This window comes from Ylistrum balloti, unplaced genomic scaffold, assembly GCF_031769215.1.
Source record: "Ylistrum balloti isolate Yb309-2 unplaced genomic scaffold, AGI_CSIRO_Ybal_v1 Utg369690, whole genome shotgun sequence".
Classification (NCBI taxonomy): domain Eukaryota; kingdom Metazoa; phylum Mollusca; class Bivalvia; order Pectinida; family Pectinidae; genus Ylistrum; species Ylistrum balloti.
Window position 1 is genome coordinate 1,204,932 of NW_026781926.1, and position 114,875 is coordinate 1,319,806.

Consider the following 114,875-nt stretch of genomic DNA (forward strand, 5'->3'; position numbering starts at 1 on the left):
TCCGTCGTCTGTCTGTCAGTTATCTCCCGTCTCTGTCAGGTGTTTTTGTTCTCAGTGTTTTTGCGGAGTTATCTCCCGTCTCTGTCAGGTGTTTTTGTTCTCAGTGTTTTTGCGGAGTTATCTCCCGTCTCTGTCAGATGGACTAAGACCACAATTAAATACTTCCGGGTTCAGTACCCACGAATGAAGTCCCTAAAAAATGTATGTATATTTGGGGAAAAAATAATATGCCTCTTTGAATTGGATGTTTGCCTATAAATTTGCTGTAGATGTGTTATAGAGATGATAATCTAGCTGTCAGTGTGTAAATCATTCATATTGAACATGTATTTTGTGCTGCAGCATCCGGTGTAAAAAGTCCTGTTTTCACCTTTACCCCTGACCCGGATGTATATAATTGACGTTGGTGACACACATGGAGGTACATCTCCAGAAAATGCCCAACATGATGGATTGAAACTTTTACATTTTGCTTCTCAGATGTTGATCTTGGCCAGGTGAAATGGAAATTTGCAGATGAAACTTTGGGACTTAGTTATGAATTTTAATGTTACAATGAAACATATAGTGAAATTAATTGTGGTCTTAGTCCAGATGTGTTTGTTATCTCCCGTCTCTGTCAGATGTTTTGTTCTCGGCGTTTTTGCGGAGTTATCTCCTGTCTCTGTCAGTATGTGTTTGTTCGATCTCTTGTTTATCGATGATTTTTTTATGCATGCACATGAAAGTTACTCTCGGTATTATGTATGTGTCGTAGCATAAATAAATCAAGGCTTGTTTGCTGCTATTTAGTTTATTTACCTGTCAGTCATGTACGACACAAAACATAGAAGAAAAACCCCTGCAATATAAAAGTGTGGCCTTAGTCAAACGAACTATATATATTTATACTATGTTACTCTCGAAACACTGATATAGTTAATTTCATTACAGAAAATTACTATTTATTGCTATAATATTCAGTGTAGTTACCTTCAACGACGTGGTCGTGTCGAGTATACAATATATAAACGTCTACCGTAGTGACTCCGGAGGATGCGTCCCGTGGTCGTTCCGCGGTCGTATGCGCCGAATGACTGCGAACTGATAGTTTTATTGAAAAACTCATTTACTCTCGCACGATATTCTCACCTCTCACACAACATGCCTGGACACGTAAACAGGTAACTTCCAAATATGGACAGACACGGACACTACCGAACAGGTAACACAACCATATAAGGACATACACATCGACGTACGGACAGCCTAGTGACGAACTCAAGATATTATACAAGACGATCAATCTTTATTAAGTTTTAATGAGCCTATCTCAGGGGATGAAGTTCAGCAATCTATTCAAAATTTAAAAAATAATAAATCGAGTGGTATTGACGGTATTTTGAATGAGTATATTAAAAATACTAGCCATATTCTTTTACCTGTATATGTGAAATTGTTTAACGAATTACCGGAATAGTCCCGGAATCCTGGACAGTTGGTGTAATTAAACCAATTTATAAAAAACAAAGATGATGACACCAATCCAGATAATTACCGAGCTATTACGCTTGTTTCCTGTCTTGGAAAATTATTTACTGCAATAATTAATGAAAGATTAAATAAATATGCTGATGAAACCAACCTTATATCGAATACACAGGCAGGATTTAGAAAAGGTTACTCAACGACACAGAATATATTTGTTCTACATGCATTAATTTCCCTATACTTCTCACAAAGAAAAAAACTTTTTTGCACATTCATTGATTTTAAAAAAGCATTTGATACCATTTGGCGAGTAGGATTATGGAAGAAACTAATTGCGTCTAATGTATGTAGGAAAGTTTTAAAAGTCACTAACAATCTATACTTAAATACTAAATCCTGTGTCAAAAACGGAAGTGAGCCATCAGATTTTTTATTTGCAATATCGGATTGAAACAAGGTGAGAATTTATCGCCATTTTTGTTTTCATTATACTTAAATGATCTAGAACGATTTTTTTATCGAAAATAATGTTAATCCTCTACAAGAAATAGAAACAACATGCCTGAGACATATTGGTTTGTATCTGTAATTGTTCATTATATATTGTATGCTGATGACACTGTGATGATGGCTGAGACAAAAACTAGTCTTCAAAATGCTTTAAATTGCTTTCAAAAATACTGTGAAACATGGAAACTGACTGTCAATACTCAAAAGACTAAAGTCGTCATATTTGAGAAAAGAAAAAGCAGAGGTACTTATTCATTTACTTATAATAATGAGCTCCTAATGGTTGTAAACTCTTATTCATATCTTGGTGTACTGTTTAACTATAATGGTACGTTTGTAAAGGCTAGGACCCAATTGATAGAACAGGCTAGAAAGGCATTATATGGTCTATATAAGAAAATAAGAAATATTCCATTACCTGTTGATATCCAACTTAAACTGTTTGATTCACTTGTGTCACCTATTCTATGATATGCATGTGAAATATGGAGAAATACATCTACAATTTTGTAAAAGAATTCTTAAATTGAGAAGTAATACCCCAAATTATATGATATATGGGGAACTTGGTCGTTATCCACTAGAAATTGATATTAAGACTCGAATGATGACTTTTTGGCATAGAATTATTACAGATGAGAATAAATTATCATGTATACTCTATAATTTAATGAACAAACTTCAGTCACAAGATCAAATCGATTTCAAATGGTTGAAGTCCATAAAGTCAATACTAGATAACACTGGATATAGCAGTGTATGGGATAACCAACATATATGTACTGTTGATAGAATCTTTTTGAAGTCTAAAGTTAAACAAAGATTAATTGATCAGTTTATTCAGAAGTGGTACCATGACACTGATATTTCTTCACGTGGAGAAACTTACTCAATCTTTAAAAGCAAATGGAAATTTATTTAATTCAACTAAACCCAGAAGATAGAAAAACATTGTGTAGATTTAGAACATCTAATTGTAAGTTACCAATCGAAACTGGTAGATGGACAGGTGTACCTCGCCAGGAAAGAATTTGTTTATTATGTAATTTAAATATTGGCGATGAGTATCATTACCTTTATCAATGTGAAAACGACTATATTAAAGAAATACGTCAAAAATACTTACCTAAATACTATTACCAACAACCAAGTGTTTTGAAAATGAAAGGAATGTTCACTATTTGTAATGCCCCTTTACTTCGGAAAGTAACAAAATTTATACAAAAACTAGAAAAAATACTTAGTAATTTCTGAATTAATTATATGTATCTAAAATTATATGTAAATTATATGTATGTATGTATGTATGTATGTATGTATGTATGTATGTATGTATGTATGTATGTATGTATGTATTTACGTACGTATGTATGTATGCACGAACGTATGTACGTATGTATATATGTAGGTATATGTGTATGTATGTGCGTGTGTATGTATGTATGCACGCAGCATTACATGTATGCTGGTATGTATGCACATTTCACTATGTATAATGTATCTGATTATTTGCAGACAATATGTAACAATGTATCCGATTGTATCTGATAACTGACCTCCTGTTACACACTTATGGTGTGTCTGGAGTGATTAATAAAACTTGAAACTTTGTGTACAGGACACATAGTGTATACACATTATATAATTAGTTAACTATACAATTACCTAGTTGTATTACAACTGTACCCAGTCACATATGGTTGCTATGGGCGATCTCTCTCCAAATATGTTTGTTCATTGTTCATGTAAGTAGGTATGTATTTTATTTATGCTTACCTACGGACCGTAAGGCACGTGACATAAAATTATTAAAATAAATTGAAAAACGGTCAATTAATAGCTTTGGTCTTACTATAGTCTTGCGTCATTGCTAATTTTTCATAGGAAACTCCATTCAGTGCCAACGTTTTTTCACCGGGACACTTGAAATAAACATGATACGAAATGACGTCATATACCTGTCTAATTCTATCTCTACTTTGACAAACAAAACGAGGTAGTCACATGTAGGTCTCCCTGTTTATGAAAATGTGAAACTGAAAGTAACCACTCCCAGACACGTGTACAAGAAAGCATTGTAGATGCTTGAAAGAGCGTCAAAATGAAAGTTATATGTAAAAATACTTAACATTAATTATGATTCTATTGTGTTTCATTTGTCACAACCAAAATGGCAGTATTGAAGGGAGTTCTTCTGTTCGTTGTGGTTGTCAGTGAGGACAACAAGGTTCCACTTTCACAGAAAACCAAATACTGGTATTAGTTTGAAATATATTTATTATGTTTAAAATAATGATAAGACATATCAGAGCATTTTTAATGTATTGACGTAAAATATTGTGGGACCAATGATATGTTAGCTTTTTTTCAGTCCTGAGCATTCATATGTTACTAAAAATATACCTTATCATGAAGTTAAGCTTTCCAAATTATAACTAGATGTCTCGGATGTACACGGATGACTTCAACTAAGTAAGGTCATTTGCGTCGTTTTTTGCTCTAGATATACTCATCGATAGACAGCGAACCAGTAAACTTCCTCTTTACTCCAGTGCACGTGATCATGGTCCCTAGATCAACCTCACGTACGACAATCGGATGCATTTTTTGAGCTGCGAATCCTTTCACACGTTGGGTATGATCAGTAGCGTTTCTTCTCAAACTGGTAGGGAAATGATATCTTCCTTGAATTATCCAGGTGGGAACTTCCAGAAAGCTGGCTTTATCTTGACATGAATATTTCAATCCATCACCAGAACCAGCCGATTTGTTGTTACGGTAATGACGTATGGTAAGGAGCGCCTACACAGAAAGAAGTTGCGGACTGCTGGACAGCTGTACAGACCCCGAGGACGAGAGCCGACAGAAAGAAGTTGCGGACTGCTGTACAGACCCCGAGGACGAGCGCCGACACAGAAAGAAGTTGCGGAATGCTGGACTGCTGAATGGACCTCGGGGATGATACTAATTTTAACATCAGATTGCCTTTGACTTTATGTCTTACCGTACAGCTGTGTCATCCATTGGGGAGGGTCCCTTTTTACGATCTTGTGTCCTTTGATCCTGGAAAACACAAAGCAACCTTTTTCAACATTCATCAATCAAACAGATCAAGATATGGATGACGTTTGTTTTTAGCATAACTTAATTTGGCATGTGTTGTTGTACATTTGGAAATATTTTCCGAAGCAATGTGTAACGGAAGTTGTGCATGTTACATAATTCTTTTTATTAAAGTACCTTCGTAACTTCATTTAAATTCATTTTTTGCAAAAACCTGCACACAACAAGAAGTAATTCTGTATAAGATATACAACTTTGGAAGACTTCCTTTTGATTTCGGTCTTGTATTTCAGAACACAATGTCAACCTGTAAGTTCTTGGTTACTTTTTTATCTTATATAATTAACAGTGTAATGACTCCAGTATTTAGCTGTAATTATATAAATATTTATCATCAAATATATGACATGGTACACCAACATTTTCTAAGACTTCAAATTAAGGCCATCAACAATGATTTCTACCTTGAAGATTTCGTATTGTCTGTTCCCTTCATTTCCTTGGCCATATTATCCACCATTCTCGGAACTTCCGTGCTTGACATGGTTTTCGACGACTGGAGAATATTTCTGTCTTTCTCCTTTGCCTCATGTGCATCTTTAGATATTCGCTCGTTTAATTTGGGCCTGTAACCATTATCGCCTGCCTTTTCCTCATCCTTCACGTTACTTTTGGTAAGTAGTATTATGTAGCTAAATACATCCGTCTCTGTTATAGAGGTCTCGTCGACATCTATTTCTTTGATGATAAGTCCGTCAATGTAATCTCTCTCCGCAGATCTTACCCTGTAATGTTCAATAAAGATCTATTCAGTTAGGATCATGTTAAAACGTATTGAATGCTTCTTGATAAGATTTGCTCGGGTATTTACCAATTCTTACTCCAAGCAGGGACGTATAATACTGTATTATACTGTATTTTACGTCCCTGCTCCAAGTGAATCTTAATAGCTTTCCACTGATCGGGTGGCGCAGTGGTAACGCACTCGCCTTTCACCTAGCCGACCGGGGGTTCGATTCCCGGAACGGACGTGAAAAGGTAAGGGGGGTCACCTGCCCGACCACGTGGGCTTTTCCCGGGTACTCCGGTTTCCTTCCACAATAAGACCCCTCGCGCGCTTACATCCGGGCCAACAAGAGTGATTAGTATAAGTTGAGATAACTTGTTTCGCAATGGTTGTAAAATAAAGTTTATATTTATACTGATCGTTTCGTAGTCATTAGTTTAAACGTGTGAAAATAGCAACAAATACAATATGTTTATGCAGACTGTCACTGCCCAATATTTAACCATCTGAAATAGACTACTTACAAATGTTTCGCTTGTGAAAAGCTCACGGCCGTTAGGGTGCCGACTGCTAACACCAGCATGATACGTCCTGCCTCCATGTCTGTCTCATCTGTTTGTGTTCCCTTAAAACGTCTGTCGTGCGTGCACATGATGCTCTCCGTTGGTTTTCGAATTACTTAAATAGCTATGGTGTCATGTAATTTTTATTCATGCAGATATCAGTGGGGATTTCCAAATCGTTTATAGCATACGTAATCAGCACCGTCAACGTATCTGGGCTCCATTGGTAGGTTTCGGTGAAATGAGAAACAGAAACTTGGTTTTTCTCAGAACTGAACTAGTCGTATTTTGTTAAGCCTGTATTTTTTATAAATCGTAAAACAAGATAGACTAGATCGCCTTCATTTTTCGTTGTACTTGTACTGTACTGAAGTTCATTTACCAGGCCCATCGCTTATATCCACCATGCATTATTTGAAATCAAGGACACGACCTACTCTTTCACTCTACCTACAGGAAAAAATGTCGAAAGTTGACAAAATTACAGCACATATGCCTATTCATAGAAAATCTAATACCTAAATGGTAAATGCCGCTACCTTTTTAATGATAATCGACTTGGAACCGGTTGAAGACTGGGAAATCATTTGATTGCCATCATGATCTCATTTAGAACTTTTCTATTTTCATTCTGTGATATACAGTAACGTGTGTTCGATGCTCATTAGTATGCCCGGTGGTTCCGTTGTCAACCTGGTTTTCATTTGATAACGTTACATTACGTGAAATAACCATAATTGCATGGCTAGTGTCACCCATGATTCTGATGATATTTAATATTCTACAACACACGACGGTCCCGCCTTTACTTTTTATTTAATATTTCTTTGGTTCATATGTTGCCATCTTTTCATCGATTGTCAGCTTGAATTAAAATATTGAAAACACAGTTTCCACTTTTGGTCACAGATCATTACGGTTAATCCGGAAATATTCGATTTCCGGATTACGATTTTTTCTCGACTGCCAAGTTTAGTCAATTAGTCAATCTAACCGGAGTTATCTCCTTTGTGTACATATGAGATGTAGTCGGTTGTTTTCTGAATGTGTATATAGCGTTTACTGCAGTGACAAGTACTTATATAAATGTCTTTCATTGTTCTAATTAAGTTCCAATTTTATAGATAAGGGTAACTGAGTTAAAATTTCTCAAATTTTGTTATTTACTAGAATCGCGGACGGTTCCTTGAACGCCAGCTCGATATAAACAGTGATGTTTTACTCGTACAATTGTAATAAGACATGCTTTCTGAATATGAAATGCACTACATGTTGTATATTCACGTTTATTCAGCATATAAGTGTTTGTACTTCTTTATATATTTAGGTTGTGGGCCTCTAATAAAGGATTGTATTCTAATAAATATGTACAGGTGTGTGTAGCTCTGTATATAAGTATGTGTTCTATATACAAGTGTATGTAACTCTACACAGTTATTTGCGCCTACACAGACAGTTGTGTGTACCTACATAGACAGGTGTGTGTACCTACACAGACAGGTGTGTATTGTGTGTACCTACATAGACAGGTGTGTGTACCTACACAGACAGGTGTGTATTGTGTGTACCTACCTGTCAGATGTGTTCGACGTTTTTGCGAAGTTATCTCCCGTCTCTGTCAGATGTTTTTGTTCTCAGCGTTTTTGCGGATTTATCTCCCGTCTCTGTCAGTATGTGTTTGTTCTCAGGTTTTTGTGGAGTTATCTCCCGTCTCTGTCAGATGTTTTTGTTCTCAGCGTTTTTGCGGATTTATCTCCCGTCTCTGTCAGTATGTGTTTGTTCTCAGGTTTTTGTGGAGTTATCTCCCGTCTCTGTCAGGTGTTTTTGTTCTCAGTGTTTTTGCGGAGTTATCTCCCGTCTCTGTCAGGTGTTTTTGTTCTCAGTGTTTTTGCGGAGTTATCTCCCGTCTCTGTCAGATGGACTAAGACCACAATTAAATACTTCCGGGTTCAGTACCCACGAATGAAGTCCCTAAAAAATGTATGTATATTTGGGGAAAAAATAATATGCCTCTTTGAATTGGATGTTTGCCTATAAATTTGCTGTAGATGTGTTATAGAGATGATAATCTAGCTGTCAGTGTGTAAATCATTCATATTGAACATGTATTTTGTGCTGCAGCATCCGGTGTAAAAAGTCCTGTTTTCACCTTTACCCCTGACCCGGATGTATATAATTGACGTTGGTGACACACATGGAGGTACATCTCCAGAAAATGCCCAACATGATGGATTGAAACTTTTACATTTTGCTTCTCAGATGTTGATCTTGGCCAGGTGAAATGGAAATTTGCAGATGAAACTTTGGGACTTAGTTATGAATTTTAATGTTACAATGAAACATATAGTGAAATTAATTGTGGTCTTAGTCCAGATGTGTTTGTTATCTCCCGTCTCTGTCAGATGTTTTGTTCTCGGCGTTTTTGCGGAGTTATCTCCTGTCTCTGTCAGTATGTGTTTGTTCGATCTCTTGTTTATCGATGATTTTTTTATGCATGCACATGAAAGTTACTCTCGGTATTATGTATGTGTCGTAGCATAAATAAATCAAGGCTTGTTTGCTGCTATTTAGTTTATTTACCTGTCAGTCATGTACGACACAAAACATAGAAGAAAAACCCCTGCAATATAAAAGTGTGGCCTTAGTCAAACGAACTATATATATTTATACTATGTTACTCTCGAAACACTGATATAGTTAATTTCATTACAGAAAATTACTATTTATTGCTATAATATTCAGTGTAGTTACCTTCAACGACGTGGTCGTGTCGAGTATACAATATATAAACGTCTACCGTAGTGACTCCGGAGGATGCGTCCCGTGGTCGTTCCGTGGTCGTATGCGCCGAATGACTGCGAACTGATAGTTTTATTGAAAAACTCATTTACTCTCGCACGATATTCTCACCTCTCACACAACATGCCTGGACACGTAAACAGGTAACTTCCAAATATGGACAGACACGGACACTACCGAACAGGTAACACAACCATATAAGGACATACACATCGACGTACGGACAGCCTAGTGACGAACTCAAGATATTATACAAGACGATCAATCTTTATTAAGTTTTAATGAGCCTATCTCAGGGGATGAAGTTCAGCAATCTATTCAAAATTTAAAAAATAATAAATCGAGTGGTATTGACGGTATTTTGAATGAGTATATTAAAAATACTAGCCATATTCTTTTACCTGTATATGTGAAATTGTTTAACGAATTACCGGAATAGTCCCGGAATCCTGGACAGTTGGTGTAATTAAACCAATTTATAAAAAACAAAGATGATGACACCAATCCAGATAATTACCGAGCTATTACGCTTGTTTCCTGTCTTGGAAAATTATTTACTGCAATAATTAATGAAAGATTAAATAAATATGCTGATGAAACCAACCTTATATCGAATACACAGGCAGGATTTAGAAAAGGTTACTCAACGACACAGAATATATTTGTTCTACATGCATTAATTTCCCTATACTTCTCACAAAGAAAAAAACTTTTTTGCACATTCATTGATTTTAAAAAAGCATTTGATACCATTTGGCGAGTAGGATTATGGAAGAAACTAATTGCGTCTAATGTATGTAGGAAAGTTTTAAAAGTCACTAACAATCTATACTTAAATACTAAATCCTGTGTCAAAAACGGAAGTGAGCCATCAGATTTTTTTATTTGCAATATCGGATTGAAACAAGGTGAGAATTTATCGCCATTTTTGTTTTCATTATACTTAAATGATCTAGAACGATTTTTTTTATCGAAAATAATGTTAATCCTCTACAAGAAATAGAAACAACATGCCTGAGACATATTGGTTTGTATCTGTAATTGTTCATTATATATTGTATGCTGATGACACTGTGATGATGGCTGAGACAAAAACTAGTCTTCAAAATGCTTTAAATTGCTTTCAAAAATACTGTGAAACATGGAAACTGACTGTCAATACTCAAAAGACTAAAGTCGTCATATTTGAGAAAAGAAAAAGCAGAGGTACTTATTCATTTACTTATAATAATGAGCTCCTAATGGTTGTAAACTCTTATTCATATCTTGGTGTACTGTTTAACTATAATGGTACGTTTGTAAAGGCTAGGACCCAATTGATAGAACAGGCTAGAAAGGCATTATATGGTCTATATAAGAAAATAAGAAATATTCCATTACCTGTTGATATCCAACTTAAACTGTTTGATTCACTTGTGTCACCTATTCTATGATATGCATGTGAAATATGGAGAAATACATCTACAATTTTGTAAAAGAATTCTTAAATTGAGAAGTAATACCCCAAATTATATGATATATGGGGAACTTGGTCGTTATCCACTAGAAATTGATATTAAGACTCGAATGATGACTTTTTGGCATAGAATTATTACAGATGAGAATAAATTATCATGTATACTCTATAATTTAATGAACAAACTTCAGTCACAAGATCAAATCGATTTCAAATGGTTGAAGTCCATAAAGTCAATACTAGATAACACTGGATATAGCAGTGTATGGGATAACCAACATATATGTACTGTTGATAGAATCTTTTTGAAGTCTAAAGTTAAACAAAGATTAATTGATCAGTTTATTCAGAAGTGGTACCATGACACTGATATTTCTTCACGTGGAGAAACTTACTCAATCTTTAAAAGCAAATGGAAATTTATTTAATTCAACTAAACCCAGAAGATAGAAAAACATTGTGTAGATTTAGAACATCTAATTGTAAGTTACCAATCGAAACTGGTAGATGGACAGGTGTACCTCGCCAGGAAAGAATTTGTTTATTATGTAATTTAAATATTGGCGATGAGTATCATTACCTTTATCAATGTGAAAACGACTATATTAAAGAAATACGTCAAAAATACTTACCTAAATACTATTACCAACAACCAAGTGTTTTGAAAATGAAAGGAATGTTCACTATTTGTAATGCCCCTTTACTTCGGAAAGTAACAAAATTTATACAAAAACTAGAAAAAATACTTAGTAATTTCTGAATTAATTATATGTATCTAAAATTATATGTAAGTATGTATGGGCATGTATGTATGTATGTATGTATGTATGTATGTATGTATGTATTTACGTACGTATGTATGTATGCACGAACGTATGTACGTATGTATATATGTAGGTATATGTGTATGTATGTGCGTGTGTATGTATGTATGCACGCAGCATTACATGTATGCTGGTATGTATGCACATTTCACTATGTATAATGTATCTGATTATTTGCAGACAATATGTAACAATGTATCCGATTGTATCTGATAACTGACCTCCTGTTACACACTTATGGTGTGTCTGGAGTGATTAATAAAACTTGAAACTTTGTGTACAGGACACATAGTGTATACACATTATATAATTAGTTAACTATACAATTACCTAGTTGTATTACAACTGTACCCAGTCACATATGGTTGCTATGGGCGATCTCTCTCCAAATATGTTTGTTCATTGTTCATGTAAGTAGGTATGTATTTTATTTATGCTTACCTACGGACCGTAAGGCACGTGACATAAAATTATTAAAATAAATTGAAAAACGGTCAATTAATAGCTTTGGTCTTACTATAGTCTTGCGTCATTGCTAATTTTTCATAGGAAACTCCATTCAGTGCCAACGTTTTTTCACCGGGACACTTGAAATAAACATGATACGAAATGACGTCATATACCTGTCTAATTCTATCTCTACTTTGACAAACAAAACGAGGTAGTCACATGTAGGTCTCCCTGTTTATGAAAATGTGAAACTGAAAGTAACCACTCCCAGACACGTGTACAAGAAAGCATTGTAGATGCTTGAAAGAGCGTCAAAATGAAAGTTATATGTAAAAATACTTAACATTAATTATGATTCTATTGTGTTTCATTTGTCACAACCAAAATGGCAGTATTGAAGGGAGTTCTTCTGTTCGTTGTGGTTGTCAGTGAGGACAACAAGGTTCCACTTTCACAGAAAACCAAATACTGGTATTAGTTTGAAATATATTTATTATGTTTAAAATAATGATAAGACATATCAGAGCATTTTTAATGTATTGACGTAAAATATTGTGGGACCAATGATATGTTAGCTTTTTTTCAGTCCTGAGCATTCATATGTTACTAAAAATATACCTTATCATGAAGTTAAGCTTTCCAAATTATAACTAGATGTCTCGGATGTACACGGATGACTTCAACTAAGTAAGGTCATTTGCGTCGTTTTTTGCTCTAGATATACTCATCGATAGACACCGAACCAGTAAACTTCCTCTTTACTCCAGTGCACGTGATCATGGTCCCTAGATCAACCTCACGTACGACAATCGGATGCATTTTTTGAGCTGCGAATCCTTTCACACGTTGGGTATGATCAGTAGCGTTTCTTCTCAAACTGGTAGGGAAATGATATCTTCCTTGAATTATCCAGGTGGGAACTTCCAGAAAGCTGGCTTTATCTTGACATGAATATTTCAATCCATCACCAGAACCAGCCGATTTGTTGTTACGGTAATGACGTATGGTAAGGAGCGCCTACACAGAAAGAAGTTGCGGACTGCTGGACAGCTGTACAGACCCCGAGGACGAGAGCCGACAGAAAGAAGTTGCGGACTGCTGTACAGACCCCGAGGACGAGCGCCGACACAGAAAGAAGTTGCGGAATGCTGGACTGCTGAATGGACCTCGGGGATGATACTAATTTTAACATCAGATTGCCTTTGACTTTATGTCTTACCGTACAGCTGTGTCATCCATTGGGGAGGGTCCCTTTTTACGATCTTGTGTCCTTTGATCCTGGAAAACACAAAGCAACCTTTTTCAACATTCATCAATCAAACAGATCAAGATATGGATGACGTTTGTTTTTAGCATAACTTAATTTGGCATGTGTTGTTGTACATTTGGAAATATTTTCCGAAGCAATGTGTAACGGAAGTTGTGCATGTTACATAATTCTTTTTATTAAAGTACCTTCGTAACTTCATTTAAATTCATTTTTTGCAAAAACCTGCACACAACAAGAAGTAATTCTGTATAAGATATACAACTTTGGAAGACTTCCTTTTGATTTCGGTCTTGTATTTCAGAACACAATGTCAACCTGTAAGTTCTTGGTTACTTTTTTATCTTATATAATTAACAGTGTAATGACTCCAGTATTTAGCTGTAATTATATAAATATTTATCATCAAATATATGACATGGTACACCAACATTTTCTAAGACTTCAAATTAAGGCCATCAACAATGATTTCTACCTTGAAGATTTCGTATTGTCTGTTCCCTTCATTTCCTTGGCCATATTATCCACCATTCTCGGAACTTCCGTGCTTGACATGGTTTTCGACGACTGGAGAATATTTCTGTCTTTCTCCTTTGCCTCATGTGCATCTTTAGATATTCGCTCGTTTAATTTGGGCCTGTAACCATTATCGCCTGCCTTTTCCTCATCCTTCACGTTACTTTTGGTAAGTAGTATTATGTAGCTAAATACATCCGTCTCTGTTATAGAGGTCTCGTCGACATCTATTTCTTTGATGATAAGTCCGTCAATGTAATCTCTCTCCGCAGATCTTACCCTGTAATGTTCAATAAAGATCTATTCAGTTAGGATCATGTTAAAACGTATTGAATGCTTCTTGATAAGATTTGCTCGGGTATTTACCAATTCTTACTCCAAGCAGGGACGTATAATACTGTATTATACTGTATTTTACGTCCCTGCTCCAAGTGAATCTTAATAGCTTTCCACTGATCGGGTGGCGCAGTGGTAACGCACTCGCCTTTCACCTAGCCGACCGGGGGTTCGATTCCCGGAACGGACGTGAAAAGGTAAGGGGGGTCACCTGCCCGACCACGTGGGCTTTTCCCGGGTACTCCGGTTTCCTTCCACAATAAGACCCCTCGCGCGCTTACATCCGGGCCAACAAGAGTGATTAGTATAAGTTGAGATAACTTGTTTCGCAATGGTTGTAAAATAAATAAAGTTTATATTTATACTGATCGTTTCGTAGTCATTAGTTTAAACGTGTGAAAATAGCAACAAATACAATATGTTTATGCAGACTGTCACTGCCCAATATTTAACCATCTGAAATAGACTACTTACAAATGTTTCGCTTGTGAAAAGCTCACGGCCGTTAGGGTGCCGACTGCTAACACCAGCATGATACGTCCTGCCTCCATGTCTGTCTCATCTGTTTGTGTTCCCTTAAAACGTCTGTCGTGCGTGCACATGATGCTCTCCGTTGGTTTTCGAATTACTTAAATAGCTATGGTGTCATGTAATTTTTATTCATGCAGATATCAGTGGGGATTTCCAAATCGTTTATAGCATACGTAATCAGCACCGTCAACGTATCTGGGCTCCATTGGTAGGTTTCGGTGAAATGAGAAACAGAAACTTGGTTTTTCTCAGAACTGAACTAGTCGTATTTTGTTAAGCCTGTATTTTTTATAAATCGTAAAACAAGATAGACTAGATCGCCTTCATTTTTCGTTGTACTTGTACTGTACTGAAGTTCATTTACCAGGCCCATCGCTTATATCCACCATGCATTATTTGAAATCAAGGACACGACCTACTCTTTCACTCTACCTACAGGAAAAAATGTCGAAAGTTGACAAAATTACAGCACATATGCCTATTCATAGAAAATCTAATACCTAAATGGTAAATGCCGCTACCTTTTTAATGATAATCGACTTGGAACCGGTTGAAGACTGGGAAATCATTTGATTGCCATCATGATCTCATTTAGAACTTTTCTATTTTCATTCTGTGATATACAGTAACGTGTGTTCGATGCTCATTAGTATGCCCGGTGGTTCCGTTGTCAACCTGGTTTTCATTTGATAACGTTACATTACGTGAAATAACCATAATTGCATGGCTAGTGTCACCCATGATTCTGATGATATTTAATATTCTACAACACACGACGGTCCCGCCTTTACTTTTTATTTAATATTTCTTTGGTTCATATGTTGCCATCTTTTCATCGATTGTCAGCTTGAATTAAAATATTGAAAACACAGTTTCCACTTTTGGTCACAGATCATTACGGTTAATCCGGAAATATTCGATTTCCGGATTACAATTTTTTCTCGACTGCCAAGTTTAGTCAATTAGTCAATCTAACCGGAGTTATCTCATATGATACATATGAGATGTAGTCGGTTGTTTTCTGAATGTGTATATAGCGTTTACTGCAGTGACAAGTACTTATAAATGTCTTTCATTGTTCTAATTCAGTTCCAATTTTATAGATAAGGGTAACTGAGTTAAAATTTCTCAAATGAAATTTTGTTATTTACTAGAATCGCGGACGGTTCCTTGAACGCCAGCTCGATATAAACAGTGATGTTTTACTCGTACAATTGTAATAAGACATGCTTTCTGAATATGAAATGCACTACATGTTGTATATTCACGTTTATTCAGCATATAAGTGTTTGTACTTCTTTATATATTTAGGTTGTGGGCCTCTAATAAAGGATTGTATTCTAATAAATATGTACAGGTGTGTGTAGCTCTGTATATAAGTATGTGTTCTATATACAAGTGTATGTAACTCTACACAGTTATTTGCGCCTACACAGACAGTTGTGTGTACCTACATATACAGGTGTGTGTACCTACACAGACAGGTGTGTATTGTGTGTACCTACACAGACAGGTGTATGTACCTACATATACAGGTGTGTGTACCTACACAGACAGGTGTGTATTGTGTGTACCTACACAGACAGGTGTATGTACCTACATAGACAGGTGTGTGTACCTTCACATACAGGTGTGTGTACCTACACAGACAGGTGTGTATTGTGTGTACCTACACATACAGGTGTGTATTGTGTATACCTACACAGACAGGTGTGTATACCTACACAGACAGGTGTATACCTACACAGACAGGTGTGTGTACCTATACAGACAGGTGTGTATACCTACACAGACAGGCATGTGTAAGTCTACACGGTGTTATTTGTGCCTACACATACAAGTGTGTATTGTGTGTACCTACATATACAGGTGTGTGTACCTACACATACAGGTGTGTATACCTACACAGACAAGCATGTGTAAGTCTACACTGAGTTATTTGCGCTTACACATACAGGTGTGTATTGTGTGTACCTACACATACAGGTGTGTGTACCTACACAGACGGGCATGTGTAAGTCTACACTGAGTTATTTGCACCTTCACATACAGGTGTGTATTGTGTATACCTACATATACAGGTGTGTGTACCTACACAGACAGGTGTGTATTTTGAGTACCTACACATACAGGTGTGTATTGTGTATGTAAATCTTCCATAGCATACTAATGAAATATAAATAAAACAAAAAACATCACAACCTTTAATATCAGAAACATGTCACAATTCTTCAATGATAAAAAACTAATTTAAAGCACAACCAATATAAAGGATGACCTATGATCTTCAATGTGTTGTAGGAGTGTCCTTTACCGCTCATATTTTACAACTCACCAGTAGTTATGGTGAAGACTCACTCTGTATAAATAATTATAACACTGAAATACTGATGCTACTTTGTCTATTCTGAAATCATGGCCAAAATTTCCAAATATTTTCAAATGCTTATCAATAGAACTTCTTAATAAAATCTTCTGACTGTTTGTTTGTTTCTTGGTTTTGTTTGGAAAACAATATATACAAGCTGATGAGGTTCACCATGTTCCATACAAGATACAGAGTATCACATCTGGATTAAAATGAATCTGTATAACTTGTTCTTGTTGAGTAGGATGAAAAGTTTGAGAATGAATAATTTGGTGATTTCTACCAAAGGGAGCTAACAAAAAAAAAAAATAATAAAAAATAAAAAAAATAATAACAGTGAAAAATGTACATAAAATATATACTCAAATGTTCAAAAGAGTTGTATAAGCTTTTCTAAAAAGCTACATAAAAATTTGTATAAAACACAAAATACAAAATTACAACTGGGTGGGATTAAAAGATACCAGCTTTGATTCTACATTAAAGGGATAGAGAAATATATATAACAACACAGTTGGTGAATTAAAACAAGATTGTAAAACTCTGATTCTCATTAACGACTGAAATAAAAAATGGCAAACAATTTCTATATTATTTTGTAATTAAAACGGAAAACAATTTTGCAATCTAATTGAAATCTGATTTCTCATTTCATTTTCATTTCTGTACATATGGGGAAGTACAGAAATGAATTGGAATGAGAGATTTCAATAAGATTGAGGATTTTTCAGTATAAACTGTTTCCATCACATTCCTATCATACAGAAATATTTTATGTTACACACTGTGTCCGTCACATTCCTATCATACAGAAATATTTTACGTTACACACTGTGTCCGTCACATTCCTATCATACAGAAATATTTTACGTTACACACTGTGTCCGTCACATTCCTATCATACAGAAATATTTTACGTTACACACTGTGTCCGTCACATTCCTATCATACAGAAATATTTTACGTTACACACTGTGACCGTCACATTCCTATCATACAGAAATATTTTACGTTACACACTGTGACCGTCACATACAGAAATATTTTACGTTACACACTGTGTCCATCACATTCCTATCATACAGAAATATTTTATGTTACACACTGTGTCCGTCACATTCCTATCATACAGAAATATTTTACGTTACACACTGTGTCCGTCACATTCCTACCATACAGAAATATTTTACGTTACACACTGTGACCGTCACATACAGAAATATTATACGTCACACTGTGACCATCACATACAAAAATATTTTACGTTACACACTGTGACCGTCACATACAGAAATATTTTACGTTACACACTGTGTCCGTCACATTCCTATCATACAGAAATATTTTACGTTACACACTGTGACAGTCGCATTCCTATCATACAGAAATATTTTACGTTACACACTGTGTCCATCACATTCCTATCATACAGAAATATTTTACGTTACACACACACTGTGTTACACACTGTGTCACATTCCTATCATACAGAAATATTTTATGTTACACACTGTGTCCGTCACATTCCTATCATACAGAAATATTTTACGTTACACACTGTGTCCGTCACATTCCTACCATACAGAAATATTTTACGTTACATACTGTGACAGTCGCATTCCTACCATACAGAAATATTTTATGTTACACACTGTGTCCGTCACATACAGAAATATTTTACGTTACATACTGTGACAGTCGCATTCCTACCATACAGAAATATTTTATGTTACACACTGTGTCCGTCACATACAGAAATATTTTACGTTACATACTGTGACAGTCGCATTCCTACCATACAGAAATATTTTATGTTACACACTGTGTCCGTCACATACAGAAATATTTTACGTTACATACTGTGTCCGTCACATTCCTACCATACAGAAATATTTTATGTTACACACTGTGTCCGTCACATACAGAAATATTTTACGTTACATACTGTGACAGTCACATTCCTACCATACAGAAATATTTTATGTTACATACTGTGACAGTCGCATTCCTACCATACAGAAATATTTTATGTTACACACTGTGTCCGTCACATACAGAAATATTTTACGTTACATACTGTGACAGTCGCATTCCTACCATACAGAAATATTTTACGTTACATACTGTGACAGTCGCATTCCTACCATACAGAAATATTTTATGTTACACACTGTGTCCGTCACATACAGAAATATTTTACGTTACATACTGTGTCCATCACATTCCTACCATACAGAAATATTTTACGTTACATACTGTGACAGTCGCATTCCTACCATACAGAAATATTTTATGTTACACACTGTGTCCGTCACATACAGAAATATTTTACGTTACATACTGTGTCCGTCACATTCCTACCATACAGAAATATTTTATGTTACACACTGTGTCCGTCACATACAGAAATATTTTATGTTACATACTGTGACAGTCACATTCCTACCATACAGAAATATTTTATGTTACACACTGTTGCAACTGTGGCCATTACAATTCACAAAGGCTGGTTCGTAATAACATATTATCATTTATCCTTAGGAGTTTTTGCATCTACATTGTATATCATATTGTGAATTTGCCATATCGAAAGGATTGAAAACACATTTTTAAATTGATGTACATTGTGGTTTTTTTATTAACAAAACATTTAGTATGTGAAAAAAATAAAAAATTTCTGAATATTCCAAACAGCTGAAAAATTTTTAATTTATAGTAAATAAACTTATCTTAGAATGATTAAATGAAAAATTTAATATCAACACCTACAGTCCGACAAATTCTCTTAGCTGTCACTCTATTTTTACAGTCCAACAAATTCTCTTAGTTGTCAATCTATTTTACAGTCCAACAAATTCTCTTAGCTGTCACTCTATTTTTACAGTCCAACAAATTCTCTTAGCTGTCACTCTATTTTTACAGTCCAACAAATTCTCTTAGCTGTCACTCTATTTTTACAGTCCAACAAATTCTCTTAGTTGTCAATCTATTTTACAGTCCAACAAATTCTCTTAGCTGTCACTCTATTTTTACAGTCCAACAAATTCTCTTAGCTGTCACTCTATTTTTACAGTCCAACAAATTCTCTTAGTTGTCACACTATTTTTACAGTCCAACAAATTCTCCTAGCTGTCACTCTATTTTTACAGTCCAACAAATTCTCTTAGCTGTCATCCTATTTTTACAGTCCAACAAATTCTCTTAGTTGTCACACTATTTTTACAGTCCAACAAATTCTCTTAGCTGTCACTCTATTTTTACAGTCTAACAAATTCTCTTAGCTGTCACTCTATTTTTACAGTCTAACAAATTCTCTTAGCTGTCACTCTATTTTTACAGTCCAACAAATTCTCTTAGCTGTCACTCTATTTTTACAGTCAAACAATTCTCTTAGTTGTCACACTATTTTTACAGTCCAACAAATTCTCTTAGTTGTCACACTATTTTTACAGTCCAACAAATTCTCCTAGCTGTCACTCTATTTTTACAGTCCTACAAATTCTCTTAGTTGTCACACTGTTTTTACAGTCCAACAAATTCTCTTAGCTGTCACTCTATTTTTACAGTCCAACAAATTCTCTTAGCTGTCACTCTATTTTTACAGTCCAACAAATTCTCTTAGTTGTCACACTATTTTTACAGTCCAACAAATTCTCCTAGCTGTCACTCTATTTTTACAGTCCTACAAATTCTCTTAGTTGTCACACTGTTTTTACAGTCCAACAAATTCTCTTAGCTGTCACTCTATTTTAACAGTCCTACAAATTCTCTTAGCTGTCACTCTATTTTTACAGTCAAACAATTCTCTTAGTTGTCACATTTTTTTTTACAGTCAAACAAACTCTCTTTATTGTCACAATATTTTTACAGTCATATAAACTCCCTTAGTTTTCACACTATTTTAAGTTATTCAAACTCTCTCAGTTGTCACACCATTTTCACTGTCATACAAACTTAGTTGTCAAACCATTTTAGCCGTCATAAAGACTCTCTTATTTGACAAACCACATTGTCATGCAAACTGATACATACAAAGTGTCTGTTGACCGTAATGACTAGAACAAAGATACACAATAAGATGTAGGTTTTGTTTTGATGAATTGTCCTTTGCCACTTATTCTTTAAATCACACTCAGATATTTTCCTCTGTTTTTTCTTTTTAAATCACTTTTTCATGTTCTAGATATGCACTTCAATCCTATTAAAGTATCAGAGTAACATACATAGCCACCAACCTGCTTAACTTCAATAACTTTGAAGTAAATTTTTTTCCCCTATCTTTCTTTAGTGACAGATCCATCTTTCGGCAACAATTATTTTGTAGGCATTTCACACAGCATTAACACATAATTCTGTACACCACAGTATCATTTACTCATTTCAAACAACTACATATTGAAGTACCACTACCAACATCCAAATGCTGAAGTACCACTACCAACATCCCAATACTTAAGTACCACTACCAACACCTCCAGGTCGAAGTACCACTACCAACATCTCTATGTCAAAGTACCACTACCAACATCCCAATGCTGAAGTACCACTACCAACATCTCCATGTCGAAGTATCACTACTAACATCTCCATGTCGAAGTACCACTACCAACATCTCCATGTCGAAGTATCACTACTAACATCTCCATGTCGAAGTACCACTACCAACATCCATTCCAATGCTGAAGTACCACTTCCAACATCCCAATACTTAAGTACCACTACCAACATCTCCATGTCGAAGTATCACTACCAACATCCCAATACTTAAGTACCACTACCAACATCTCCATGTCGAAGTATCACTACCAACATCTCCATGTCGAAGTATCACTACCAACATCCCAATGCTGAAGTACCACTACCAACACGTCCAAGCTGTAGTATCATTTAGCCCATCTAATAACACAGTGGAGTTATCAGATGTACAAATATCTATTCATAATCAATAAAAGATAAACTTTGAGTATTTGTAAGAGTTCAAATTGAAATAAGATTTTATACAGATAGTCTATCTTTCTAAACTGTTCTTGAGAAAAAAAATGTGAAACCAAAGAATATTAGACACTTAAATTTAATACCCGGTTATTAGTGGTGCTAAAATGTGTTAAAAATAAGGCCAGTTTAAAAACTTTGATAATTCTGAAAGACTTCAGATCAAACACAAACCTATAAACACTAAAAGGACACACCTGACTTATCTCGGACATAAGTCATGGTCTAATAAAAGCAACAAGCTAGAATTTAGCAAATGCAGCAAAGCTAATTGCAAAAATGTGTATAACAAGCAGAATAAATTTCAATCTAGTTCCCCAATCATCCTCTCTGAGAAAAATCTACCATTTTTTCTTTAATCTTTGTTTTACCAGATATTACCTTTCAACATTTTCTCTTCCATCAGAAAGTTAAGCCTTTGTTTTCTGAGATGCAGTGTCCAGCATTAACCTGTTCCCTCCCCAACAAAAGATAAAAGACTGCAGGAAGTGTCCAGCATTAACCTGTCCCCTCCCCAACAAAAGATAAAAGACTGCAGGAAGTGTCCAGCATTAACCTGTCCCCTCCCCAACAAAAGATAAAAGACTGCAGGAAGTGTCCAGCATTAACCTGTCCCCTCCCCAACAAAAGATAAAATCAAAGACTGCAGGAAATCAAAGTATTTCTGATCATGTACAACTAATTTGAAAAAAAAAAAAGAAGTTGTGACAAGAATCTGTAACCAAATAGAAAAGAAACGGGGAACTGGTCACAGATACTGATATCAGCTCACACCTGAATCTGTCTCTCACATACATGAACACCTGTACACAAATACCAGGTACACATAAGTGTATCTATATGACTAACATATCAACAACAGGCCAAGAGGGTGTCGAGTGTTGTCCTGCCATCATCCTGGGCCCCCTCCCCTATCACTATCAATGCAATGACAGAGTGAAAAAAGGGAAGTAACTCTTGTAGATTACAATGTCCAGTCATTCTTACTTCTAACTCTCATTACAATCAAATCAGTTTTAGGAGCATTTAAAAAAAAAACAACAAATAAAACATGAAACATTTGATTATAAACTGATATTGGTAATTAGTACCCATCTGAAGTCAGCCAGTTTAGAAAATTAAAATATTCAAAGTGTTTCTCGTGACAAATATCTAAACTAAATTATCTGACTATACAATTTAAATGTCATTTACAAACATGTAAGTACTGTAGACTCTTGGCAAGATAGGCTACTACAAAGAAACATCCCTTATTGTTAATGTTTATTTCTTAGGGTGAGAGAGGGGTTGGGGATGAGGACACTTGTATCATACCATATACACACAATATCACTATATTTCTGTAATTGAGCAGTGACATTCAGTCTAACACCAGAGTAAAGTGGGAGCAATACAGGACATCTAATACTTTTTAATGGATTAAAACAAAGTTCTAAATACCAGTAACTGTCTCAATACTTTCAGAAAGCAAATTGTCTCAATTCTTGAAATTAGATGGCAGATTGACTCTGCACTCAAAAGAGCAAAAGGAAGCCTAAATACTTAGATATATACCTAAATATATTTAAAATATGTTGTTGCCTCAGTACTTGATTATAACAAAAGAAGGACTTGGTATTCATTTGTGAACAGACCGATTCATTACTTTAAGATAACATGTTAACTCAGAACTCATTTGTGATAACATGTTAACTCAGAACTCATTTGTGATAACATGTTAACTCAGAACTCATTTGTGATTACAGACAAATTCAGTATTTGTTTATGATAACAAATGGACTCATTACTCATTTAAGATAACATGTTACCTCAATACTCATTTGTGATAACAGTTGGAATCAGTACTTGCTTGTTATAACAACTCCGTACCTATCTGAGATATCATATTACCTCAGTACTCATATCAGAAATTTGACTGATTTCTCTGACAATACTTCTCTCCTCTGGTGATAACATGAACAATCAGTGTAACAGATGATGATGAATTACAAACATCTACCCATTGAGAAGGGAGGCTACAGAAATGGATATCATTTTAACTAATAAAAGAAATATGATGAAATATTTGGTCGCATATGATGTGATTTTATATGAACAATATCACAATGTTAAAGGTGTAGGTAAAATATCTGTGAGATATTTGGATAGCTTTTGTGTCTTAAGACAGGTACTGCCATGATGTCTCTCACAGGACCTTCAAACACATCAACTACACAAAACAGGGGAGGTAACTGTGTAACAACCAGTAACAACTGCAAAGTTCACTCAGTAACAAACTACTCTGCCAACTAGGAGCAAATAGTTATCTCCCTTACATCTTGCTTACAGCAATATCAATACTATGTAGTTCAGTGGTAGATCTCTTGGATATCTCTAGCTCATAGTACAGGTTTACAAAAGGGAGATAACTTTGCTACAAATTGAGACAGGCTTTTAACACAAATATTATCTGACAATGATTCATAACTTGGCTCAACACAAAGGAAGGAAGAGCCGGCATCTATCAGTTGACAAGGGAGATGACCTACTTCTGTAACACTTTTGTTGATAAGTCAGATAACCTGCATTAGACACACATTTGTCAACATGGGAGATAACTTGTATCTGTGACAAATATGTTGACAAAGGACATGACCTGGATCTGTAACATTTCTTCACTTAGAAGATAGCCTGTATCAATTACACATATGTTGACAAGGGAGATAACCTGCATCTGTCACATCTCCTTCTGGTTGTTTTAGTATTTTTTTTTGCTGATTGAAACTATTCCTGGTAACAAGGTTAGGACAATTTGTTGATATTGCTTGGGTCAGTCTGTTCAATTCTACAGATATACTGTTCTACCAATGTTAACCAGCAACAATGAAAAATCCTGCATGAGATTCAGCCCTGTTCCTCCATCACAAGAAGAAATAATTTCTGTTTGGTGGCTTCACTTCCTGTAATTTAGAGTAAGCTTTTCTATGTAGTTGCTTCACTCCCTATGATACAGTGTAAGCTGTTCTGTTTATATTGCTCCATTCCCTGTGCTTGGTCACTTGGATGACTTCAGCGATTGACCCAGCGTTTCATAGACTCTTCCCAGTCAGTGTTGCCTCCATCCTCATCATCAGTGCGGATGTAAGAATCTGCATCAGACTGGAGATAACTCTCCTCATCTGTTGTGTAAGTACTAGAAGTCATTCGACCAGGTAACTCCTATAACAAAAGTAAAAATATTTTTAGTTCTCAAATCATTTATAAAATGATTACTATTTGAAAGCTTGGTACTCATCAAATTTTTTGTTGCACTCATCAAGCTCAATGAGAAAATTATAAGGGGATATGTGTAGTTATTTATACTAATGTAAAATTCCTGCTACTGATATCAGCTTTTAGTTTGTACCTTTGGATGGTTGTCATAGAGCTCAGCATCCTCGTCATCTGTTCGGATGCAACTTTCATCGTCAGTGCGGATGTATGACTCTGCGTCATCAGTACCTAAGGCACTTCCATCATCTGTCCTGTTTAGGAACGAATTCTCTGGAATGTAACTGTACAAACATAAACACTTAGTGTGGGTATACACATTCCTGGTAAAACCATTCTTTCTACAATTTTCTAAATAAAATTCAAGTCAGAATTAAACAAACGTGAGCTAGAGTTACATTGAAAGATCCATAGCAAGTGATTAAGCAGGGTTTGTGTATGTTACATCTGAAGAGATGACATCTACACCATAAGGAAAATAAAGCTGAATGCAATGGTTTTTTATCCACTACAAAAACAATAGGGTGACATCTTTTATCTGTGATGTCACACTGACAATCAGGTTTTGTATGATATATATGACATAGGGGTATCATGTCAGGAAAGACTAGTCATATATTATTGTTGAAAGACTTCAGATATATATATCAGGTTGTGTTCTCTGTAAAGACACTTTCATTGTGTATTTCATAGTAAATTGTCTGCCATTTTCTGTGTTAACAGGCTTTCGCATCATTTGATGGGCAATGATTTAAACTTACTTGTCATTTTCTGTGTCACTTTGGTTGCGACTGCTGTTGGCACTCTTGGCCCTGCGAGCGCGAAGCTGTGAAATGAAGTCCTGCTCCTGGTCCAGCCTTCGCAGCACTTCTTGTTGCCAGTTATCAAGCTCCTCTTGGGTTCGCATCACATAGCTATCAGCCACCACCAAGTTGGCTGTCAACAATGAAAGACAACTCTGTCTCAAATAATGTACTGTAAACCTTCAATGCTATACACTTCTTCATAGACAAGAAAATGACTGTAAGATATCAATATTTCCATTCTAATGCATATAGGATTCAATGTTCAGTATTTGTCTATAAATAATAATGGAGATCTCGAACTTGGAGCCGTTAGACACAAATTCAAATGAGGTAATCTTATAAGTGACCTTTGCAAATTCTTTTCCAAAATGAAATAGATAATTTGCTAACATTGATTCTCGATGAGATGTAATGAATATGCATTGTATTGACATTAATATGCCTTCCAATCAAATTCAGGGGTTGTGATATAGGCTGTACACATGGTACATTAACTGTATGTCGATATGTCAATGATCAAGAGGCGTTTTCTACGTTTCTTGAATAACTGTGAAACACTTTCCATTATCTGAAAATATTCAGATCTTTAAAATGTCTGGTATTAACCTATCAAGTATAAATGAAGTTACTGTGGACAAAATATAAGCTAGGTCATTTGGTACATCATTAGACTCTGTGCCATCTCATCTTCATCTCACCTTCTGCTTCACTGATCTGTCCATCGTCTTCATCATCACTTATACTTGTATCTGTAATAGATTAGAATGTGTAAAACATATATGAATGATATCCCATCTATTGTAAACATGATCAGTACAATCCTCACCTGTCATGTCATCTTTCTATGGTATGTTTGACAAATATACAGTAATTTACTTTAAACAAAGTAAAATCACAATCCGTACTGAACACTCCTGATATAAGCATAACTTACAAAAAGAAAACAATTTAAGTTTTAATTTGAATTAGCAGTTTATTTATCTTAATAGTAAATTAATAACTTCTCAATTAATCTACCTAAACAATTTGAAACTTGAAATTTGCTCAAAATTAAATTAATTTTTTCCACAACCATCCAGTAAACTGATTAAATAATAATATATAAATTGCCATGGAAACAGTTTGGAACAACAACATAAAGGGAGACAATTCCATAGAAGACAGGGAGACAACCTTGCAGAATCCAAGACATTTTGTGTTAGTATAAACATGAAAATTAGATAGTTTATCAGTAACATGAACACATAGGTTCCCCAATTACTTGACATACAGAACTAAGATCTGTTCATCCATAACAAGCGCTCTGAGGACCATGATTTTTCCTCTTGAGACAAAAGCATATAGACAAAAAATTTGATTCTCCTGTGACAACAATTAGATATGAAGATTTTTCCTCTGCAAGCAAAAGTATATAACAAAAATTGATTCTCCTGTGATAATAATGTTTGAGACCATGATTTTACTTGGGCGACAAGTATATGGGACAGTGATATGGTAATTTCCCCAGCTCTTCTTGGGACATTGAGATCACTCTCTCTACTTTACCATCAATATAACGATGGCCATCATTAGATGAGATCATCAATCATTCTAAGGCTGAGTGCATCAACAGCTAAACCACACACAACACAATTCTAATTCTGCTGGGCAAAGCACCCTAAACACTCTCAACTTCAACTTTGTGATGTTTTCTAGGTACAGGAGACCTATATTAATTTCATACTATATATCATCACTTTATAACTATAGGTCTAAGTAGTTAACGGTTAAGAAGATACTGACATACGAAGGATATATTTAATGGTTTCTCATTTTTGATATCATATATATACTGCAAAGTATGACAGAACATCTCGATTTTTCACTTGTGCATTTTTCTTGAATGCACTCCTGCTTTACACAAATGACAAATATAGCTGTCATAAAATATATTTATTTATATATGTTTATGATATTTAATTGGAAACTGTTATCTTTTCTTTTCACAACATTTTTAAAGGAAACAACATAGAAGGAACCTATTGAAATGTAAAATAAACTGGTATTGGATGAAGTTAAAAGAAATATCATTATGCTCTTTGATGTTGGATAGTTTGATGTTATGCTTGACAAAACAATGCTATTTTGAACTGGCTGCTAAAAGGGTTTGGCATGATATTCTACCATTTTCTGCTATTATCTGCTATGAATCGCTTTCAAAACAGTTTTGAATACAATGTATCAAAGTGGAAGTCTGAAATGTACACAGAAAAGCTTTGAAGGGAAACAAATATATTCAACCTTCACTTCATTTGCATTTGAACAAGAAAACTGTTGAATTTCAATGCATTGACTAAAAAGCACTCTTCTGATTGCTTAAAACTATGAAAGTTGTATCACTGGAAAAGTTGTATTATCACTTTACATGTTATAAGACTTTTATATCATTACATGATATCAGTTTTTATCAAAGTGATCAATTCCTATTTCACTAACAAACTGTCAATATGCTGGTCACAGATTGAAAACTGTATAGAAAAGGTTTTATTGTACATTATAAAGAAATCCCCTTCTGTTTACATCTAAAGCACATATACTGATCTTCCTTTCTACGGTATATCAACATCAAGTATTAGTTTCCCTTTGGAGATAAAAATGTATAATACACAGCCCACAGTTTTACTTTCCCTTTAGAGATATAATACACAGTCCACAGTTTTACTTTCCCTTTAGAGGTATAATACACAGCCCACAGTTTTACTTTCCCTTTAGATACACAAAAGTTAATTATCACTTCCTCTATAAAGGTAAAAAGATACCGATAAATATTACTTTCTTATCAGGAATATGATAAACAGTCATCAGTATAACTTTCTCTTTAGAGGTATAATACACAGCCCACAGTTTTACTTTCCCTTTAGAGGTATAATACACAGCTCTCAAGAGTAAGAGGTTGGTAATTTTCTTGGAGTTGCAGCCTTACAAGCAGTTTGTATCAAAGATAGGGAAGGAATACAACATGTATTATGACAACTAACCAAAGCTCAGACAGACATCTGTCAACAACATTAGTAATTCCATCTACTTCAGGATGAAAAATGCAGGACAATAGTCAGCTGTCTTTGCTTGCAGCAGTAGAAAATTCTTATGTTGACTTTCACACTACAGTGGTATAACTTGTTACCAAATACATTTGCACTAAACATTTCATGAAACAGGCAAATTTTATAATTAGAATAACTTTTATCATAGTACATGGATCAGCAAGAAAACTTCGCTATTTATTTCCTAATTTAGTGTCTAATCATTTGGTGTTAAGTAAGTGTGATTTGATTTTGAGCTCTAATATTTTCAACCTTTATCATCAATACTCGGCTGATATGCAGGGTATTCATCAACAAACAGGTAATACCGAACATGTACACAGCAAACCTTTCTATGCACCTAGACTACCAATTGGGAAGCTCTATTTTCTTCATGCAATTGTAATTTTAATGTGAACCCATCCTCTCATCTTGTCTGTGAATCTCCAGTATAAAATCACACTATACATTCCCCCAATTATCTGTTTCTATTCCGAGTGACTGCCCAGACAGACCCATGATTAACGGTATAGGCTTATAACAATTGTGTCTACCTCTATGCCCAACATGTACGAGTTGACTCAATAGACACCACTGATTGCTTTGTTTTATTGCTGACAAGTCGTAAACTTTGCCAATCACACCATGCGTTGGAGGAACAAACGATTCTCTTGTTTATGTTACCTGACGACCAATTCTCCTCCAGGGAAGTGTTAGCTGACTCTGAAATTAATGGCAACTTTTTACATTATCTGTCTGATCAGATTTTATTTGCCCTAGACAGACATGGATGGTAAACCTTTTGTGTAAATCAGGAGAAAATATTGTAACAAACATATCTTATCCATACAAACTGATACATTTCCATGATCATATGATCAAAATTCCATCAACGTACAGAAATTCTGTGCAAATTTTCATCATCATACCGGAGGTTGACTGGCAAACTTTCTCATCATACAGGACGTCTGTGTCAACTTTCATCACCAAACAGGAAGTTGGTGTCCATTTTCATCATGAAAAGAGTTTTTTTTTTTTCACACAGTTTTCCAGGAAGTGTTTGACAACTTTTACTACCATTCAATGAGTGGACTTTTATGACTGCATGAGGAATTTTGAACCAATTTTCATTAAAATACATGGAGTTCTATATAATAATTTTTTAATTCCAAGACCAAAACAAACACAGAATGTTAGAGTGAATTCAGTATGAGTCGTTTCTCATCTCTGGACAGGGAGTTTGAGTCAATGCTTCAGACTACACAAGATATTTGAGTCAATATCATAACATTGCAGGAAATTTAATCCATTACTTTACAGGAATTTGAGTCAGTTCACATATCTATACAGGAAATTTAAGTCAGTTCACATATCCATACAAGAAATTTAAGTCAGTTCACATATCCATACAGGAAATTTAAGTCAATTCACATATCCATACAGGAAATTTAAGTCATTTCACATATCCATACAGGAAATTTAAATCAATTCACATATCCATACAGGAAACTTAAGTCAATTCACATATCCATACAGGAAATTTAAGTCAATTCACATATCCATACAAGAAATTTAAGTCAGTTCACATATCCATACAGGAAACTTAAGTCAATTCACATATCCATACAGGAAATTTAAGTCAATTCACATATCCATACAAGAAATTTAAGTTCACATATCCATACAGGAAATTTAAGTCAATTCACATATCCATACAGGAAATTTAAGTCATTTCACATATCCATACAGGAAATTTAAGTCAATTCACATATCCATACAGGAAACTTAAGTCAATTCACATATCCATACAGGAAATTTAAGTCAATTCACATATCTATACAGAAAATTTGAGTCAATTCACATATCTATACAGGAAATTTGAGTCAATTCACATATCCATACAGGAAATTTAAGTCAATTCACATATCCATACAGGAAACTTAAGTCAATTCACATATCCATACAGGAAATTTAAGTCAATTCACATATCTATACAGGAAATTTGAGTCAGTTCACATATCCATACAGGAAATTTAAGTCAATTCACATATCTATACAGGAAATTTGAGTCAATTCACATATCTATACAGTAAATTTGAGTCCATTCACATATCTATACAGGAAATTTAAGTCAATTCACATATCCATACAGGAAATTTAAGTCAATTCACATACCCATACAGGAAATTTAAGTCAGTTCACACACACAGGAAATTTAAGTCCATTTACATATCTATACAGGAAATTTAAGTCAGTTCACATATCTATACAGGAAATTTAAGTCAATTCACATATCTATACAGGAAATTTAAGTCAATTCACATATCCATATCTATACAGGAAATGTGGGTCAATTCACATATCTATACAGGAAATTTAAGTCAGTTCACATATCTATACAGGAAATTTAAGTCAATTCACATATCTATACAGGAAATTTAAGTCAGTTCACATATCTATACAGGAAATTTAAGTCAGTTCACACACACAGGAAATTTAAGTCAATTCACATATCCATACAGGAAATTTTAAGTCAGTTCACATATTCATACAAGAAATTTAAGTCAATTCACATATCCATACAGGAAATTTAAGTCAATTCACATATCTATACAGGAAATTGAAGTCAATTCACATATCTATTTAGGAAATTTAAGTCAATTCACACATACAGGAAATTTAAGTCAATTCACATATCCATACAGGAAATTTAAGTCAATTCTGATAAGGATAGGTGGAGGCTTCCTAAATTCTGCTAACTACAAATCTCTGTCAATCCTCTTCCTCCTTCATTATCTATAACTATAAATGAGATGTTTTATAGTCCAATCCTATACCATCCTTCTTTGGACACTAAGATTCATGCAGGAGTAAATAGGTTCCATCAAGTCTTCTTACACTTTTCATGTTTACCGAAACATGTAACCTCAAATTTAATTTGTTGTTTTTAAACTAGATATTTAACCTCTAAACCAAAGATCTAAAATACAGCAAAAAGATGTCCTACAGTCATAACATGAACTTATTTGATTATTAAGGTGACCTACCTGAGTTGAGCTCCTTGACGAGGGAGGACATGGCGCTAGTGACGGAGTCTGCAGCTACAAGAAGGTCATTCCTGAGATGTCGTACACTTGTGACAGTTGTGGGCTGACTGAAGGCCTGCCTTACATCCCCACCTACCCCAGACAGCATGGACGACTCCATGGCAGGGGTGGTGGGGGCACTCACCCGACCGGAGTAGGAGGCAGGTGGGAGACTGCCTGTCTGTGATCGAGGGCTCTCATTGGGTGTGGATCTGGGTGAGGTAGGGTGGTTCTAAAACAAAAGCCAATGATAATTGTATTTAGCTTGAATGAAATATCATGTGTTTCAGTTCATCTGTTTTTTGCCATTGTATTGTAATAAATGTTTTGTGCTTAATAACTTTTTCTTAGTTGTAATTTCTATTTTTAAATAATTTTAGAATTCTTTCTGTACATAAAGTACATGATAAATATATTCCTTCATATGACATGTACAGTTGTACCTACCTTGAGTAACTTCATGAGACCTTCTAGTTGAAGCATCAGCTCCTTTCGACTTTCCTGGAGGGCCTGCATGCGATTTTCTAGTTCATCTTTGCGTTGGCGTAGTAAACGAAGCTCAGCCAGTAGGGTAGGATTATATTGAGCATCAGCGGTACTTTTGGCATGGGCTTCTTGTTCTAGTCTCAGTCTCTGGATTTCTCGCATAATTTCCCTGAAGCAGGTAAAGAAAACACATAACGTAACACGACTCATTTCACCAGATTGTCCTACAAGGAATTATATCATTTCACCAGTCAGCACTGAGAGACAATATCTGCCATCCGATAATCAGAGATATATGCTTGTTCACCAGTTCTTAACAGTATATACCAAAGTTACCAGTAGTCAACCAGTTGTTAACCTGTAAACCAAAGTTACCAATAGTCAACCAGTTGTTAACCTGTAAACCAATGTGACCTCCTCTAAATCAGTTGTTAACCTGTAAACCAAAGTGACCTCCTCTAAACCAGTTGTTAACCTGTAAACCAAAGTGACCTCCTCTAACCTGGTAGTTAACCTGTAATCCAAAGTGACCTCCTCTAAACCAGTTGTTAACCTGTAAACCGAAGTGACCTCCTCTAACCCAGTAGTTAACCTGTAATCCAAAGTGACCTCCTCTAAACCAGTTGTTAACCTGTAAACCGAAGTGACCTCCTCTAACCTAGTCGTTAACCTGTAATCCAAAGTGACCTCCTCTAACCCAGTAGTTAACCTGTAATCCAAAGTGACCTCCTCTAAACCAGTTGTTAACCTGTAAACCAAAATGACCTCCTCTAACCTAGTCGTTAACCTGTAATCCAAAGTGACCTCCTCTAAACCAGTTGTTAACCTGTAAACCAAAGTGACCTCCTCTAAACTAGTAGTTAACCTGTAAACCAAAGTGACCTCCTCTAAACTAGTAGTTAACCTGTAATCCAAAGTGACCTCCTCTAACCCAGTAGTTAACCTGTAATCCAAAGTGACCTCCTCTAAAAGCAGTTGTTAACCTGTAAACCAAAGTGACCTTCTCTAAATCAGTAGTTAACCTGTAAACCAAAGTGACCTCCTCTAAACCAGTTGTTAATCTGTAAACCAAAGTGACCTCCTCTAAATCAGTTGTTAACCTGTAAACCAAAGTGACCTCCTCTAAACCAGTTGTTAACCTGTAAACCAAAGTGACCTCCTCTAACCTGGTAGTTAACCTGTAATCCAAAGTGACCTCCTCTAAACCAGTTGTTAACCTGTAAACCAAAGTGTCCTCCTCTAAACCAGTAGTTAACCTGTAATCCAAAGTGACCTCCTCTAAACCAGTTGTTAACCTGTAAACCAAAATGACCTCCTCTAACCTAGTCGTTAACCTGTAATCCAAAGTGACCTCCTCTAAACCAGTTGTTAACCTGTAAACCAAAGTGACCTCCTCTAAACTAGTAGTTAACCTGTAATCCAAAGTGACCTCCTCTAAAAGCAGTTGTTAACCTGTAAACCAAAGTGACCTTCTCTAAATCAGTAGTTAACCTGTAAACCAAAGTGACCTCCTCTAAACCAGTTGTTAATCTGTAAACCAAAGTGACCTCCTCTAAACTAGTAGTTAACCTGTAAACCAAAGTGACCTCCTCTAAACCAGTAATTAACCTGTACATTAAAGTGGGGTCCTCTAAACCAGTAGTTAACCTGTAAACCAAAGTGACCTCCTCTTAACCAATATCTAACCTGTACATTAAAGTGGCATCCTCTAAACCAGCAGCTATCCTGTAAACCAAAGTGACTTCCTCTAAATTAGTATATATCCTACACACCAAAGTGACCTCCCCAGTTTGTAATCTAAAGTTCACCTGTGATGAAAGTGACTCCCTTGTCTCCAGGTTGACAACACAAATGTTCTTGTTCTTCTGCCTCTGATTGAAAACACCACAGTTGTTTACAACCTGAGTATTACAAGCCTTGTTTAAGTCCAAGAAAGATCAATACTGTAAATAATTGGCCAGAATAAAATAGAAGGTTAAAGTTCAATGAGAAACTGAGTAAACTGAGTAATTACTGTGTCATTACCATTTTCTTCTTATTTTCTGAAGGAATTTTTAGGACACATGAAGTCGCAGAGAACATTAACCAAGATTAAGAAAATAAATCACCTTAATGGGTGTACTGATAAAGATTCCGTAACTGCTGAAGATGAGTATTACTGAAGACAGGTAACAAACATGAACAATGTTAAATTTTAGGATAAGGGTTTTGTTTTTGTCTTTCCTGACCAAAATCTTCAGATTATAAGAGATGATACTCATCATTATGTAAATTAAGACTACCAGAGTAATCCTGTCTTTGTAATTATACTTCTCGTCTGATTTAACCCTCTTTTCCCAATTGATCCTAATTATCTGCCTCCTGTCTTGTGTTTGACCAGTGTTTTCCCTACAGATCCTAACTATCTGCCTCCTGTCTTGTGTTTGACCAGTGTTTTGTCTACAGATCCTAATTATCTGCCTCCTGTTTTGTGTTTGACCAGTGTTTTCTCTACAGATCCTAATTATCTGCCTCCTGTCTTGTGTTTGACCAGTGTTTTCCCTACAGATCCTAATTATCTGCCTCCTGTCTTGTGTTTGACCAGTGTTTTCCCTACAGATCCTAATTATCTGCCTCCTGTTTTGTGTTTGACCAGTGTTTTCCCTACAGATCCTAATTATCTGCCTCCTGACCTGTGTTTGACCAGTGTTTTCCATACAGATTCTAATTATCTGCCTCCAGTCATGTGTTTGACCAGTGTTTTGTCTACAGATCCTAATTATCTGCCTCCTGACCTGTGTTTGACCAGTGTTTTCCATACAGATCCTAATTATCTGCCTCCAGTCATGTGTTTGACCAGTGTTTTCCCTACAGATCCTAATTATCTGCCTCCAGTCATGTGTTTGACCAGTGTTTTCCCTACAGATCCTAATTATCTGCCTCCAGTCATGTGTTTGACCAGTGTTTTCTCTACAGATCCTAATTATCTGCCTCCAGTCATGTGTTTGACCAGTGTTTTCCCTACAGATCCTAATTATCTGCCTCCTGTCTTGTGTTTGACCAGTGTTTTCCCTACAGATCCTAATTAACTGCCTCCTGTCTTGTGTTTGACCAGTGTTTTCTCTACAGATCCTAATTATCTGCCTCCTGTCTTGTGTTTGACCAGTGTTTTCCCTACAGATCCTAATTAACTGCCTCCTGTCTTGTGTTTGACCAGTGTTTTCTCTACAGATCCTAATTATCTGCCTCCTGTCTTGTGTTTGACCAGTGTTTTCCCTACAGATCCTAATTATCTGCCTCCTGTCTTGTGTTTGACCAGTGTTTTCTCTACAGATCCTAATTATCTGCCTCCTGTCTTGTGTTTGACCAGTGTTTTCCCTACAGATCCTAATTAACTGCCTCCTGTCTTGTGTTTGACCAGTGTTTTCTCTACAGATCCTAATTATCTGCCTCCTGTCTTGTGTTTGACCAGTGTTTTCCCTACAGATCCTAATTATCTGCCTCCTGTCTTGTGTTTGACCAGTGTTTTCCCTACAGATCCTAATTATCTGCCTCCTGTCTTGTGTTTGACCAGTGTTTTCTCTACAGATCCTAATTATCTGCCTCCTGTCTTGTGTTTGACCAGTGTTTTCCCTACAGATCCTAATTAACTGCCTCCTGACCTGTGTTTGACCAGTGTTTTCCCTACAGATCCTAATTATCTGCCTCCTGTCTTGTGTTTGACCAGTGTTTTCCCTACAGATCCTAATTATCTGCCTCCTGACCTGTGTTTGACCAGTGTTTTGTCTACAGATCCTAATTATCTGTCCCCTGGCCTGTGTTTGACCAGTGTTTTCCCTACAGATCCTAATTATCTGCCTCCTGTCTTGTGTTTGACCAGTGTTTTCCCTACAGATCCTAATTATCTGCCTCCTGTCTTGTGTTTGACCAGTGTTTTCCCTACAGATCCTAATTAACTGCCTCCTGACCTGTGTTTGACCAGTGTTTTTCTCTACTGATCCTAAATGCCTTCTTCCCCTCTACCCTACTTCTATTTCACGACCTCTTTCCTTTAAGCTATTTTAACCTCCTTCAAATATTGCCTGTAAACAACCTCTAAAGTTTATCTTCTCTGAACATTGTGTTTCGGCTTTGCTCCTGAAGTAGGTATTCTGTCCTTATCCTGCTGTTCTGTCCATTTTCATGTACAGCCCCTTTTCTTTATCACTACCTCTCCCATCACATCCACTGCCCATACTGTCACTGATTTAAATGTTTGATCATACCTCTCTCCCTCTCATCCACTTGACACTTTCATTTCTGCCCCTCCTTTCCAGCAATATTCATCCAAGCCCTACCTGTTTTTGGCCTCAAGTTGAGAGATGAGCTCCCTCTGGGCCTTGCTGCCATCCAAACTGAAGCTGAGTTCTGTTGGACTTCTTGCCTACAAAGTATAAAATATTAGGGTGTTGTTAATCATAAAAACAATATTCAGATGACCAGCTCCTGAAAATATGATTTTGAAAAACATGAAGGTGAACAACTAGTATACAAACACAGAAATTCAAATATGATTATGAGGTTTTTTCTACCCTGAGGATAAAAGAAATGGAAATGTGTTTTATTGAGCAAGACAGAACATCCATCACCAGAGGTGGAACATATCTCTTCTATCATCAGAAGCAGACAGGGATCAGATCACACTTTCAGCTTTAAAAATAGATGACATGTTCCACACAAAAGCTGTCCAGTCATCATAGTTGTGATGTACTGGAGCTATTCAGTATCTATAAGAAGAAACAATATGTCTTCATTAAAGATACTACTGTGTATTCTAATGAAAGTCCAGTGTCTGGTTCAGTTAACTCTAACCTAGGTGGTCACATGATGTCTAATATATTGTGATACTAGCGCTTTCTATTTCTATAAACTCCCTCATGGTCACTAACCTAATACATTGAGGTAACTAAATCCAACTTAAAGCATCAAGTCAACTAAATTCACATTCATGCATTCAATCAACTGAATCCTTCTACACATATCAAGAAAACTAATTCTATTTCCATTCAAAGAGTGAGTGCAATTCATCATCACACACTGAGTCATCTAAATGTATCTTTATGTCAACTCAATTCTGACAACACACATTGATACTGTATTCTACACAATGAGTAAACTCAATTCTGACAACACACATTGATACTGTATTCTACACAATGAGTAAACTCAATTCTGACAACACACATTGATAATGATACAGTATTCTACACAATGAGTAAACTCAATTGTGATAACACACATTGATACTGTATTCTACACAATGAGTAAACTCAATTCTGACAACAAACATTGATAATGATACAGTATTCTACACAATGAGTAAACTCAATTCTGACAACACACATTGATACTGTATTCTACACAATGAGTAAACTCAATTCTGACAACACACATTGATACTGTATTCTACACAATGAGTAAACTCAATTCTGACAACACACATTGATAATGATACTGTATTCTACACAATGAGTAAACTCAATTATGATAACACACATTGATACTGCATTCTACACAATGCGTAAACTCAATTCTGACAACACACATTGATACTGTATTCTACACAATGAGTTAACTCAATTCTGACAACACACATTGATACTGTATTCTACACAATGAGTAAACTCAATTCTGACAACACACATTGATACTGTATTCTACACAATGAGTAAACTCAATTCTGACAACACACATTGATAATGATACAGTATTCTACACAATGAGTAAACTCAATTGTGATAACACACATTGATACTGTATTCTACACAATGAGTAAACTCAATTCTGACAACAAACATTGATAATGATACTGTATTCTACACAATGAGTAAACTCAATTCTGACAACACACATTGATACTGTATTCTACACAATGAGTAAACTCAATTCTGACAACACACATTGATACTGTATTCTACACAATGAGTAAACTCAATTCTGACAACACACATTGATAATGATACTGTATTCTACACAATGAGTAAACTCAATTCTGACAACACACATTGATACTGTATTCTACACAATGAGTAAACTCAATTCCATCTACATACATTGATAATGATATTGTATATGACAAATTGAGTTAGCTCAATTCCAACTACAAACACTAAATAATGATACTGTATTTGACAAATTGAGTTAACTAAATTCCGACTACACGCACTAAATAATGATATTGTATTTGACAAATTGAGTTAGCTCAATTCCGACTACATGCACTAAATAATGATATTGTATTTGACAAATTGAGTTAGCTCAATTCCATTAGAACACACAGAAACATGATATGATATTCTACACACTGAGTGATAAAAATTTTGCTATTTTATTGCAGTAGAGTTTTGGATAATGAAGTGTAAGATAATGTGTTATGTTTAGAGCTTGAGAAACCAACATTTATTAACTACGACAATGCTTGTTGATCATTACAAACCTATTAAAAGTGATTAAAAAGGGAACTACTTTTATACAGAAAACAATAACAAGAGGATTTCATCAGATGTGGAGTAAAATATGACTGAAGTTTAGTAGTTTTGTAAATCACATGTCAAATTTCTTGCGAGGCATCCAGTGATGGTTTAATACTTCCTCCTCTATATATACGCATTAATATCTAGCTAAGCTTCAGAGTTATCACAAACCATTTCTGTCTGTTGTTTCTATTTTCAAACTCGGAATACATCTTATCTTCATTTTTGTGAAAAAGATATAAGTGAGAAGGTAATGCGATGTCAACTTGTAAAATAAGGCGTGATTTACGGAGACATTACCGATATTTATGACAAATGTTTCCAATTATCGTGGGTCTAACGACTATTTAGTATGGAGAGATGATATTGATTAGTGGCTTATAACCATGATTAAAATATCATCAGATCCTCACAATATTTCTTTGAGCAGCAAAAATGACCAAGTAGAGAGAAGATTGACTTTATACCCCTGATTAAACAAAAGCATTGGCTTGTAAGTCTATCAAAGGAAACTGGTCTTCCATTTCTTCTGGGTACAACTTTGCAAACTCAGGTGTTAAGAGGTTATAGTTACAAGGGTTTTGGAACATCAAGCTCTCTTTATGCAGGTCTATCCAGATGCAAAAATATGAGTCAAAATGCTAGGAAGAAATTACATGAAAGACTGGCATCCTTTCATAAGGAAAGCCAATGATTTTCAATTAGTCAACACATTCACCTATATGTATTCAAGAATTATCACACACATGACAGTTAAAACATGCAAGTGTTGATATTTATGCAGGTTTAAAATTTCCAGTGATGGTTTCTATCTACAAATACCTGTTAAGTATGCGTATCTTTGTTTGTTTTTTAGGTTTATTGCTCTGAGAACAACCAGGGTCATTTTGAAGTTGGAGTGTCCTTGTAGTAGCTAGTGGCTTCTCAATGAACAACATATGGGAGACCCATTGCATGTCATGCAAAGTAATTAGGGTAAATTGACACAACAGTAGGTATCAGTCCATTTCTAAACCTCCAGAAAAATACAAATCACAATGGGTAGGGACCTTTGAACCACACACCTGAGATCATCACATAAGTTAACACTAACCAACACTCTACCAGCTGAGATACTGATGTAAACACACAGTTAGTACAACCATCAGTAAGTTACGCCATGTGTAAATTTCCCTATAAACAAACAGACATATTAAATCTTACTGCTATGATATTTCAACCTATATGTGGGACTTTTATATCACAAACAGCTCTACGATGGATGACAGACCAAACTTATCGGAGAAACTCAATATAAACAGCCTGACACAATCCATGAGCCATTCAATAAAACCGTATTCAGAAACATGATATATTTTCATCAGCTAAATGAAATGTAAAATGCCAACATTGTATAATGATTGGTGTTTTGCATAGCTTTAACAGAGTCTATCAGCTTATAGAGAATTTGCATGAGCCTGTTTTGACCATCAATATTTAATGAGGCTAGCCAGCGATGACAGGAAGAGATGGAGCAGATCAGTTAGGCCAGCAGGGTCAGACATCTACTTGTATATCTTCATGATCAGAAAAAAGCTTGTATATCATGATAAGCATACTCAGACAACAGCTTAAACAAATGAACATCCAAACTAGCATTGTTAGACAGAAGCTTGTAATCCAGACAATAGTGATATGTAAGTCATTATGTAAAACATTGGACCCAATAACAAAAATACAATCATCCCCGATAATAGAACCAAGTTTAAATGGCATTACATGTCTGTAGTTATAGACTTTACCAATATTTATGTAAGAGTCTTGTGACCAAAGAACTTAATATCTTGACACAAATAACATGGGCTATGTATTTGACACACATAGGGCCTTATGACAAATTTGTGTGATTAGGACAAGCATCACACACATATAATGAGAAAAACATTCAATATCAGAATCCAACACATAGTAACAAATTCTTCCAATTGACACACAAAACAAAATCTTCTGACACATAGGAGTCTTCTGAAAGACAAATAGGACAAAATCTTGTGACACATCAGGAAAGGTCTTTTGAATGACACATAAGACAAAGCCTTTTGACCCCACACAAGACAAAGCCTTGTGCCCACACATAAGATAGTCTTTTGAATGACAAATAGGACAAAATCTTGAGACATATCAGGCAAAGTCTCTAGAATGACAAATAGGACAAAATCTTGTGACACATGGGGCAAAGTCTTTTAAATGACACACAAGACAAAGCTTTGTGTCCAACACGTAGGAAAAAGCTTGTTGAATGACATATATAACAAAGTCTTGTGCCCAACACAAGGGAATGAAAGCAGAAATCCTTTTAACCAAGACATAGGAGAAAGTGTTTTGAATGATACACAGGACATAGATGTTACTTAAACACTACAAACATTCTGTAAGACAGGAATGTGTATAAGTATCATTGGATGTTGTATTTACAGAACTTGACGTCATTATACTGTGGGAATAAATATAAACAAAACATGTTGTAATGTTCTCAACATATTGCTTTGTACAGGAACTGGATGGATGGACAGGGATAACAGCCCTATTCCCACCATGCACCTATAAAATAGTAGGGCATTAAAATCCTGAATACCTTATACATAAAGCTTGCTCTACTACCAATTGGACATTGTACTCGTAACTGTATGTTCCTGTGGATGTCACCTAATTCCATAGCTAAATGGAGAGGTCATATCTGACCAATCTCTGCTATTTTACGATACATTATTCCGAACATAGACCAAAGTCGGTTAATTGCGGACATAATACTCTATAATAGACCTCCAACATGGTCAATGTCTGGTGGGTAATTCTACATTAATAGTACATCTCTTTATACAACAGAAAATTCCTCCCACAGTAACCACTGAAATATTCCCTAATAGGAACTTTACTGATTAAGATTAATTTGAGAAGGTCATGGTGACCTGATTTTGTTGCGGTTATGTAGCTGTAAGCTGTCTCACCTAATCTGTATACCACTATTGGATAAGTAATCAAATTGACAACAACCATTTTTTTTCTCTATAGTCATGAATACCAATAACATAGTATGAAAACTAGTACAATTTCCCTCACAAAATCGTTTTGTAAATTCCATCAGGCAGGAAAGAAATGATGTGGAGTTATGTAAGAGTAATAGAACATGAAGTTAGAATGACAATGAACGGAACACGCTACAAAATTAGCTACCACGTACACGGTGTAATTAACTTATCTCTGTCATCGCGAACATGTAAAGGCAAAATCACCTGCTCAATATCATTTTCTCACAACATCCTGAAACCACTCTACTTCAAAAATACATCAGAAGGGATATTAGATCTTCAGAACGATGAGTTCCTGGGGAGAACATTAGCTATATATACATCCACTGTAAACATGTTTTACAGAAACACTGGTGTTTACCTAAATTTGATACATTAAACCTGTAGTCTAACAAAGCTACATCTACAGTATCAGAGAGATCACAACTGTAACATCACAGCGTCTTCTGGCAGGTGCTACGTTTATCAAATAAAACAAAAAGGAAGAGAATTTATCATTCATAAAACCCACATCAAAGCATTGAATGGTTCACCAATGTACTATAACCATTTCTTCTCCAACATGTCCCATATTCAGACCAAAAGTGAAACCAAAAACTACCAGAGAAGAAAGATGTCTAAAAAGGGGAATAACTCATCCAAGCACTGAGCATGAAAGAAACAAGAATGGAGTAACTGTTGTTATACGTGACTGATGTTGTAATATGTGACTTCAGTTGTAAGATGTGACTGATGTTGTGACATGTGACTTCAGTTGTAAAATGTGACTTCAGTTGTAATATGTGGCTGATGTTGTGACATGTGACTTTAGTTGTAATATGTGGCTGATGTTGTGACATGTGGCTGATGTTGTGACATGTGGCTGATGTTGTAATATGTGACTAATGTTGTAATATGTGACTAATGTTGTAAATTTGTGACAGTTGTAAATTTGCGACTGATTTCTTACTTGTGAATGCTGTTATTGTAATATAAGACTAGTATAATAGTATATTGCTATATGTGACTAGCTGCTGTTGTTAATCTAACCAATGACAACCAAAATCTGATCTGGTGTAGACTGATGACCACTAAAATCTGATCTGGTGTAGACTGATGACCACTAAAATCTGATCTGGTGTAGACTGATGACACCAAACTCTGATCTGGTGTAGACTGATGACCACTTGACACCAAAATCTGATCTGGTGTAGACTGATGACACCACAATCTGATCTGGTGTAGACTGATGACACCAAAATCTGATCTGGTGTAGACTGATGAACACCAAAATCTGATCTGGTGTAGACTGATGACCACTTAAATCTGATCTGGTGTAGACTGATGACCACTTAAATCTGATCTGGTGTAGACTGATGACACCACAATCTGATCTGGTGTAGACTGATGACACCACAATCTGATCTGGTGTAGACTGATGACACCAAAATCTGATCTGGTGTAGACTGATGACCACTTAAATCTGATCTGGTGTAGACTGATGACACCAAAATCTGATCTGGTGTAGACTGATGACACCAAAATCTGATCTGGTGTAGACTGAAGACCACTTAAATCTGATCTGGTGTAGACTGATGACACCAAAATCTGATCTGGTGTAGACTGATGACCACTTAAATCTGATCTGGTGTAGACTGATGACCACTTAAATCTGATCTGGTGTAGACTGATGACACCAAAATCTGATCTGGTGTAGACTGATGACCACTTAAATCTGATCTGGTGTAGACTGATGACACCAAATCTGATCTGGTGTAGACTGATGAACACTAAAATCTGATCTGGTGTAGACTGATGACCACTTAAATCTGATCTGGTGTAGACTGATGACACCAAAATCTGATCTGGTGTAGACTGATGAACACTAAAATCTGATCTGGTGTAGACTGATGAACACTAAAATCTGATCTGGTGTAGACTGATGACCACTAAAATCTGATCTGGTGTAGACTGATGACACCAAAATCTGATCTGGTGTAGACTGATGACCACTTAAATCTGATCTGGTGTAGACTGATGAACACCAAAATCTGATCTGGTGTAGACTGATGACACCAAAATCTGATCTGGTGTAGACTGATGACACCAAAATCTGATCTGGTGTAGACTGATGACCACTTAAATCTGATCTGGTGTAGACTGATGAACACCAAAATCTGATCTGGTGTAGACTGATGACCACTTAAATCTGATCTGGTGTAGACTGATGACACCACAATCTGATCTGGTGTAGACTGATGACCACTTAAATCTGATCTGGTGTATGTAGACTGTTGAACACTAAAATCTGATCTGGTGTAGACTGATGAACACCAAAATCTGATCTGGTGTAGACTGATGAATACCAAAATCTGATCTGGTGTAGACTGATGACACCAAAATCTGATCTGGTGTAGACTGATGACCACTTAAATCTGATCTGGTGTAGACTGATGACACCAAAATCTGATCTGGTGTAGACTGATGACACCAAACTCTGATCTGGTGTAGACTGATGACACCACAATCTGATCTGGTGTAGACTGATGACACCACAATCTGATCTGGTGTAGACTGATGACCACTTAAATCTGATCTGGTGTAGACTGATGACCACTTAAATTTGATCTGGTGTAGACTGTTGAACACTAAAATCTGATCTGGTGTAGACTGATGAACACTAAAATCTGATCTGGTGTAGACTGATGAACACCAAAATCTGATCTGGTGTAGACTGATAACACCACAATCTGATCTGGTGTAGACTGATGACACCAAAACCTGATGTGTTGTAGACTGATGACACCAAAATCTGATCTGGTGTAGACTGATGACACCACAATCTGATCTGGTGTAGACTGATGAACACCAAAATCTGATCTGGTGTAGACTGATGACACCACAATCTGATCTGGTGTAGACTGATGACACCACAATCTGATCTGGTGTAGACTGATGACACCACAATCTGATCTGGTGTAGACTGATGACACCAAAACCTGATGTGTTGTAGACTGATGACACCAAAATCTGATCTGGTGTAGACTGATGACACCACAATCTGATCTGGTGTAGACTGATGAACACCAAAATCTGATCTGGTGTAGACTGATGACACCACAATCTGATCTGGTGTAGACTGATGACACCACAATCTGATCTGGTGTAGACTGATGACTGGTGTAGACTGACGACCACTAAAATCTGACCTTTGACTTTTAAACTTAACATGTAGTTGGGGGATGCTATGTTGTGAGTAAGAATTAAATGTACTCAGCGGTTCATGTGGTACCTTGTTCACCAGGTTGTCACAGAAGCATGCATCCACTAATACACACAGACAGACAGATGCACAAAGTGATTACTATATGGCCCTCCTACCTAAGTATGTGCATTGGGAGAGGGGTGGGGGTGGGGGGTTATAAATATTGGCTGCCATCGAAAAAGACAACATAAAAGATGATTTGTATGATAAAGTGTACAGGATTTGCCAACAAAGAAATCCCCCCTCCCTCCTCTGCCCCATATGCTATGAATACTGGTACTGATATTCTTAACAAAATTATGAGATTATCATTACTAATCTAAAAGATAATTAGTTGGGTGTGTGTTTGTTAGGGGAAGTCATCTTGTCACATTCAGATCCATACACTGAGGAAACCTGCAGCGGTCGTCCTAAAGCATTCCTAGACATCTCTGACATATGCCTTCAATAACATATGCCAATTATTGAGTGAAAGCATCAAGCACTTAATACAGAGAAATTCATTTCTAAATCTTCAGTTGAGCAGAAGACAGAGCATGCCTGATTAGCCGTTCGGTGACAGCAAGGTGCTCTAGCATATGCAAAACACTGCAAATCCTAGACACAACACCAGGGCTGGAATCAATGATACATTTCACAGACTACATCTCAAAGATATTAAAAGCTGTGAGGAAATAAACTGTGTAGAGATATATGTGTGTTAGACACAGCCTTCTCATCTCTCTATGGTTTAATAACACTGTAAAATTTACCCACTTTATCTTGTGTTTGTTAAATTGTCGTTTTCCAATATCAGCCTCCCCAAACCTGCAATTTCAGTAAAATAATGATTCTCCAATATTTCCCTTCCTAGTAATTTCAGTTACATAGTAGTTTTCCTATCTTCCTCTTCCAAAATCCAGTTTGTAATTTTTCAGAAGAATTGTGTTTTCCAATATTACTATTCCTAAATTGATATTTCTGTGAATTTTGTTTTTCCAACATTAACCTTCCTAAATCTAGTTTAAATACATTTCTGTAAATAGTAATGTTCCAGTTTCTACCAGGAATTCCCTATCGGCACAGAGACAGAGTGATACCACTACAATTTACTTAGATAGAATAAAAACAATCCTAACACCTGGTAACCAGTCCACTCATATATACTGCTGTTATTCACTACATTCATATACAAATTCTATTTCAATCTGTGTTAACAAAGCTTGTCTCCTATCTTTAAGAAATGTGTTGGGCCCCTGTTACCCTGTAATAAGCCCATCCCAGACTTTTGAAAATAGGTAATTTCTTGATCACATGGGGTCATGTAATAAGCCCATCCCCTTCCTTTTAGACAGAGGTAATTTCTTGGTCACATGGGGTCCTGTAATAAGCCTATCACCTGACTTTTAGAAGAGAGGTAACATGTTTGTCCCTGAAGGTCCTGTAATAAGCCTATCACCTGACTTTTAGAAGAGAGGTAACATGTTTGTCCCTGAAGGTCCTGTAATAAGCCTATCACCTGACTTTTAGAAGAGAGGTAACATGTTTGTCCCTGAAGGTCCTGTAATAAGCCTATCACCTGACTTTTAGAAGAGAGGTAACATGTTTGTCCCTGAAGGTCCTGTAATAAGACTATTGCCTGACTTTTAGAAGAGAGGTAACATGTTTGTCCCTGAAGGTCCTGTAATAAGCCTATCACCTGACTTTTAGAAGAGAGGTAACATGTTTGTCCCTGAAGGTCCTGTAATAAGCCTATCACCTGACTTTTAGAAGAGAGGTAACATGTTTGTCCCTGAAGGTCCTGTAATAAGCCTATCACCTGACTTTTAGAAGAGAGGTAACATGTTTGTCCCTGAAGGTCCTGTAATAAGACTATTGCCTGACTTTTAGAAGAGAGGTAACATGTTTGTCCCTGAAGGTCCTGTAATAAGCCTATCACCTGACTTTTAGAAGAGAGGTAACATGTTTGTCCCTGAAGGTCCTGTAATAAGCCTATCACCTGACTTTTAGAAGAGAGGTAACATGTTTGTCCCTGAAGGTCCTGTAATAAGCCTATCACCTGACTTTTAGAAGAGAGGTAACATGTTTGTCCCTGAAGGTCCTGTAATAAGCCTATCACCTGACTTTTAGAAGAGAGGTAACATGTTTGTCCCTGAAGGTCCTGTAATAAGCCTATCACCTGACTTTTAGAAGAGAGGTAACATGTTTGTCCCTGAAGGTCTTGTAATAAGACTATCACCTGACTTTTAGAAGAGAGGTAACATGTTTGTCCCTGAAGGTCCTGTAATAAGCCTATCACCTGACTTTTAGAAGAGAGGTAACATGTTTGTCCCTGAAGGTCCTGTAATAAGACTATTGCCTGACTTTTAGAAGAGAGGTAACATGTTTGTCCCTGAAGGTCCTGTAATAAGCCTATCACCTGACTTTTAGAAGAGAGGTAACATGTTTGTCCCTGAAGGTCCTGTAATAAGACTATTGCCTGATTTTTAGAAGAGAGGTAACATGTTTGTCCCTGAAGGTCCTGTAATAAGCCTATCACCTGACTTTTAGAGAGATGCAATGTGTTTGCCTCCTTTGGTCCTGTGATATGCCCATCCATTGACTTTTAGAAAGAGGTATTAAGTTGGCTGCCTTGTCATATTACAGGTTAAACATGGGTAAGTATATGCTGATGCAAGAGATCTCAGAGGGATCTTGGCACTAACCAGTTTCTCTTCACTTTTCTATTTTTGCTTGTAATGATCAGAAATTTTCAGATTCTTTTCTCTTCAGATCTCTGTTTTTGCTCGTAATGATCAGAAATTTCAACATTCCTTCAGTGATAATTATGTGTAATTGCCAAATCAAAGATGGATTCCTGTCGACCTTTTTCTTTTTCTGATCAGTCCCAAAACCAAACAGTTACAGCTAGGAACTAAGGGAACTTACATGTGAGATTTAAGGGAGATCCATCCAGTACTTTGTTTAACGACAGACGGATCATAGATGTAGGGCGATATGAATGATTTGAGAAAAAACTGGAAAAATAACATAAAATCATATTGTGACATTATTCAAATTGTGTAGAAGCTTTTAGAAAGGTAAGCTGTCTTTATTAGGTGTTAGATTTTGTGTTACAGCACGCTTTTGATGGCCAACTATCATCATAACCACCAACAGTTAAACAAGTAATTTTACACCCCAGTAATAAACAGCACAGACATTTCTACACCCGCTGATAGCACGGAAAACCTAGGATAAAGCAGGTCATATTAACAGTCTGTCACTTGATCACAGCAGTGTGCGACAGTTGTCCTTCGGCTGGTCTCACAGTCTGCGAAATAAACAGTACACAAGTCAATCCAGTGAACACAAACATCATGTCAGTACACATGTATATGTCAACACACACATCACATCAGTACACATATATATGTCAACACACACATCACATCAGTACACATATATATGTCAACCTAACAAACACAAACATCACATCAGTACACATATATATGTCAACCTAACAAACACAAACATCACATCAGTACACATATATATGTCAACACAAACATCACATCAGTACACATGTATATGTCAACACAAACATCACATCAGTACACATGTATATGTCAACACAGACATCACATCAGTACACATGTATATGTCAACACAGACATCACATCAGTACACATGTATACATGTCAACATAATGAACAAACATCACATCAGTACACATGTATATGTCAACACAAACATCACGTCAGTACACATGTATATATGTCAACATAATGAACACAAACATCACATCAGTACACATGTATATATGTCAACATAATGAACACACACATCACATCAGTACACATGTATATGTCAACACAAACATCACGTCAGTACACATGTATATATGTCAACATAATGAACACACACATCACATCAGTACCCATGTATATGTCAACACAAACACCACATCAGTACACATGTATATGTCAACACAAACATCACATCAGTACACATGTATATGTCAACACAAACATTACGTCAGTACACATGTATATGTCTTCACAAACACCACATCAGTATCTCTTCTATTCTGATCTCTACAAAACATCACAAAAACAGTCTGTGTTATAGTACACCTCCGATCTCTACAAAACATCATAGTAACTGTCTCCCAGTCTTACAGAGCACCTCCAATCTCTACAAAACATCATAGTAACTGTCTCCCAGTCTTACAGAGCACCTCCAATCTCTACAAAACATCATAGTAACTGTCTCCCAGTCTTACAGAGCACCTCCAATCTCTACAAAACATCACATCAGTACACATGTCTCCCAGTCTTACAGAGCACCTCCAATCTCTACAAAACATCATAGTAACTGTCTCCCAGTCTTACAGAGCACCTCCAATCTCTACAAAACATCACATCAGTACACATGTCATGTCTCCCAGTCTTACAGAGCACCTCCAATCTCTACAAAACATCATAGTAACTGTCTCCCAGTCTTACAGAGCACCTCCAATCTCTACAAAACATCACATCAGTACACATGTCTCCCAGTCTTACAGAGCACCTCCAATCTCTACAAAACATCATAGTAACAATCCATCTGTCTTACAAAACACCTCTCAGACAAAAAGGACAGGTAGTTATAGCTGAAATGTTTGGTAATAACTTTACTTTGCTCACTCCGTACAGGAAAATGAATGTTCATGTACCAAACCTTTATACCAGGTATCTTCAAATCTGGTACCATGGGTGATTTTTTTAGGAAAAATCGATACCAAGTTGGAACTAAATTATCCTATTTGGAACATAATCAATTTAACCTTTCTCTGATTTGATAATCAGTCAAACACAATGTGTATTAGCAGTCAAGTACTGCAACTTAGGTTTCAAGTGATCATTCTCAGGATTATCAGAAAGCTCTATACAACCTTCAGTGTTTCTTCTTGTCCTGATGTTCAAATGTTGATATACATCAATTTTATTGACACTCAGAATATAAAATGCTTTGTTTTAATCTAACAATATCTTTACTCTTTTTTTTATTTCAAAATGAACAAGAAAAATAAGATAATAAACCCCCCCCCCCCCCCCCAAGATATAAAGCCAAAGATCAACTAGGTACAAACAGTGAATAAGATCAAACTTTAAATTCTCCTTTTAATACATATATACTATTTCTGTTTAAGATTGTTTTACTGTTGGATTACGTAAAACCAGTTCTATACAAGGTCTGTTTTTGTGACCTCTTTCCATCAGCATGGAACTTACAATCATTATTTTCGTACCCCAACCTTAATACATCCAGATAATATGATGAGGACTCGGGGATTTCATAAACTATTATCACTCTTGCCTTAAAACATACAAGTAATATGATTGGGACTCGGGGATTTCATAAACTGTTATCACTCTTGCCTTAAAACATACAAGTAATATGATTGGGACTCGGGGATTTCATAAACTATTATCACTCTTGCCTTAAAACATACAAGTAATATGATTGGGACTCGGGGATTTCATAAACTGTTATCACTCTTGCCTTAAAACATACAAGTAATATGATTGGGACTTGGGGATTTCATAAACTATTATCACTCTTGCCTTAAAACATACAAGTAATATGATTGGGACTCGGGGATTTCATAAACTATTATCACTCTTGCCTTAAAACATACAAGTAATATGATTGGGACTCGGGGATTTCATAAACTATTATCACTCTTGCCTTAAAACATACAAGTAATAATATGATTTCATAAACTGTTATCACTCTTGCCTTAAAACATACAAGTAATATGGACTCGGGGATTTCATAAACTATTATCACTCTTGCCTTAAAACATACAAGTAATATGATTGGGACTCGGGGATTTCATAAACTATTATCACTCTTGCCTTAAAACATACAAGTAATATGATTGGGACTCAAGGATTTCATAAACTATTATCACTCTTGCCTTAAAACATACAAGTAATATGATTGGGACTCGGGGATTTCATAAACTATTATCACTCTTGCCTTAAAACATACAAGTAATATGATTGGGACTCAAGGATTTCATAAACTATTATCACTCTTGCCTTAAAACATACAAGTAATATGATTGGGACTCAAGGATTTCATAAACTGTTTTGATTTTGGTAAAGAAATTGGCACCACTTGATTATCACTTCAGAATGGTCCTGTTAATATCCGAATGTTCACAGATGACACATAACCTTGGGATTATGTAACTATACAGGATGCACAGGCTCCATAACAGTGCTAGGTGATTTATTCAAATATGCTAAAATTCTGTAGAATTATGGAATGTCTTGCTGTCCACATCATGACTCAAATCTCCAAAACACATAAAAGAGCAAAAAACTGATTTCATGAGCCTACAACAAAGTTAAAGATGTTCAAGTAGATCCTTTATCATAGTTATATTCAGTACTTATTTGAAAAATTATTGCAAATCCTAAATATTTATAAAACATTTCATTTTTCTTTCACTACAAATTAAATCTTTGTATTCAAAATTTCAAAGTATACCGTAATTCATGTTATACATTCTGTGATTTGTTTTAGCACTTCCAACACAACTTCTTGAAAAATGGTAAGTCCTTAACAAAATCTTCATAACCAATTTGTATATTAAAAATTTTCTTGTTGAACTTGTGCTGAAAATTTCAAGTCAATCACATAATTTTGAAAGAGCTAAATTTTGCCAATGATTAAAATTTCCCAACAATCTAATTACATGCCAAAGACAGTTGCTTTAATATCAACACTTTCTGAGAAATGAAACACAACTTTTTCATGTTGATGCTGACGTCAGAAAAACAACCCCTTATTTCCCTATCATTTTTCTTGGTTGCAAGAGACACCTTGATTGCCTTCCACACCAGCATACCAAAAGTCATCTAAATTTTATTACTGTTTTGAACATGCTGCCTATAGCTTATTCATCTCATTTTGAAATTATGACCTTGAGAATAGTTCAAGGTCAAGTATATTAGATGTAGGGCAAGGTCAAATATACTTAATATACTTTAGTGTTATTTCCATCGGAAATGTAATAATTATTATCATTATTATTATTATAACTATTATAACATTCTTAATGGGCTGCCAACACATCAAAGGTCATTAGGGCCACCAACTGGTGAATACAAACAGAATTTGAAATATGAAAGTGGTATTCAAAGAATATTGAGAATTTTAAACCATTTTACAACTTAATATCTGTATTCAAAGTAAGTCTAGTAAATATTATCATTTATTTAAATAGATGTTCAAGCACGTTAACCATATATGTTTACAAGTCTTGAATCATTTTTTACATAATTGTATAGATTTTCACAAACCCTGTAACAGTTCAATGGCTGTTGCTAACACTATATCATGATGATACACATTATATTGTGTATATGTATATGCATCTTCTGTGCAAAAGTGTGGGATAAAACCGAGGCACTGATTGGCTACAGCTGATTACTCTTATCAGGAGCAGCATAATATTGAGGTCTGAAGCCTGTGATATCAGCACCACTATTACAGAAATATTTGTAGCTGACCATTACCCAATATCTCCAGCAGTCAGACTGTAACTGCAAAATCAGAGCTACAATAAATCACTGCCCTGAACTAGTCCTGTCTTAATGTTAGAACAAACCAACCAGAACAGCCTGCACTATAGACCCATTAATTAGGAACTACACCAGTAACTATCTGTTTGGTTTATAGCTTCTGTCACGTACATACATATAGAATTATAAGATTTCTCAGATAATAGCACAAAACATTAACCAGCATGGTCTGGAACCATAGATATAACACAAGAAATGATTTATCTGCAAATTGAGAAATCAAAAGCTTTTTTTCATTATGACTGGTATGATATGCTTACCAAGGTCTGGTAGAGATAGTTGACATAACATCCATCCATGGTTTAGTATTGTCAGTAAACCTGTTACACTTCACAGTTCAAGTTGTATTCCAAACCACATATCAACAACAGCATTAAAAATTCCCACAAATAAGACTAGATAATAAAGTCTCCTCCTCCAGCAGAGCCTGTGAATATAGCTTCAAATGTCATAATATCACTGTTCGACTTCCGTTTTAATGCTGTGATGTCCAATAATGGAAATTTCGTCACTGATATGAAGTTTTTTATGCCTTACAGAAGATTGGCTATCATTTTGTCCTGTAGATCCTGTTGAAATTTGTACTTTTGAGGTCTACTGAGAGTTTGTCTCAAAAAGAAATGCTAAAGCTATGTCACTATACAAAGTGCTAGGCCAGTGTTTCAATGGGCCCTGCTAATCCTCTTTTTCTGTTGGAACAGCTCAATGTTAATCGCTGAACTTATATCACTGTGGGAACTGATAAACCTTTATTTCTATAGAAACTGATAAACCTTTATTTCTATAGAAACTGATAAACCTTAATCAACAGAGAAACTGCTAAACCTTCATCAACAGAGAAACTGCTAAACCTTAATCAACAGAGAAACTGCTAAACCTTCATCAACAGAGAAACTGCTAAACCTTCATCAACAGAGAAACTGCTAAACCTTAATCAACAGAGAAACTGCTAAACCTTCATCAACAGAGAAACTGCTAAACCTTCATCAACAGAGAAACTGATAAACCTTCATCAACAGAGAAACTGCTAAACCTTAATCAACAGAGAAACTGCTAAACCTTCATCAACAGAGAAACTGCTAAACCTTAATCAACAGAGAAACTGCTAAACCTTAATCAACAGAGAAACTGCTAAACCTTAATCAACAGAGAAACTGCTAAACCTTCATCAACAGAGAAACTGCTAAACCTTCATCAACAGAGAAACTGCTAAACCTTAATCAACAGAGAAACTGCTAAACCTTAATCAACAGAGAAACTGATAAACCTTCATCAACAGAGAAACTGCTAAACCTTCATCAACGGAGAAACTGCTAAACCTTCATCAACAGAGAAACTGCTAAACCTTAATCATTACAGAAATTACTAAACCTTTATCCCTGTTTGGAACTAAAAAGCTAGTCCCTATGGGTTTGCTTTAACTACCCAAGCTTTGTTTAATATCCTTTGCTAACACTGTAGATCACTATAAGTCCTACCCAAGCTTTGTTTAATATCCTTTGCTAACACTGTAGATCACTATAAGTCCTACCCAAGCTTTGTTTAATATCCTTTGCTAACACTGTATATCACTATAAGTCCTACCCAAGCTTTGTTTAATATCCTTTGCTAACACTGTATATCACTATAAGTCCTACCCAAGCTTTGTTTAATATCCTTTGCTAACACTGTAGATCACTTTAAGTCCTACCCAAGCTTTGTTTAATATCCTTTGCTAACACTGTAGATCACTTTAAGTCCTACCCAAGCTTTGTTTAATATCCTTTGCTAACACTGTAGATCACTATAAGTCCTACCCAAGCTTTGTTTAATATCCTTTGCTAACACTGTAGATCACTATAAGTCCTACCCAAGCTTTGTTTAATATCCTTTGCTAACACTGTAGATCACTATAAGTCCTACCCAAGCTTTGTTTAATATCCTTTGCTAACACTGTAGATCACTATAAGTCCTACCCAAGCTTTGTTTAATATCCTTTGCGAACACTGTAGATCACTTTAAGTCCTACCCAAGCTTTGTTTAATATCCTTTGCTAACACTGTAGATCACTATAAGTCCTACCCAAGCTTTGTTTAATATCCTTTGCTAACACTGTAGATCACTATATGTCCTACCCAAGCTTTGTTTAATATCCTTTGCTAACACTGTAGATCACTATAAGTCCTACCCAAGCTTTTCTCTCCTCAAACTTTCTGTTCTTGCTCTGTATTTCTTAAGCCTTGTCTTTACAAGCTCGTTTCTGGGTGTTACTTTAATATCATCCAACATATATTTCCAAAAATACACAGGTAAATCTTTCCTAACGGAGGCTTTCTTCTCATTTATATTCCCTATATGCCATTTTTTATATTTATTAACGTCGTCTTACTACAGCAGTTCCTCTATATATCTTATTACACCATTCCTTGTGGTTCCTTCCACAGCAATGACCTTGACTGTTCCTTTGATTATCTAAAGTTCAGTTTCAAAGGATCCACTAAGCATCCTCATCCATTATAAAAGATCATTGAGCTTCAAATAAGAAAAATGCATGTTTTATAATTCATAATACAGCTGATTAAAATTGTATGATCACTGTATTTAAACAGCTTTTACAGAGGGAACCAATCTTTATATTATGTTACAGGATACTGTAGGGCTACCAATGTAAAAACAATATATTCTTTATAGTTGCATCACCAGCATGAAATCAGTATGTCCTGTTACAGCAGCATAACCAGCATAAAATCAGTATGTCCTGTTACAGCAGTGTCATCAGCATAAAATCAGTATGTACTGATAAAGCAGTGTAACCAGCAGAAAATCAGCATGTCCTCTTACAGCAGAGTAATCAGCATAAAATCAGTATGTCCTGTTACAGCAGCATAATCAGCATAAAATCAGTATGTCCTGTTACAGCAGTGTCATCAGCATAAAATCAGTATGTACTGATAAAGCAGTGTAACCAGCAGAAAATCAGCATGTCCTCTTACAGCAGAGTAATCAGCATAAAATCAGTATGTCCTGTCACTGCAATGCCACCAGCATAAAATCAGTATGTCCTGTTACAGCAGTATAATCAGCATAAAATCATTATGTCCTGTTACAGCAGTGTAATCAGCATAAAATCAGTATGTCCTGTTACAGCAGTATAATCAGCATAAAATCAGTATGTATGTTCTGTTACAGCAGTGTAATCAGCATAAAATCATTATGTCCTGTTACAGCAGTATAATCAGCATAAAATCAGTATGTATGTTCTGTTACAGCAGTGTAATCAGCATAAAATCAGTATGTCCTGTTACAGCAGTATTTACAGCAGTCATCAGCATGATTTTTTTTTTCCATTACAGCAGCACCACTGGTATGCAATCACAATGTCCCGTACCAACAGAGCACTCTCCTTTCATGTCACATTGTATGTGACCAGCAGGTTGTTTTACACAGTACACGAGATGTGCTCTCTGTGGTACTTTCCACCAATAACAAATCACACAGCACTCCTGCTTCTTCTGTGTTGACAAACTCTATTGATCACCTGAGTCATACAGCATGGCTGACATCGGGTGGAAGCTTGGTAGGTAGAGGGCAGTACCACCAATCAGAGACTAGGTAAAGGCTAGCTAACACCATCAATCACACATTGACAAGGACTTCTACTCCTCCCCATCCAAGTGTCACCCCTGGGGCCAGGGGAAAGTTCAGATAGATTTTTTTATAACCTGTTAAGATCCTAGTATAGATTGAGGAATCAAACAGGATAAATCTGGGAAATCTGTTTTATCCTAATGAGTTTTCTAACACTGCTGCTTTCTAAAATACCCATAGGCACCGACAGATCTGATATGTCTACAAGTGATCTAACTAAAACACTATACGCATCCTCCTCTAATCTACAATGCTGAGAGCACCTTCTACAGCTCCATATCAATGCCAGACTCGTGCATTTAAGTTATATTAACATGTATTGTTCTTGTCAGCTCTTTTCAACGTGATCTATCAATCTAATGACATAAATACTCAACCATGAGTATCATATTGCCGCAAATTAATCCAATATCAGGCAAATGAATGAAATTGTGTAAGCCTGCGGGAAAAGCACTTCATTCATCTCCAACTCTGTCTTTTGTCCTCTTCCAGTATTTATATAAGTCGATTGCATGTTATTTTTAAATGCGCTTGGTAAATAATCTATCAATTAAGCTGAGAGAAAAAAAAGGCCCATAAGTCCTGTATATTGATAATGACCATTTGTATAGGTGGGAGCCTGTTATAGCTTTGGCAGTATCACTTTTGCTTATGCAGAAGCTAGGCCTGCCAGCTGTTAATGGGGTAAGAAGTTACCCAAATGTGGAGAAAAGAAGAGGCCCATAAGGACTGCATGTATGACAATTTGAGTGTGTAAATATCTGACTAACAACAAGATGATGATAAAGAGAGTATAAAAAGGACATTTAGGCCTGTATAATTTTAGAATCTATAAATGATAAAAAAAAAAAAAAAAGAAATCGTCCAGCAGGGCTGTTAGTTGATTATGTCCATTTGTATATAAATACAGATTTGGATAAAAACAGGGTATATTAATTATTTACAAATCTAATGTCATATACAAGGCTTTGGTGACAGGGAGAATCCGAGATTAGAGATTAAAGTTGTACACCAGGCTGTGGTGACAGGGAGATTAGAGATTAAAGTTGTACACCAGGCTGTGGTGACAGGGAGATTAGAGATTAAAGTCATACACCAGGCTGTGGTGACAGGGAATTTAGAGATTAAAGTCATACACCAGGCTTTGGCGACAGGGAGAATCCGAGATTAGAGATAAAAGTCCTACACCAGGCTTTGGTGACAGGGAGATAAGAGATTAAAAGTTGTACACCAGGCTGTGGTGACAGGGAGATTAGAGATTGAAGTCCTACACCAGGCTGTGGTGACAGGGAGCTAAGAGATTTAAATTGTACACCAGGCTTTGGTGACAGGGAGATTAGAGATTAAAGTTGTACACCAGGCTGTTGTGACAGGGAGATAAGATATTAAAGTTGTATACACAATTGTAGTGACAGGGGGATTAGAGATTAATGTGGTATACACAATTGTAGTGACAGGGGGATTCGAGATTAATGTGGTATACACAATTGTAGTGACAGGGGGATTAGAGATTAATGTGGTATACACAATTGTGGTGACAGGGGGATTAGAGATAAATGTTATATACACAAGGCTGCAGTGATACAGATATAGCTTGTTGACATAAGTAGTTTAGGGAACTATTGAAACAGAACCCTTTTTACTTCTTATACAAAACACAGCCAACTATATTTGTTTTTCAGAGCAGTGAATGATCAAAGTAAAACGCCGGGTAAATAGGTTACAGGTCACCTCTTGGGCCCAACACATCATTTCATTGGACAAAAAACACAACTGACTCATTCTCTTGTGTGCCCTCTCAGGACAAATGTTGTCTGCTTGTGTGCGACGGTAAAACACTGCGATTTTCACTCCCAACATATACATTATCTATTTATTGAGTTATGTATATATATGTTTCCTATATCCATGGAAACTGGTCCTAGAAACAAAGACAATTGAGGCTGGTGCTGTGTTTTACATGAATACAGATTAGTAAGGAGAGTTTAGTGGATGAGGGACGTGTAATGAGGTGATTGGTATTGATTTATGACTAGTAACAGTACCCTTCTTTTAATTATTAATGAGTTACAAATATTCATCATTTCCGGCACAATCGTCATCTGTTCACGACCGCAAGTGACATAACCCATGTGGTTAAAAACTATCAAATTCATTTCCGCAGCCAGAGGAATACATCTGCTTTGCCCTTACTTGTCTCTTTCTCACAAATGCCTTCAAAGCTAGCAGCATGGAAATAGATGGCCTGGGTAATTTCCATTACTTTTGTTTTCATTTTATAACAAATTACTTTGAGAAATGACAGGTAATCATACCGCCAAATTATTGATTTACGTCTTAACTAGAAAGAGCAGCAGACGGAAACATCTTGCTTTATTTGGGTGAGGTGTTGATGATAAAGGAGTGGCTATAACAATGTCTAGTGAACTATTGACTTTAAAAATACACAGCTGACAAATGTCAAGATGTCTTTGACAGAATAGTTACCATGGTGTTTATAATGTCATATTGGGATAGAAAACAAACAACTGATGATTTACTAATTGTTCAAGTTCCCTGTAACTTAGGAATACACAACCACTATCACTTAGAAGTACAAAACTCTATAAATTCTGCCTACATTTTAAAAAAGTTTAGACAACCCTATTCCATCTTTTCCTAATGCAGAGTTATTGTGAACAAGTATTGATTGTGATGTGATTTGTTTGGGAGAGAACATCATCAGAAACCAACATAATTTTCTAACTAATGACATATTACTAGCTCACAAGAGCAGATAACTCTGAATTACAAAAAGACCAACACTTCACTGATGAGGTTTTGTTTATTGTTTTGTGATGTCCAAACTAGGCAATGCAGTTTTTAAAACTATTAAAATAATGAAAATGGAATGATTAATACCGCGATCAGAAACCATTTAAATGTTTGACATCCTTGAGTTACAACACGAACCTAAATGTCCCATTTTCTAGTTAAAAATACACAAATTTTATTAACTTTTTAATCAATATGTAAAATAATATCAGATGTTGGCTTCATGTTCAACGAATCTGCCGAATCTTCAGCGGACAGATTGTCATCAGACAAAGGCAAATTTGTGTCGCTCTGACTGAGTTATCTTGAAAAATTCTGTAAAATTTTCTCTATCAAAACTCATTGGCATGGTTTCCGATACAATAATTTCTTTCATTTGATCTGTGACAAGAAACAAAATTTGGAGGAAATTAAAGGAGCATGTGAAATGTTGACCTGATGAAGGAATTAGCATAAGAACAATGTGTTAAGTACCTGGCCACAATGGTATAGGGATAGTGCTGTCTAAAGCATGTCATGAGTCACCCAGACTGCATCATTACTGGTAATGTAAAAGCAATGCAACTGTCACACAGAGAATGGTTATGGCTATTGGCAAGCTGATGCACAGTAATTGTATAATTATAGCAACAATTTCAACTTGGGCCTACCAAAAACACAGCCATAGCTAACAACTGCTGCGACCATTTGAAACGAACAAGACAGCAAAAACCACTACAGCAATAAAGTAAATTCCATTTGTATTTGATTTCAGGTTTATTTTCAACAATTTTTTTTTTCCTTTTTGTAAAATCTCATTTCATTTCAACAGTAAATTTTAAATCTGGCCATGCACTTAAAATCCAATAAATTCTAAGATGGTTCGGTATCTATTTTCTCCAATATTATGTGTTACTTACAGCTGATAAGAGCCAGAGATACAGAAGATGAATGTCTATTGGTGCGCAAGATTCTGCACGGCCACATCAGGTCCAATGGGAGCAATATCGAGATTTAAAACTTGTTAAACAAAGCACATGTCAGGAGTACTGTGAACAAACCTCCATGATTCATCAAACTTTGTTTTTATCTCCACGCTTACAGGTCTGGCAAACACTTATTGATTGGAACAGCCAAGATCTGGATCTGACAGTCACTAACAGAGAACAATGGGTGGAAATCTCTCACCTGTATTTTACAAAGAGAACAATGGGTTGAAATCTTTCACCTGTATTTTACAAAGAGAACAATGGGTTGAAATCTCTCACCTGTATTTTACAAAGAGAACAATGGGTTGAAATCTCTTACCTGTATTTTACAAAGAGAACAATGGGTTGAAATCTCTCACCTATAACCAACTGACAGAACAAGGACTTGGAATCTCTTACCTGTATTTAACACACAGAACAAGGACTTGGAATCTCTTACCTGTATTTAACACATAGAACAAGGACTTGGAATCTCTTACCTGTATTTAACACATAGAACAAGGACTTGGAATCTCTTACCTGTATTTAACACATAGAACAAGGACTTGGAATCTCTTACCTGTATTTAACACACAGAACAAGGACTTGGAATCTCTTACCTGTATTTAACACACAGAACAAAGACTTGGAATCTCTTACCTGTATTTAACACACAGAACAAGGACTTGGAATCTCTTACCTGTATTTAACACACAGAACAAGGACTTGGAATCTCTTACCTGTATTTAACACACAGAACAATGGTTTGCAATGTTTCAATTATATCTTACACACTGAGCAATGGCGCCCAAGGTCTGATCCGTAACTTAAAGAACAATGATGTTTCACCTGTAACTTACACAATATTGGATACTAAGCTCTCTCTCTAACTTACAGAACAATGGCCAGCAATGCTTCACCTGTAACTTACAGAACAATGGCCGGCAATGCTTCACCTGTAATTTGCACACTGAACCATGGATACCAACCTCTCACCTAAACTTACAGAACAATAGCTTGCAATGTTTCACCTGTAGCTCACACACTTAACATCAGATACCAACCTCTCACCTGTAACTTATAGAACAAAGATGTTTCACCTGTAACTTACACAATATGGGATACTAAGCTCTCTCTCTAACTTACAGAACAATGGCCAGCAATGCTTCACCTGTAACTTACAGAACAATGGCTGGCAATGTTTCACCTGTAGCTCACACACTTAACATCAGATACCAACCTCTCACCTGTAACTTATAGAACAATGGCTGGCAGTGTTTCACCTGTAGCTCACACACTTAACATCAGATACCAAGCTCTCACCTAAACGTACAGAACAATGGCTGTCAATGTTTCACCTGTAACTCACACACTTAACATCAGATACCAACCTCTCACCTAAACTTACAGAACAATGACTGGCAATGTTTCACCTGTAACTCACACACTTAACATCAGATACCAACCTCTCACCTAAACTTACAGAACAATGACTGGCAATGTTTCACCTGTAACTCACACACTTAACATCAGATACCAACCTCTCACCTAAACTTACAGAACAATGACTGGCAATGTTTCACCTGTAACTCACACACTTAACATCAGATACCAACCTCTCACCTAAACTTACAGAACAATGACTGGCAATGTTTCACCTGTAACTCACACACTTAACATCAGATACCAACCTCTCACCTAAACTTACAGAACAATGACTGGCAATGTTTCACCTGTAACTCACACACTTAACATCAGATACCAACCCCTCACCTAAACTTACAGCACAATGGCTGGCAGTGTTTCACCTGTAACTCACACACTTAACATCAGATACCAACCTCTCACCTGTAACTTATAGAACAATAGCTGGCAATGTTTCACCTGTAACTCACACACTTAACTTCAGATACCAACCTCTCACCTGTAACTTACAGAACAATAGCTGGCAATGTTTCACCTGTAACTCACACACTTAACATCAGATACCAACCTCTCACCTATAACTTATAGAACAATAGCTGGCAATGTTTCACCTGTAACTCACACACTTAACATCAGATACCAACCTCTCACCTGTAACTTATAGAACAATAGCTGGCAATGTTTCACCTGTAACTCACATACTGAACATCAGATACCAAGATCTCCCCTGTGACTTATAGAACAATGGCTGGCAATGTTTCACCTGTAACTCACACACTTAACTTCAGATACCAACCTCTCACCTGTAACTTATAGAACAATAGCTGGCAATGTTTCACCTGTAACTCACACACTTAACTTCAGATACCAACCTCTCACCTGTAACTTATAGAACAATCGCTGGCAATGTTTCACCTGTAACTCACACACTTAACTTCAGATACCAACCTCTCACCTGTAACTTACAGAACAATAGCTGGCAATGTTTCACCTGTAACTCACACACTTAACATCAGATACCAACCTCTCACCTGTAACTTATAGAACAATCACTGGCAATGTTTCACCTGTAACTCACACACTTAACATCAGATACCAACCTCTCACCTATAACTTATAGAACAATAGCTGGCAATGTTTCACCTGTAACTCACACACTTAACATCAGATACCAACCTCTCACCTGTAACTTATAGAACAATAGCTGGCAATGTTTCACCTGTAACTCACACACTTAACTTCAGATACCAACCTCTCACCTGTAACTTACAGAACAATAGCTGGCAATGTTTCACCTGTAACTCACACACTTAACATCAGATACCAACCTCTCACCTATAACTTATAGAACAATAGCTGACAATGTTTCACCTGTAACTCACACACTTAACATCAGATACCAACCTCTCACCTGTAACTTATAGAACAATAGCTGGCAATGTTTCACCTGTAACTCACACACTTAACTTCAGATACCAACCTCTCACCTGTAACTTACAGAACAATAGCTGGCAATGTTTCACCTGTAACTCACACACTTAACATCAGATACCAACCTCTCACCTGTAACTTATAGAACAATAGCTGGCAATGTTTCACCTGTAACTCACACACTTAACTTCAGATACCAACCTCTCACCTGTAACTTACAGAACAATAGCTGGCAATGTTTCACCTGTAACTCACACACTTAACATCAGATACCAACCTCTCACCTGTAACTTACACAATGAACATTGGATACCAATCCATGTCTTTAATATAAATTTGCTTTCTAGACAGATGGTCCTCAATATGTATCAAAAAGCATGATATATCAACCTTGGTATTTCCATAACTTCCAACAAGAAATAACCCTTTTTGAGAAACAGGAACTTGCTGTATCTGTCATATCTGTATTCATTATCAGTAGGTGTGACAGTAATACGGATTCACTGGAAATCACATGTTAAATGAGTCAGTTGCTTCATTCCATGAATGGACACTCAAATGTATGTTGATCAAATGATCAGTTTGCCTGTCTCACTGCTTTCATTTTTTCCAGATTGCTGGTGGTATACACTGCTGCTGGACTTTGAGCCTAAGAGGTTTGCAGTAACCTGTATGCAACATTTTAATCCATTCAAATTGTGGCACAGAATGTACGTATTTACTTGACATTCAAATGGAATTATTGGATATATGAAAACTATGACATTTACTGAATTATGGAACACCATATTTCATTTAGATTTTCCTCAGTCGCCTCTTAGGTTTCAAAGTTTAGACCCTTAGCATCACTGACCACTGTATGATGCAGTTCAATTCATAGTTTGGCTCTACTCTATCTAATGCTAAAGTTCTATTGAAATGTCTTAAGCAATTGTATATCATGTGTACAATCTTTGGCTTTTCTGTATCTGCTATTTTGTATTGAAAAGTGCAATTCTGTTGCCAGTCTTTTGTACAGTCTTTGCCTCTCTCTACTTAATCTATTTTAACTTTCTATTGAAAGGTGAAGGTCACTTGTGTATCTTTTTAATAATCAATGAGACTTTGTCCACACAGTTTAACAGTTACATACCTAAATCAATTTTGAAATTCACTGTGATGTACAAAATTTTTGATACATGTATTTTTGCAATATGAGGATATTTACAATCTGTTGTAAGGTCTTGTGTCCTAACAATGCATTTTATTTTTTAAATGACCAATTAATGGCTGTAATTTAAAGTCAGTGTTTTATCAAGCTGATGACTATTCCCATGCCATGCATGCTTTCTCCATATTTCAAATACCATATCCAATAAGCTTAAGCCCATGCCTGTCATGAAGTCTGCCTGTACATATTGCTGGTGTTCAGATAACAAGTAAATGCTGTATGATTGTCATGCAGTAAGCCTATCCCCTGACTTTGAGTCAGTATTTATATGTTGAACCCCTTGTTTCATCATTTTAAACCAGACAATCATTCTTTGCATCAGATTTTGGTAAATCTGATTTTTTGCTGACTACAAAAAATTAGCACTGCAAACGTTGACCCTGTCAGAGGTCTGACAAGGGGGGATAACTTGTGACAAGGTTGATGACAGGTACAAGGAACTGATACTCTGTGACTGGCGTTATTGGATTTTCTCACTCACCAACCAAAGTAATAAACCAAGAATTAATCAGCACTATGCTAATGCCCAGCACTGCCAAGATACACAAAATGAGGGAGGAAACAATCCAAAAACAATTTTGCTTCTCCAAGATTGACAGAGCAGGGTAAAGACCAGTGTAATATAAATTCAAATGCTACTGTCAAAGCCTGACAACACTGTAATATTACTGGTCTTACTCCGTGCAACAGGTTGTCATACTCTACCCAAGGAACAACATATCAGGTTTTGGGGTCATCACCATGCCAACAGCTGTCCTTCACGCATGACAAGGACTTCAAGCAGTCTACCTATCAGCAAGTGGTGTTTACAGGGAAAAGGGCATCAGAGCTGATAGGAAATATTGTATAAATCACATGTAAGTCTGAAATCATGCCGAGAGATCCCATCATAATAGTGGTACAATTTATCAGATCTACACATTGTCACGAGGATCAACATCAGCACAAACCAGCGAGTAGCAATGTGAAGGACACTCAGGGAAGTTTGTCCACGCACAGTCAGCTACATTAAGAACACTTCTGAGTAATATTGTCTGCATTTATAGACAAAAGAATATGAAATATTCAAAGATTGAAAGTACACAGGAACTTCAAGAAAAATAGTTCTCACTAGCTTAAGGTTGTACTTACTGCGTTGGTAACATCAGCAGCCAGGCGCGCAGCATACCTGGCGATGAGGCGATGCTCGTCATCTATTCTTGTCGTGTCCACGTTGGTTTTGCTGGGGCTGAAACACAAAACAGTCATGTAAACACCATCATTGTTCATCTTATTTTAAATAGCTGTGAGGTAAGAAATTCACCAGTCTAACAAATGTAAATGTAAGAGGTAAGGAAGGGGAGGGACGACAGATCAGACTGAGACCCTGAGCTTGTAAACACTAAGAAAGACATGATATGAAGCTGGTCTCTTGTTATAACCCTGACTCGTCTGGTTACACATTTGTTAGCTTTTTAAAATCTTCAGCCCTAAAGATGTAAAGGGTACTGACAATCTAAATTATCTCCTAGCCAAGTCCACACAGATACCGCTTGAATCAAGACACAGGTGACCCTGTCTTAGACAAATGTACACAGATACCGCTTGAATCAAGACACAGGTGACACTGTCTTAGACAAATGTACACAGATACCGCTTGAATCAAGACACAGGTGACACTGTCTTAGACAAATGTACACAGATACCGCTTGAATCAAGAGAAAGACACAGGTGACCCTGTCTTAGACAAATGTACACAGATACCGCTTGAAACAAGAGAAAGACACAGGTGACCCTGTCTTAGACAAATGTACACAGATACCGCTTGAATCAAGACACAGGTGACACTGTCTTAGACAAATGTACACAGATACCGCTTGAATCAAGAGAAAGACACAGGTGACCCTGTCTTAGACAAATGTACACAGATACCGCTTGAATCAAGACACAGGTGACACTGTCTTAGACAAATGTACACAGATACCGCTTTAAACAAGAGAATGACACGGGCAACACTGTCTTAGACAAATGTACACAGATACTGCTTGAAACAAGAGAAAGACACAGAAAACACTTTCATAAGACAAGAGAAATGCAATGAAGTCAAACAAGGTTTTACACCAGGATACCAGGATCTTCTTTCAAGATGGCTGTTCTAATGTATTGAATCAAATTGTCATCAGAAGTCAACTGGCCCATAAAGATAAGCCTCTCACTATGGCCATGAATGAAGCACTATGTTTATATTTTTAATTTTCATCTTGTTATGAGGGGAGATAACCCCAATTTGTGTACTTTTCCTGTAATATTACTATATTGTGTGAAGTTCATGCACTGGAAATACACAATTGACTTTTTAAGGCTAGACACTACATAAATGTGATACAATAGTAAATATGAACTTTAGAACTACAGGCAAAAATACCCATTCTTTTGTTAACCATTCTTTGAACATTAGTCCTTAAGTCCTGAATTTAAGACAGCTGGTTCTGTTCTCAATTTTTCAATTCTTAACATTCAATATGATGATGCTCATTGTCCTAACGAGGTAACAAGAGTAATGACATTGTCACACACTGTTAGCTGTACTGTAAATAACCAGTCGTACCAAGACAGTGTCCCAGTAAACACCAGAGAAATCATTTCTACACTTATGAGTCATGATGTATGGAATGATTTTGCCTTGCATTCCTTTTAATTATAAAGCTAATTCTTTTAAAAGAAAGCATTTTTCTGTATTATTGAATGTCTCTTCAACGTTAACAGATTTGATTGTGTAGTTCCTATTTAAATACCAATATACATTGGATTGTAGTTAACACCAGACTAGCTCATTCCCTGTTTGTATTATTGCGTTATGTCGACTAGTATAAAAAGTGGATGCTTCTGTTACCTAGCTGTATCACATTAGCCAGCATCTCCACACTGATCCTTCACAATCTCGTTAGTAGCAACATTTGGCATTACCAAGATGAATTACTGCTAGTTGCCCAGAGTAATGGTAAGTTAGGAGAGCTGAAGAGCGTAAGAGCATGAGTATTGTCCTTACCTGCGAGGACTGATGCCACTGTCGACAGACGACACCTCTGATGACTGGGTCAGTGGTAGTTCCTGATGGAACCCATTCCTGGGCGGCTGTGGCGTAGGAGGTCTGTAACACAAATACAATCACATGTGAATGGTATGCTTGACATTTTAACTGTTACAATTCCATGGTTTTACATCTACAGGACATACAGCTCTCTACGTCTCTTACAATATTGTGGAGATTTTTGGCCCCTGTTCCCCGGTGCAATGCTGTGTCGTGTTGCTAGAGGAGTGAGTAGAGATGCCTGACTGAGAAAACCACAGGAAAGTGTATAGGTAAATCTGGCAATCTGATTTAATATCAATCTTGCAAGAGCTAAATAAATCAATTGATTAAAAGTGCTGGAAAAAGGTTTGAGGGCTCACAGATGCACCTGCTTTTGCCTAAATCTTGTTTGTACACTGATGTCAGCAGCGATCAATGGCTTGGTACGGGGAACACGCATGAAGCACTGATCAATCATGAGAGGTTGTGTGGTATGTCACCATCACAATGTGGGTCTCACATACCACAACTTATAATTACACTCTGTTTAATACACTTCATTAACTCATTAACGATTTCATCCACATTCAGTTTTATCATTAAGTTACCCAGTTATGACATCAATGACCCTGGAATGATGTAATGACTACATATAGCACAATATGAATAGTGTCCTATACAGCACTATATTTATCAACTAGAAATTGTAGGCCAACAATTTGATGGACTTTTCACATATATTCAACCTCGTTTCCACAAACATGAGAGCCAACCATCCATCTGATTTATGTATCACATATCTAGACTCTACAATTTCAGATAATTTGTTTGTTACCTGAAAAAGAACTTTCTAAATGTGACCCGAAAACCAGAAGTTGAAATTTGATCCAATGCTTTCTTACTATTATCAAAAGTGATTGATTACAAAATGCAACTGACCAAATGCTATCACCATTTATCTATTCGTTACTCCAAATAAGCCTTTTTTAAGATTTTAAAACAATTGAACCCTATGACCTTGAAAGTGGGCGAGGGTCATTCCTATTATCAAACTTGATAGACCATGACATGTGCAATTTACGTATGAAAAATCATGACTCTTAAACTTGTAGAACTTGAGAAGAAGAATTTCAAAGTTTGTAATCAAACTTAACACTTCATAAAAACTTGAAATTCACACTTTTACATGGCTCTTTTTATTACTGTCATTAGCAATCCGTTGCAGTACAGACTTTATATATTGTATTCATCCTGTGCCTTTTGTTTACTGTGGTAAGGGCATTTAAAGACTTGTTTACAAAAAGGAATTGGTCATAGTATTTGAATGATCAAATATCATCATCCTGTGGCCCTGTATTATTTAGAAAAAGTCATTCAAAGATTTTAACAAAACTGACCCCGGTGACCCTGAAAGTATGTCAAGGTCTTTCATATGATCAAACCTGATAGCCAATGACCTGGACATCTTACATGTGAAATATCAATATCCTAGACATTGTAGAACTTGAGAAGAAGTTCTTCAAAAATCAAACAGCACTTCTGGATTTTTACCCCTATTGAAAACTGAAAGTTCATAAATTTCAATTTTTTTGTTTTTTTACTTATTCCTGTCGATAGCAATAAGTGATATTAACAAAATATGGTTCTAGGCCATGCCAATCTTGAGAAGTAGTTTTTCAAAATTTGTTGAATTTTGACCATTGTCAAAAAATACAAGTTTTTTCCTTTATTACCATTGCTAGCAACTGGCCACAGTATGCAACCGACTAAATATTGTCACATTGTAATTCTTGGTTATTGGTTAGACGCTATTTCAAGATTTTAACAAAATTAACTCCTGTGGGGGCCAAACCAATCTGAATGCTTCCTTACAATTCCAGTCAGCTATTTTGCGCAAATAGTCTTCAACATACAAAGCCAACAATGAATGCATGCTATATCACAAGGTCAATTGACGTTTTTGTGCACTTGAACAGAGCCACATGAATTAAATGACTAATTCTCAAGGAATTTTCCCATTAGTTCACTCATTAAATCATGCAATGGGAAAAATGTGAGACTTCTTAATTATCTACAAAAGGAAATGGCAGGACATGTTACATCTCTCCATAACAGATTTACAGTGAGTGCAGAAAAGTTACAGGAAGGCAGATAAAGAAAACCATTAATGAATTATCTCTCCTTAAAATGATGGGAAGACCTGTAGTATCAAAGTTTCCTGTTATAAATGAGCTTTTAAGTCCATCATCATCATCATCATCATCATCATCATCATCATCATCATCATCATCATCATCATCATCATCATCAATATGTGGGCGTCAAAATCTAATATCAAAACAAAATCTTTCCGACTATTTTTGCTTTTGGACGTCTATATATGGATATGGTGATTATATCAATTTCTATTAGTATCACAGAGGTAATCGGTAGAACACACGTAACCTCCTGTGATGGCTTTACCAGCAAAACAATTTGTGTCCGAGACAGAAGATTATGACTGGCAGATACAACACATGATAAATGCCATATTCTACATGCATTACATATACCCTGCTCAATATTCATGGAAAAGAAAATCACCCTCAGCACATGCCAAGGAATTTTAAGACTCCATGCATATTACGGAAATGACATTTTCAAAACAAACATGGCAGGGTTAAGAAATTTGGTCTGGTGCAGCAAGTCCCAGAAATTGTAGTTATCGTGGAAACTTTTTAACCGATGCTGTGTGGCACACCAATGAACAGCTTTATACAGTCAAGTAACACCGACAGTAGATACCCATTATAACCTACACTATAATGTCATTGATTTTACCACAGAACAAGTGAACTGTGTAACATATACAAGAAACCGAGTTGTTCCTTTTAAGTGAACAGCTTAAGGTTAATTAAATTCAAGAAATATTAGCAATATAGCAACAGATGAATTGATACCACAAACTCGCTGAGTAGTGAAGTACAAAAGAATGCCAAAGGGAATTAATGTTTTAACGTTAGCATATAAATAGATAAAGTGATACCAGAATATTGATATCTAACACCCAGTTCATGATAAATCTTTTTTATCATCAAAGTAAGCCTGAATCAACCCTTCCTTGTAGATATGTCGTGTAACAATTGAAGACGTTTATTTTACACAGTTTGAAATTGTGATTAAATTTACCATACTTATTTAGAATTAATCCATATGAAATGTAGGTTAATTTAAAAAGTGATTTGTAGATTAGATATTAAGTATGTATAATATCCAGTTAGCGATTTTTACATGGGAAAGTTAATTACAAATCTTAATATTGAACAGCAGTGAAGTAAAATCATATCATTCACTGTAAGAGCTATTTACGTTTATATTACGAAATACATCACATATACCAGCAGTATCGTAATTCAATTCCACACCAAAACTTGTAATAACAAATTCCAAAAATGAGTCTAAGAGATTTCAGGAAATTGCAGCGAATAGTTATTGATTACTACGGTAATGCACAGTACAAATCCTTTCCTTTTGCTCAAGGGACATCCAAATCTGACTTAACCTATAGTCAATACCTATATAGAGACCTAGCCTATTTCCATAGCTACCAGTTCAAGGTCAAAACTTAACATCAAGCATTGAAAATAGATCCCACCAGGGTTGTGTATAATTAATCTACGGAGATGTCTGTGATCAGTGAGTCTGATTGTGGATTCCACATGGAATGGTGTTTGGTACAATCCCTCAAAGCTAGATATTATTAGGAGTATAAACACCTATCAGCACTGAGGTGCTAATGCTCAGAAAAATATCTCAAAAATACAGTAGGATTCCTGGAGATAAACTTTTTCACATTCACAAACAGTATCTGTATAAAGTGATTTGAATATATTGATGTTACAATTTCTTCCTACCGCGCAAACTGTTAGAGGTTAGTATATAAACACAGGTATATAGCAATTAAACAATTTTATAAGTAAACATGATCAATAAATAAGAAATAAGCAGTAAAAAATATACCATGTATAACTCTGTGCATTAATTATTTTTTAAACAATTACCATTTTCTATATTTGTGATGTACATGCTTATAGTCTGAGAGAAGCATTTTTTTATTCCAAACTTTAGGTATTCCACAGTTCTTCAAACTATAGAAACTCATCTCCTATATAGGACAAGTTAACAGTAATCTTCCTCTAAGGACAGATAAATACTGACCTCGTACATAGGACAGACAATACTGACATTCTACAAAGGACAGATAAATACTGACCTCGTACATAGGACAGATAATACTGACCTCCTACAAAGGACAGATAATACTGACATTCTACAAAGGACAGATAAATACTGACCTCCTACATAGGACAGATAAATACTGACCTCCTACATAGGACAGATAATACTGACATTCTACAAAGGACAGATAAATACTGACCTCCTACATAGGACAGATAAATACTGACCTCCTACATAGGACAGATAAATACTGACATTCTACAAAGGACAGATAAATACTGACCCCCTACATAGGACAGATAAATACTTACATTCTACAAAGGACAGATAAATATTAAATTCCTACATAGGACAGATAAATACTGACCTCCTACATAAGACAGATAAATACCGGTCTCCTACAAAGGACAGAAAAAATATTGAATTCCTACATAGGACAGATAAATACTGACATTCTACATAGGACAGATAAACACTGGTCTCCTACATAGGACAGATAAACACTGGTCTCCTACATAGGACAGATAAACATTGACCTGCTACACAGGACAGATAAATACTAAACTCCTGAATAGGACGGATAGATGCTGACCTGCTACAAAGGACAGATAGATGCTGACCTGCTACAAAGGACAGATAGATGCTGACCTGCTACAAAGGACAGATAAACATGAATGTCCTACACTATACTGATAAACTTTGGAAATATTTGTCAAAGATATTCATTTAGTCAATAACACATGATATATAATAACGCAGTAAACCAGCTCTACAGCACACCTGTAATAATCGTTAATGTAATAACAGATGGCTAATCACCTGCGATTTAACAGCTACAACATACATGTGCACATACAACATATATACAAGCAGTAGGACAAGCCAAGCAGAACCTAACATACTTCAGGAGGCGCATAACATCCTCAAAAGGGAGCTTTCTGTAAAAATAGGGAAAACTCAAAATCACAAACAAAATTACTGAAACACAAAGCAAAAGTATGATTACTTTGGTGTGTGAAATATTCTCAGAAATGATATATATATATTGTGCATTTAGGACAAACACTGCACTGATAGAGTCATTATTTATCTCATTACAACATATATATATATATGTATATGTGTGTTATATAATTCGGACAGTGTTGAAAAAAGCATTCTAAGAATATAACTTGCAAATTATTCAATTTCATTCTTATGAATATTGTTACCAATTGTTGAACTAGTCATTTTTCCTATGTTGTCAATGCCACTCCATATTTCAGAGCTGGTTACAGTTCTATCAAAACTTTATCTACTAACATATGTGTTTTCTATTGTACAAAAAGTTTCAGTATTAGGAACAAGAAGAGTAAGACTACACTAATATAAGAAATATAATAACACAATCTAACTTGATATAGATATCAAAGAAAATGTAATAATATTAATAAAATATATCGAAAACTCAGCTTTTTGTAAGATAAAAAAATTTAGGTAAATGAAACAAGAACAAGATTGTTAATAGCTGGTTTGCCAAAAGAAAAGCATGAGCTCAAAGGCATTTCAACAGCAGTAAATGACACCAGAAGATTTCAGAATATAGCCTGTAAGCTACAAAAGTGCAAAATGGCCAAATAATTGTAGCCAGCAGGATATTGTCAAAGTTTGATGTTGTCTCGGATCTGTTATGGTGTTCAGTAGGGGCCAGTCCAAGTCTGATGATGTCTAAGATCTGTTATGGTGTTCAGTAGGGGCCAGTCCAAGTCTGACATGTCTAAGATCTGTTATGGTGTTCAGTAGGGGCCAGTCCAAGTCTGACATGTCTAAGATCTGTTATGGTGTTCAGTAGGGGCCAGTCCAAGTCTGTCATGTCTAAGATCTGTTATGGTGTTCAGTAGGGGCCAGTCCAAGTCTGACATGTCTAAGATCTGTTATGGTGTTCAGTAGGATCTAGTCCAAGTCTGACATGTCTAAGATCTGTTATGGTGTTCAGTAGGGGCCAGTCCAAGTCTGACATGTCTAAGATCTGTTATGGTGTTCAGTAGGGGCCAGTCCAAGTGTGATGACGTCTAAGATCTGTTATGGTGTTCAGTAGGATCTAGTCCAAGTCTGACATGTCTAAGATCTGTTATGGTGTTCAGTAGGGGCCAGTCCAAGTCTGATGATGTCTAAGATCTGTTATGGTGTTCAGTAGGAGCCAGTCCAAGTCTGTCATGTCTAAGATCTGTTATGGTGTTCAGTAGGGGCCAGTCCAAGTCTGTCATGTCTAAGATCTGTTATGGTGTTCAGTAGGGGCCAGTCCAAGTCTGTCATGTCTAAGATCTGTTATGGTGTTCAGTAGGAGCCAGTCCAAGTCTGACATGTCTAAGATCTGTTATGGTGTTCAGTAGGGGCCAGTCCAAGTCTGTCATGTCTAAGATCTGTTATGGTGTTCAGTAGGGGCCAGTCCAAGTCTGACATGTCTAAGATCTGTTATGGTGTTCAGTAGGGGCCAGTCCAAGTCTGTCATGTCTAAGATCTGTTATGGTGTTCAGTAGGGGCCAGTCCAAGTCTGTCATGTCTAAGATCTGTTATGGTGTTCAGTAGGATCTAGTCCAAGTCTGACATGTCTAAGATCTGTTATGGTGTTCAGTAGGGGCCAGTCCAAGTCTGTCATGTCTAAGATCTGTTATGGTGTTCAGTAGGGGCCAGTCCAAGTCTGACATGTCTAAGATCTGTTATGGTGTTCAGTAGGGGCCAGTCCAAGTCTGTTAGTCTGGTGTTATGGTTTTCAGTAGGATCTAGTCCAAGTCTGACATGTCTAAGATCTGTTATGGTGTTCAGTAGGGGCCAGTCCAAGTCTGACATGTCTAAGATCTGTTATGGTGTTCAGTAGGGGCCAGTCCAAGTCTGATGATGTCTAAGATCTGTTATAGTGTTCAGTAGGGGCCAGTCCAAGTCTGTCATGTCTAAGATCTGTTATGGTGTTCAGTAGGGGCCAGTCCAAGTCTGACATGTCTAAGATCTGTTATGGTGTTCAGTAGGGGCCAGTCCAAGTCTGTCATGTCTAAGATCTGTTATGGTGTTCAGTAGGGGCCAGTCCAAGTCTGACATCAGTAGGGGCCAGTCCAAGTCTCTAAGATCTGTTATGGTGTTCTGTATGGGAGTAGGGGCCAGTCCAAGTCTGACATGTCTAAGATCTGTTATGGTGTTCAGTAGGGGCCAGTCCAAGTCTGTCATGTCTAAGATCTGTTATGGTGTTCAGTAGGTCTAGTCCAAGTCTGATGTCTAAGATCTGTTATGGTGTTCAGTAAGTCATGTCAATCATGTAAGATCTGTTATGGTGTTCAGTAGGGGCCAGTCCAAAGTCTGTCATGTCTAAGATCTGTTATGGTGTTCAGTAGGGGCCAGTCCAAGTCTGTCATGTCTAAGATCTGTTATGGTGTTCAGTAGGAGCTAGTCCAAGTCTGACATGTCTAAGATCTGTTATGGTGTTCAGTAGGGGCCAGTCCAAGTCTGATGACGTCTAAGATCTGTTATAGTGTTCAGTAGGAGCCAGTCCAAGTCTGATGATGTCTGGTTTATGATGGATCCAAAAGGAATTTGAATAACATTTGTGGGTTTATAAATAGAATTTAAAGCAACATATGTATGTATAGGTGTAAAAATACATAAAACTTGCAATACATACACCAGTACAAAATAGCAAAGATAGTAAAAATAAAGAGGGAATGTTTGTAAGACTTACACGATGTAGGAAAGATCCATGGTTTTCTCTGGTGTGTCAGGAAAGTGAGGAATCTTCTGGTTTGCCTTGGTCGGCACACATTTCATAGACTTCTTAAGATTGTGGCCTATCTGTTTAGCTGCTGACTTCTAGCATGATAAAAATATACAACTGTGTAAGGTTATCTTTAGTAAAGCCAACTGAGCAGTAATAATTAGAAAAGTAATTAAATCTAATAATTCTTGTAATCATTACATTTATGTGTCTGACATTGAAATCTGTTACAGGATAACAAGTGCAGGACATCTTTTTCTCATACATGAAACAGGCAAATCTCATGTGCTATCCCGTGCCAGATTTTTTTTTATATTATCAAATCTGTCTAAATTTACATAATATATAGCACCAAAAGATGTCAAAAACAAACTTGTCATTTCACTTGTCTTTAAGAAGTATAACTGCAAAGGGAGATAATTTTATCGAATGGAAGAATTTTGAAAATAAAAATTGTTGAGAAAAATTCCTACATATTGACACACTAAAACGCAGAAAAATGAATCTATCAGCATTATGTGTGAGAAATGGATTTATGTCAGTCTTGGTCTGACATTCTATGATATTTCATTCTTGGTTTCAGTTTGAATGGGTTTTTGTTATTTGATGTCAGCCCTCGACTTATATAAAATCATTCTCAAACAGGAAACAGATCCTATTAATGCATCAGACTGAGGACATATAAAAACTGGTGGAATCCACCTGTATACAGAAACCAAGATTTACAACCATCAATTCAGTCCTTCCTATATCTACATCAAAGACCAGTGTGTAAAGATTACATGTCTAGCTGTCTTTCCTTCCCATCAAGTGTTGACAGATAAATGTTTCAAAATCAACTTACATAGGATGTGTACTCTTTCATATCATGGTCATTACTATGGTTTCCAGAGGTTCGACCCCTCCAGAAGCAGTCTTGGCACAACTGGTAGTTATAGCAACGCTGACACTTGTAACGGAATCCCATAAAGGACTCACGGTGACAACCCTCACACTGCACTGGATGAAACACTGAAACAATGAGAGTAAGAGTTAACTCCCCTGGAGTAGCTAAACCATGTTTTACACTTGTGCTCCTTTACAGTAAATTATAAAATGTGTTATTGATTGTAACCATATATTTACAGTTATAACCATACACATGTTATTTAGCCCATCATTATCTTTTCTGATCATTAAAACAATAATCCAAAACTTTTTCATTGTTCTATGAAGCCCATCTCAAGCCCATGTCAAGCCCATCTCCTGACTGTGCAAGAAGTCAGATGTAAGTCTCCTGTGGTTATTTTTTCTCCTACAAAGTTATTAGTCAATATAAGGCATGCCATTCAACTTAAAGATTAAAATCACTTCCATATAGATAAAGATTGTTACTAGGATTGCTAGGACTGGGCGATGTCACATCTGGTTCCTTACCATTTTCCACCTGTGCCATTCTGTTAAGTATGGGTAGCCACATGAGGCATTGCGGTCCTGGATCTGACATCATCACATTGAGAAAGTCATTCACATTCACTGGCGACCTCTGTTGGAGAAACAAGCTATTTGTAATGACAGTATATAGTGGAATAACTATTACATACTATCATTGGTGGTGTCAGTTTGTGAAGGAAAATTTCCACTAGATAAAGAAGTTATATAACAACATTAATATCCTGTACCTGATTATGTGTCGAGATCTAGTGGAGAAAATTTCCTGTACATGATGAAGTTTTGAGATCTAGTGGAGAAAATTTCCTGTACATGATGAAGTTTTGAGATCTCCTGTCAATAAAGATGTATTGCCTTCCCCTGGGAAACTTGCAACACATCCTTTCCATAATACATAGCTCTCTCTCTCTCTCTCTGCCCACTACATATTCCCTATACTTCTGATATTAGCTGGTGGCTACCTCAATGAACAACATATGGGAGGCCCATCACATGCCATCAAGAGCAATAAGCATAAAGTACCCTGACTAAGGCCACATCTACAAGTAAGACATGACAAACCTGTCTATTTCTTATCTTTCTGCAAAACACAAACTACAACTGAGGAGCATCAGTGCAAGCACCTGCAATCCTCAGCAGTAGTTAATTAGGCTTAAGCTCTAGCCCATGAAGATATTATGGCCTCTTTCTCCAGTTATAACCAATCACTATCAATGCAGGTTAAAAAAGAACAATAATCATATAAATGTTATGGCTAAATTGTGTAATTTTATTTGATATAGTACAAATATACCAGGTAGGCTTCCTACTAACTGTGATGTGACCAGAGCAGCATGTAAACTGTACTGATAGCATTGGTCACAACAAACAGGGCCATGGATCTAAAAATCAATTTATGAGAAAAAAGTGGTGTTAGGTGTTAACCATGACAGCGTGTGATTGTCTTATTATTTTCATGTGAAAGAAGTGAAGAGGATAATTGTCCAGACAAAAGTTTTCCCAGTAGAACCAAGGCTAACCTGATGGAATAGGACTACACCTGTATATCTATAGCAGTTTTCCTAGTAGAACCAAGGCTAACCTGATGGAATAGGACTACACCTGTATATCAACAGCACTTTTCCCAGTAGAACCAAGGATAACCTGATGGAACAGGACTACACCTGTTTATCAACAGCAGTTTTCACAGTGGAACCAAGGCTAACCTGATGGAACAGGACTACACCTGTATATCAACAGCAGTTTTCCCAGTAGAACCAAGGACTACACCTGTATATCAACAGCAGTTTTCCCAGTAGAACCAAGGACTACACCTGTATATCAACAGCAGTTTTCCCAGTAGAACCAAGGACTACACCTGTATATCAACAGCAGTTTTCCCAGTAGAACCAAGGCTATCCTGCTGGAACAGGACTACTCCTGTATATCAACAGCAGTTTTCCCAGTAGAACCAAGGCTAACCTGATGGAACAGGACTACTCCTGTATATCAACAGCAGTTTTCCCAGTAGAACCAAGGCTAACCTAATGGAACAGGACCATACCTGTATATCAACAGCAGTTTTCCCAGTAGAACCAAGGCTATCCTGCTGGAACAGGACTACACCTGTATATCAACAGCAGTTTTCCCAGTAGAACCAAGGCTATCCTGATGGAACAGGACTACACCTGTATATCAACAGCAGTTTTCCCAGTAGAACCAAGGCTAACCTGATGGAACAGGACTACACCTGTATATCTATAGCAGTTTTCCCAGTAGAACCAAGGCTAACCTGATGGAATGGGACTATACCTGTATATCTATAGCAGTTTTCCCAGTAGAACCAAGGCTATCCTGATGGAACAGGACTACACCTGTATATCTATAGCAGTTTTCCCAGTAGAACCAAGGCTAACCTGATAGAACAGGACTACACCTGTATATCTATAGCAGTTTTCCCAGTAGAACCAAGGCTAACCTGATGGAACAGGACTACTCCTGTACATCAACAGCACATCAGTTCTTCAGCATTATGGCTGACCTAAACTGTTAATTCTCACCGTATCTGATAACATCCTACAGCAATGGAACCAAGAGGTATCTCAGGACCCTGTGTATATACCTCATCAAACCACACAGCTCATAATTACAGTGATATCTACCATCATATCACATATCTCAGGACCCTGTGTATATACCTCATCATATCACATATCTCAGGACCCTGTGTATATACCTCATCATATCACTGAGATCAGCACCCTGTGTATATACCTCATCATATCACTGAGATCAGGACCCTGTGTATATACCTCATCATATCACTGAGATCAGAACCCTGTGTATATACCTCATCATATCACTGAGATCAGGACCCTGTGTATATACCTCATCATATCACTGAAATCAGAACCCTGTGTATATACGTCATCATATCACTGAGATCAGGACCCTGTGTATATACCTCATCATATCACTGAGATCAGGACCCTGTGTATATACCTCATCATATCACTGAGATCAGGACCCTGTGTATATATCTCATCATATCACATATCTCAGGACCCTGTGTATATACCTCATCATATCACATATCTCAGGACCCTGTGTATATATCTCATCATATCACATATCTCAGGACCCTGTGTATATACCTCATCATATCACTGAGATCAGGACCCTGTGTATATACCTCATCATATCACTGAGATCAGCACCCTGTGTATATACGTCATCATATCACATAGTTTAGCACTCTGTGTATATACCTCATCATATCACTCAGATCATAGTTACTGGGAAATCTGCCATCATATCACATAATCCAGGACAAAAGGTATATATCTCATATCTTACACATAATAATTATAAGAATATCTGCCATAAATATCATCAAATCACACATTTCTGAATTCCGAGGGATATCTCACCTCACATTTCACATTTCATAATCACAAGGAAATCTGCCATCACATCTCATAGTTCTGAATCCAAAGGATATCTCACCTCATATTTCACAGCTAATAATCTCAGCGATATCTAACACAGATCCAAAGGCTAATGCGACAAGGATATCTCACCTCATATTTCACAGCTAATAATCTCAGCGATATCTGTCACAGATCCAAAGGCTAATGCGACAAGGATATCTCACCTCATATTTCACAGCTAATAATCTCAGCGATATCTCACACAGATCCAAAGGCTAATGCGACAAGGATATCTCACCTCATATTTCACAGCTAATAATCTCAGCGATATCTCACACAGATCCAAAGGCTAATGCGACAAGGATATCTCACCTCATATTTCACAGCTAATAATCTCAGCGATATCTGTCACAGATCCAAAGGCTAATGTGACAAGGATATCTCACCTCATATTTCACAGCTAATAATCTCAGCGATATCTGTCACAGATCCAAAGGCTAATGTGACAAGGATATCTCACCTCATATTTCACAGCTAATAATCTCAGCGATATCTAACACAGATCCAAAGGCTAATGCGACAAGGATATCTTACCTCATATTTCACAGCTAATAATCTCAGCGATATCTGTCACGGATCCAAAGGCTAATGCGATAAGGATATCTTACCTCATATTTCACAGCTAATAATCTCAGCGATATCTGTCACAGATCCAAAGGCTAATGCGACAAGGATATCTCACCTCATATTTCACAGCTAATAATCTCAGCGATATCTAACACAGATCCAAAGGCTACTGTCACATTAATATTAAAACCCATAACCATAAGGATATCTTGCTATGACATTTTATAGTGCATGCTCAGAGAGATTACCCTTTATATATACAGATTCTGTCAACCATGACTGTGATGAATATATTCACCCTGTGTACTGCACACATTAGCCTTGATAAGACAAGGACAGATAATGGAGAGAAGATGCAGGATCAAGAAGAGCCAAACATCAAACATTCATAGGAAGCTGATTCTACAAAGCCAGATTCTGAATCAATATAGTGTTTGTTGTGACCTACAAGTAAGCTGACAGGTAAACATTCCTGATATATACAGGTGTATAGAGCTCTCATTGACCAGGCAGGCCTAGGGTGAGGATCAAACCCAACACAGGTGAAAGTCAGGTATGCCTGATAATTACATCACACTCTACAACAGCCAAATCAGGTCATCACATGAATAACGCAACATGTAGCTGATCATAAACACAGTCTTAAACATGGAGCTGGTCATAAACTGAATTTTTCATGTAAGTCTCACCTGTAATCAACAGGTAGTATGCTCTCATACCTCAAGTCATAGATATCCATCAAAAATTGATTTGGTTTTTGCAGCATTTACTTTTATTACAACTAAAGCAAAACTTTTCTAATAATGTATGACTGGTTTTTTCCAGGCTTGAATTGTTGCTATAATGAATCTCAGACTGCAGGAACCAGCAAAATTTAATTGCAGTTCCTGATCTTCCAAGGTAAAGTTATGACTTTGCTAAAATCTGACACTCTAGTTTTAAGACCAAATGAAGGAATTAGGCTGTGATCAAATAAAACCTGTTACACAGCTGTTTCCATCAATGGCAAGTGAATGATAAATTTAAAATGATAATAGAAAAATGTACTTGTAAAACAGTACTTTGGGCACTGTCACCTGAGTTACCGGCAAAACACATGTTAATAATAACTTTTGATCCTACAGCTGTCGTAACTGTAACTGTCTTGTACGTTGGTGTACATATGTATATTTCTCTATACATTGAGTTGTGCATACTCACACCATCGAAGCAGGCCCGGGAGGCCATCTCATTGTACCCAAATGATGGTCCCTCAAACACAGCTGTTGGGAGTGTTAATAGGTCTCGTAGGTAGTCCTCAAATCGTTGTCGGTTTAGGTAGCCACTGGAGTCCGACAACTGAGTAAATATGTCTGTAATAGTAAATACAATGTATTCAGAAGGTTTTGGCCAAACTATATCAAATGGTTAACTAAAACAGAATGCCATATTTTCACAGAAACAGAAAACGTTTCTGATGAGCTCCATTCTTTTAAACATTTTCTGATCTTAATTTTTAGCATTTAACTATGCATGATTTCAGTGATTCTTTCACTAATTTTATAGCTAAAAAATAAGCTAAAACATGAGTTGTATTATTCCAAAATGAAAACGAAATCAGGACTATCTTTCCAACCTTACAGGAAATATTTCTATATCTTCATATTGTATGCTGACACAGACTGCTGTAACATGTACGGATAAAAAACATAGGACTATTTATGACATAAGCTAAATTCCTACCCTATATCATATGTATGACTTTATCATTTGCCTTATACACAGAGTAAATGACTTCTGTATAACGTATGACACCTGCTACAACTAAACATGGTTTGGAGATTCTTGACATCATCCCCATACTAAGTTACAACTTCAATCTGATTTGTGTTTTTATCTGGAAACAGCAAAGGTACAATAGATAACAAATCTTTGTCATATCAAACTCGAATCTGTGAAAAATGTATCCATGTCAGAAGCTGTAGCAAGGACAAAGAAAACGGAAAATGGAAAAATGGGTTTCTCTTTGAACTTAAAGGAAAAGACCAATGTGATAAATCTGTGTCATATGAAAACACCTCATGACATCATTTAAGGCAGTGCACAGTCAGATACTCATCCATTGTTTAATTAAACCCATGCTAATGGGGCCGCGTTTCCATGGCAACACGTGGGTGTGACTCACACTCACATCAGATATGGCCTAATCCTTTCCATGTACAATAACCACAAATTAAATTTAGAAGCAATTACAGCAACAAAAAGCTTAATGTGTTTTTCAATGACAGAAGTGTTCACGATGTGACTATCTGTAATTATACAGGATTTTGAAAATAGTAGGTAAATCTTCTTGGCACTGTTGTTGTAATTTGTTGAAACCAAACAAAAGAAAAATTAAAGTATAAACAAGTTGGTGTTAGGTTTTAACTTTTTCATTTAATCTAGGAAGGATTTGCACTTTAAGGTGTGGCTGTTATAAACAAGTTTGTACATTATCTTTACTCTTAAATTTATCTCTTAAATTCAAGTCTAAAACATAAAGATCAAGATTTTGACTATGGAACCAGTACATGTAGTATATAACAGCCAAAAGTATGGAGTGTACACATGTATTAGGAGGTGTACACATGTATTAGGAGGTGTACACAGGTATTAGGAGGTGTACACATGTATTAGGAGGTGTACACATGTATTAGGAGGTGTACACATGTATTAGGAGGTGTACACAGGTATTAGGAGGTGTACACAGGTATAAGGAGGTGTACACATGTATCAGGAGGTGTACACAAGTATTAGGAGGTGTACACATGTATCAGGAGGTGTACACAGGTATTAGGAGGTGTACACAGGTATTAGGAGGTGTACACATGTATTAGGAGGTGTACACAGGTATTAGGAGGTGTACACATATATTAGGAGGTGTACACAGGTATTAGGAGGTGTACACATGTATCAGGAGGTGTACACAGGTATTAGGAGGTGTACACAGGTATTAGGAGGTGTACACAGGTATTAGGAGGTGTACACATGTATCAGGAGGTGTACACAGGTATTAGGAGGTGTACACAGGTATTAGGAGGTCTACACATGTATCAGGAGGTGTACACAGGTATTAGGTGGTGTACACAGGTATTAGGAGGTGTACACAGGTATTAGGAGGTGTACACATGTATCAGGAGGTGTACACAGGTATTAGGAGGTGTCCACATATATTAGGAGGTGTACACAGGTATTAGGAGGTGTACACAGGTATAAGGAGGTGTACACATGTATCAGGAGGTGTACACAGGTATTAGGAGGTGTACACAGGTATTAGGAGGTGTACACAGGTATTAGGAGGTGTACACATGTATCAGGAGGTGTACACAGGTATTAGGAGGTGTCCACATATATTAGGAGGTGTACACAGGTATTAGGAGGTGTACACAGGTATAAGGAGGTGTACACATGTATCAGGAGGTGTACACATGTATCAGGAGGTGTACACATGTATCAGGAGGTGTACACATGTATCAGGAGGTGTACACAAGTATTAGGAGGTGTACACATGTATCAGGAGGTGTACACAGGTATTAGGAGGTGTACACAGGTATTAGGAGGTGTACACATGTATCAGGAGGTGTACACAGGTATTAGGAGGTGTCCACATATATTAGGAGGTGTACACAGGTATTAGGAGGTGTACACAGGTATTAGGAGGTGTACACATGTATTAGGTGGTGTACACAGGTATTAGGAGGTGTACACATATATTAGGAGGTGTACATAGGTATTAGGAGGTGTACACATGTATTAGGAGGTGTACACAGGTATTAGGAGGTGTACACAGGTATTAGGAGATTAGGAGGTGTACATAGGTATTTGGAGGTGTACAAAGGTATTAGGAGGTGTACACATGTTTTAGGAGGTGTACACAGGTATTAAGTGTACATAGGTATTAAAGCCCCAATATATGTAACATTCACCAAAAATTTAGTGTAGAATCACACATAATTATTGAGATATTCTCTAAGATGTAGTTAAAATTAAGTTATTCAAACAATAGTTACCATGACTTTGTGCATAAAGTATTGATATATGAGCAGTTGAAACTCGCTATTTGTAAACACACCTCCATTTTAAACACGCCGCCATCGAAATTACGATTGTTGCCGAACCACGTCGGAAAGTTCATGACCTGATCTCGCGACAGTTGAGGTTTCTACTTATAGAGGAAGCACATGCAGATATGTCTTTGGTAAGTTTTTGTTTACAAGCATTGTTTGCGAAGTCTTGTTGTAGACTTGAGGTATTCCTGTGTTTTTGGGAAATTATTAGAAGGAATAATTAGTTTAGAAACGATACGACGCACAATTATAACGTAAGAATTCAGAACTGGCCTGATGTATGATCGGAAAAAAAGGAAGCGACTGGTGAACGTCTGTACTGTTTCTGCCATGTTTACACACGCGGAATATGTGCATGCACAATGTCATCGCTACGAGCGGTAATGTATGAATTATTGTGGGTCCCACATTGTTTATTTTCCGATTTTTTCAATTTTTATTTAAATTGAAAAAAGTCAGTTTTATTTTCTTTTATTAAAGGAAAGTATTTGTTTTGTTACATATATTACGGGGAAAATAAGATAAAGTTTGTTTTTTATAGTGATTTTTACGTATATTGGGGCTTTAAGAGGTGTATATAAGTAATAGGAGTGTACATAGGTATTAGGAGGTGTACACAGGTATTAGGTGGTGTATACTGGTATTAGGAGGTGTACACAGGTATTAGGAGGTGTATACAGGTATTAGGAGGTATACTGGTATTAAGAGGTGTATACAGGTATTAGGAGATGTACACAGGTATTAGGAGGTGTATACAGGTATTAGGAGTGTACATAGGTATTAGGAGGTGTACACAGGTATTAGGAGGTGTATACAGGTATTAGGAGGTGTACACAGGTAGTAGGAGATGTTCACAGGTATTGGGTGTATACAGGTATTAGGAGGTGTATACAGGCATTAGGAGGTGTATACAGGTATTAGGAGGTGTACACAGGTATTTGGAGGTGTATACAGGTATTAGGAGGTGTATACAGGTATTAGGAGGTTTATACTGGTATTAGGAGGTGTATACAGGTATTAGGAGGTATATACATGTATAAGGAGGTGTATACAGGTATTAGGAGGTGTATACAGGTATTAGGAGGTGTATACAGGTATAAGGAGGTGTATACAGGTATAAGGAGGTGTATACAGGTATTAGGAGGTGTATACAGGTATAAGGAGGTGTATACAGGTATTAGGAGGTGTATACAGGTATTAGGAGGTATACATAGGTATTTGGAGGTATATACAGGTATAAGGAGGTGTATACAGGTATTAGGAGGTGTATACAGGTATTAGGAGGTGTATACAGGTATTAGGAGGTGTATACTGGTATTAGGAGGTGTATACAGGTATTAGGAGGTATACATAGGTATTTGGAGGTATATACAGGTATAAGGTGTATACAGGTATGAGGAGGTGTACATAGGTATTTGGAGGTGTATACAGGTATAAGGAGGTGTACACAGGTATTAGGAGGTGTATACAGGTATTAGGAGTGTACATAGGTATTAGGAGGTGTACACAGGTATTAGGAGGTGTATACAGGTATTAGGAGGTGTACACAGGTAGTAGGAGATGTTCACAGGTATTGGGTGTATACAGGTATTAGGAGGTGTATACAGGTATTTGGAGGTGTATACAGGTATTAGGAGGTGTACACAGGTATTTGAAGTGTACACATTTATTATGAGGTGTCCCATCAAGGACATGATTGGTAGGTAAGTGACACTAGCAGACTTGTTCCCACTTACAGCGCAGCTTGTCCATCAGTTTTCCAGCACACATATGGGACAATGCTACTTTCAGGCAAAACACTCGAATTCGCCCTCGGCCAGCACTATCAAAAAACAAAAGTAAAGTCACATGGCCACTACCATACTGAAAATGTCACAAAATATTCAAAGACAATATAAAGGGATCCTACATCAAACTACCTCAATTCCTCGTCAAGCTTTCCTTGATGGTGTAGATTTGTTGATTCCAGGATTATCTCTACTATTTGTATATATATTTTGATTTCATGGTTACCTGTCCTAAATCGTATTAACAGTTTGTTTTCATGGTTACCTGTCCTAAATGGTATTAATAGTTTGTTTTCATGGTTACCTGTCCTAAATGGTATTAACAGTTTGATTTCATGGTTACCTGTCCTAAATGGTATTAACAGTTTGATTTCATGGTTACCTGTCCTAAATGGTATTAACAGTTTGATTTCATGGTTACCTGTCCTAAATGGTATTAACAGTTTGATTTCATGGTTACCTGTCCTATATGGTATTAACAGTTTGATTTCATGGTTACCTGTCCTAAATGGTATTAACAGTTTGATTTCATGGTTACCTGTCCTAAATGGTATTAACAGTTTGATTTCATGGTTACCTGTCCTAAATGGTATTAACAGTTTGATTTCATGGTTACCTGTCCTAAATGGTATTAACAGTTTGATTTCATGGTTACCTGTCCTAAATGGTATTAACAGTTTGATTTCATGGTTACCTGTCCTAAATGGTATTAACAGTTTGATTTCATGGTTACCTGTCCTAAATGGTATTAACAGTTTGATTTCATGGTTACCTGTTCTAAATGGTATTAACAGTTTGATTTCATGGTTACCTGTCCTAAATGGTATTAACAGTTTGATTTCATGGTTAGCTGTCCTAAATGGTTTTTATAGTTTGATTTCATGGTTACCTGTCCTAAATGGTATTAACAGTTTGATTTCATGGTTACCTGTCCTAAATGGTTTTTATAGTTTGATTTCATGGTTACCTGTCCTAAATTGTATTAACAGTTTGATTTCATGGTTACCTGTCCTAAATGGTATTAACAGTTTGATTTCATGTAATCAAATGATAAAGATAAATACCCTTAGTTACCTTTCCTATGTTAAGACCAAAGATAAGAGATTTTTACCTGTCGTAAGCATTGATGAGCCAACTAAGTAACATCTGTATACATTGGTCATTGTCCACCTGTTGTGGGGACGGTAGACGTTTGTTCAGGTGACAGAATATACTGGACAACACAGACTCCACCCGCGACCCATTCAGCTCAGACTCCGGCTCCAGAGTGTTCAGGCCATTCTCCCGGAAAGCCTCAATGATGTTCCATATGTCAACAAGATACACTGCAAACACAACCAATACAGATCATACTAAAACCTGTCAGACACACTTACTCACGTAAAATAGGTTAAGACCCATTAAAAAACAAAAAAAGATCAGCAGGTTTGTCTTTACTTCAGAAATGAATAATCTACTGTTTAAACAAATGTTGTAAAACTGCATTAGAGTTTATATATAGTTCTGAGGATTCTGGGTACCTCGCTAATACTCATGTTTTAACTCTGTTATTGGGAGACCCCAGAGCAACACTGACATATAACATGGTGTAATTGAAATTGACATATTTTTGACAGAAGTTAAATTGAAATAAACAATATGAAAGTATCTCACTTCATCTTACACTAAGTAATATTTACAAAACTTCCAAACTTCGGAAGTGTTTTATGGATATTGTCTAGAAAAACCAGGACCTCCATCTTGTTGAACGGAATCGAGTGGGCCTTAAAGCTATCAATGTTTCTACATTGTAAACTGATCTTTAAATAGTCTCCACATATACGTACAATATAGCATTACAAACATTTCAAGACAATTTTTGTAAACAAGAGGACCAAGGCTCTTAACATTCATCTAACAATCCATCGTAGTGTTTTGGAGCAAAATAATTGACTAACTTTCCCATTTGGGGCCATGTCCCCAGGTCCCTAGGGGTGAACTCAGCTGTCTGAGTTTAAGAAGCCATAACTCAATTGCAGCAATGTTTCAGATCAAAGTTGGTTGAAATCTACCCTGGCATTAAGAATGAGTAGCATTTTGAAGCAAAATATTGTCTAACTTCCCTTTTTGGAGCCTCATCCCTTGGTCCCTTATAGTCAAATAAACTTTCTGAATTTAGGAAATGATTCTCCAACCTCAATGATATTTCAGACCATGTTTGGTTGAAATCCATTCAAGCATTAAGGAAGAGTAGTGTTCTGCAGCAAAATATTGACAAAATTCCTAATTTGGGGCCCCGTCCCTAAGTCCCTAGGGTTCCTATCAACTTTCTGAATTTAAGAATTAATTGCCTAAATCTACTGCTGTTTCAGACAAAATCCTCGCCCTCTCCCACCAAGTCCCTAGGGGTTGAATCAAATTTCTGAATCTAAAAATTATTTGTAAACCTGTAATGATATTAGACAAAATTCGAATAAAATCAATTAAAGCATTCAGGAAAAGTATATCATTCTGAAGCAAAGTAAATGTCTAACTCCCCTTTTGGGGGCCCATCCCCAAGTCCCTAAGGGTTGAATCAAATTTCTGGATAAAGAAATGATTCCCCACCCCTAATAATGTTTCAAATCATGTGGTTGAAATCCACCATGGCATTAAGCAGGAGTATTGTTTTAAAGGTAAAGGGTACTGACAGAGAATGGCTAATGGCCAATGAGGAACAGCAAACGATGACGGACAATACACATTAGCAATGGAATCAGCAATAAATAGCAATAAAAAACAGATGACCTAAAAATCTATACAGAACAGCTCCATAATTTCCTAGTCTGTCAATCAAGTACACAGAATTCAAAAGATATCAATTACTGATTAAATGTTGCCTGAGTTAACCAACTCCTGATCAGAACAACAATGGATACGCGAGTTTCTTCTCTCAGTGATTTTTTTATTTCTAACATGACAGTCAGTGGAATTAAATCCACCACAAAATATGTTTCTTCCACAAAACATTGTGATTCCACTCTCAGATCATTGTGTAAATGTGCTGAGAGTGCCAGGGTACATGATATTAATATCTACCACTCGTGGTATATGACCTTGTGATCCTTTGATTGGTTATGAAGTCGAACTTTGAACATAAGGACACTTCACCTTATTGATTTTAGGATAACTAATTAACAGCTTGTTACAAATTCTAATAAGTTATAATATTTTCACATATTAATTAGTGGTATTTCACTACAGGTCATATAATTATGCCCCGACTAATTTAAATGAAATATATGTTGGTACAGAAAATGTCAATTCAAATTTGAAACAGCCTTTTTTTCACTGTGGTAGAAACAGGTAACACAAACTTGTGGTTGTTACTGTATTTTCAGGGCTATTTTTCGATTTGATCCACAAATAAGACACCCCAGGATATAAGCTGCACCCTTTCTTACGATGTGGTAACCATTATGTTGACCAAAGTTTGTAGATATAAGAGACAATGGAAGGCAATTTGTCAAGATTGTCAGTGAAACATTTAACATATGTTTGCAAATGAACTTTACACATATTTCACACCAAATTTGGTTGAAATCCATTCAAGTGTAAAAAAGGAGTAGCGTTTTGAAGCAAAATTTTGTATTATTTTCCCTTTTGAGGCCCCGTCCCAAAGTCCCTGAATTTAAGAAATAATTGCTTACCCTAACTGATGAATTGGGCCAAAGCTTGTTGAAATCTACCAAGGCTGAAAGGAGGAGTAGGGTTTAAAATCTAATTTAAGCAACTTCCCCTTTGGGGACTTGTCCCTGGACCCCTCAGGGTCAAATCAAAATTGAGGTTTTTTAATGTAAAACCAATTTTCATGATGTAATACTTACCATAACTTTAGTATGCAAATACAGTACCTACACCCATCTTTGTATCCCAACAACAAAAGATTCAAAAGAAAAACAATCCCGCCCTCCCTACGATCCATGAGCCATCACGGCAGGAACGCAGAGTGATCTCCCTTCCTCTAATAACCTTTATGGCGTAAACTCCACAGAGGGGCAGCCAGGCAGATAAGGAAGAGGGGAGGATAGGGTGGGACTCCATAAAGTTATGGTAAGTATTACATCATGAAAATTGGTTTTACATTAAAAAACCTCAATTTCATTTCAGTAATAATTACCATAACTTTAGTATGCGAATTCGTCTTACCGTAGTGGTGACTAGAAGCCAGGCAGCCCCTTCAGCACAACCAAAGTAGTAGGGAGGGAGAACAGAGTGCTAAAGTGAAGGAAGGGACCTCTCTGTGAAAGAGCAGGTGTACCCACATGCCGCCGTACGGAAAGACATGGCCCGGGGCTAACGAGGAGGCCCAGCCACTGACTATGCCACCACCAAAGGTCCCAATGAATACAGGCCTTCTGAGTGGGAAGCTAGGGATCACAGATAAAAATCTGTTAAGGTATCCCTGCCCTGCCAGAATACTGCAGACATGACCTCCTGAAAGGAGGACTCATTGAGAGAAGGGCCCAGGATGAAGCAAGGGCCCTGACCTCGTGAGACCGCGCTTTCGCTCTCGCCCGAGCCAGATCATCAAAATGCTCGTAAGCATACTAAATCACCTGGCAAACCCACCTGGAAACCGACTGGGAGGAGATATCTCGTTGCCCCTGTTTAATGGGCAAAACAGACGGGATCGAGAGCCCCGCCCCCCCCCTGGTTTTATCAAGATAAAACCTAAGAGCCCAACAAGGACAAAGCAACCTATCTCGCTCCTCCGAGCTAGTCACAGCCAGGATCCTGATGGGATCGTGCGAGAACCCCGGAACCTGATTCTTCGCTAAAAACAACTCTATTCATAGCAAAGCCTCTGATTAGGGCAGAAAGAGAGGAGGACTAACCGATCTCCTTCCTGCCATAACAAGCAAGAACTCTGGCAATAGCTGTACGATAGCCAGCAATAGTGCCAGGTGGCAGATAGCGGTACCTAAACAGAGAGATTAGGAATTCCGCAATCAAATGCAGAGGCTTCGAATGAATAAGCTTCCTTGCCGACACACCAATCACAGAAGATCATCCAACGTGACTGGTAGACGGCAGAAGAGGAAGCCCTGATTGATTGCTCAATGCAATCTGACACCTCTTGAGAAAAGCCTGCCTTGGCGTGGCTTCCAGAGATAGCCTCAGCGCGTGAAGGTGAAGGATCTCTGGTCAAGAGTGTGTCGTTCTGGGCCAAGGCTGGCGAAGGAGATTCGGTCTGGTGGGGAGAGCCAAGGGCTCCTCCACCAGAAACGACAAGAGCTCCTGAAACCAAGCTTGCCTCGGCCACAGAGGGGCTCTCAGAAGTAAGGAGCAGTGATGCTCCCAGAACTTCTGTAGAACCCTGCCCACCAGGTTGAAGGGAGGGAATGCATATGCATACGTCCCTTCCTATTCCAGAGAAAGGGCGTCCACAGCCCACGCCTTACGGTCTGGGACCGGGGAGACGAAGGTTAGCAGCTGGTTGTTCAGGGAAGTGGCAAACAGGTCTATAATAGGTCTGTCCCATGCCTGACAATTCCCCTTGAAAATCAAGGGACACAGCTGCCATTCCGTCAACACCGGCTGGTGGCGCCTGGAGAGTGGCCACCAACACACTCAGCCTGCCAGAAAGATGCTTGACCGCTATGGTCAACTGCATGTCCTGGCAGAGAAGATGGATGTGGATGGAGAGGGCACACAGGACATGAGACCTGGTGGCCCCTGTCTCTCCAGATACGCGACAACTGTTGTCGGTAGCCACACTTTGGACTGCAGGATACCCCTAAAGGACTGCAGAGCCAAATGAACAGTCTCATCTCGAGTACACTGATGTGCTCCGAGAGTTGTTCGCCAGACCACTCCCCCAAGCGGCATTGGCCATCGAGGTAAGCTCACATTCCTGTCATGAACGCGTCCATGAACAGGATCATAGAGGGGATAGGCTTGGTCAGAGGTACCCCGTGGAAAATGTTCTCCTGAATGGTCCACCAGCAAGAGAACTCCCTGACCGACTGGGTAAGCGGGATCCAGGCCTCCTGGATGACGGAACCCAGTCAGACAGGAGGAACATCTGGAGAGGTCCGATGTGAATCCTCCCTAGGGGGACCACATATGCCAAGGAGTTGAGATACCCCAGAAAACTGAGGAACCAATGTACCTGGACAAGCGACCAAGTGATGAAAGTCAGAGCCAGAGCCCTGACCTTCTCAAACTTCTCCAGAGGTGGAAGGGCTAAGCCCCGAACCATGTCAAAATGGTTCCCCAGGAAGAAGAAGTCCTAATATGAAGGAACCTCTGACTTCTGAGCAAGAGTTTCAGGACCAGACGAGTGTCCTTCACTAACGATTCCCACACCAAAAGAGGCATGAGGGAGTCGTCGAAATAGATGTGGACGTCTATTCTGCAGGAGTGAAGGAAACACCAGCAGCAACTTGGTGAACACCAAAGGAGCTGTCGTGAGCCCCAAGGGCATCTCTGCCTTGGCAGCATGGTCCCTACTTCCTCCTGGAGCACCCGTGCCCTTTCTGAATCCCCGGGAGGAGGAAAGAAACAAAAACGGCCAGGAGGCGAGGGACGAATCCTGAAGAAGGGGAATACCTAGACCCTCCCTGACCACCGACAAAAGCCCAAGCGTCCTCTGTAATATCCTGCCACTAGGAAAGGAAAGCAGAGAGACGTCCGCCCACAGGGAGTTCCGGATGGGGCAGATCGAGCCCCTGCCAGACCAGAGAATCGTCTGCCCACCCGGAGCCTGAGCCTGCAGGAGAAGGACATGAGCCCGGGAAAGGAGAACCACCGTCCACCCGGCCATACCCTTCGCCTTTCGCGGCCAAGAAGCAGAAATAGTAAGGAACCCTTCTTCTTGCCCCCAGGAGGTTTCTTACCCTTCCTACCCTTCCCCTTGTTGCCGTTGAAGTGAGGTTGGGACATGGGCTGTGCAGAAAACTGAGCAGCCGAAGACTTCGCCTTCTTCTTAGGAGGCACTGACCCCTGCGAGGCACTGGCCTTCTCAGCCTGAAACCTCTTCACCAGAAATGCTGAGGTGACCGAGTCCTCCTTCATATCCTTCTGAACCCAAGGAAGAGCTCCCCTGAACAGGGTAGAGCCCTAGAAGGGGGCATTCAACAAGCGGAAACGGTAGGGTTACTGGACTGGGCGGAATTTCGGAACTGAAAACTGCCTAGCCAACACGGCATTGACGAGCAGAGAACCTGCAAGGCTGCCGTGTCCTGTATGTCGGCTGTTCTGTCTCGGATAACCGACACTCAGGCAAATCGGATACCCTGTATAGACAAACTGTCAGGAAGTCTATGTATGACAGAACTTGGATGGAGAGGTGCAACATTCTCTCCATCCTGTGGTGCTCTTTGGGATCGAGCACCACCTGGTCCACTGATTTGCCGGGCCAGGCAGCCAGCTGTCTCAACTCCAGCTGTGCTGGTTGAGAGGCCAGCTGCCCATCATGTGTGGCATAGTCGGAAGCTGAAGCCTCCGACAATTCACCAACACTGAGCTGCAGACCGACAAACCCGGGAGCACGGGTAGAGAAGGAGTCCTTCTCTAAAACCGGAGCCCGGGCCGTGGCCAGAACCGAAGACATGATATTGCCTTCTGGCAGAGACCGATCTGAGCGAACGGAAGCCCGAGGAGCCACCAGGGAACCCAGAAGGATGGTGGATTCAGGCGCCGACGATGCTGAGGCGGTGGGCAAACCTCCGCCCTGAGAATCCGGGAGATGTTTGCCCGGAGGACCCGCATCCCAGAAAGCACATGCTGAGCCTCGGCTTCAGCAGTCTCAGGGCCATCTTCCCCTTGTGAACCCTCTTGGCCCAGGAGAAAGATGAATGACATCGTCTTCCTCTGCCGAGCCCGCACCCTCGATGTCCATCTCCTCGTCAATAGAGACCGAAGTCCCCTTGGGAGGAACAGGGGCCGCCAGAGGAGCCATCTCCGCAGAGGGGAACTCCTCTTTATGGCATTTGGACGCAGCGCGACCAACAGCTGTAGCTGTAGGCTTGGGTCGGAGACCCGAAGCCGACCCCTGGGAACAGGAGACCGACGGGTCCGCGCTGGAGGCGGAAGTCCTTAAGGTCTGGCAAACCTTTATAGGACCGGCCAACAAGGCCCCCGAAGTAGCAGAACATTGGGGGGATTCCGCACTGCTATAACATCTCCTAGAGGAGAGACCAACCCCTATGGGTTCCACGAGTGAAGACCCATGGGGTAAAAACCCAAACCCCTGAGGGAATGGGAACAGTCCAGCGGGCCGGGAGTGACCCCAGAACTGGCCAAGATGGCCTGCCTGAGTCTGGGGCTGGACATCCTGTCCAAAGGACCAGGATGAACCGCCACTCCCACCAGGTGGAAACCCAGACATGTACGGGCTAAGCCCGTAACTGCTGAGTAACTGTTGGTACCCAAAACCATCCGCAGGTTGGCCTGGGCGACCCAGGAATAAGTGCCCGCAGGCACCCCTACTCCCTGAGCCCGGGGGAAAGGGAGACCGGAAACCGGACTCCTGGCCTGAAGCCCCAAACCCTTGGAGGAAAACCCCCTGGGAAACCCTGCACTGGGAAATCTGGATTGGGACGGAAGTCCCAGAGCCAGAAGCCTGTGAGGGTGGGAAAACAGACCCCGCGCTGACACCAGGATTAGTGAACTCAAGTGTCACTAATCCCCGTAGCCACAGACAATCCTGACAAAAAGTCCCCTGAACCTATACCCGAAGGCACAGTTCCGGAGTCAAAGCGGCCCCCACCAACGACGCCACCTGGCGTGCCGAGGTCCCTGAAGGAATCAGAGACCTCGACCGGAAGTCCCTTTCCGACGGTAACACCGCCGCCTATCGAGAGCTACCGGCCAATTCGACCCTTGACTGCGCCGAGTCAGGGTCGGGCTGCCCCCCCCCCCCCCCTACTCCAGGACGCACCTGGACAGGGGGAGCCACCCCCTGCTGAAGGGCGGAGCTCGGTGGAACGAGAGCACCCCCAGCAGGAACGCTCTGGTTCAGAACTTCAGGAGGGAGGTCTTAAAAAGCTTACTTCCCTTACCGGAAGAAGAGGACGAATCCCTCTTCCGGCGGAAAGTTAGCTGGAAAGGCATGGGAGCCTAAGCAGCAGACTCCATGTGCAAACAAAGTTCACATAGTGAGGTCTGGCTGTAATGTCGGCAAATGGGACAGGTATCATGGGGTTCCCATTATCTATAGAAATAGGAACATCCATGCGCTGACCCCCGACGTAAACCCGGCACCTTTATCCAGCATCGAAACAATAAAAAATTGTAACAATGAAAACAAGGATAAAAAAAGTTTTCTAACAATCAAAAAACTACGAACGATATCATAAAACCTACCGTACGCAGCAAGATTGTACTGCAAAAAAAAGAAAACGGTCGTACAAAACGGCCGACAAAGCAGCAAGAAAACAATTTCAACTTCACAAAAATCCGAGTGACGAGACAAGTAGTCACTCACTCGAACACGCGGAGGAAAAACACGGCCGGAAACGAAGTTCTCGAACAATCAAAAAACTACGAACGAGAGCACAAAGCCTACCGTACGCAGCAAGATTGCACTGCATAAATAAAACGGCCGTACAAAACGGCCGACAAAGCAGCAAGAAAACAAATTCCAACTTCACGCAATTCCGAGCAACGAGACAAGTAGTCACGCACTCGAATACGTGGAGGAAAAAACGGCCGGAAATACGGTCAAAATAAACAAATGACAATACTTAATTTCACAATATAAGTTGGGAGATGGGTTTATAGACTACTAATAGAGTAACAATATACTCAAACGACAATGGCAGTACGAAGAGAAGGAGTAAGAAAAGCACTTAGCTCAGACACCTCCGCACTCGTCGGCAGCCATAAAGGTAAGAGGAAGGGAGATCACTCTGCGTTCCTGCCGTGATGGCTCATGGATCGTAGGGAGGGCGGGATTGTTTTTCTTTTGAATCTTTTGTTGTTGGGATACAAAGATGGGTGTAGGTACTGTATTTGCATACTAAAGTTATGGTAATTATTACTGAAATGAAATTCTGAATTTAAGAAATGATTACCCTAACCAAATGATGCATCAGACCAAATTTGGTTGAAATCCATCCCGGTATGAAAGAGGCGTAGGGTTTTAACGAAAAAGTTTAGGCATGACACACTGTGCAGGATGACGGAAAAACATAATGGCTATAGCTCATCTTGACCCTTTGGGTCAGATAACCTAAAAATCTTATTTTTTGTTATGCATTAATTGACAAAATGACATAGAAAATATTGATTCTCTGTACCTCAATTTGTCAAACAGAGTTTGCCTCAGTCACTGCAAATAACTATTTGTACACCAATGTGTATACATTGTATCTGGCGATGATGTCAGTTGGGAAGGGACACGTCACATTTCTATGCATACATGCATGTATTGCACGGGTGGGTGTGTCATTCAAGAACAGTGAACCAGGGTGTATTGGCCTGGACAGACCAGTATTACACAGGTAGAAACGACAGAGATGCTGTTTCTTTCAGTTTTGTTCATTACTTTCAAAAGTTACAAAAACCAATCCCTAAAGCTCATGTTCTTAATAGCATTTCAAAAATAATCAAATCGATTGAAAGAAAATACTACATACAACAATGATATATTGTGTTGTCTCAATTTATATAATAGTTAGACACACATCTGTACAAGTTTTGTCCATTTTCAACACTGATGAACATCTAAAGTTATGTCCGCAGTAAAAATGTTGTTAGGAAAGATCATTGCAGTGTGATGTTCCACATAATTGTGACGTGATTGATGTTTGAATGCTAGAATTGTGGCAGGAAACACCAGGTCAAGTGTGCCTATACACTGAAGCAGGTATTGTACACGTGCTGCAAGCTAAGTGGTGAAACTCCTAACCATTTTAATGACAAGCGTTAAATGTTTTATTGACAAAACAGTTAATGGTAAAAAATCTGAAGGGTTTAGGAAATCTTTATCCCTTGGGAGTGAAATTGGAAGTAGATTTTCATTGCCTTTTCTCCCTCCCTCAGTCAAACTGTCATGTGTCAATCGCTTCCATCGTCATTGTATTACGGTACTAAAAGAACGGATATCTGGATCACCAAATCTTAACACCTCCATTGCAGCAGGTCATAGCCCAATAAAGCCTCCTATAAAATAGAAAGGCTATTGATTGTGATTAACAGTGTAGTGATGGCAAGCCACCGACAACCGTCATTCTTCTCCAGATCACAACGCTCTGTAGAAAGGACCATTAATTAACACACATGGAAAATGGTGGGAGACTGAAGAAGTAAAGCATACCCCTCTCTACAGAATAACATGGCAGTCAAAATGCCCCTCATGTAACAAGGCACCTTGTGCATCTACATCTACTTCCCAATTTGAACATCTAAGACAAAATGGAACATTGTTGAAATGCTAAACAGTAACATTCTGAAACACCAAGGACAATTACATGATATCAGATGTGGCCTGAGGCTGTTATCCCCTCTACCCCAACCCCAATCTGATTCATTAAGACTCTCCCCCTCCCTTTCATCCTCCTGCATTCTGTCTTCTCCACTAATGATGCATGTTGTACACTGCATATTTCATTCCAGGATTTGACAGCTGCCTAACAGATTTGCAGGACAATTTGTCTGTACATTCTTCCACCCAAGGGAACTAAATAATATGTCTGATAGTTCTGGTCGAACAGGACTGAAAATTGTGATACGACCATCCCCTCTGACAGCTAAAAACTGATACACACTGCCATACTGATGATAACTGCAGTGTAAGACCTTGTCACACACGTTCTCTGCCTGGTGTTATCAGAACATCACACTCATCCGGTAACCATACAGCTCTAATCTGTTTTAACGTATCAATCTTATTATCCATCCAATACTTTTTATGACAACTTTTACTCAATTATCAGATAATGTTTTCAGCAACACATGACACATCTGTACCAAGACTATCTTGATATTTAACAATCAATGTCCATTTATTTGACCACGTGAAGATTTAATTGACAGTTACCGACACCTTGTGTTGATTGCTGAATTACGGCTTATGTCATGATGAGTTAAATGAGTGACGATAAAAGTGACTGACACACCACTTCTCGAGAGGTTTGTAACAGTATTCAGATTTCTTTGTTTTAAAACTTAAGTATTGATTAGTGAATTTGTCGTCCTGGCGATTACATCATTGGTGTCTACTATACACACAAGATATATATATATTGTCTTACAAGCACTGCAATCTATAAACTCAAATCTATGTTTAGATGACTTGTCTTTTGTCCTTGATGTTATCAATTTAATTACCTAATCTTTTAACATGAATCCATCAATATTAGATGCTTGACTTTTGGTATATCAAACAAAACAATCAAACGTCAATCAATGAAAGAAATTAAACATAAGTTCACAATAAAAAAACCAAAGTTAAAGTGATATATATGAATTTTTTGTAAATTTTTACGATATTTTCATCAAGACACAAAAGATAGTTTATTGTATAGTTATCATTAAGTCAGTACAAAATGACAATGACATAACCCGAGAAAATCGAATCATCTTGTTTCCCATGAAACATTGTCCAACCCCATTTTAACTGCTCTTAGATGAGCACTAAAACTCCAACTAACCATCGTCTCATCACCATGAGAAATGGAGGCTGTATTGTTCTCAACAGATCATAAAATCACTGACGACCGGTTACGATCATTCAGAATTCACACATAATTTTCTCTTCACATTAAAATTTGTGGTTTGTCCTTTTCTAAACTTCCCGTGGATATTCTAAAATCTATTATTAACAGATTTTTATTTTGTTTTTTTTTTATAACACACAGAAAGATTTCCAACATCAAAGTAAGAACCAAGATTTTGTACCTGAAGCTAACTGTTTTTCAGGAAGACAATTTTGTAATTTTCACACAAAAATGGGAAAAGTAGATTTCCATGAATTAAAATCTAATGATCTAAAAATATGTGAATATCTAACTAGTGAAAATAACACCCCTGTATTATAAATCAAGAATAGAAATTTGACGCATGCTACAAACATCATCAAATTGCACAAGAATCTTGTGTTTCAGCCAGTCAGCCAGGAAAAACAATAAATTCATACTGATAAATAATATTGAAAATTAATGTAATCATGTGTCGAGATACTGTAAAATATCAAAACAATTCCGTACTCATCATATACATGTTTACATTGTAACCAAACTTATGGGGCTGTGATAGGTCAGTCAGTTAGAACATTAGACCCTGAATGGACTTGATGTGGGAAGGGATCACATGCCTGACCACATGGGTCTTCCCTAGGTACCCCAGTTGCCTCCCACAATAAGACCCCTTGCCGCTAACATCAGGCCAACAAGGGTGATTAGTATAAACTGAAATAACAACAGCAAAATAAGTTAAATAAAGTTTGTTTAACCTTAAAGAATACCAGACATATGGAGCCCCTAAGGGAGATCTGAAATATATTATGTGATGATCCTTTCTCAGAGTGGTTTGTGTTCTTCATAGACCAAGATTACTCTCGGACTGTGGTTGTGTCCTACCTCAAAACACCCCAATAACTGACAGCTTGAAGTGGGCCTCAAACATTCAGTCACCGTCAACTCCAAGGAGTCGCCTAAAATGGCCATGGCTGTTCAAGGGCAATAACCTAACAAGCAAACAATTCATTTTCCAAGACTATGAGCAATACAGCCCAAGTAATTTTTATATCAATGGTTATTATAAATGGGATAATTTTGCTCTTTACGGGCTATCACCTGGTGCAGGACCACAGTTTTGGATATGTGACTTCATACAACACTATAACATCTTAATCATCTGAGAAATTGTTGTTAGTCAAAGTAAAACCTACAGTTAGTTTTCTTCTGGACAAAGCGAAGTTTGCAGGCAGTTCTATATGTTGCAAAACGGATGACATCAAAGTTATGGCCTCCTGAAACAATGAAAAAAAAAATCAGTTAACAATCAAATACCTCTAAGAATCCTTACCACTGTATACAATAAACTAGAAGAAATGAATAAGACTTACAACAGGTCCAGCCCATAACTTCAGGTAACGTTTAGGTTACTTCATCGATATTCAAGGTATCAGAGAGATGTGGTCAGTAGCTGTTATACTGTATCATTATCTATATCACATAATATTGGTGAAAAACATGATGATCAAATGATAGGCCCTTTAGTGGGGAAGTGAAAACATGATGATCGAATGATAGGCCCTTTAGTGGGGAAGTGAAAACATGATGATCAAATGATAGGCCCTTTAGTGGGGAAGTGAAAACATGATGATCAAATGATAGGCCCTTTAGTGGCAAGAGTGAAAACATGATGATCAAATGATAGGCCCTTTAGTGGGGAAGTGAAAACATGATGATCGAATGATAGGCCCTTTAGTGGGGAAGTGAAAACATGATGATCGAATGATAGGCCCTTTAGTGGGGAAGTGAAAACATGATGATTGATAGGTGGGGAAGTGAAAACATGATGATCAAATGATAGGCCCTTTAGTGGCAAGAGTGAAAACATGATGATCAAATGATAGGCCCTTTAGTGGCAAGAGTGAAAACATGATGATCGAATGATAGGCCCTTTAGTGGCAAGAGTGAAAACATGACGATCGAATGATAGGCCCTTTAGTGGCAAGAGTGAAAACATGACGATTGAATGATAGGCCCTTTAGTGGCAAGAGTGAAAACATGATGATCGAATGATAGGCCCTTTAGTGGCAAGAGTGAAAACATGATGATAGAATGATAGGCCCTTTAGTGGGGAAGTGAAAACATGATAATCAAATGATAGGCCCTTTAGTGGCAAGAGTGAAAACATGATCGAATGATAAGCCCTTTAGTGGCAAGAGTGAAAACATGATGATCGAATGATAGGCCCTTTAGTGGCAAGAGTGAAAACATGATGATCGAATGATAGGCCCTTTAGTGGCAAGAGTGAAAACATGACGATCGAATGATAGGCCCTTTAGTGGCAAGAGTGAAAACATGATGATCGAATGATAGGCCCTTTAGTGGCAAGAGTGAAAACATGATAATAGAATGATAGGCCCTTTAGTGGGGAAGTGAAAACATGATGATAGAATGATAGGCCCTTTAGTGGGGAAGTGAAAACATGATGATCAAATGATAGGCCCTTTAGTGGGGAAGTGAAAACATGATGATAGAATGATAGGCCCTTTAGTGGGGAAGTGAAAACATGATGATAGAATGATAAGCCCTTTAGTGGGGAAGTGAAAACATGATGATCAAATGATAGGCCCTTTAGTGGCAAGAGTGAAGACATGATGATCGAATGATAGGCCCTTTAGTGGCAAGAGTGAAAACATGATGATCGAATGATAGGCCCTTTAGTGGCAAGAGTGAAAACATGATGATCGAATGATAGGCCCTTTAGTGGCAAGAGTGAAAACATGATGATCAAATGATAGGCCCTTTAGTGGGGAAGTGAATACATGGTGATCGAATGATAGGCCCTTTAGTGGCAAGAGTGAAAACATGATGATAGAATGATAGGCCCTTTAGTGGCAAGAGTGAAAACATGATGATTGAATGATAGGCCCTTTAGTGGCAAGAGTGAAAACATGATGATAGAATGATAGGCCCTTTAGTGGGGAAGTGAAAACATGATGATCAAATGATAGGCCCTTTAGTGGGGAAGTGAAAACATGATGATAGAATGATAGGCCCTTTAGTGGGGAAGTGAAAACATGATGATAGAATGATAGGCCCTTTAGTGGCAAGAGTGAAAACATGATGATCGAATGATAGGCCCTTTAGTGGCAAGAGTGAAAACATGATGATCAAATGATAAGCCCTTTAGTGGGGAAGTGAAAACATGATAATCAAATGATAGGCCCTTTAGTGGCAACAGTGAAAACATGATGATCGAATGATAGGCCCTTTCAAATGTAGGCCCTTTAGTGGCAAGAGTGAAAACATGATGATCGAATGATAGGCCCTTTAGTGGGGAAGTGAAAACATGATGATCGAATGATAGGCCCTTTAGTGGCAAGAGTGAAAACATGATCGAATGATAGGCCCTTTAGTGGCAAGAGTGAAAACATGATGATCGAATGATAGGCCCTTTAGTGGGGAAGTGAAAACATGATGATAGAATGATAGGCCCTTTAGTGGGGAAGTGAAAACATGATCGAATGATAGGCCCTTTAGTGGCAAGAGTGAAAACATGATGATAGAAGGAAAGGCCCTTTAGTGGGGAAGTGAAAACATGATGATCGAATGATAGGCCCTTTAGTGGGGAAGTGAAAACATGATGATAGAATGATAGGCCCTTTAGTGGCAAGATAGAATGATCGAATGATCGAATGATAAAAGTGAAAACATGATGATCGAATGATAGGCCCTTTAGTGGCAAGAGTGAAAACATGATGATCGAATGATAGGCCCTTTAGTGGGGAAGTGAAAACATGATGATCGAATGATAGGCCCTTTAGTGGCAAGAGTGAAAACATGATGATAGAATGATAGGCCCTTTAGTGGGGAAGTGAAAACATGATAATCAAATGATAGGCCCTTTAGTGGCAAAGTGAAAACATGATAATCAAATGATAGGCCCATTAGTGGGGAAGTGAAAACATGATGATCGTATGATAGGCCCTTTAGTGGGGAAGTGAAAACATGATAATCAAATGATAGGCCCTTTAGTGGCAACAGTGAAAACATGATAATCAAATGATAGGCCCTTTAGTGGCAACAGTGAAAACATGATAATCAAATGATAGGCCCTTTAGTGGCGAAGTGAAAACATGATCAAATGATAGGCCCTTTAGTGGCAAGAGTGAAAAATGATGATCGAATGATAGGCCCTTTAGTGGGGAAGTGAAAACATGATAATCAAATGATAGGCCCATTAGTGGCAAGAGTGAAAACATGATAATCGAATGATAGGCCCATTAGTGGGGAAGTGAAAACATGAAATTTTTTATTCAGATTGCCATGATCAGACTTGATAAATGATATTTGGTACCAATGACCTTTAGTATTTGACCAATTCTGCTAAAACTGGACCTGTCCACAGTATGTAAACAGTAAGTACTGTTCAGGCTTTTTCTAGGGGCTCTGTCAGACTAATTATAGGCTCCATTCCCAATTGAATTTATTGCATATTAAAGCAAAATTGTTTTTCTTCTTACCCTATCAAATGTCAATTTTTTTTGACAGGGTAAGAAGAAAAACAGTACAATGGACGGACGGACGCCTAGACGCCTGGACGGACGGACGAACAGACAGACAGACAGACAGAAAGAGAAAACCAACAAAAAATGTTTTCCTTCCCCTTCTTACCCCAAGGAGGTTTAGGTTTATTGCAGGGAAAACTTCTCTTAATGCATTGAAGATGCAGCATATATGTAAACACAGAGTAATGAATTTAGACAGAGAGGTCAGGGTCCTACAGCATGCATGGAGAAATAAATTCCATGTTAACTATAGCTTTTTCTCCATTTAAAAGAATTGGCAAAATTTTAAGTAGACATAGTGACAATGTGCTAATTTCATTCTCACTCTAAAAAGACCTCATTACGGTGAATTATTGCCATTTTAGATAGGGGTACCATGTTCAACTACAAAAACTAACCCTCATTGTCATGGATTGATCAGACATACAGGTGTCCTTCTTCAGGGCTACACCTTGTTAATTCAGAGTAAAATAAGGATACTGTTAGACAATTCTATCTATTGAAAATGAAGTCATTTATTATACATATCTCAAGCTAAAGGACTTTGTAGCTGGTGTATAGAACTGCCAGCATTTGTCTGGCTGTATGCTGGGAATGCCAAAGGGCTGTGGAAGTCTTAAAACCCCACAATGGGTCTTTGTAGACATGTCAATTGCAGCAATGTATTGTAAAACACATCACTGTCAACTTTCAAAATAAATACATTGAAAAAGATACCTAACAAAGTTAATTCATTTTTCCTTGTCTAAAACCAAAAGATTGAAGTCAAAAAATTAAAAAATTTAAATATTAATTCAAACAAATAACAATATTGATTCTAAAGCAAGGTAAATTACAGAATAATAATTGCTTGTAGAACACTAGTAAAAAATGGAAAAAAATTCCAGGATGAGAGAAAATTGTTGTGTTTCCAGTAATATGAACAGAGGCTTAGGAATCTGACTTCTAAGACTGAGCTGACACAGATGTACAGCAGATAATAGTGATACAGGGAATTTGTCTTGAAAATTGGGCTGATTTTGAGACAGGTGTTTTGCAGAAAACACAACAGTGATACAGAGAATTTGTCTTGCAAATTTGGTTGATATGGGAGACAGGTGTATAGTAGAAAATACAACAGTGATATGGAGAATTTGTCTTGAAAATTGAGCTGATCGGGGACACAGGTGTATAATAAGTGTTTGGACATGTAATGGAAAGTAAAGAGCCCTTGATTAGCTGTGAGTGGACCCTGATTGTGTCCTAATTACGACACAGCACACAAAGATAACTTGTGATTTGTCACAATTTCTCCCATTAGTACAACATCAATGACTTATTGATTTGCCAGTGGGAATTGCCTTTTAACAAAACAGCATTCTAGAAAACCTACGCATCTCGGTGACGAGCTGGCGGTTATCTCTAAATGTGTCGGAGGCTGGACTCAGGTCCTCTAGGATTTTGTTCTCATCATCTGCATTATTGCCCTGGATATAGCCTGAAAATATAAATTTTAATGTGAGGTCGTCATAGGAACCTGATGTACATGATAACATTATACAGTCAACAATATAGATATATAAGTTTTAATGTGAGGTCATCACAGACACCTGTACCTAGTATTAATAGATATTAATTTTTTGTCAATATTTAATAATCATTTACTGCTAAAGTTACTCTATCAACGTTGATAAGTATTACAGATTTTCTCTAATAATCCCCTGTATCAACGACATACGAAAACCTATTGTCTAACATGGAAAGACAGAATCCCAATTAAGGATGTGAAAACATGCCGCAAATTAAAGGGTGCTTTATTCACTGCTTCAAATTTTCCACAGATTTGTGAAAATTTTGAAGCAAGAAACAAACTTTGGTTGGTATTCACTCTTTTTATAACTTTGGTTTGTTTTCATTCTTCTAAAAGTTCAGTTTGTTTTCACTCTTTTTATAACTTTGGTTTGTTTTCACTCTTTTTATAACTCTGGTTTGTTTTCATTCTTCTAAAAGTTCAGTTTGTTTTCACTCTTTTTATAACTTTGGTTTGTTTTCACTCTTTTTATAACTTTGGTTTGTTTTCACTCTTTTTATAACTCTGGTTTGTTTTCATTCTTCTAAAAGTTCAGTTTGTTTTCACTCTTTTTATAACTTTGGTTTGTTTTCACTCTTTTTATAACTTTGGTTTGTTTTCATTCTTCTAAAAGTTCAGTTTGTTTTCACTCTTTTTATAACTTTGGTTTGTTTTCATTCTTCTAAAAGTTCAGTTTGTTTTCACTCTTTTTATAACTTTGGTTTGTTTTCATTCTTTTTATAACTTTGGTTTGTTTTCACTCTTTTGTTTTCAAAATACTTTTATTTGGTATTTTGTTCAAACCTCAAAAAAAACAGAAACAATAAACCCCTTTGAAATGAATATCTACAGTTTGGGACCCCCACTTTCAAAGAATGGGGCCCCTACCTAATCACATGGGTTTTCTTTGAGTTATTCCCTCTAAATACCTTGCTTCTATTCAGATTAACAATAATGGTTAATGCCAATTGATATAGAACTTGTTTCAAACTTGTAAACTAACATAATTGATAGCCTTATTACTGTTTGTAGTGTACTAACTGATGTTGAGACTTCTATCCTACATATTTAGTAACCATGTGCTTTGGTGAATATAATCCTGATCTACCAGTTCAGCAGACTGGTTGGAAAGTTATTGACCACTGAAGCATTGGCACCACCAAGAAATGTTTCATTGTCAACAAAAATCAATTTCAGTTAACAATGGAAATATACACCAACATGGCCTCTCCAAGGACACCGATTGGAGAGAATCTTCCTTTGTTTACTCAGTTCAGAGTTGATTACATCCATGTCCCTTATAAAGGACACAAACTTTACTACACAAAACAAAGCATTTTGAAACTGTTTACAAGTGGAGCTCCTGAGAAGAACACAGACTATATCATAAATATGTCATTTATTTGTATAATGATATTAAGTCCGGTATTGCCAAATGTTAGGAATCTACTAGCTATTTCTAATTTGATGTCAATTCGTCATAATGTCATAACAAAATATCTATCAGTGAAATATTTCAAATTTGACCTTGACCTTTGATCTAAATATTTGTCTGCTAAGTATTTGACTTTGACCTGATCTTTTGGCTTGTGGTCGGTGGACATCTCATTTGATTTCAGATAATGCTTCATTTTACTCTGACAAAACATCTACCAATAAAATATGACCTTGACCTTCCAACAGGTGGCCTTGCTTCATTTTGTTTTGAGTAAATATTTACCAGTAACATTCTGATATACATTTTTTTATTGCATATTCCCATTTCTTTTTATATTAATGGTGAGTTTGACCTCTGACCTCTAAGCATGAGAAGCAGTTGAGAGAAAACACTTTTCATGAAGAGACATCGATTAAGTCTGAGTGTATTCATCCACACTGAGCTGAAACTCATTTCTATTTATAGTAATAATGATCTTGACCTTTGACCTCAGGATCAAAAGATCACTTCCACCCCAACATTTCCTTAAAAGAAACAGTGGGAAATGTTTAGGTGCAATTGGCCCAATAATACTGAACAATAATAAACAAATAAACAGACAGTCAGACGGACAAACAACCTGATTACTATAGGGCGCCCATATCTTTGAAGTGGAGCCATTCTACTAATCACAGCTATAAGCACATCATGCATGAGCTTATTGTCAGATACAATATGGTAATGACATAATTCTATACCATTCTATTGGTTTCCTAAAGTGAACTCACACTGGCAGTAAATACAATCTGATGAAATTCAGTGATAAAACAACTACAGCATCATACAATCACAATATATACTGATAAACAGATAAACTCAAATTTATATCGATGCTCTCCACACAACCTGGTAATGAAAGAGACACATTCCCTCTTCCATACATGTGAACATAAGTATCTCATAAAAACATCAATTGAAACATGGTTGTGAAATTGCATGTAGAATGACTCCCATTTGGCCTGCAAGTTTGGTACAGACACATCACTCAGACAATCAGATGACCCGTTGTCAGGTGACCCTGTTATGTCACCAAAGTGATGTCTCTTAGTTACAGAACACTGGACCATTGGGAAACATTTCACTTTTGAAAACTTGTATTATTATCACTGAAGAGCAATTTTGTCATGGCTTCAGATGTCGTCCTCTAGACTTCAGCCCATAACTGGCACAGTTGACCCTTAATGCCCGACTTCCTGTGTAAATGGTATTAATGTGTATGAGGAATTGCTATTTCCACATTTTACTTCATGTCAAGTGCTTTAAATCCAATATTTCTAATAAAACACATTTATTTTTTATTCTGCCACATGTCATGTCTTTCAAATTTTGCTCACAATGTGATGGGGAGGATCTGAGGGAGTAACCAGATTGAAGGTCTGTTTCCATCAGGCACACTTTCTTGCTGGTCTTCTGGTAGACATGATGAATATCAAGACAAATAAGAACTTTCTAATCTGAAACCTTTCTCATTGGGACCTACAGACCATCCCATCCTTTAAACATTGTTTAATATCATCACAACCTTCATAACTTCAATACTTTCTCATATTAAGTTACTGAACTTCCCATCAACAAACATTTCACTCATGACACCACAAACCTTCTTATATCTTAACAGGATCCAATGTCCCTTTTAGGCCCAGCACCTCAGACCCCTGGGGCCGAGAACCAATACTTATACAAACTAAGTTCCCCTTCTCAAAGGATGCTTCAGACCAAATTTGGTAAAAATCTCTTCAGTTGTTTATTATTGATAATGATTTTCAGTAAAATGTTGATGAACGCTTGACACTGGACAGACAACAGAAGTCACGCCATGGTATAAACTCGCCGGTCCTCCACACCAGGTGAGCTAAACACTAAATTTGACTCATTCTAGAGTACAGAACATGTATTAAATATGACAAAACTTGCTGACGTCATCAGTTGTAAAAACATAACAGTGTTAATGTTCTGGAACAGTAATGGCAGCTGGGACATTCTAATTGATTGATCCTCACTCCTACACACTACCAAGACCTGATCCAGGTCAGATACTCTGATCCTTACCATGTCACTTTACAGAACAGTGTTATCTTCCTTATTATTCTGTGTGTAATGCATTTCTTCATTAACATCAATTCTCATATAATAATTGCCATGAAAAGATATCTCATCAATATATGATTATTATGTAAATGTCAGAATTATAATGATATGTTAGTACAAAGCTACCTCTACATTGCTAGGTGTGCCGTTGCCCGACAGCAAAGAGCAGGTAAATATTGAAGCACTCTTTTCATCACACTCAGCTTTCACCAACTTCCTTCATTATTAATGTGACTGCTCCTTTGAAAGAAGACCTCTTGATTTGTATAAAACATTTTATCTTGTCACCATAACCACTGGATGCAGTAGCTAATCATTAATTCATACTGAGCACATAGCAATAGTTGCTATAACACAGAATCATATCAACATACAAATTATTCAGACTCAGACAGGTGAATATCAAATAGTCCAGAAAAAAGTGAATAATTTTTTCATACAATTCTTTTTTTCTGATAATATGTTTTATATCAATCAAAATATCCTACATAAACTAAAAAAAACATCATTTACACTTGGATTCACAAGCCAAGCACAAATATTACAAATGACATCAGTCCCAGTCAAACGTATCTATAATACCTGACATGAGACCAATACAAGGTGTTCCATCGCAAATGACACCTGTCCCAGCACAATTTATACTGTCACAAATGACACCTGTCCCAGCACAATTTATACTGTCACAAATGACACCTGTCCCTGCACAATGTATACTGTCACACATGACACCTGTCCCTGCACAATGTATACTGTCACAAATGACACCTGTCCCAGTACAATGTATAATGTCACACATGACACTTGTCCCTGCACAATGTATACTGTCACACATGACACCTAGCCTTATACAATTTATACTGTCACACATGACACCTTTCCTTGTACAATGTATACTTTTGCACATGACACCTGTCCCTGTGTAATGTATACTGTCACACATGACACCTGTCCCTGTGTAATGTATACTGTCACACATGACACCTGTCCCTGTGGAATGTATACTGTCACACATGACACCTTTCCTTGTACGATGTATACTTTTGCACATGACACCTGTCCCTGTACAATGTACACTGTCACACATGACACCTGTGCCTGTGTAATGTATACTGTCACACATGACACCTGTCCCTGTGTAATGTATACTATCACACATGACACCTGTCCCTGTGTAATGTATACTGTCACACATAACACCTGTGCCTGTGTAATGTATACTGTCACACATGACACCTGTCCCTGTGTAATGTATACTGTCACACATGACACCTGTCCCTGTGGGATGTATACTGTCACACATGACACCTTTCCTTGTACAATGTATACTTTTGCACATGACACCTGTCCCTGTACAATGTACACTGTCACACATGACACCTGTGCCTGTGTAATGTATACTGTCACACATGACACCTGTCCCTGTGTAATGTATACTATCACACATGACACCTGTCCCTGTGTAATGTATACTGTCACACATAACACCTGTGCCTGTGTAATGTATACTGTCACACATGACACATGTCCCTGTGGGATGTATACTGTCACACATGACACCTTTCCTTGTACAATGTATACTTTTGCACATGACACCTGTCCCTGTACAATGTACACTGTCACACATGACACCTGTGCCTGTGTAATGTATACTGTCACACATGACACCTGTCCCTGTGTAATGTCACACATGACACCTGTCCCTGTGTAATGTATACTGTCACACATAACACCTGTGCCTGTGTAATGTATACTGTCACACATGACACCTGTCCCTGTGTAATGTATACTGTCACACATGACACTTGGCCTTGTACAATGTATACTTTTGCACATGACACCTGACCTTGTACAATTTATACTTATGTACATGGCATCAAGGCAAACACAAAGATGATATCATAAAACTCCGCACAATGTATAGGGCTACATGACATCAGGCCAAACACAATGTTTTCTGTCAAAAAATGACATTATAAGGCCAAGCACAATGTAGAGAATCACACATAACATCATACCCAACACAATGTATGCTATCCTAACTTCATGCCATCAGACAGGTGACATCAGAATGTACACAAATCAGACATCACAGTATGGCAACATTCTCACTAAATTAACACAGGTAAAGACCATTGTAATATATCTACAGGTGTAACACTTGTAATATACCAAAATCTACAGGTGTGACTTGTAATATACCAATATTTACAGGTGTGACAATCATAATATACCAATACCTACAGGTGTGACTTGTAATATACCAATACCTACAGGTGTAACTTGTAATATACCAATATCTACAGGTGTGACTTGTAATATACAAATACCTACAGGTGTGACTTGTAATATACCATTACCTACAGGTGTGACAATCATAATATACCAATACCTACAGGTGTGACTTGTAATATACCAATACCTACAGGTGTGACAATCATAATATACCAATACCTACAGGTGTGACAATCATAATATACCAATACATACAGGTGTGACAATCATAATATACCAAAACCTACAGGTGTGACTTGTAATATACCAAAACCTACAGGTGTGACTTGTAATATACCAATACCTACAGGTGTGACTTGTAATATACCAATATTTACAGGTGTGACTTGTAATATACCAATACCTACAGGTGTGACAATCATAATATACCAATACCTACAGGTGTGACAATCATAATATACCAATACCTACAGGTGTGACAATCATAATATACCAATACCTACAGGTGTGACTTGTAATATACCAATACCTACAGGTGTGACTTGTAATATTCCAATATCTACAGGTGTAACTCTTGTAATATACCAATATCTACAGGTGTGACTTGTAATATACCAATACCTACAGGTGTAACTTGTAATATACCAATATCTACAGGTGTAACTCTTGTAATATACCAATACCTACAGGTGTGACAATCATAATATACCAATACCTACAGGTGTGACTTGTAATATACCAATATCTACAGGTGTAACTCTTGTAATATACCAATACCTACAGGTGTGACAATCATAATATACCAATACCTACAGGTGTGACTTGTAATATACCAATACCTACAGGTGTAACTCTTGTAATATACCAAAATCTACAGGTGTGACTTGTAATATAAAAGACAGGTGTGACAATCATAATATACCAAAACCTACAGGTGTGACTTGTAATATACCAAAACCTACAGGTGTGACTTGTAATATACCAATACCTACAGGTGTGACAATCATAATATACCAATACCTACAGGTGTGACTTGTAATATACCAATACCTACAGGTGTGACTTGTAATATACCAATATCTACAGGTGTGACTTGTAATATACCAATACCTACAGGTGTGACAATCATAATATACCAATACCTACAGGTGTGACAATCATAATATACCAATACCTACAGGTGTGACTTGTAATATACCAATACCTACAGGTGTGACAATCATAATATACCAATACCTACAGGTGTGACTTGTAATATACCAATACCTACAGGTGTAACTCTTGTAATATACCAAAATCTACAGGTGTGACTTGAAAAAGACTTGTAATATACCAAAACCTACAGGTGTGACTTGTAATATACCAAAACCTACAGGTGTGACTTGTAATATACCAATACCTACAGGTGTGACAATCATAATATACCAATACCTACAGGTGTGACTTGTACTTGTAATATACCAATACCTACAGGTGTGACTTGTAATATACCAATACCTACAGGTGTGACCATATCATAATATACCAATACCTACAGGTGTGACTTGTAATATACCAATATCTACAGGTGTGACTTGTAATATACCAATACCTACAGGTGTGACTTGTAATATACCAATACCTACAGGTGTGACTTGTAATATACCAATATCTACAGGTGTGACTTGTAATATACCAATACCTACAGGTGTTACAATCATAATATACCAATACCTACAGGTGTAACTTGTAATATATCTACAGGTGTGACTTGTAATATACCAATACCTACAGGTATACGACACAACAGACAAGATAAGAAATGTTGATGCATCAAAGAAGAGTAAGGTCAAGGTCAAGATGACAAATAATAATGGGATGAAAGAATACATCGAAGGAGTTAACACTTTGCTAGATACTCAAACTCTCATTTCACTTTTAGTAGATATTAAGGAAGCAATTGTGAAGTCACATGGCCATACTAAACCTAAGCCATGATAAGGTGCTTGTTATCTCTGTGGAGATCCTAGCCATTTTGCCAGGAATTGTCCACACCAAGCTGATCAGCTTTACTACTTCAGCTGCTTACAAACCGGACCATTGTCAGAGGTATAATAGCAACTTAAGACAACAGAAATTGGTAAATCCTAGGAGGGACACTGCAGCACCAGCACAGACTTTAAACTAAATAGGCTACTTAGGAGTGATTCAGAGGATGTTTCGATGGAATCCTGGACCTATCACCAGATCAGAGGTCACATTAAAAATCAAGAAGAGATCATAGACAGAAAACACCATCAGTCTCTGGATTATACATAAAAGGAAAGGTGGATGGAGTAGAAGCTGTATTTACTACTGATACTGGTGCAACCAGAACTCTTATATCTGAAAATATATATTACAAAATACCAGAAGAGAAGCGACCCAGACTAGAACCTGCAGAAGGACTGAAAGGACCAAACAATGAGATATTGAGTAGCCTTGGAAAAGCTCATTTCACCCTCCACTTAGACACATTAGTCTTAGACTGTGTAGCTATTGTAGCGGATATTACAGATGATGCTTTATTGGGGTTTGATTTATTGATGGATAATGATAAGGGCCCTGCTGACATTCTTTTGGCTAGAGGAGAAATCATCTTAGGGGGAGTCACTATACCTTGTACATCCATCACCTCACCAAGCCGGATCCGGAATGTCAGAGCAGCTGATCATTATGTTATACCAGGATATACAGAGGCTATCTTGAGACATATGTAGATAGATTGGAGGAGGAGTCTGACAGCAATTTTCTTGTTGAATCTTCTGATAAGTTCACTAAACGATACCATTTAGCTATTGCTCCTTGCGTGGTTGATATCAGAACTAATGCTAAAGCTAAAGTAAGACTACTTAATCCAATGGCAACAGATGTATCCATTAATCAGGATACAATCATCGGTCAGGCTGAACCAGTGGACCACATTATACCTTTCGCAGATTCGGGAAGATTTATCAGAAAGGACAAACTTCCAAGCAATACGGAGAATCAGAGTTTGTGGGAACCCAATCTTAGTCACCCTTTAACTACACAGAACGGAAAAGGCTCACAAGCAGAATTACCATGTCATCTTCAAGACTTATACGAGGGTGCAACTATAGACTTCGGCAAAGAGAAATGCCTAGCTATTGCTACTTTACTGAATATATATTCAAACAGTTTCTCTCGGGATGATACTGATATTGGATTGACTCATCTAGTAGAACATAGTATTGATACTGGGAATAATCCACCAATTAAGCAGAGACCGCGTAAGGTACCTATAGCTTTTGCTGGAGAGGAAAAGAAGGCAATAGAACAGTTGGTTAAGCAAAAGGTTATCCAAGAATCATCATCTCCATGGAGTTCTCCTATTTGTCTTGTCAGAAAGAAGTCTGGAAAAGTGAGGCCTTGCGTTGATTATCGTAGAGTCAACAATGTCACAGTTAAAGATGCTTTTCCTTTACCACGCATTCAAGACTGTCTAGACTCTGTTACTGGTGCTAAATATTTTTCTACCTTTAACGGCAGGATATCATCAAATCCCTGTGAAGAAGGAAGATATACCAAAAACTGCCTTCATTACCAAGTATGGATTGTACGAGTTCAAGACTATGCCATTTGACCTTAGCAATGCACCTGCAACTTTCCAAAGATTTATCGAAATTGCACTTAGCGGACTACAGTGGCTGACATGTTTAATTTATTTGGATGACATCATTGTCTTTGGATCAACGTTTGAGGAACACTTAAAGAGAGTTGAGGAAGTAATTCAACACATACAAGATGCAGGGGTGAAGTTAAAACCTGAAAAATGCAAATTGTTCCAAAAAGAAGTTCCATTCCTTGGCCATGTGGTATCTGAGAGAGGGGTCAAACGAAATCCAGACAATGTTAAGAAAATATTAGACTGGCCAACACCAGTAAATGTGAAGCATGTCAGACAGTTTTTGGGGATGGCAAGTTATTACAGGCGATTTGTCAAAGGTT

The 114,875-nt window shown here is 37.4% G+C and overlaps 1 protein-coding gene across 1 annotated transcript; it reads right to left on the reverse strand.

Moving 5' to 3' along the window:
* Positions 1-24,980: 24,980 nt before the first annotated feature.
* LOC132565097 (dystrobrevin beta-like) lies at positions 24,981-106,979 on the reverse strand. The gene is made up of 19 exons (XM_060229703.1): positions 106,886-106,979; positions 104,912-105,016; positions 100,186-100,266; positions 87,439-87,652; positions 86,277-86,362; positions 81,656-81,807; positions 76,905-77,013; positions 76,333-76,499; positions 75,456-75,583; positions 72,649-72,684; positions 67,505-67,606; positions 65,608-65,704; positions 36,938-37,023; positions 32,583-32,790; positions 32,097-32,367; positions 26,686-26,736; positions 25,943-26,117; positions 25,318-25,465; positions 24,981-25,130 (listed from the first exon to the last, which is right to left on the reverse strand). The coding sequence occupies exons 1-19, from the start codon at positions 106,977-106,979 to the stop codon at positions 24,981-24,983; spliced, it is 2,460 nt and encodes an 819-aa protein (XP_060085686.1).
* Between the last annotated feature and the right edge of the window lie 7,896 nt (positions 106,980-114,875).

Coding starts and splice junctions, on each gene's coding strand:
- LOC132565097 (XM_060229703.1), bottom strand. CDS start 106,979: ATGAGTTTCAGCTCAGTGTGGATGAATACACTCAGACTTAATCGATGT. Junction 65,705..67,504: donor AGTGGCATCAGTCCTCGCAG/GTAAGGACAATA, acceptor TTTGTGTTTCAG/CCCCAGCAAAACCAACGTGG. Junction 26,118..26,685: donor ACAGATCAGTGAAGCAGAAG/GTGAGATGAAGA, acceptor CATTGTTGACAG/CCAACTTGGTGGTGGCTGAT.